We start from the raw sequence: 144,179 nt of genomic DNA on the forward strand, positions 1-144,179 counted from the left end.
TGTGTATGCAGCGTAAACGGTTATGACTACTGAACCCAAAAATTCTAAGAGCAAGGAAAACCCTAAGGAATCTGTCAGGAAGACTGGACTGAACCTCCCCAACTTCCAACCTTGAATAACTCTGACACCTATTCTTTTGTTGAAAACGTGTCACATGCTATATGTTATAGGCCAAGTATTATTCTAAATATTGCCTGAATATTTGTGTGTTTACCTTCAGTCAAACAGGAGTAAGGAACTGTCCAAATCAATACCCTCGGTGTTAAGAGCTGATGCAAATATTACACCTGAAATATAACAGAAATTATAAAATATCTGAGGTGATTATTATCATTATTATTATTTTGGCTTTTTGAAACATGATTTCTTTGTGTAACAGTCCTAGATGTCCTGGAACCAGCTCTTCTTTTTTTTCTATTTTTTTTATTTTGTTTTGTATTGTTTTGTTTTTTTGACACAGGGTTTCTCTGTAGCTTTGAAGCCTGTCCTGGAACTAGCTTTTGTAGCCCAGGCTAGCCTAGAACTCACAGAGATCTGTTTGTCTCAGCACTATTGCCTGGCCATGTCATAACTTCTTAAGCAGATCATTTTTCTTTTGGATGAGCACACGGTTTGTTTTAATTGGACAGTGTCGTTAGCTAGAATTCTATTCCAACCCAGTCCCAAAACCTTGATGTTGTACTTGAAAAGCAATGTCTGGCTAGCATTCACTGTGCTAACAGGCACTCCCGAACTAGCAGCCATTAAAGCTGACCATGTCCACTTAGTTCTAAACCCATTTTTCTGAGCCGCTAGTGCTGGGTGGCGGGTGAGGTCACAGAAATTTATACATGTTTACTCGAGCATCCTGGAGTCAAGCGTGTGCCTCTGTCCCATGCTCCATTCCAAATGATCTTGCACTTCCACACAATCCACCCGTCATCTCCTCCCTAAAACCTAGGAGGAACAGGCAGCATGCTGATACACATTAAAGCTCATTCTGGAAGCATGCCCTAGGAACAAGATTTAACTCCATGCTACCTTTTCACACCCCATCAGTCACCCTCAGGTTCTCCTCATTTGGGCCACACCCATCATTTGTGAGCTAAAACGGACAGCACCTACCTCAGCAAGTGGGCACAAGGGCCAGTGCAGTCAGTCAGGGCAGCAGTGAGTGAACGGCGCTCGAGTGTCCAGCTACTTCTTGCAAGTGAGCGTCTGGACGTCGTGCATGAGGACCCCTGAGAAATGGGGAGCATGCGCGGACCTGCGTGTTGACGCATTGACGTCATCCTTTGCTCCCGTCCTCTCGTTGTTTGGTCGGTAGCCCTGCCGAGATTCTAGACCTCGAGGTCAGTCATTCCTGGGACCCGAGTGCTGTTTGAGGTCCACAGTTGTAGTTATGGCCAAGAAGCTTTATTATGAGCATAAATATTATACTCAGAAAGATTATGAGGAGGAAATAGTTTGTGAGAACGAAGTTGTGGCCTCCACGTCAGCTGCGGCCATGGAGGCAGATGGTGGCCATAGCCACCCGGATTCTTCTTTGGAGCTTGACCTGGAAGAATTGAACACCTCAGAGGCTGGTGTGGCAAGGATTCCTCAGCGGCACCAGGGTCATCAAAACCTCTTCCATTTCACACCGCGTCAGATCAGAAAAATGGAACGCGTCTTTAAAAAATCCCGGGACCCAGATTTGGCTGCCAGGTATGTGGTTTGGACCAAGAGCTCCCCAACCTCCCTGGCCTTTGGCTCATGTTGAGGTGCCTTTGGTTCTTTGAGGCACTGTATTCCTTATCGTCCCTCTCCAAGTCACAGGGGCCTTCTCCTTTGGTGGTGGGCACAGGAGGATGCCCCGTGTGGGGCCCGAGCTCAGTACCAACAGGTAGTGCTGACATGAAGCAAATGTCCATAGTCAACACCTCTCATTCCGAGTCATATTTTAATTTCTGTGAAATATAGAGACCAGAGTTTGTGGACCCAAACAACTTACTAGCATCAAGTTCACGAGTGCTAGGAGTTTACAGTTTGTTGTGTGACCTCCTCATCTTTTCAGGGACTGTGTACCTAGCCATCAACTCCTTTTGGTTTCTCTTTCCCCTCCCCTAGTGCTGTTTTTAATTTAGCATACTTTGCTCAGCATCGACATTGACATTTATTTTTAATTTTCAATAGTTTGTTAAAATTGTTTGTCTCTATCATTTAGAAACTTTTGCAGGAGATGAATTCATTTCAAAAGTGAGACTGCCTCTGAGAATAAATGTTAATGCCAAGTGTGAGGGAGGACGGTGATATTTTAAAAGGCATAGAATTCATGTATGTCATTGTATTGCATGTAAAACCCTGCATGATAAACATCCATGGTTGTCTTTACACAGGAAAGAACTTGCAAGAGCTTTGAAAGTGCCTGAAGCAAAACTGAAGGTCAGTGAATCCAAACAAAGCAATTGGACAGACAATCTATAGCCTTCCTTAGGCATTAGCTAGCCTCGTCCTAGGCACTTTTAAATGAATGGATTCCATTTTATTTTTTTCCCTGTTTGAATGTTGGTTTTTTGGCACAGGGTTTCTCTGTGTAACCCTTGCTGTCCTTGAACTCATGGTTCTTTTGCCTCCACCTCCACCCCCCAAGTGCTGAGTTTACAGCACTTGACAAATTGAACTTTAAATCGATTTTAACCTTAATTGAAACAGCACTACATAAAAGGGACATCATCTCTAGGTGGACAACATTCACAGCACATGGTTTTCATTGTGATGCAATTTTGGACCCCCAGCTGGCCACACACTTAGCCTCCTATGGAAATACTCCTTGCCAATTAACTCTTTAATTGTCCCCGTCTTTCTATTTTGTGTCTTGAATATCATGGTTAAAAGTGCTACACTGCATAAAGAAAAAAATGATCCTAACTTGAGACGATGGTATTAATAGTGACAACCCTTAATGTTAATTTTTCTGGGATTCTGTGTGTGGCTAGCCAAACACATTGCCAAATAGTTATATTAGGGTTGAGAGGAGGCATGGACTGATAGGTATGGAAGAATAACACTTGAAATACAGAGATTAATATTGTGCAGGGCAGGATTCTGGAAATCTCGCTGAAGCAGAGATAGTATTCTTCATCCTGATGCTGGAGAACTTTGTGTAACATGAAAGAATATGCTGCTCAGATTTACCATGGGTGGAAGTCCCCACTGAAGTGTATATACTGCGGGAAAAAGACAAAATCATGGCCCTGTTTGCAGAGGTTGACACACAGCCGGGGCTTGCTTTTGTGAGCTGAGTAGAAAGTTCCATGTTAGATGCCTTAAAGTGACTTCTCTCTCTCGGCTCTGGGGGTGGAAGCCAATGATAAAACAATCTTATCTCCCTCTGATTTTAGGTGTGGTTCGCCAACCGAAGAGCCAAAGAGAGGAGGGAAACACTCCTACTGTTAGGAAACACAACTCCTGTTGAAGACATCATCATACTTAGGGACTTTAAGGAAGATTCTTCCTAGAATGGCATCATCCTTCATTCAGGAGCCAAATGGCTAATTGGTGACCCATGTGCCCATTGCCAAGATTAACTAAAATTGAACACTCATGTTAACAATAAACACATAAGCTCCGCATGCTTTCTGGTATTTTGTAGGATAAGATGTCCACTTTTCAGGAAATTCCATTTAAACAGAATGACAAAGTCTAGTTACATAATTTAGCATTTTAAGTCATGAGTGTTGCATGCATAGATGAATATTCCCAATACATGGTGATTCAGGCTTAGTAGATCCTCTGAGCAAGTGATTCAGAAGTAATCCTGCAAACAAGAAATCTAAGGAGAAGTTGGCACAGACGATATTGATGGTGATGAAAACTTTTATTTGGGGGATTGTACCAATACTTTTTTATTCTTAAAGAAATTAGATTTTTTGTCATACCTCTTTATGGTTTTCCTTCCTCCCAGTTCCTCCCCACTTACCCTCCCATCTGGATACATTCCCCTTTCTGCCCCTCTTTGAAAACAGCTCAGGTGGGTGGAAGCTGCCCATAGGCCTTCCTGGACCTGCTGAAGACATTCATGGGCAGGAGACGGTCACTGTGATGAGCAAATGTGTGGTGGAGAAATTGGAGGGAACATATCAGAATGATTCATGTGCTGTAGAAAGAGGGAGAACAGAAGGAGCGAAGGGGGTGAGGAGCAGGCTGCTGTGGGCGTCCTGCTAACCACCCAGGTTTGAGGTGGTACCCAGACCTTGCCGGGCTGCTACCAAGGTTCTGTGGGTCCATGGTCCTACTGCGGGCAGGGACTGTGTGGACATACATGGGTTGTGCCATCATCAAAGACCACTGGACGCCCTGTGTCTTTGTTTTCACCTGTTGGTGGAACATGCCACTTCACGGGTTGTACTGATCTGAGTGTCCTGCACTGCCACCGGTGCCATTGTGACATCAGGGACTGAGATGCTGCTGAAGGACATGTCTGAGAGAGTGGCCAGGGTCTCTGTGTTGATGTCCATGGCTCCTGCTACCACTGTAGGCTATGCGTATGCCTGGCGTCTGGGCTACCACCTGAGGCCATCTTGGTGTCCTGGGTCATGCTGCTGATGGAACCATGCCAATTTGAATACCTCTGCTTCTACCTAGGGTCTTAGTTGCATCCACTTGTGCCTCCTGCCGAGGACCATTCTGGGTCCATGTCAGAACTGCAGCCAGGGTCTGTGTTGAAGTCCATGTCCTGTGTTGTCACCAAAGGCCACAGGGATGCTCAGGGCCTGGGCTGCAATCTGGGACCTTGCTGGTGTGCAAGCTTCCAGAGCCATGCTGATCTGAGTAATCTGTGCTGCCACCCAGGGCCTTGGTGTCATACAGGTCCAAGTATCTGCTTAGTGCCATGTGTGTGTCTGTGTCCCTATGGCAGGCAGGGTCTGAGTTGATATCCATGGCTCCTGTTACCACCAAGGGCCATGAAGTTGTCTGGGGTCTGGTCTGCCACCTGAGTCCATGATGGTTTCCCAGGGTGAAGTTGCTGCCAGCGACTGATCTGAGTGAACTTTGTCACCACCTGGGGATCTGGTGATGTCAAGGCCTAAGCTGCACCCTTGGGATATCTCTGGGTCCGTAATTCTACAGGAGCCAGGGTCTGAGTCAGTGTTCAAATCTTCTTTTTGTATGTTCATGGGAGTCTGTTGTTATTATGTTGTTTTTCAGATTGTTGGAGTAATTCTTGCATTGACGCCTGCCCATCTCTTCCTTCAAATGCTGTCAGGAGATTCTTGGTGGCTTGGTCCGATCTTTGCTATGGCTGCCTGTGTACTTCGGTGTTTTTCTTGGTCTGCTCTCTCTTAGGTCCCCTCAGTACTGGAGTCTCTCAGATCCACTTCACCCTGTAGTATGCTGTGGTGGTGGATCTAAGGACCCCGTAGATGGAAAGAAGTGCTGGGGGGGCAAGCTGTGATGGGGTGGGTAGAGAAAGGTAGTAGCCAGAGAGTAGCCCTGCTGAATGGTCAGAAAGTTTAGGGGATTGTCGGGACCCTGTGCTCCATTCCCAGGACAACTGATTAGCCAGTCTGTCACTCACTTACCCTCCTGAGAGATGGAACTTCTAGTACAGGATCAGGCCAGGGACCTGGCAGACAAAAGGGCATGCTTGCTGGGTGCAACCTCAGAGGGACAAAGAAACTCCTGCAGTAGTTGTCCTCACCACTTTTTCCCCAGACCCTCAGCCCTGAAGCAGGCTGACTTGGGGGATCCTATGACCCCCCTCAGATGGTAAGGGGTGCTTGGGCGCAAGCTGGGAAGGGATAAGAAGAGAAAGGCAGTAGCCATAGAGAAGCCCTGCTGAATGGTGAGAAAGTTTAGGGGATGGGGGGTGCCTGTGCTCCATTCCCAGGGTGTCGACCTGTCGGTCTGGCACTCCTGATATCTCAGTCTTGTAAATAGACAGGTCATACAGACAAAAACTAAATGTAGAAATGCTGGTGCTAAATGACATCGTGATCCAAATGGACTTAATAGATATTTACAGAATATTTCACCGAAGGAACAAAGGATGTACTTTATTTTGTGAGGATATACCTTCTTTTGGGAGAACCTAGTGGAACTGTCTCCAAAACTAACCACATATTTGTACACAGAGTATCAACAGATGCAAGAAAATTGAAATAACTTCCTGCCTTTTATCTGAATTCCTGGGCTGGTTCAGCATGGCTCTTGGCTTTCATCATGCATGACCTTCTATGATAACATAGACCAAAGACATCATGACAGAGCCCAGATGCAGCAGGACCACGGATCCAGACATGGCCTTCTGCATCATCTCTGGCTCAGATGTCACCATGGCACCTGTGGCAGCTCAGGTCACTCAGATCAGTATGGCGCCAGCATCAGCAGGGCTCTCAGACGCCAACATGGTTTGAGATAGCTAACCAGACCCTAGGCATCAGCACGACCCATGGTGGCAACAGATGCCATGGGCATTGACTCAGACCCTGGCTGCTGTACGACCGCAGACCCAAAGATATCCCTAGGCTGCAGCTTAGGCCTTGACATCACCAGAGCCCCAGGTGGTGACACATGTCACTCAGATCAGTCGCTGGCAGCAACTTCACCCTGGGAAACCAGCATGGCCTCAGGTGGCAGACCAGACCCCAGACAACTTCATGGCCCTTGGTGGTAACAGGAGCCATGGATATCAACTCAGACCCTGCCTGCCATAGGGACACAGACACACACATGGCACTAAGCAGATACTTGGACCTGTATGACTGGATCACATACCTTATGATCTTATTGGGGTACTGGATCCCGTGGCCTTGTGCGCTGGACCTGTGGCACTCTGCCAGCAGCCACGTTCTCCTGCTCCTTCAACTGTGGGTTTCTGTACCCTTGGTGGCTCCCATGGCTCTCATGCCTGATGTCATCACCAACGTAGTTGAAGTTAACAATGTGGGTCACATCATCCTCGTGGTGTGAGATGCCCTGGTTCTTTGGTTTGTCGGAACCTTTTAGAGAACCTTCACCATAGATGACAATTTCTGTTGCTGCAGTGGCCCCGTGTTCAAAATCAAGGCTCCCCTCAATCTCATTTTCATCCAGTTTTTAGAAATTGTGGTCCACATGTTGGGATTGGAAAGCCATGATGAGACCTAAAAGAGAGAAGTGTCATCTCCATAAATGGTTTGTGGATTGAAATGACTTTGCAGCATGTAGGTTTTTAGCAAGTTTCACATCTGTCCTCTTTCCATCACACAACCCCTATAGGAGATACGTGCCCACTGAAGGTGGCTCTAGGGAGCATGTGCAGAATGGATCTAACATGGATCCAACCAAGTACACCAAAGCCTCGAGGAATGGAGTGGAAGAGAAAGAAAGCTGTTGCAGGTGCACAAGTAGGGATGAGGACATGCATTTACACCGAGCACATGGCCTCTGGGTGAATCCCTGGAGAAGTCTAGCTTCTGTATCTCACTGGGTGCACACTGCAAGATCTGGGAATTAAGTGGACATGGTTATGTCAGCTAGTGTTTGTGCCAGTTTCCTTGAGAGGACATTGAAAACACACCAACACTGTCCTCTACCTGAAGGAGTGTCATGCTTGTGAAGTGGAGTTTATGTAGCATTCTGGGGGTACAAGTCGCTGCAAAACATTTCACATCACTATTGAAACAATGAAAATGCTCCAGATGGTTGATTGGGACTCTCCATCACAGTCACTGTACGATGTCCTGCCCAGTACTTCTCATGTCTGACTAGGCTGACACTGTGTGGGTCTCTGTCCTTTTCATAGTGTCAGGAAACTCCTGAAGCTTGAAAGTGCTCTGTAACAGTACTTGAGCTGAGAAAGCACCATATATACAGTAAGTATACAAAAGTGAAATAACCTCGGGCTAGCTTCCATTCAAACAATTAATATTCTCAAAAAAATTTCCTCAGTGTGCTGAGATGTTGGAAAATATCAAGAGGATCTCATCAAGAAAATGTAACCCAGCGACTGATGGAAACAGATTCAGAACTACAAACACTGGTGAACCTCAGAGAATCCTGTGGAAGAGGTGGAGAAAGGATTGTGGGACACAGAGAGGCCAAGGGCACCAAAAGAGAAACCACAGAATTTACTAACCTAGGTCCAGAGAGGATCACAGAGACTCGGCTGCCATCCAGAGAGCTTGCAAGGGACTGACCTAGGCCCTCTACCCATGTTTTACAGTTCTATATGTAATGGTCTTGGTCTTCTGCTGGGGCTCCTAACACTAGGGATGTCTCTGACCCTGTGATCTGCTTTGGGAACCTTATCCTCCTACTGGGTTGTATTATTTAACCTTAATACTAGATGATGTGCCTAGTCTTACTGCATCTTGATATGCCACAGATGGCTGATATACATGGGAGACCCGCTCTTTTATGAAAAGAGAAGAAGTAGATGGGGGGAAGAGGCAGGTTAGTAGAAGGGTCTGGGAAGAGAGAAAAAAGGGAGAGGAAATGTGATTGGGAAAATAATTAATTAATAAAAAGAAAACTAGAGTTTAACATTGCTTTTAAAAATTAATATTAAGGGGATGGCTTAAAGGTTAAAGGCACTGCCTGTTCTTCTAGATGTCCTGAGTTCAATTCCCATGAACCACATGGTGGATCACAACCGTCTATAATGAGATCTGGTGCCTTTTTCTGGCATGAAGGCATGCATGAAGGTAGAACTCTATACACATGAAAAAGAAACCAATCTAAAAATTAATATTAAATTTATTGAAGTTACAGGTTAAGAAATCACAAATTGTGATTTTCAGATATTTAAAAATCTTTTTTAAATAGAAGATCATTACTAGTCGGTGTGCTTGTACTTATGCATGCCTACAGGGAGCACTGGATTTCCTGAAGCTCTACTTAGAGATAGATGGTTACCGAGGTGGATCCTGAGAACTGTACTCTGCTCCTCTGAAAGAACAACAAAATCTGTTAGCCATTTAGTCGTCTGTATACTCTAATCACACAAATGCAAACTTTTTCTTTCTTCCTTTTAATTGTAGAACCCTAGAGCGCTGTGATATCAGGACAGCTAGCAAGATTCCTAAGGAAGTTGTAGTGCAATTATTTTGACTTATAAATGTGAAAATCAACATCTGTAAACACAAAGTCATTGTCAAATACCTGTAGAGTTAGTAGCTAAGTAAATTAGGATTCCTTCTAATTGTTGAATTTATTTGTTATGTGAGTATGGATCTTTACCATTTAGTGCATGTCACAGCACATGTTTGGATGTCAGAAGACAACTTGGGAAAATCAGTTCTCTCTTTCCATCATGCACTTTCCAGAGATCAGGTTCAGGTCATCTGTGGTGCAGGAGATCCTTCTGTTTATGTGCTCCTTTCATATGTAAAGGAATAAAGAAACTCCATTGGCATTTTGATAGGACAGTACTTAGGTAGGCAGGGAAGACAGAACTGAATGCTGGGAGTGAGAAAGCAGAGTGAGAGAAATGCCATGGAACTGCCACCAGAAATAGATGTGCTGTAACTCTGCTGGTAGGCCAATACCTCATGATGATACAAAGATCAATCGAAGTGGGTTAAATTAATATGTAAGAGTTAGCCAATGAGAAGTTAGAGTTAATGTGCCTATCAGTAATTTACTTAATACATTTTCTGTGTGGTTATTTCCGGGCTAAGCAAGCTGGGCAGCCGAGAAGAACAAGCATCCCCCCCTTACAACAATCAGGCTTGCCAGCAAGCATCTTTAATAAGGAATCATTGCAGAAAAACACCTCCATGGCTTCATTTTTATGTATAAGGAGTGAGGGATAGTCATGACCCCATAACAGTATGGTTGATTAAAATCTTCAAACAACATTAAGAATACTTTTACCAGGATCAGGTGGCACACACCTTTAATGCCAGCACTTGGGAGTTAGAGGCAGGTGAACATCTGTGGATTAAAGGCCAGCCTAGTCTGCAAGAGCTAGATCCGTAGCAACCTCCAAAAACTACAGAGAAACGCTGTCTTGAAAAACAAACAAAAAAATCTTTTGAATATTCAGCTTACTGAACATTGAGCCCTACATACACTATAGGGGTTTATAAATCATCACAGTTTCCCCCAAGAATTCATGACCTAAGTATATCCCATCATTTCCCTCCTAAACACCCTATCAGCAGAAAGGGTAGAATAGCCACTAGGAGACAATACTATCCTTCCTGAAGTTGTATTACCCTTTTTAATATACTGTGTGTTTTTATAAAGATGAGTTCTTTTGTAGATTTGAGCCATAAAAATAAAAAAGCAGAGTCCCTGAGTCTGAATCCTGCTAATGGCAGAAGCTGAGGTCTTCAAGTGTGATGCCTCACACAGAAAAGCCCCTGATAAGTGCATCGTGCGAGCATCAGCAGAACAGGACACACTCACCTTCCCTTTCCACTCACTGATTGGAAATCCTTGGATTCTAACCTTTGAGAAGGAAGAGAGGGGGAAAGACAGAAAATTGGGCATAAAAGAGTGGAAAGGGCAGGCTGCTGTGAAACAAGGAGATGCTTGACAGTGGGTGGTGGCACATGGTGGCCAGCTCCAAAGCCTGAGCTTTGTGTCTTAGGACCCTAGACGACTGTCTGATTATCACTTACACTGGCCTCCTGTATTGCTGCTTCACCTACTCTTTTGCCTCTAGCAACATCTTACTCGCACCTCCTATTGCAAAACACACTTTTTGTAAAAAAACAACACACATTTACTTCTGCAGAGAGAAATCCTGCCCCAGCCAGGAGGAACAACAATACCGGAGTCCACCTGGAGAACAAATTGCATTTATAAGACTTTCTTACAGGAATATGGGTGAGGGGTTGCATACAGGAGAGAAATGACTCCAAGTCAGCTTTGTCACCAAAGCCTACCTCGGTAGGACTGATGGCTCTCCAAATATGGAAACCTGAGCCACACAGTGCAGTCCACTGACAGGACAGCAGGCTGCAGTCTTTCCAGACAGATCAGCTCCTCTAAGCCTCTTCCAGGCAGCTCACCTGGTCTCTGCTCCTGCTGAGCTGTTCTACTGGTTTCTTCCAGACTGCTCTACTGGTTTGAGACTGACTCCCAGCAGTCTCTACTATTTATCTACTCTTGGGAGTACGGAGACTACTGGATTCATTCAGTGTGGGGCTCTCCCTGAAGTTACTCACAATGGGTTACTCCTTAAAGAGCTTTTCTGCTGGAGTGAATGCTTTAACCAGAGAGGACACTGCTAAGGAACTGCAAAAACAAGAGACAATGACAGAAATGTGCACTTTAGCCTCTCATGATCCTCATGACACTCTCCCCGTGATGTCACATGATACTTGGAAATCCATAGGCCCTTATACCTTTCACGTACCTGGGGACAGAGCAGAGCAAGCCACAAAGGAACTCCTCTCATCTTTGTTAAACATACATGTTTCTGACACATTTTGGATATAAGAGTGTATGTTGTTGTTCCTGGGCAACTAATCAGGTCATAATTACAGAACAAGACAGTTGGGGAGCAGAAGAAGGCACAGGGGTGGGGATACAATTCCCCGTGTTCACAAAACGATCCCAGGCCACAGAACACCTAAATTTGTGGAGAGGCCGATGTTGGCCAATGATCCAGAATGTCCCAAGGACATCATTTGAGGAATTTGCAGGCAGAGTTGTTGTAGACATTGACTGCAATGGCACTGGGTCCATCTGTCCCGGCACAGAGAGAACAGCTTTCTATATGATTCTAAAGCAGTGGTTCTCAACCTTCCTGATGGTTCAACCCTTTATACAGTTACCCATGTGGTGGTGACCTACAACCATAAAATTGTTTGTTGCTACTTCATGACTATAATTTGTTATTGTGATTAATTATAATGTAAATATCTGACATGCAGGATATCTGAGAAGCAACCCCAAGTGGGTCAAACTTGTTGAGAACCACTATTCGAAGCAAAGGTGACTTTCATCTGAGTTGTATGTACCTGCTTTTCCTCAAGAGAACCTCAGGGAATTTGGGTTCATCTGGCACCTACGACACCACAGTCCACTTCAAAGTTCCACATCCCTAATCAAATACATATTTGATGCTGCCTATTTGTGCTCATGGCAACTTCACAACGAATTTTAGGAGCCAGAAGTACAATTGTTGTTTCAGAAAAAGCCAGTAGTTTTCTGGGTACTGCCAACAGTCTCCAGTTCAAATATTTTCTAATACCCACCTAGTTAGCTACCCTTAAGTTCTCATTGCCAGACACAGTGAAAATGTGTACTTGAGAAAAATATAGTTTGCTTTTCTTGTTTCTGTGAGATGTGTGAATATTTAATTTATGTAAGGGCTTATTTATTTCTAACTCAATGTAAGTGGAAATGCTTTAAGAGAGTTGGCGCACTCAATAAGTACTTGCAGTCACATTTGGGAACTATCTAGTATGTATTATGTATGTGCTACTTAACAAACATATAACTGGAGAGACAGATCGTAAACTTGTCCTTCTAAGTGTTAAATCATATATAAATACATACACAAAAGCCAATGGTACACTAGCTTTCCTTTACACACACACACACACACAAACACACACACACACACAATGAATATCTGTAAAAAAAAAACCTACACAGATTTCCTTGGATGCTGATATGAGATTTTCTGTAATCTGTAGACTATATATTAGGTGAGGGACTAAGGCTGTATTTGAATGTCTTCTAAGCCCATCTGAGTGTATGAAATACTCTGTATTTGGCCAGTGGGATTTCTTCCATTAGTGGTTCATGCTAGTGTTGTAGACAATATGAATCCCTTTAGAAAAAGATGGCCTATGTGGCCAGTGAATGTAGACAGCACAGGATCTGATGTGGTAAGGAAATTGTATAGAAGGGTAGAGCAGATGGAGAAGGGAATGCTTTACAAGGAGCATTGACGGGTTCAAGAACGGAAAAGAAATGGATTGAGGATGACCAGCTGGGGAAAGGGGACAGAAACAGAGAACAGAACCTGGTATATACAATGTGGCGACTTCTGTATCTCAATTTCTGCAATGAATGTTCAAGTTGCCTTCAACAAATCCTGCCAGAAAGTATGTCCGTGTCAGTAGGGGCTCAAGAATAGGGTTCCATTTTGATGAGATCTCTCCTACAATGTCATAGAACAAAAATACCCATTTTTCACCAAAAAGGCTTCCAAGAACATGGAATCTGGTACTGATGCCCACAAAAGGTAAAGCTACAAAAGGAAAAAGTTTGTGCCCAGGAGGAGACTATCAAAAGAAGCTTAGCATTCTAACCCATTCTCGGAGAGCCAGCCTCCCAGGTGTCTTAAGACTCCAGAGTTAAGTCCACCCTGACAAGCTTCACAGAAGCTGCCTGAAGCAAGGTTTCTGGAATATGATTCATGATCGATGTCAAGTGTATAGGTCAGGAGTGAAGGCTCACGTGGAAGTATGAGTACCTGGGGTCCCAGAGGAGAGGCCTAGGACCTCAGGGATGGTGAAGTTCCAACATCACAACTATGAAAGGAAAACTGAATTCTCCAGCGGTAGAAAGAGAGGCTTATCCCAGGCGGGGCAGGGGGAGGGTTATCCAGAGAGAAATAGGAAAAGGATCTGAGATCAGGTTCAGGGTGGGACAAAGTCAACACAGCTTGTAGCGAATTGTCCTCTTTGGCCTAAACACTGAGTGACCAGGGCTCTGACCCCGACTGTGGAAAAGAAACAGAAGTTTAGCTTCTTCTTCTGTTATATCATGCATTTAGGGATATAACTGATGTCACTGTCACTACAATGAAGCCTGGTTGGGACTAGAGAGATGACGCAGTGTTTAAGAGTACTTGGTGCTCTTGCAGAAGACCCAGGTTCAGTTACTGTTACCAACATGGTGGGTCACAGCTGTCTAGAGCCCCATTTCCAGGGTATCCACTAACTTCTTCTGAGCTCCACGGACATTAGAAAGGAACGTAGTACACATACATACAGGCAGCCCAAACAGTCACACACATAAACTAACAGAAATAGATTTAAGAACAATGGCAACCTGGGAATGTGGGAATTCACAGTTTAAGAGAGGGTTGGAGTAGTGTCTGGAAACTCTATTCACAGAAATCCTTTCAATAAGGAAGAATTCGGTTGACTAAAGATAATAAGACTTTGACAAAGTAATGCCAGGCTGTGCAGACTTCTGCTGGGTGTGCACAAGGATGTGGAGGCAGAGCAGACATCGGCAGTGCTAGCCTATGTGGGACGGCTCAACTGACTGAGTGTGAGCTTTGCTAAACCTGCACCAGGCAGACACAAACTCATAAGTTCAGAGTCCAAGCCCAGTCTCAAAGAACTCAGGAGAGTCTGGATGTCAGGCTTCTTTCCTCAATGGCCTCAAGATTGATAGCAGTGATACAAAAGAGCACTGTGTCGTAAAATTGGAGTAACATGCCAGTGAGTCTGAGGTGATAGACATGGCTGCATAGACAGGAATGTGAGGGAGAGCAGGGGGAGCAGGACACATCCTGAGAGAGAGAGAGGAAACTGAGAATGTTCTAGAGTAGGGTGGAGAAAGGGCTGCACCCTCATGGAGTGAAGGGAGGTAAGGAAAGGGGCAGGAGGCAGGGGGAGACAAATATCAAGACTCAGAAGTGTGATGTCAGAAGCATGAAATGAGCCAAGGAGTGGGAAATAAGGTCTGAGCACAGCCCTTGCTCAGGCCATGAGCATGGTGCTTAACACACAAACATAAGGACTAGGAACATTAGGAATATTAGGGAAATATTGTCCCAGCTCTGGAATCACAAGCTGAAAGCATGAAGTCCCAGGGCTTCTAGACTGACCCTTTCTGGATGGAGACCAAGGAACAGTGGTTAGAAGGGAAGGGGGATAGATGGGAGTCAGGGACGGCTAGAGGTTGAGAGGAGAGGAAGGAAAAAAAACCTGTAATCCCTATGTAAAATAAAGGAAAATGTTACTTTAAAAAGTGATTTTAGCCTCTTCCTCTGTATAAAGGACTGCAAGCCGTAATAAAGACATTAATGCTAAAAAAAATAAAGAGAAAGAAAAAAATTTAAATGATTCCCTATTCTATTACTGTAAACAGATTTAGCTATTCATTTTATATCTATATTGTGTATTCAGGGTAAACGGATATGACTACTGATCCCAAAAATTCTAAGAGCAAGGAAAACCCTAAGGAATCTGTCAGGAAGACTGGACTGAACCTCCCCAACTTCCAACCTTGAATAACTCTGACACCTATTCTTTTGTTGAAAACGTGTCACATGCTATATGTTATAGGCCAAGTATTATTCTAAATATTGCCTGAATATTTGTGTGTTTACCTTCAGTCAAACATTAGTAAAGAACTGACCAAATCAATACCCTCGGTGTTAAGAGCTGATGCATATATTACACCTGAAATATAACAGAAATTATGAAATATCTGAGGTGATTATTATCATTATTATTATTTTGGCTTTTTGAAACATGATTTCTTTGTGTAACAGTCCTAGATGTCCTGGAACTAGCTCTTATTTTTTTCTATTTGCTTTTTTTATTTTGTTTTGTATTATTTTGTTTTTTTGACACAGGGTTTCTCTATAGCTTTGAAGCCTGTCCTGGAACTAGATTTTGTAGCTCAGGCTAGCCTAGAACTCACAGAGATCTGTTTGTCTCAGCCACTATTGCCTGGCCATGTAATAAATTCTTAAGCAGACCGCCCTCTTTTGGTGAATGGCATCGCCCAGCCCAGCCTGTCTGGGTGCTGGGTCAGAGTCCTCAGGGCGCCTGGGTGGGCTGCAGTTCCTTTGTTTCTGTGGCCTGCCTGCACCAAGCAGGGTAGGCACTTTGTTTGCGAGCTGCCCAACCAGCATGGAGGCCTGATCTCTTGGCGCCAGGAGACCCAGCCTTGGGGTGAGTTTCTGGCCCGCGGCGCCATCCTGGGATGCGGAGCTCGGGGGTTCCTTGGCCCCCTGTCCCTCTTGGGCTCTCTGCAGGGCCTCTACTCCCTGGGTGCTGCCTCTTTCTTCCTGGCACACCCAGCTTCCGTCCTGAGCCCTCCCCACTTCGGCCCCACTGCCCTCTTTTGGCGCTTGGCATGGCCCAGCCCAGCCTGTCTGGGCACTGGGTCTGAGTCCTCAGGGCACCCGGGCGGGCTGCAGTTCCTTTGTTTCTGTGGCCTGCCTGCACCAAGCGGGGTAGGCGCTTTGCTTGCAAGCTGCCCAACCAGCAAGGAGACCTGATCTCTTGGCGCCAGGAGAGCCAACATTGGGGAGAGCCAGCGTTGGGTAGGCAAGGAGATCTGATCCGGTAAAAGAAGATCCATAGGGAGCATTTGGAAGAAGAGATGGGCAGATGCCAAGGCAAGAATTCGCCCAACAAGCTGAAAATTAACATGAAGCCACCAGAAACCAGCGACCTCACAACGGGTGGACATGAACACCTTAATCAAGAAGAAGGAGAAAAGATTGACTTCATGAAAGTGATTGACACCCTTAAACAGCATGTAAAAAACGCCCTTATAGAAATGGATGAGAAATATAACAGAAAGTTTGAAGAATTGAATAAATCAGTGAATGATACCCTAGAAAACCAAGGAAAAACAATCAAACAGATAATCGAAACAGTTCAAGACCTGAAAACTGAAATGGAGGCAAAGAAGAAAACACAAACAGAGGGCCAGCTGGACATGGAAAATCTAGGTAAACGAATAGAGACTACAAAAACAAGCATAACCAGCAGAATACAAGAGATAGAATAAAGACTCTCGGATTCTGAAGATACCATAGAGAAAATAAACACACTGATCAAAGAAAACAGCAAGTCCAACAAACTCTCATCACAAAACTTTCAGGAAATATGGGACACAATAAAAAGACCAAACCTAAGAGTAATAGGAGTAGAAGAAGGAGAAGAAGTGCAGCTCAATGGTCCAGAAAATATATTTAATAAAATTATAGAAGAAAACTTTCCCAACCTGAAGAAAGATGTACCTATGAAGGTTCAAGAAGCATACAGAACACAGAATAGACTGGATCAAAAAAAAAAATCCCCTCGCCATATAATTATCAAAACACAAAGTATACAGAATAAGGAAAGAATATTAAGAGCTACAAAGGAAAAAGGCCAAATTACTTATAAAGGTAAACCTATCAGACTTACACCTGACTTCTCCATGGAAACCATGAAAGCCAGAAGGTCCTGGATAGATGTACTGCAGAAACTGAGAGACCATGGATGCAAGCCCAGATTACTCTACCCAGCCAAGCTTTCATTCACTATAAATGGAGAAAATAAAATTTTCCAGGATAAAAACAAATTTAAACAATACGCAGCCACAAATCCAGCCTTACAGAAAGTAAATGAAGGAAAATCACTAACCAAGGAGTCCAACAATGACCACAATAACTCAGACATCTAGAGACCCTTCAACAACACAAAACAAAGAAGGGAAACACACAAACTCTATGAATAAAAAAAATGACCGGAGTTAACAACCACTGGTCATTAATATCACTTAATGTCAATGGACTCAACTCACCTATAAAAAGGCACAGGCTAAGAGATTGGATAAGAAAACAGGATCCAACATTCTGCTGTTTACAAGAAACACACCTCAACCTCAAAGACAGGCACCTACTCAGAGTAAAGGGCTGGGAAAAGGCCTATCAAGCAAATGGACCTAAGAAACAAGCAGGTGTGGTTATACTAATTTCTAACAAAGTTGACTTCAAACTTAAATCAATCAGAAGAGATGGAGAGGGGCATTTTATACTCATAACAGGAACAATTCAGCAGGATGAAGTCTCAATCCTGAATATCTATGCCCCTAATATAAAAGCACCCACGTACATAAAAGAAACATTGCTAAGACTCAAGGCAGCCATCAAACCGCACACACTAATATTAGGAGACTTCAACACTCCCCTCTCACCAATGGACAGGTCAATCAGACAGAAACCTAACAGAGAAATAAGAGAATTAAGGGAGGTAATGAAGCAAATGGACTTAACAGACATCTATAGAACATTCCATCCAAATAGGAAAGAATATACCTTCTTCTCTGCAGCTCATGGAACCTTCTCGAAAATCGATCATATAGTCGGTAACAAAGCAAACATCCACATTTACAAAAAAATATTAGTAACCACCTGTGTCTTATCAGATCACCATGGATTAAAGTTAGAATTCAACAATAATGCTACCCCCAGAAAGCCTACAAACTCATGGAAACTGAACAGTCAACTACTGAACCATACCTGGATTAAGGAAGAAATAAAGAAAGAAATTAAAGTCTTCCATGAATTCAATGAAAATAAAAAACAACATTGATGGAGGAAGGTAACATACTCAAACTAATGGGACACTATGAAAGCAGTCTTAAGAGGAAAGTTCATAGCACTAAGTGCCCACTTAAAGAAAACAGAGAAAGCACACATTGAAGACTTAACAGCCCACCTGAAAGCTCTAGAAAAAAAAAGAAGCAGACTCACCTAGGAGGAGTAGAAGACTGTAAATAATCAAACTGAGGGCTGAAATCAAAAAAAAGAGAAACACAGAAAACAATACAAAGAATCAATGAAACAAAAAACTGGTTCCTGGTGAAAATCAACAAGATTGACAAACCCCTATCCAAACTAATCACACGGCAGAGAGAGAATTTGCAAATTAATAAGATCAGAAATGAAAAGGGGGACATAACCACAGACACAGAGGAAATTCAGAGAATCATTAGATCTTAATACAAAAGCCTATATGCCACAAAACTGGAAATTGTAAAGGAAATGGATACTTTTTTAGATAAGAATCATATACTAAAGATAAATCAGGACCTGGTGAACAATCTAAATAGACCTGTTAGTTGCGAAAAACCTCCCTACCAAAAAAAGCCCAGGACCAGATGGTTTCAATGCGGAATTCTACCAGAACTTTCAAGAAGATCTAATACCTATACTCCTTAATGTATTTCACAATATAGAAACAGAAGAGGCACTGCCAAATTCCTTTTATGAAGCTACAGTTACTTTGATACCAAAACCGCACAAAGACCCAACAAAGAAAGAGAATTATAGACAAATCTCACTCATGAACATCGATGCAAAAATCCTCAACAAAATACTGGCAAACCGAATCCAAGAACACATTAGAAAAATTATCCATTATGATCAAGTAGGCTTCATCCCAGGGATGCAGGGCTGGTTCAACATACGAAAATCTATCAATGTAATCCATCATATAAATAAACTGAAAGGAAAAAAATAAGATCATCCCATTAGATGCTGAAAAAGCATTTGACAAAATTCAACATCCCTTTATGATAAAAGCATTGGAGAGATTAGGGATACAAGGGTCATACCTAAATATAATAAAAGCTATATACAGCATGCCAACAGCTAATTTCAAATTAAATGGAGAAAAACTCAAAGCCATCCCATTAAACTCAGGAACACGACAAGGCTGTCCACTCTCGCCATACCTCTTCAATATAGTGCTTGAAGTTCTAGCAATAGCAATAAGACAACATAAGGGGACCAAGGGGATTCGAATTGGAAAGGACGAAGTAAAACTTTTGTTATTAGCAGATGATATGATAGTGAACATGAGCGACCCCCAAAACTCCACCAAAGAACTTTTACAGCTGATAAACAGCTTTAGTAATGTGGCAGGAGACAAGATCAACTCCAAAAAATCAGTCGCCCTCTTATACACAAAGGATATGGAAGCAGAGAGGAAAATCAGAGAAGCTTCACCTTTCACGATAGCCACAAACAGCATAAAATATCTTGGGGTAACTCTAACCAAGGAAGTGAAAGATCTATTTGACAAGAACTTTAAGGCATTGAAGAAAGAAACTGAGGCGTATACCGGAAAATGGAAGGACCTCCCTTGCTCTTGGATTGGGAGGATCAACATAGTAAAAATGGCAATTCTACCAAAGGCAATTTATAGATTCAATGCAATCCCCATCAAGGTCCCATCAAAATTCTTCACAGATCTTGAGAGGACAATAATCAACTTTATATGGAAAAACAAAAAACCAAGGATAGCCAAAACAATCCTTTACAATAAAGTACTGTCTGGAGGCAATACCATCCCTGACTTCAAACTCTATTACAGAGCTACAGTGATGAAAACAGTATGGTACTGGCATAAAAACAGAGAAGTCGACCAATGGAATCGTATAGAAGACCCGAATTTTAACGCACAAACCTATGAACACCTCATTTTTGATAAAGGAGCCAAAAGTATACAATGGAATAAAGACAGCATCTTCAACAAATGGTGCTGGCATAACTGGATGTCAACCTGTAGAAGAATGAAAATAGACCCATATCTATCACCATGCACAAAACTCAAGTCAAAATGGATTAAAGAACTCACTATCAGTCAGAACACATTGAACCTGATAGAAGAGAAAGTGGGAAGTACCCTACATCAGATGGGCACAGGAGATTGCTTCCTATGTGTAACCCCAACAGCACAGATATTAAGGGCAACATTGAATAAATGGGACCTACCAAAACTGAGAAGCTTCTGTAAAGCAAAGGACACTGTCACCAAGACAAAAAGGCAACCTACTGACTGGGAGAAGATCTTCACCAAGCCCACAACAGACAAAGGTCTGATCTCCAAAATACATAGAGAACTCAGGAAACTAGACTTTACAATGCTAATTAACCCAATTAAAAAAATGGGGCACTGAACTGAACAGAGAATTCTCAGCAGAGGAAGTTCAAATGGCCAAAAGACACTTAAGGTCATGCTCAACCTCCTTAGTGATCAGGGAAATGCAAATCAAAACAACTTTGAGATATCATCTTACACCTGTCAGAATGGCTAAAATAAAAAACTCCAATGATAGCCTTTGCTGGAGAGGCTGTGGAGGAAGGGATACCCTTATCCATTGCTTGTGGGAATGCAATCTTGTGCAACCACTTTGGAAATCAGTGTTTCGGTTTCTCAGGAAATTCGGCATCAACCTACCCCTGGACCCAGCAATACCACTCCTGGGAATATACCCAAGAGATGCCCGATCATATGACAAGAGCATTTGTTCAACTATGTTCATAGCAGTATTATTTGTAATAGCCAGAACCTGGAAACAACCTAGATGCCCTTCAATGGAAGAATGGATGAAGAAAGTATGGAATATCTACACATTAGAGTACTATGCTGCGGTAAAAAACAATGACTTCTCAAATTTTGCATGCAAATGGATGGAAATAGAAAAAACTATCCTGAGTGAGGTAACCCAGACCCAAAAAGATGAATACGGGATGTACTCACTCATAATTGGTTTCTAGCCATAAATAAGGGACACGGAGCCTACAATTGGTGATCCTAAAGAAGCTAAGTAAGAAGGTGAACCAAAGGAAAAACATATAGTTATCCTCTTGGCTATGGGAAGTAGACAAAGTTGCTGGGGAGAAAATTGAGAGCTTGGGGGTGGGGTGGGATGGGGGTAAAAGGAGATGGGGAGAGAAAGGGGAGAAGGGGAGGATGGGGGGAACTTGGGGAAAAAGGAGGATTGGGATAAAGGAAGGTTGGATAGGGGAGCACGGAAGCACAATTCTGAGTTAAGGGAGCCACCTTACGGTTGGCAAGAGACTTGAAACTAGAGTGGCTCCCAGGTGCCCAAGCCGAGGTCCCCAGTTAATTCCTTGGGCAGCTGGGGATAGGGAACCTGAAATGACCCTATCCAATAGCAATACTGACGAATATCTTGCATATCATCATAGAACCTTCATCTGGTGATGGACGGAGATAGAGATAGAGACCCACACTGGAGCACTGGACTGTGCTCCCAAGGTCCTAATGAGGAGCAGAAGGAGGGAGAACATGAGCAAAGAAGTAGGGACCACGAGGGGTGCACTCACCCACTGAGACAGTAGAGCTGATCTATTGGGAGCTCACCAAGGCCAGCTGGACTGTGACTGAAAAAGCATGGGATAAAACTGGACTCTCTGAACATGCCGAACAATGAGAGCTGATGAGAAGCCAAGGACAATGACAAGGGGTTTTGATCCTAGGTAATGTGCTGGCTTTGCGGGAGCCTAGCCAGTTTGGATATTCACCTTCCTGGACCTGGATGGAGGGGGGAGGACCTAGTACTTACCACAGGGCAGGGTACCCTGACTGCTCTTTGGACTGGAGAGGGAGAGGGAAAGGAGTGGGGGGAGGGGGAGGGAAATGGGAGGCTGGGAGGAGGTGTAAACTTGTTTTTTTTCTCATTTTCTCAATAAAAAAGATGTAAAAAAATAACTTCTTAAGCAGATCATTTTTCTTTTGGATGAGCACACGGTTTGTTTTAATTGGACAGTGTCGTTAGCTAGAATTCTATTCCAACCCAGTCCCAAAACCTTGATGTTGTACTTGAAAAGCAATGTCTGGCTAGCATTCACTGTGCTAACAGGCACTCCCGAACTAGCAGCCATTAAAGCTGACCATGTCCACTTAGTTCTAAACCCATTTTTCTGAGCCGCTAGTGCTGGGTGGAGGGTGAAGTCACAGAAATTTTTACATGTTTACTCTAGCATCCTGGAGTCAAGCGAGTGCATCTGTCCCATGCTCCATTCCAAATGATCTTGCACTTCCACACAATCCACCCGTCATCTCGTCCCTAAAACCTAGGAGGAACAGGAAGCATGCTGATACACATTAATGCTCATTCTGGAAGCATGCCCTAGGAACAAGATTTAACTCCATGCTACCTTTTCACACCCCATCATTCTCCCTCAGGTTCTCCTCATTTGGGCCACACCCATTATTTGTGAGCTTAAACGGACAGCAGTTACCTCAGCAAGTGGGCACAAGGGCCAGTGCAGTCAGTCAGGGCAGCAGTGAGTGAAGGGCGCTCGAGTGTCCAGCTACTTCTTGCAAGTGAGCGCCTGGACATCGTGCATGAGGACCCCTGAGAACTGGGGAGCATGCACAGACCTGCTTGTTGACGCATTGACGTCATCCTTTGCTCCCGTCCTCTCATTGTTTGGTTGGTAGCCCTGCCGAGATTCTAGACCTCCAAGTCAATCATTCCTGGGACCCGAGTGCTGTTTGAGGTCCACAGTTGTAGTTAGGGCCAAGAAGCTTTATTATGAGCATAAATATTATACTCAGAAAGATTATGAGGAGGAAATAGTTTGTGAGAACGAAGTTGTGGCCTCCACGTCAGCTGCGGCCATGGAGGCAGATGGTGGCCATAGCCACCCGGATTCTTCTTTGGAGCTTGACCTGGAAGAATTGAACACCTCAGAGGCTGGTGTGGCAAGGATTCCTCAGCGGCACCAGGGTCATCAAAACCTCTTCCATTTCACACCGCGTCAGATCAGAAAAATGGAACGCGTCTTTAAAAAATCCCGGGACCCAGATTTGGCTGCCAGGTATGTGGTTTGGACCAAGAGCTCCCCAACCTCCCTGGCCTTTGGCTCATGTTGAGGTGCCTTTGGTTCTTTGAGGCACTGTATTCCTTATCGTCCCTCTCCAAGTCACAGGGGCCTTCTCCTTTGGTGGTGGGCACAGGAGGATGCCCCGTGTGGGGCCCGAGCTCAGTACCAACAGGTAGTGCTGGCGTGAAGCAAATGTCCATAGTCAACACCTCTCATTCCGAGTCATATTTTAATTTCTGTGAAATATAGAGACCAGAGTTTGTGGACCCAAACAACTTACTAGCATCAAGTTCACGAGTGCTAGGAGTTTATAGTTTGTTGTGTGACCTCCTCATCTTTTCAGGGACTGTGTACCTAGCCATCAACTCCTTTTGGTTTCTCTTTCCCCTCCCCTAGTGCTGTTTTTAATTTAGCATACTTTGCTCAGGATCGACTTTGACATTTATTTTTAATTTTCAATAGTTTGTTAAAATTATTTGTCTCTATCATTTAGAAACTTTTGCAGGAGATGAATTCATTTCAAAAGTGAGACTGCCTCTGAGAATAAATGTAAATGCCAAGTGTGAGGGAGGACGGTGATATTTTAAAAGGCAAAGAATTCATGTATGACGTTCTATTGCATGTAAAACCCTGCATGATAAACATCCATGGTTGTCTTTACACAGGAAAGAACTTGCAAGAGCTCTGAAAGTGCCTGAAGCAAAACTGAAGGTCAGTGAATCCAAACAAAGCAATTGGACAGACAATCTATAGCCTTCCTTAGGCATTAGCTAGCCTTGTCCTAGGCACTTTTCAATGATTGGATTCCATTTTATTTTTTTTCCCTGTTTGAATGTTGGTTTTTTTGGCACAGGGTTTCTCTGTGTAACCCTTGCTGTCCTTGAACTCATGGTTCTTTTGCCTCCACCTCCACCCCCCAAGTGCTGAGATTACAGCACTTGACAAACTGAACTTTAAATCGATTTTAACCTTAATTGAAACAGCACTACATAAAAGGGACATCATCTCTAGGTGGACAACATTCACAGCACATGGTTTTCATTGTGATGCAATTTTGGACCCCCAGCCGGCCACACACTTAGCCTCCTATGGAAATACTCCTTGCCCCTTTAACTCTTTAATTGTCCCCGTGTTTCTATTTTGTGTCTTGAATATCATGGTTAAAAGTGCTACACTCTATAAAGAAAAAAATGATCCTAACTTGAGACGATGGTATTAATAGTGACAACACTTAATGCTAATTTTTCTGGGATTCTATGTGTGGCTAGCCAAACACATTGCCAAATAGTTATGTTAGGGTTGAGAGGAGGCATGGACTGATAGGTATGGAAGAATAACACTTGAAATACAGAGATTAATATTGTGCAGGGCAGGATTCTGGAAATCTCGCTGAAGCAGAGATAGTATTCTTCATCCTGATGCTGGAGAACTTTGTGTAACATGAAAGAATATGCTTGTCAGATTTACCATGGGTGGAAGTCCCCACTGAAGTGTATATACTGCGGGAAAAAGACAAAATCATGGCCCTGTTTGCAGAGGTTGACACACAGCCGGGGCTTGCTTTTGTGAGCTGAGTAGGAAGTTCTATGTTAGATGCCTTAAAGTGACTTCTCTCTCTCTGCTCTGGGTGTGGAAGCCAAGCCAATGCTAAAACAATTTTGTCTCCCTCTGATTTAAGGTATGTGACTTGTTTCAGTAGCCGTTCCAGCTCCCATCCATCAGCATCTCATTAGGAGATATGTTCTTCACCTTGTGGGTCCTATCTGCTTTGAGCCCCAAGCATGAGGTCGTTGTTTAGTTGCAGGGTATGGGAAGCATGTTTGAGAGGACAAAGTCAACCTACACTCAAACACACACACACACACACACACACGCACACACACACACACACACACACACACACATGCAGTGTTGATTCTAGAAACTGGTTGGTGCCTCTCAATTTGTTCTTAAATTTTGCTTTTGTTTTTTTTCCTCCTCCGTCTTATACTCTTCTTCTTTTTGGCCCCTGTTTTATAATGGGAATTTAAGTCAAGACCTAGTGGTTTCTAAGCAATCCCTCTACTAATATAGCATATGAGCCTGGTGTTGATTAATGTGGTTATTTTTTTGCAATAAAATGGAGATCAATGAAAAGCCGCTTTCATTCTTTAGAGCTCACCATCTCTACATAGTTTTGTGTTGGGTATGATCCATCTCCAGAAATCTCTTCATCTTGCCAAGCTGAAATCTGTATTTCCCTAACAGCTCCACTTTCCATCTTCTTCTCACAGGAAGGACCTTGCAAAGCGCTTGTTCCTGGGAGAATCCATAGTGCGTGTTAGTATGTCTGAAAAGGCTTTGGGCAGGGCACTCTGCTTCGGGTCATGGTCCATGTTCTTGTACCCATTATGAAAAGCAAGCGTGGGTGAGAGGTGTCCTTGTCTGGGTTATAACAGTAACTGAGCACTGACTCTTGAAGTTTTCCAGAGTTAAAATGGAATGGGCACCCACTAAGTGTCTTTTCCCATTATTGGAAACATCGTAGTCTCTTATTTGAATAAAAGAAACTAAAAAATGCACACAGTTTTTAACATTTATATTTCATTTAATTGTTTTTATTGATCTTTATGTTTTTCTCTGCTCCCCTCCCTTTTTCCCTTCTCCCAGTCAGTGTTTCATAACTTAGCTGTGTTTAATTTGTCCAAGAGTCATGTGGGAAGACACTCACAAGTGCACATGGTTGGCCCTCCACCTTTGTAAGTTTGTGTAAAGCCAATGTAGACAGCAGCAAAGTTGAACCTTCATGTTCCCCGATGCTGTGTTTAGATTATCTAAAAACAATGCCAAAATAGTCATGTCAGTGTTATGACATGTATGTGGCTGACAGCTTTAAAGGATTAATTTTATTACAATTAAACAAAAAAAAATAACATTGAGCTCATTTCAGTTAATCAAATAAAGAGAACGTGATCAGGGGATGTTATTGATAGTCAAAATGCAGGTAGGTACTGAGGAGAGGGCCCGAAGGATAAAGCTCTTGCCACATGAGTCTGAGGATTTGAGTTGGGACCCTCAGCATAAAGTTTAGCAGGTGTCAGCTCACCTGTAGTCAGAATCTCTTATTCAGGAGGCAGAGACTGCGAATCCTTAGGGAGACCTAGATTAGCTCAGTTGCTGAGCTGAGGTTCAGGGACAACCCTGCCAGTGTAAATCATGTGGGGAGCAAGCTAGGAAGATGCTTGACTCTGACCTTGGTCCTCTGCATGCACGAGTGTGCATTTGCACATAGATACACATGTATATCACACACCTTTGCAAGTTTTTATGTGTTTGCAAATACATAAAAAGCAAAGGTGCCAAGCCACAGTCAAGTGTGTCTTCTGTTGACTAACTTGAAAACTGAAAGTGTTCTTTTCCTTTAAAGGAGACTATGTTTAACATGTGGGTTTTTTGGAATGTGGGAAAAGATAGAGCTCACTTGAAGGAAGTGATATAGATATCTTATTTTCAAATGAATTTCTTTCCTTCAGACATTAAAGACTAATGTTTAGATCATGGGATAAAAGCTGAGGCCATGAGCCCAGAGAAACTGACTGCTCCATAGCAAATGAGAAAAGGGAAAGGCATTGCAGAGTGCTATTCATGCTTACTTCCTTCAGCTTGGATCAGGTCAGTCTTGATGTAAGCGAACACCCTACCTGCATTAGAAGCTTGTATAGAATAGCAGTCCTGACTAGCTGTAGATGGAGCAGGGGGCTGTGTTCCTGCTACCCAGTTCCTTGCTGCCTGACTAGCTCATGCCCCGAAATAACAATGTTGGGCACCATTAGTATTGATGTGTGTAGCACCACGAGGTGGTGGCTTACTGGGGAAGATCGAGCATGTCTGACCTGGTGGCTGGATCTTTGACATCTGCCCCAGAGAGATGAGGCATAGTGATTGCCTCACTTTCCTCTTCCTCCCAGCATTCCGTTCTATCTTCCCTGCCTACCTATGTTCTGACCTATCAGGCCAAGCAGTTTTCTTCATTAATTAACCAATGGAAGCAGCAGATAGATAGAAGACCAGCCTACATCACATAGAGTCCCTGATGGCTGGTATCCTATTGATGTGGGAGTTTCATATATAAATCTGTTGCTTTCATTGGTTAAGCAATAAAGAAACTGCTTGGCCCTGATAGGTTAAAACATAGGTGGGAGGAGTAAACAGAACAGAATGCTGGGAGGAAGAGGAAGTGAGCTCACAGAGACGCCATGCTCCCCTCTCCTGGGCAGACACGATTCAGCTCCGACCCTGGATGGACGTACGCTAGAATCTTCCCGGTAAGCACACCTTGGGGTGCTACACACATGATTGGAAATGGGCTAGTGCAGGTGGGAGAGTTAGCCAAGAAGAGGCTAGATATAATGGACCAAGCAGTGTTTAAAAGAATACAGTGTCCGTGTAATTATTTCGGGGTATAAGCTAGCCAGGCAGCCGGGGTGCTGGGGACTCAGCCCCGCCGCTCGTATTACTACAGAGTGGTGCCCAACGTATGGACAACTGAATCCACTGAAAGCCTGAGAAAGCTTGGGAAAAAGTAAAGCATGTTTTCTTGGTAGCAGCGATTTCTCAGGTCTGCTCTGCTTGCTAGAAGCAAGCAAGCACTCTCATCTAAGAGAGGCTTCCTGACTCAGCTTCAGCTGCAAAACCCTGCAGCTCTAAAGAGGTCCTGCCACAAAACATTTAAATGGTGTTGATAAAAGCCGACTGAATGCTTGTTTGTTTTCAGCAGTAGCAGGAAAAAAAACCTGTATTGTTTTAAAATGCCTGCTTTCTGGGCCATCCTGCCAGGGCAAACTCTGACTGTTTGAGGCAGGAGGGCCAGCTACATAGAGAGGACTTGAGTGTTGTCTGTTGCAGCTTGTTTTATGGCAAGGACCTTGAAACACTGTAGACTTGTGGCACTGAATGCAGCTCTGGCTGGTACCTCAGCCACAAGGTTGGAATGGCAGAAAGCTAAGGAATGGGCTACATCTAGCCGGCAAAGCCACAGCTTTATTCCTACTGAGATTGCTTGGTAAATTAAAGACTCATGTGCTCTGAAAAACAGAGAGAGATACAGTAAAGAGAGCGTCAAAGACAAAGAAAAGTTTTAAATGATTTACAGTGTGTTAAAAATATATGCAAGCTAAAAGTTAAAAGTTCTTAAAAGTAAAAAAAAAAGGAAGGAAGAGAGTTGTTGGGTGTGGTAGTACACAACTTAAATCTCAACACTTGGGAGGCAGAGGGAGATTGACCTCTGTGACTTCAAGGTGTGGTAGCACACGCCTTTAATCCCAATGCCTGGGAGGCAGAGACAGGCGGATCTCTGAGAGTTCAAGGACAGCCTGGTCTACAGAGTTACTCCAGGTCAAAAATATACAGAGAACCTATCTCAATAAGCAAAAAATAAAAGTAAAATTAAACGAAATAGAGGTTAAAACAAAGCTGCACAAAGATGGAAAATACACAGAGAATCTTGATACTGTATGCTATTATGCTCTCTTTGAATTGTTTGAATGCTGAGGAAGGAGCAACAGCTGCTAAAAGATATTTGTTTATAAATGCTGCTGAACTAATTCAACATAGATACTTTGAAAATGCCTTGACTTTGAAATTTGGATCTAAGGACATGATGCTTTGGAAAGGAGTTTATTATTTTGTTTTCACAGAGGGTGAGTCTGTGGATTGCTTCCATCCCAATATGGTATGATAGACCACATCCTCCTGAAAGGTTGCTGTGAATGCCTTCAAAAAATTACTTCACTCAATTGACGACTGAGGTGAAACTAGCACACAGGTTATACCCTGAAATACCTAAATAAGAGTGCCCCCATTCAGCAGGAAGCAGATTGGAGAGAAAAAACTGCGCCCATATTCCCAAATATTGTTTATAAATGTTCTTTTACATTTAAAGGGGGATATGATATAGGTATGAATAATTTGCGTTGATATGGATTTTGCTTTAGTGATATAAATTTAAGGTCAATTTTGTTATATGTATATGTATTTCTGCTCTCAATTAAGGTATTGTGATTGTGTAGTTTATGTAAAAATGTAATGTATATAGGTTGTTAATAGTCATAATAGTCAAGTTTGTAGTCATGTTAGTTAAGATTTATTAGATGTACATAGATATATTTTAGATAGGCATTCTTTATATCTTTCAAAAATAATAGAATATGGCATTTTAAATGTTTTAATAACTTAGGTTTTCTCATGACAATGAGACACTCTGCTCCTGGCAGCACCAGTCTACTTCAAGAAGAAGATGAGCATCAAAGAGGGTCCTTATGGAGTTTGATAGCCATTTGGGCAAGAAACTGCTCTTGCCTGGACTATTGCATAAACTGGACACAGAGACCCCACAGAGAGAGGACTACTGAACTTGCCTAAAGGTGAGATGATCTTTCCGGGTTTCTGATTCATGAAAGAGTCTGCAAGACATACTGCAGGACATAACAGATAGTGACTGAAATGACTTTGAAATTTCTGGATTCATGGAAATGTCTGCTGGATACTATGGGCCTGAAGGCTGAAGATTGATGCCCAAATGGTAGAGAGGAACTTTGGGTGACTGTACAGGCAGCGAAATATCTCTGTCATTTCTAGAGTTTTGAAAAGTGTTCACTTTTTGTTTGCTTAGGTAATATTGTATTCTTCTAGAGTCTTTGATGGCGTTGCAGAATAGATAGATAGTTAAAGTTATAGTTTTCCATTGTTATGATAAAAGATAAAGTAGATATAAATATTGTAACTGTAATTCTTGCTTGATAACTGTTTTTTTATATGTAATTTTGCTATGTTAAAGTTAAAGCCTTCCTTATTTTTTGTTTAAAACGAAAAAGGGGAAGTGATGTGGGAGTGTCATATATCAATCTGTTGATTTCATTGGATACGCAATAAAGAAACTGCTTGACCCTGATAGGTTAGAACATAGGTGGGAGGAGTAAACAGAACAGAATGCTGGGAGGAAGAGGAAGTGAGCTCAGAGAGACGCCATGCTCCCCTCTCCTGGGCAGACGTGATTCACCTTCAACCCAGGATGTACATAGGCAAGAATCTTCGCGGTCAGCGCACCATAGGGTGCTACACACATGATTGGAAATGGGCTTGTCCAGGTGCAAGAGTTAGCCAGTAGAGGCTAGATGTAATGGGCCAAGCAGTGTTTAAAAGAATACAGTGTCCATGTAATTATTTCGGGGTATAAGCTAGGCAGGCTGCCGGGGTGCTGGGGACACAGTCCCACCGCTCCTATTACTACATCCAATCACCACGAAGTGTAAACGACAGTAGGACCAGGCTCAGCTTGGAGAAACTGGGAGAGAAGAGGGAGATTCCCCCAGGATGGAGAGGAAGAGCTATTGGAAAACAAAAGCTGAAGGAGTGAGGAATTCTCCCCCTGTCGAGCTGACGGGACCCTGAACTACAGCTCCAGAGAGACAGAGGTGCTGTAGACCCAGAGACTGATGTGAGGCACCTCTAGAGACACAGATGCATTGCAGCTTCATAGAGGCCAATGCACTACAGCTCTAGAGGCTGATGCAATGCAGCTCTAGAGATGCTGATGAATCGCAGCTCCAGTGAGACGGATGATGCACTGCAATTCGAGAAAAGCTGATGGACTATCACTCCAGAGATGATGATGCACTGGAGCTCCAGAGAGGATGATAAACTGCACCTCTAGAGGCCTATGCACTACAGCTCTAGAGTCTAATACACTGCAGTTCCAGAGAAGCTGATGCACTGCAGCTTAGGGATGCTGATGTGGTGCAGCTCTAGAGGCTGATGCACTGCAGCTCCAGAGAAGATGATGCAGTGCAGCTCTAGAGAATGATGAATATCAGCTCTGGAGATACTGATATACTTCATATATTAAGGCTGATGCACTATCACTCTAGTGGCCTATGCACTACAGATCTAGATGCTGATGAACTGCAGCACCAGAGAGAGGCTAATGCATTTCAGCTCCAGAGAGCCTCATTTACTGCAGCTCTAGGGGCTGATGCAGTGCAGCTCTAGAGGCTGATACACTGCAGAACTAGCTTTATTAGCTAGACTAATATGCCAACAGTGACTTAATTAATATAGTTAGTTGCTTTGTGATTATTTCGGGGCTAAGCTAACCGGAGAGTTGAGAACCAACAAGTGGCCTCCTCTCAACATAATGGGGCTTTGATTGAGTTCATGGAGGCATCATGTTGGTTTGTTTGAGTTTCCCTCATGGATTCTGGTCCTTTAGTTGGCCTTTTTTATACTATACATCCACATAATCGAAGGAGCAGGGAGGGAGAGAAATGGCATGGACACAAAGATGTGCAGTTTGAGGACTTCCCAATATAATGGACCCTTATTCCCTAGGAGCCTGAGAGGATGGTGACATCTAACAGGTAACTGTGACTGTATTTCCATAGCTGGCTAAGTATTAAGGAAGAGGCGGTTTTGTTAACTGCTCTCCACATTGTTTAAGATCACATTGCTGTCTGGAGGTTCAGCCTAAAAACGTTGGATCTCCTGGTATAAGAACAGAGACCAGGATGCCCTACATGTTGGGCAGGAAGTAGGGCATCACTATCAAGCTTTAATTCTCATTGAGACCATTGCTTTTGTCCTGAGCCCAGTAAACTTTAGAGGGCATGGAAGAGGGCCAGGGCAAAAGTCCATAGGTGACAGTGACTTACCCTTATTATCTACATGATGGAAGCAGGGAGTCCCAAGATATCTGAATGAATTGTCTGAATTGGCTCATTTTCCTAATCCTATAGATGACAACATCACATCTCTGTGCAGGCCTCCCATGGAGTAGTGTTAGCTCTCCCAAGTCAATTTGGGAAGGATGTTTGTTTGTTTGTTTGTTTGTTTGTTTGTTTGAGCTGGGGATAGTCTGTGACTTTGCACATTCTTTTGGCAAGGTTGATTCCTTGTAATCACCCCACCTGCTTAAGGTGTTGAACCAATAAGAAGCCATCCATCGATAAATGATAAGCTGAAATAATGGGAGTATAGCGGTTGACCGTGGAGAAATTTTGTGTTTTGATAAAGAAAAATATGGTAAAGTAGATCCAGAAACACTGGAACAGAAGGAGAAGAAGCTGGAGGGAGAAAATGGAGAGGGGAATGAAAAGGAGGAGGAGGAGAAGCAGGAGGAGGAGAAGGAGGAGGAGGAGGAGGAGGAGGAGGAGGAGCAGAAGGCTGGGAAAGAAGGAGACTGTTTTCTGACAGTGAGGGGAAGTAGGAAGCAGGTATCCCACTATCCTAAGTGGTGAATCTCACAGCACCCCTTGTCCTTCCTGACATGGGCATCTTGTGTGGAGCCCCACTGGGAGTTAGGATTGAGGTGTCTGTACAAGGCAGTACAATCAAGTGTATTGTTGTGGGGTGTTGTGTTGACTTCATTTTGGTTTTTGACCTTTTGTACAGAAAATAGATTTTTGTTCCTTTAGAGTCATCCAGCACCTTTGTATATTCCAGTTTTTCTGCTTGTTCTTCTGCTTTGATCCCTGAGCCTTGAAGGGAAGAGGTTATGAAGACATTCCAATTAGGATAGAGCACTCCATAGTTGTGAGCAGAGATGACCACTTACACGGTCTATAGCTAATGGAAAGTCTTTATTCCAGCTGACTAGGATGACACCCATGCATCTGGGCACCGAGCCGTGCCTCCAGGTGTCCAGAACACGGGGGTTGTAAGGGCATCTTAAAACTTAGATTTCCTATCATCTAGCTCAGCAGAAGCAGAATCCTGTGCAGAAGTAAGCAGTTTGAATCAAGCTGTTTACTGAAGCTAAGATAGCAGTTAGCTGGAGGATGGGTTCATACAAACAGGAAGTTTAACCACAGCTAAGTTAGCTAGAATATCCCTGATCTTTGGTCCCTAGAATAGACTTAATTAATTTCCCGTGGGATTCTCCATGACAGAGTCAAAGTCTATTTCTACCTGAAATGGCCTCAACAAGAATAGAAGATGGAGGAACCTCTTCACTGGCTTAAACTGTCACATTTCCCAAAATCACAGGGCATGAGTCCAATCATTGACTCGTCCTGATCTATGAGGTCATAGTAGTTTCTAGGGACCAGTAATTTTCTGCTTGAGGCAGTTGGCCATGCAGGTGAAGATGCAGGGTTCCACCGTTAGGCTGAGCAGGACAAGAATCAATGGTCCCGTTAATGCTGACACTAAGCTATAGGGATCCAGCCATCAGAGATTGATAACAGTGTCCTGATCTATATCTTCTTTATTTCCTTCCTTTCAGCTTTTCTCTCTCCTTTCCTTTTCCTCTTCCCCTTCTCTTTTCTTCTGCTTTCTTTCTTCTATCGACTATTCTTGTCCCCTCACTTACCCTTTTCACCTTCCTTCCTCATCATCCCCCAGTCCTTTCTCCTCTACTTATTTAAAAAGCAGTTACTCATGTATGCAATCCAGGGCACGGGCAGCCCATTCCCAACACCTCATCTTCACACTCCTCTCCTCTCTGGGACCAATATGCTGCTGAATTTTCAGGAAGCCTGCTGAAAACCAGACTTGGCCCAGGCATTGGCCCATCACTTCGTGCCAGCTTCCTTTCCTGTGCATAGGAGATTAGAGGCCTCTATGGGAAGACACAGAAATCTCCACAGTCACCCAGCAAGGGCCTTGCATTTTTGTACATCTTTCATGGATAAAACAGTACAGGGTCAAAGTAAAAGAAATTAGTAATATATTCAGGTTTCTGGCTCTTCAATTTAGATCAGAAATCTTGGGATCATCTCAAACAATCAAATTTGAATAATCTATGGCAGTTGTTTCAGCTGTTCCTGCACCTATTTAAACAGAACCAGAATTGGAACGTGTTGTGCCTTTGTTGACATAGATTCAATGCCAAATATGAGCTCTCCCATCTTCTCTATTATAGGCATATATCACGAGGATTACATAGACAAGAATTCATGCAGTAGGGTGTTACTTTCAAGAGAGTCAGGGGAGATATCATTATTCTAAGCAGTAGTTCAAGTAAGTCAGATAATTCAAGGGAATGATGAGGTACCTTTTACTTGACAGAGAGTGTGCAGATTGTAATAAATGAAGACCTTTTGATATCTGGTCTTCTCCATATCCTGATTTACTGATCCTCGTTCTCTTTCTTAGAGCCATATTTCCCTATTCCTTGAAAGAAAATAAGACAGGAAAGATACTAGCTAATGAATTTCCCATTTCAGGTTGTTCTGAATTCCAACTTCCAGGGCTGGGATTGCATAGGATTTTGTGTGTCCTTGGTTAGAAAAGTCTGGTCAATCTAAAGCCTCACTGGCATTTACTGTTACACATAGTTGTGTTTTCCACTTGTGATACTGACTGTTGAATACACTAAAGCCATCTCTTTCACCATGTTATTGCAGAGCTGGTTTAAGAAAAGAAGCGGCCGATACAGGAAACATCAGAAGTCTCAGATTCTCCAGTGTGCATCTTCTGATGGCCAGGACACCTTGCAATAAAGCTTTTGTGGGGGTTCTGAAGCATCATCCTGTCCAGGCCCCAATGAAGACAGGATCTTCAGGTGTCACTGACACCTTCTGATGGCTGTGACACCTTATCCCTTCAGCAATAAAGAGTTGTTTATTCAAAATATTTCATGTCCTTTTTGGGGGTCTCTAAGGTGTGTATGTCCATTATTGAGAAAATATTTAACAGAAGATAAAAGGAAGGGATCAAACCCTGAGTCAACATTACTACTCCACAAGTCACAAAAGTTTCTCAAAACTACGGTAATCCGTCCTCAGACTTATATTCTTCTCTGTTGTCACACAGTACCATCCTCACCTTAACTCGATCCTGTGGGAAAAAGCACATAAATAATAACAGATCAAGTCCCCAGTGAGAACAAGTTCACAACGAATGCTTAGTTTCCCCCAAACCGACAAGTTCACTCTCATACTACAACAAATACAAAAGAATATTTTCTGAGCATTCATCTGAGGGTAGAGTGACCAGTCACCAAGGCTGCTCCCAGGTCTGTTCACTGTCCCTTCTTTCAATGGCACAGTTATGGTACTAGGAGTCCTCCTGACACAGGTCCTACTGTTTAAAAAGAAACACAAGAGCCCATCCCATGCCCAATAGAAAGAGGCTTCCTCTTTGCTCCCATACCTAGCCCGAAATGCACAAGAGGCGTATTGATCGATTCCTCCCTGCTCATGCAGGAGAGGAGAATGATTCTCAGCAGATACACCAGGCCAGGTTAGAGGTAGACATAGGATGCAGACTTCAGAGCATGCAGGGAGCAATGGGCTGTGTTAGCCCAAGGGTGATTGGAGGAGAGGCAGTGTGGAAAGCCTACAGAGATGGTTACGCCTGAGTTCCGGCTAGGAGGACACATCAGGGTGGCATTAACATGGTGTTGTATGTCATGGGGTTAGAACACATGACCTGTGAGAAAGTGGCCAAGGCATGATCTGGTTTTGATGCTGTAATTACTTGTGACATATGGCAGACTCTAGAAATGGGGGTGCAGCAGGATGTGTTAAATCCTATTTGTAAACTGAGTACAGGTAAAGTGGGAATCCGGACTTTGTAATAGAGAAGATGGGTAAACAGGGCTTTGTACTGAGGACGCACATACAGAAGTCTGGTGTGACAGAGGAGGGGCAGATAGACTGGCTATTGTACAGCCTTGTATTAGTAAAGTTTGTGGATTATAGAAGCACTGTGGAGAGATGGAGGACGTGAATCCCCACAGCAAGGGTTTCAAGAGGACATATAAAGTGTGTACTGGGTGGTTTTGTGTGTGTCATGTTGACACAGGCTAGAGTCATCAGAGAGGAAGGAGCCCCAGTTGAGGAAAGGCCTTCATGAGGTCCAACTCTAAGTCACTTTCTTTATTATTGATCAACAGGCTAAGGTGCCATTCCTGGGCTTAGTCTAAGAAAGCAGGCTGAGTAAGCCATGGGAAGCAAGCCAGTAAGCAGCTCTCCTCCATACCCTCCTCATAATATCCTGCTTCTGTGAACCTTCCCTGTTTGTGTTCCTGTTCTGACTTCCTTGAGTGATGAACAGCAATGCTGAAGTGTACATAAAATAAACCCTTCTTCTCCAACTTCCTTTTTTCATGGTGTTTTGTCAAAGTGACAGAAACCTTGAGACAACATCCTTCTACTCAAAGAGGAACTGGGAACTCTGGTGCTGGGATTATAAGCACCAAGGTGGATGCTGTATTGGGGACATATACAGGACTTAGATGGAAGGTAGATTCATTGGGGTGTGTGTGAGGTGGAGCTGGTGAGAAAGACTCCCTGGGGTACTACCACAGATTGCAGTCAGGCTCTTAGTATAGTCCTGAGAAACTGACAGTACCTGGCCACACAAAGTAGGCCTGTGGATCAGAGCCCTACAAATGCAGAGGAAGATTCCTCTGTAGAGACCTAAGAACAGTGAGGGACGGGCCCATTGCTCCTAATTAGGTCCTGGTGTGGGGCCAGAGAGAACACCTGCAGATTCACATTCCAGGAGAGGAGGGCACATATGTATCTAATATACACATGAGGAGATGACCACATTGGGATCTGTGTTCTTATCCCATGACTGTCATTCCCACAACAAAACATTCCAAACCAACACACATCTCTTGGGGCCAAACAAATCCCAGAATAAGGGCATAGAAAGATGGCACAGCAAATATGTGAGTATGTAGGATTCCCCTCTGTATGCTGTGAATATCATTGGTTAATAAAGAAACAGCTTTAGGCCTATAGTAACATATATGGAAACAGAGCTAGGTGGGGAAAACTAAACTGAATGCTGGGAGAAAGAAGAGCAAAACCAGAGAGAAGCTATGTAGCTCCTCCAGAGATTCATTCCAGAAATTTAGCTATTAATTCAAAGCCACGTGGCGATACACAGATTAACAGAGATGGGTTAGATAAGGATATGAGTTAGCCACAAATATGCTCTGGCTATTGGCCAAACGGCATTGCAAATAATATGGTTTCTGTGTGATTATTTCTGGGCTGAGCAGTCAGGAGACACACAAGTGGCCTTGCAACAGCTATAGACCAGTCATGATCTTTCATGGCACATTTTTCAGAACCTACGTTGTCTCGCATCTTCCTGTAACTCCAGCTCCAGGGAAGAGGACACCGTCCTCTGGCCTATACAGGTTGCTGCATGCATACATGTACAGACTCATGCACATTATTAAAAATAACATAAGTTTTCAAAAAGAAGGTCCAGATTGACAGTTCTAGGCAACAGATTTTCATCCATGGGTCTTTGTGTACCAGGATCCCTCCAGCTCCTGCCACCATCAGCAGGTGCCCAATGCACCATGGTTTTGATGTATGTATCTGGACAGGGTCACGGCTTCTGTGGAAGTTCAGAAGGTAATTCAATTCTTTTGTATTATTTCAGCTCAAAATTCCACATCATACACCATTGTTGCAAGGAAATTGGGGCAACAGGATTGTAAAATAGCTGGACACATTACTTTCATATTCAGGTGTGGAGAGAGGGGAGTGCATTCGTGCTTACTACTTGGCTTTGCTGACAGAAATTTATTCAGTTGTATACAGTTCAAGATGCCCTAGCTAGGGAATGGTGTCTCCAAGGTGGGCCAGATCCTCCTATAACAACTAACTCAGACAATTTTCCTGAGATCATCCAGAGTAGATGATCTCTCATTGAGATTCCCTTCCCAGGTAATTTGTCTAAACATGACAATTAAAACAAACTATCCCAGAAGGTCAAGGTGCCTGTCACCAAGACAGCAGACCTTAAATTCATCCCCAGGATTTACACAGTGGAGGAAAATTCAGCCCATGAATACTGTCCTCTTCTCTCCACACTGGGAAGTGGGGTCCCAATAAATGAGCGACAATAATAAAATAGTAATGACTAATAATGCTACTCCACACTACAATTCATGTGCTGCATGACAGAGCTTGCCTCGTTTGCACCAGGTCCTGAGGTCTAGTCCCTCAAGAAAGTTGAAATATTGTCATTGGCAGGCACAGGTTTCAAACATTAAAGAAGGTGTCAAGGAAAAGTATCGATGTTTCTGATGTTCACAGGGGCTGTATCTGCCTCTAGCCCCAAGCTTTGTCAGGACCCACACAGCAGCAAAGCATAGGGCCTGCCTGGATTCTAGAGATTAGAATTCCAGCAGGTTACCTTCCTTCCAATTTGATCTAGGCCAGCTCAAATCCACTTCAGACAGTGCCTCACTATCCTTTTTCCCTAGATGTTGGGCTCAGAGTTTGACTCTCACAGATTTACTGAGATGAAATCTTTCCTCTGTTCTCCCAGCTCGATGTGATCTCCTGAGCACTGAGCACTGCTAACACAGGGGTCCAAGACAGGAGACCGTCCAGTGAGAGTCACAGTGGTTTCAGGGCAATGCGGGCCTGAACCTTCTTTCTGGCCCAACCTAACCTAAATTTGCAGCAGTTACTCCTGAGACTGAAACAGTCCACCATACAGGTTTGGAAGCTCATTAAGCAGGGTGATAACTCAAAATAACTTCAAGAACTTCCCCAAACTGACCAGATTCACTAGCACCATCCCTTCTAGAGCAAATAATGAAAGCAGAAAGCCCTCTCAGAGGATCAAAAGCCCAATTGCTAAGAAGACTCTCAGAGAGCATGGCACGATGGCACATGCCTTTCTTTTATCCCAGTACTCAGCAGGAAGAGGCAGGTGAATCTCTGTGAGTTCGAGACCAGCCTATTTCAAGAGCAAGCTCCAGGACTGGTTTCAAAGATACAGAGTAACCCTATCTTGTAAAACAACAACAACAAAAAACTCTCAGAGAACAAAAGGGACAAACAACACTAAGACCAGACCAAGTGTCTGGAAGAAGCAAAGGCCAGCCTAGCTAACTGGAAGGGGTTTAGACAAACTGATCAACTGAGCCACATGGAGAGGACAGGTCCAACCTGTTGAACTGCCCGTGGGCTGTGCAGATTGCTCCAGGTTTCCAGGATCCTGTGAGCTGTCTGTCACCTGTGCTGGTATGGGCTTTGGTGGTACACTTACTTTTGAGTCATTTCTGCTCCAGTAAGTAACCCCTCTCTCATATCTCTGTACCCCAGTAAAACCCAATGGCCCACCAAGTTGGTCTTCAGTGGCATCTGTACTTTGTTCTATCATGGGCTCTCTATCTGGGATGAGGAGATGAGTGTGTTTCACCGCCCCAGGAAAAGACTTGTTACACAGCACATGCAGGTACCTTGAGGGCACCTCAAGAAAACATCTCCTCAGATAACTGACTGGATGATGTCAGGGCTGCCCAGAGGAGAGATGCTTCCTGTGATTAAGTACTTGTTTGTGCAAATTCTGCACTCCCTCTTTGTTGTAAAGAGGAGCGGTGGGCTGCATACCAGGCACCATGCCGCCAACATGGCTAGCTTTTGTCCCGAAATAATTACACGGAAACTGTATTCTTTTAAACAATGCCTGCCACATTAGTTCCAGCCTCTTTTTGGCTAGGTCTTACATATTGATCTAACCCATTTCTAATAATCTGTGCAGCCCATGAGGTGGCTTACCAGGGAAGATCTTAACCTGCATCTGTCTGGAGTGGGAGAATCATGGTGACGGCCTGACTCAGCTTCTTTCTCCCAGCATTCTGTTCTGTGTAATCTGCCTACCTAATTTTCTGTTCTATCAGGACAAGCAGTTTTCTTTATTAGTTAACCAATGAAAACAACAGATAGAAAGATGACCCTCCTCCATCACCTCTTGTATACCCATTTTTGGATTTTCTTCAGTTAAAATTCAACCTTGAGTTTCAATGACATGGGGCCTTTCTGTATGATTCTGTGCCCTCTCTGTATGCATGTATTCCCCTTTACCTCCAGGCTGCAGAATTCACGAAGAAGATGGTGGTGGGAATGTATATGACTTCTTCCCTGCACATTTCTTCCCAGAATGATGGTGTTGCATTTGTTCTGTCTGCTTTTGATTTTAGTGAACACCTTTATTATTCTTAAACATTGACAGTTGTTACTTTGTGTGCCTACAACTGCAGAGAGATTGAGAAGAATCTAGTTGATAGAAATAATGCATTTTTCTGTTCCTGAAATGTTGAAGTGTGAAAAACAATAAGTCATTGCAAGGACATGCTAGATAGTGAGGCAAATTTTTGCTGCAAAAAGAAATTCTTTTAAATGTTGCTTTCATGTTTATTTTATTTTATGTGAATGAACGCCTTGCATGCGCACATGTATGTATGCCATCTGTGTGTGTAGTACCCATGAAAGTCAGAAGGGGTGGTGTGTCCCTCAGGAAGTGAAGTTACAGATTGATGATAGCCACCATGTGAGTGCTGACCTCAGCTCTTCTTGAAGAACTGCCAATACTCTTTTAAACTAAGTCACCATTCCATTCTCCTACATAATTCTTTTAGCATAAATATGTCTCCAATACTTTATGGAGAATACATATCAGACAGGAACTTGTGTCTACACTGGCAAGTGGCAGCGGCACCACATTGGAGAACCCGAGGCAGTTGGCCTAGAGTACAAGGTCACCCTGGGCTAAATCCCAAGGCTCAGACTCAACACCATGCATTTCGTGTTTACCTCTACTTTACATATACCTTAATAGTTCTCTAGTGGAGCTACAATTGTAAAAATGATGTAATTATTTGATTTACAATGAGCTTAAACAATTGTCCCGCAGATCAGCTATCCTCCATTTCCTCTTCAGAGAAGAGCAGGCCTCTAAGAGGGAAGAGCCAGACAGAATAAAACAAGATATAATAAAACTAGGCAAAAGCCGTCATACAGATGATGGACAAGACAGCCCAACAAAAGGAAAACATTCACAAAAGCAGGTCAAACAGTTTTCCACTCATAAGTGCCCAATCAAGAACAACAAGCTAACAGTCACAATACTCACACAGAGGATCTATTACAGACCCTTGCAGGTCCTATGCTTGCTGTTTTGGTCTCCGTGAGCCCATGTGAGCTATGCTTAGTTGATTCAATGAGCCATGTTCTCCTGGTGTCGGCCATCTTCTCTGAGAGTCCACATTCTTTTCAGACAGGGTTTCTTGCAGGCCTCCTGCTGTGTTTCCTTCTCAGCTTGTTGTGTGATTTTGGAATCGTCACTTGACCTCTCTGCTTTATTCTCCCCATGCACAAGATGAGTGTATGAAGGCATCATTCTCATGCCTGGCTACATGATACTAGTCAGGGCTTCAGTCAAGCTTGCTGCTCCATCCCCTAATATGCCTTGGAACTCTGACAAGGCTGGCCTTTACCTGTTCACTGGATATACCCTTATAGCTCTCAAGCACAGCTACATCTACAGACTAAAGCTAATTTTGAGCTTTCTATGTGTTTCACTTCTGGAAACACCTGATGCAGGTGCAGTAAATAGGTCTACACACATCTGTCCACCGTAACCATGACCCTGCCTCTGTTGAAAACTCACCTGCCTTTGGTGATCAAGTGCTGTCTCTTGGCCCTTGTTACTCTAAAGTCCAAGTAGATTCATTTCCTTTGACTTATTCTCTTGAGACCCCGGACTTCTACTAGGAAGTGTGACATGTGGACAAGAGCCACGTTGGTGCTCTTCAGTCATGGGGATTCACAAGTCTGCTTTCTGCAGTATTCCAGAAGAACAATCCTTTGGGTCATCCCTGCATGCAGACCTCTGTTATAGGACAGACTGATGCCAGCATTCCAATTTCTCTACGCCGTTGATTCCTTTTATCAACATGGAGTAAGCCATGCTCATTCACAGAGGCCATCTCCTTACACTTGTTTCTAAATCAATGAATAAACACCAGCAACTTCTTTTAAGGATTTGTTTCTTTTCCTGTGTCTGAGTGTTTTGTGTGTGTGTGTGTGTGTGCCATGTGTCTGCCTTGTGTCTGTGGAGATCAGAAGAGGGTGTCAAATCCCTTGGGACTGGAGCCTAACTGAAGCCAAAGATCACTGTAAGTAACCATGTGAGTGGTGGGAATGAGCCTGTGTCTACTGCAAAGGCAGACATTAACCACAGAGCCATCTCTCCAGTCCATCATATCATTTACAAAGATGTGTAAACTGCGACATGAAATCCAGGACAATTGTTCAAGGACCATTGATGATTCCTTGACTTTGGTGTAGTTTTCTGTTCCCATCCGAATTATTCCCCCTCCTCAAAGTCCATAGCCTATTATGAGGGCCTGTTCTCTGCTACTATGCATGAGGAAAATTCAGGATTTCTTTACAACTTCACCTGCCTATTATGGAACAATCATTTTCACTGTGGACATATGTCACTCTCACAGGTTTAATAAAAGTCTAATTGACCAATCACTGGGCAGGATTTTCAGGGTAGAGAGAATGCTAGAAGAAGAAGGGCAGAGACATGCAAGTCACCAGTCAGATGCATAGGAGGCATCATGGGCACTACAATGCACAGGCAAGTGAGCCACATCAAAAAGGAAGATTAAAAGGAGTGGGTTAATTTAAGATGTAAGCACTAGTTAGAAACAAGCCTAAGCTATTGGCTGGGGTTTCATAATTAATAATAATTCTCAGAGTTGTGATTCAGGAGCTAGTAGCAGAGACAGAAAAATCTTCCTACACCTACCTGCCTTTTCTGTTTCTTCTCAGTACTGTCATACTGGACCAGAGCAGTGTGGATGAGGATGCTTATATTAGAGAGGCCTACAGCTGCTGTTCTCAAACTGTGGGCTACGACTCCTTCGGGGACCAAAAGCCTTTTCACAGAGGTTGACTGTGGAAGACCATTGAAAAATACAGATATTGGCATAACGATTCATAATAGTATAAAATGACAGTTATAAAGAAGAAATGGAGTAATTTTATGGTTGGGGGTCACAACATGAGGAACTATATTATAAAGGGTCACAGTCTTAAGAAGGTTGAGAAGCCATGGCCAAACACACATATAGTCAATTCCCTTCCTGTTTCTCAACTCCAGTTCCTTTTAGAACCGTACTTACTTTAACTATGTGTGTGAGCATGACACACCTGAACATGTGGATGAAGGGGGAAATCTGGGAGTCTGTTATCTCCTTCCCTCATGTGAGGACCAGAGTTTGGGATCTCATCTTCAGGAGTGCCATCAGGTCCTTCTAAGCACTAAGTGATCTCCCCAGGCTGCACTAGGGGTTCTTTTTCTGATAACAATTAATTATTATTTTTTTCACAGCCTGACCACATTTTCCTCTCTTCCCTCTTCTCCTCCCAGTGCCTCACTTCAACCCTCGCCCCTTCCCCTGTCCTTTCCCTTCAGGAATGTGCAGGCCTCCCATGTATATCGCCAGCAATGGCATAACAACACTAGAGGGTCCTTAAAAACAACCTTTGTTGTTTTCACAAGATGAGGTCAGTTCTAAACAGTTCTCTCTGAAAAATTACAAAATTAGAATATGCTGGAAGATGGTCAGAATAACAATTAAAAATGAGAGAGATTATACTGTGTAGTTTCCTTACCTGCCTGCCCCACGGTGGTGGGCAAAGGTAGTAACTACCTACCAGCCCTTCCCTTCCTCCGAGTTTCTGGTTCCTTATTTTTCCTGGACATATCTGTTTTGTCAGGTATGTTAGCTCCTTAGGCACACACAGCTGCAGCTGCCAGTGCCTAGTACTTATGTCCATGGTCTCCTGATGCTGCTCACACCCTCTTCCCCCAAGACCCTCTCCACAGACACCATACCAGAATTGGTAGGCTAGTTGTCTTATCATACAAGTCTCAGGAGAGTTCGTACAGGCACCTCGGAGGGTGCAGCAGAACCTGAAGCTAGAGAAGTACTGCCCACGAATGCTGCTGATGCAGAGCCTTCCCTTGAAGTGGGAGTGTCATATATCAATCTGTTGATTTCATTGGTTAAGCAATAAAGAAACTGCTTGGCCCTGATGGGTTAAAACATAGGTGGGAGGAGTAAACAGAACAAAACGCTGCAAGGAAGAGGAAGTGATCTCAGAGGCCATGCTCCCCTCTCCCAGGCAGATGTAATGAAGCAAGCCGCCAGGTCAGACATGCTGAATTTTTCCCGGTAAGACTGATGCTACATAGATTATTAGACATGGGTTGATCGGGATATGAGAATTAGCCTGTAAGGGCTAGAGTTAATGGGCCAAGCAGTGTTTAAAAGAATACAGTTTGTTTGTTGTTATTTCGGGTAAAGCTAGCCTATGGCTGGAGCTGGGTGGCAGAATGCAACCCGCAGCTCCTACTACAGAATGGTGCCAAACGTGGGGATAACTGAATCCACAGAAAGCGTGAGAAAGCTTGGGAAAGAATGGAGTGAAGCATGTTTTCTTAGTAGCAGCAATATCTCGGGTCTGCTCTGCTTGCTAGAATCAAGCAAGCGCTCTCATCTAAGGGAGGCTTCCTGACTCAACTTTAGCTGCAAAGCTTGCAGCTCTTTTAAGAGGTCCTGCCATGAAACACTTAAATGGTGTTGATAAAAGCCGACTGAATGCCTGTTTGTTTTCAACAGTAGCAGGAAAAAACCTGTGTTGTTTTAAAATGCCGGCTTTCTGGGCCGTACTGCCAGGGCAAACTCTGACTGTTTGAGGCAGGAGGGCCGACTACAGAGAGAGGACTTGTGTGTTGTCTGTGGACATAATGCTGCAGCTTACTTACTGGCAGGGACCTTGAAACGCCATAGACTTGTGGCAATAAACATGGCTACAGAGGTACCTCCACCATGAGGCTGGAAAGCTAAAGAATGGGCTGGATCCAGCCATCAAAGCCACAGCTTTAGTCCTACCAATATTGCTTGGTAAATTAATGACTCATGTGGTCAAAAAAGAGACGTGTACAGTAAAAGAAAGATTCAAAGTCAAAGAAAATGTTTAAATGATTTACAGTGTGTTAAAAATATATGCAGGCTAAAAGTTAAAGTTCTTAAAGTTAAAAAACAAAAAAAGGAAGAAAGAGAGTAGTTGGGTGTGGTAGTACACACCTTTAATCCCACCACTTGGGAGGCAAAGGGAGATTGACCTCTGTGACTTCAAGGTGTGGTAGCACACGCCTTTAATCCCAGTGCCTAGAAGGCAGATACAAACAGATCTCTGTGAGTTCAAGGTGTAGTAGCATACAACTATAATCCCAATGCCTTGGAGTCAGAGACAGGTGGATCTCTGTGAGTTCGAGGTCAGCCTGGTCTACAGAGTTATTCCAGGACAAAGATATACAGAGAATATAAAATAAAAGTAAAAATAAACAAAATAGAGTTAAAATAAAGCCGTACTAAGATGGAAAATAAAGAGAATTTTGATACTCTATGCTATTAGGTTATCTTTGAATTGTTTGAATGCTGAGGAAGGAGCAATAGCTGCTTAAAGATATATGTTTATAAATGCTGCTGAACTAATCCAACATAGATATTTTGAAAATGACTTGACTTTGAAATTTGGATCTAAGGACATGATGCTTTGGAAAGGAGTTTCTTATTTTGTTTTCATAGAGGGTGAGAGTCTGAGGATTGCCTCTATCCCAATATAGTATGATGGACCATGCCCTCCTGAAGGGTTGCTGTGATCACCTTCAGAAAATTGCTTCGCTCAACTGCCAACTGAGATGAAACTAGCACACAGGTTATACCATGAAAGACCTAATTAACGACACCCCCATTCAGCAGGAAGCAGTTTGGAGAGAAAAAACTACACCCATGTTCCCAAATATGGTTTTTAAACGTTCTTTTACATTTAAAGGGGGATATGATATAGATATGAATAATTTGCATTAGTATAGATTTTGCTTTATTGATAGAGATTTAAGGTCAATTTTGTTATATGTATATGTATTTCTGATCTTTATTAAGGTATTGTGATTGTGTCGTTCACTTAAAATGTAATGTTTATAGGTTGTTAATGGATAATCAATAATAGTCAAGCTTGTAGTCATGTTAGTTAAGATTTTCTAGATGTACATAGATATATTTTAGATAGGCATTCTTCATATTTTTCAAAGATTATAGAATATGGCATTTTAAATATTTTAATAACTTAGGGTATTTCATGACAATGAGACACTGTGCTCCTGGCAGCACCAATCTACTTCAAGAAGAAGATGGGCATCGAAGAGGCACCTTATGGAGTTTGATAGTCATTTGTGCAAGAAACTGCTCTTACCTGGACTGTTGCCTCGACTACTGAACTTGCCTAAAGGTGAGATGGTCTTTCAGGGTTCCTGATTCATGAAGGAGTCTGCAAGACATTCTGCAGGACACAACAGATAGTGACTGAACTGACTTTGAATTTCTTGCTTCATGGAAATATCTGCTGGATACTATGGGCCTGTAGGCCGAAGATGGATGCCCCAACGGCACAGAGAAACTTTGGGTGACTGTCCAGGCAGCGAGATGTCTCTGTCATTTCTAGAGTTTGAAAGTTGCTTATTTCTTGTTTGCTTAGGTAATATTGTATCTTTCTGGAGTCTTTGATGGAGGTAAAAATAGTTATAGTTATAGTTTTCCTTAGTTATGGTAACGATAAAATAGATGGAAATATTGTAATTTTTACTTGATAACTGTTTTGTTATATGTAATTTTGCTATGTTAAAGTTAAAGCCTTCTTTTTTTGTTTAAACAGAAAAAGCAGAAATTATGTGGGAGTGTCATATATCAATCTGTTTATTTGATTGGTTAAGTAATGAAGAAACTGCTTGGCCCTGATAGGTTAAAACATAGGTGGGAGGAGTAAACAGAACAGAATGCTGGGAGGAAAAGGAAGTGAGCTCACAGGCCATGCTCTCCTCTCCCAGTAAGTTGCAATGAAGGAAGCCACCAGGTAAGACATGCTGAATCTTTCCCGGTAAGACTGATGCTACACAGATTATTAGACATGGGTTGATCGGGAGATGAGAATTAGCCTGTAAGGACTAGAGTTAATGGGTCAAGCAGTGTTTAAAAGAATACAGCTTGTGTGTTTTTATTTCGGGTAAAGCTATGTGTTCCAGTGACCGCTGTGTGTTCCAGTGACTACTGTGTTTTCCAGTGACTGCTATGTGTTCCAGTGACCGCTGTGTGTTCAAGTGACCTCTATGTGTTCCAGTGGCTGCTGTATATTCCAGTGAGCGCTATGTGTTCCAGTGACCTCTGTGTGTTCCAGTGACCACCGAGTGTTCCAGTGACCACTATGTGTTCCAGTGACCACTATGTGTTCCAGTGACCACCTTGTGTTCTAGTAGTCACTATGTGTTCCAGTGACTACCACGTGTTTTTCTGGCTGCTATATGTTCCAATAACCACTAAGTGTTCCAGTGACCACCGAGTGTTCCAGGTACCGTTATGTGTTCCAGTGGCTGCTATATATTCCAGTGACCACCATGTGTTTCACTGACTGTTGTGTGTTCCAGTGAACTCTATGTGTTCCAGTGACCGCTGTGTGTTCCAGTGAACGCTATGTGTTCCAGTGACTGCAATGTGTTCCAGTGGCTGCTATGCATTCCAATGGCTGGTATGTGTTTCTGCCCCTCACCTGCTCTGAGCTGACTTCTGTACAAATTGTAATAAAACACATCCTTTTCTGTGGAGGGCACACACAAGTTGTAAATGGATAAACTGTGCTTTATTGCTAATATAAGGAGAGAAAGATAGGAATGTCCTGGCCAGTATGGGCAACAAACAAGGGAAGGCTCTGCCTCAGCAACATTCATGGGCAGTACTTCTCTAGATTCACGTTCTGCTGCAGCCTCCTAGGTGCCTGTACAGAACTCTACTGAGACTTGCATGATAAGACAACTAGCCTACCAATTCTGGTATGGTGTCTGTGGAGAGGGTCTTGGGGGAAGGGGGTGTGAGCAGCATCAGGAGACCATGGACATGAGCACTGGGCAGTGGCAGCAGCAGCTGTGTGTGCATAAGGAGCTAACCTTCCACATAAAACAGACCAATCCAGGACCAAATAAGGAACTGGAAACCATGAGGAAGGGAAGGGCTGGTTGGTGGTTACTACATTTGCCCACCTCCGTGGGGGAGGCAGGTAGGAAAGTACACAGTATAATCTCTTCCATTTTTAATTGCTATACTTACCCTCTTCCAGCAAATTATCATTTTGCCATTTTCTGAGAGAACTGTTTAGAAGTGACCTCATCTTGTCATAACATTAAAGGTTGTTTTAAGGACCCACTAGTGTTGTTCTGCCATGGCTGGTGATATACATGGGATGCCTGCCCTTTTCTGAAGAGAAAGTAGGGGAGAGGTTGAGGGCAGGGACTCAGAGGAGTCAGGGGTCTCAAGAGAATAAGTCAAAGGCAATGATTCTACTTGGACTTTAGAGTAACAAGGGCCAAGAGACAGCACTTGATCACCAAAGGCAGGTGAGTTTTCAACAGAGGCAGGGTCATGATTACGGTGGATAGATGTGTGCAGACCTATTTGCTGCACTTGCATCCAGTGGTTCCAGAAGTGAAACACATAGAAAGCTCAAAATTAGCCTCAGTCTGTACAGGTAGCTATGCTTGAGAGCTATAAGTGTATATCCAGTGATCAGGTAAAGGCCAGCCTTGTCAGATTGCCAAGACTTATTAGGGGATGGAGCAGCAAGTCTGGCTGAAGCCCTGACTAGTATCATGTAGCCAGGCATGAGAATGATGACTTCATACACTCATCTTATGCATGGGGAGAATAAAACAGAGAGGTCAAGTGACGTTTCCAAAATCACACAGCAAGCTGAGAAGGAAACACAGCAGGAGGCCTGTAAGAAACCCTGTCTGAAAAGAATGTGGACTCTCAGAGAAGATGGCCGACACCAGGAGAACATGGCTCATTGAATCAACTAAGCATAGCTCACATGGGCTCACGGAGACCAAAACAGCAAGCATAGGACCTGCAAGGGTCTGTACTAGGTCCTCTGTGTGAATGTTGTGGCTGTTAGGTTGGTGTTCTTGATGGGGCTCTTATGAGTGGAAAACTGTTTGACCTGCTTTTGTGAATGTTTTCCTTTTGTTGGGCTGTCTTGTCCATCACCTGTATGACGGCTTTTGCCTAGTTTTACTATATCTTGTTTTATTCTGTCTGGCTCTTCCCTCTTAGAGGCCTGCTCTTCTCTGAAGAGGAAATGGAGGATATCTGGTCTGGGGGACACGGGACGTCAACGATTTAGGGAGTGGAGGAAGGAGAATCTGTGGTCAGGATGTAGTGTATGAGAGAAGAATCTATTTTCAATAAAACATTTTCAATGTGGACTGCACCTGAAGCATGATACTGAAAGCTGCCCTTCCTCTCCACATCCATGAAGCATACATATACATGAACTCACACCAACAATTTGTATCCGTGCACACGACCATGTGACTACACATAAAAATGATGTCTCACATCCAATAATGTATTCAGTTTTCAAGTTGAGTTTTCTTTCAGGTGCCTTCCAGCTTTCCACTATTTATAGTGGTGTCTGCTACTCTAATATACCCCCTGCCTGAATGATCTTCTGGCTTCTTTGGCATGACTAAAATTTCATGGAGTTCAGAGATTAAACAGCAGAGACTTGCTCCTCGGAAAAGGCCTCTGAGGAATTTTCTTTGTATCCTCTCTTCTGCACTTGCCCAATCTCCGTGGTGGACACTGTCCTGGAACCTTTTTTTTCTGTTCAGGCCCTGTTCTTGCCCTGGGGCTTAAATGGAGATTTAGAAGATTTATTTCTGTGAATCAAGAGAAAAAAGCAGGGACAGGCAGGCGACAAGGAAACTATGGGAACAACAGGATGCAGGAGGAAAAGAGAACAAGATTCCTAAAATCATGTCCCAGGCCACCTTCAGACCTGCAAAATCACAATGAGGGACAGAGAACACTGGCAATCCAGGGAAACTCGGGCAGGGTGATCTGTTGCCCAGGAATACCATGCCACAAGGCAGTAGGAAATTTGGCAGATGACAGTGACCAATAACTGAAGCTGTCGGGACAAGGACCTGTATATCAGTATTGGCAGTCCCCCTACCATCTCCAAGCTGTTCTCCTTATAAAACAGGGTTCACTGCACTGGGGTACACCACTAGTGCACAGGATATTCATGGGAATGTATGGGGCACATCCTCCCAAGATCACACCCCTGAACTGCAGCAGGACAAAGACAGGAAAACTAGGCTTTGGAGTTCAGCAACACTGGCAGCTTCTCTTCCTGTTCAGGCTTCCCATCCATGGAGTCAGAGGGGACGCCAAGGGCTCAGAGTCACTAGAAGTGGGAAAAGGCGCTGGACATTCAGAATCCGGCCCAGCCCAGGTACAGGATCTCCATTTAGTTCCACTCACCTGTAAGTACAGTCTCAGGCTGGCAGGCTCTAATGGGGGCTGCAGAAGGAATACTGCAGAGAGGCATCTGTTCTCTGATGCTGTACCTGAGGACGTCACTGTTTGCTGTGTGGCTCAGGTAATGTGCCACATGACTGGGGAGGAAGGGCATGACTAAAACAGGAAACCTCCTGAGGCTGTCTGGGCTCCAAGCAGGAGATTTGTCTTTGCTCCTTTGGCCTTGTTGTAGTACATCTGGTCCTCCCGGGGGAGACAAATGCCTCTGCCTTCAGCTCTTAGGCCTGTTTCTTTTTGTGCCATGCAGTCAGATGTCCTGTTCCTGGCCTCCTGCAGATTTCCTCCAGGCTCAGCCACTTCATGGGGCCGGCTCCTCTTGGAACTTCCGTATAGATGCAGCAGGATGTATTGGCCTGAAAACAGCCATCGGCGGAAATCAGGTTGTAGTTTAGCTTTTCTTTGATTCAGGGCCCATACTTGGGGACAACTGCTGTAGGAGATGTTTGGGGTGACCTTAAGGTGGGGAAGTCAAACGAACATGCATGTTGGGTCTTGGAGTTGGCCAGAGGGTGTTGGAGAAACTTCCACAGATGGGAGAGCAGCTGCTGGTACTTGAAACCACCAACAAGGGTCCCTGGAGGCCAGTTTTGCTCCAAGGCTGGTGGTACCTCAACCCTGTGCTTCTAGACGTTCCATTTATTTTTGCAAAAGCACATTTCATGGGCTCATATACATGCATGTCGGAGAGTGAATTTCCAATTTGTTTGAGTTGCATGCTGCCTTGAGAGGCCGTTTCTAGTCTGGGTTAGGATGTGATTTTGAACTTCCTGAAAACTTTAGTACTCCACCCCTCTCATAGTAGCTGTGAGAGGGGGAACACCAAGGTCTCCTTCCTGAACCAGAACTGTCTGTTCTATTATTGGACATGATTGCCACTGCCTCCTGCACAAACTAATCTCATCACAGCCTCCATCACACATTGACTTGTACACCGTGAACGTTAGATAAAGGAGTCAGTTCAGAGATGATAGTGGGATGGACTCAACTAACTCCAAACTACACACAATGCTTGTAAAAGTGGACAGAGTGAAAAGCACTCAGCAGGAAAATTAATTCTTATATTACTCACTCCAGGCCCTTTCTTAAGCTGATGGCTGCTTCGGGGTCCGTTTTATACTCCTGCAGTCCATGTCCTAAATAACCATGCAATGGACAGGTAGAGACTTACATCATCCAGGACCCAGAGGGAACAAAATACCTCCCTAGTAATAACTGGGCAACGGTGTGCAATATCGAGTTGCTATACAGGTGACTATTTCACGCAGGCTTCTAGATTTCCAAGATCAAACCATTTATGTGTTTCTATATATTAGGGGGTCACTGTCTGAAGTGGCTTTGAGCTGGCAAAGATCAAATGGGAAAGAAGGTAACTTGCTGGAATTCTGATCTCTAGAATCCAGGCAGGCCCTATGCTTTGCTGCTGTGTGGGACCTGACAAAGCTTGAGGCTAAGGGCAGATACAGCCCCTGTGGACATCAGAAACATCGATACTTTTCCTTGATACCTTCTTTTACGTTTGAAACCTGTTCCTGCCAATGGCAATATTTCAACTTTCTTGAGGGACTAGACATTAAATCAGGACCTGGTGCAAACGAGGCAAGCTCTGTCATGCAGCACATGAATTGTAGTGTGGAGTAGCATTATTAGTCATTACTATTTTATTATTGTTGCTGGTTATTGGGATGAAGCTTCACAGTGTGGAGAGAAGAGGATAGTATTCATGGGCTGATTTTTCCTCCACGGTGTAAATCCTGGGGATGAATTTCAATTCTGCTCTCTAGGTGACAGGCACCTTGACCTTCTGGGATAATTTGTTTTAATTGTCGTCTTAAGATAAAGTACAAAAACCTGGGAAGGGAGTCTCAATGAGAGATTATCTACACTGGATGATCTGAGGAAGATTGTCTGAGTTAGTTGTTAAAGGAGTATCTGGCCCAGCTTGGAGACACCATTCCCTAGCTAGGGCATCTTGAACTGTATACAACTGAATAAATTTCCGTCAGCAAAGCCAAGTAGTAAGCACGAATGAACTCCCCTCTCTCCACACCTGAATATGAAAGTAATGTGTCCAGCTATTTTACAATCCTGTTGCCCCAATTTCCTTGCTAGAATGGTGTATGATGTGGTATTTTGAGCTGAAATAATACAAAAGAATTGAATTACCTTCTGAACTTCCACAGCAGCCGTGACCCTGTCCAGATACATACATCAAAACCATGGTGCATTGGGCACCTGCTGATGGTGGCAGGAGCTGGAAGGATCCTGGTACACAAAGACCCATGGATGAAAATCTGTTGCCTAGAATTGTCAATCTGGGCCTTCTTTTTGAAATCTTATGTTATTTTTCATAATGTGTATGAGTCTGTACATGTATGCATGCAGGGGCCTGTATAGGCCAGAGGAGAGTGTCCTCTTCCCTGGAGCTGGAGTTACAGGAAGATGCAATGTAGGGTTAAGCCAGCCCCTTAGGTGGCGGGCTTGCCTTGGGCGAAAGTTTACTTATAAATCAGACCCGTGGGAGCCCGCACACACCTTCTGCTTCCTGTACACTGCGGGAACCTTGGTCCTGTAAGTCTATTTCTTCATTAAAGCAGTATATATTCTTTAAAATCTGTCTGCATACGTTTATGCCGCTACAATGCAAGACACCATAGGTTCTGAAAAATGTACCATGAAAGAGCATGACTGGTCCATAGGTGTTGAAAGAAGGCCACCTGTGTGTCTCCTGACTGCTCAGCCCAGAAGTAATCATACAGAAACCATATTATTTGCAATGCCGTGTGACCAATAGCCTAAGCGTATTTGTGGCTAACTCATATCCTTATCTAAATCATCTCTATTAATCTGTGTATGGCCACGTGGCTTTGGATTAACAGCTAAAGTTCTGGAATCGCTCTCTGGAGGAGCTACAAAGCTTCTCTCTGGCTTTGCTCTTCTTTCTCCCAGCATTCAGTTTAGTTTTCCCCACCTAGCTCTGTTCCCAATAACTTGCTATAGGCCCATACAGTTCCTTTTTAACGACATAGAGAGCAGATTCCCACATCATCACATATTTACTGTGCCATCTTTCTATGCCCTTTTTCTGGGATTTGTTTGGCCCCAAGAGATGTGTGTTGGTTTGGAATGTTTTGTTGTGGGAATGACAGTCGTGGGATAAGAAAATAGATCCCAATGGGGTCATCTCCTTATGTGTATATTAGACACATATGTGCCCTCCTCTCCTGGAATGTGAAGCTGCAGGTGCTTTCTCTGGCAACACACCAGGACCTAATTAGGAGTAATGGGCCCATCCCTCACTGTTCTTAGGTCTCTACAGAGGAATCTTCCTCTGCATTTGTAGGGCTCTGATCCACAGGCCTACTTTGTGTAGCCAGGCCCTGTCAGTTTCTCAGGACTATACTAAGAGCCTGACTGCAATCTGTGGTAGTATCCCAGGTAGTCTTTCTCACCAGCTCCACCTCACACACACCCCAATGAATCTACCTTCCTTCTAGGTCCTATATATGTCCCTAATACAGCATCTACCTTGGTGCTTATAATCCCAGCACCAGAGTTCCCAGTTCTTCTTTGAGTAGAAGGATGTTGTCTCAAGGTTTCTGTCACTTTGACAAAACAATATGAAAAATAAAGTTGGGGTAGAAGAGTTTTATTTTATGTACACTTCAGCATTGCTGTTCATCACTCAGGGAAGTCAGAACAGGAACACAAACAGGGAAGGTGCACAGAAGCAGGATCTTATGAGGAGTCTATGGAGGAGAGCTGCTTACTGGCTTGCTTCCCATGGCTTACTCAGTCTGCTTTCTTATAGAACCCGGGACCACCAGCCCAGGAAGGTCAACTTATACTGTAAGCTGGGCTCTTGACTGTTGATGAATAATGGAGAAAATGACTTTGAGTTGGACCTCATGAAGGCATTTCCTCAACTGGTGCTTCTTCCTCTCTGATGACTCTAGCCTGTGTCAAGATGACACACAAAACCACCCTGTGCACATGTTATCTGTCCTCTGGACACTCTTGCTATGGGAATTCAGATACTCCATCTCTCTGAAGTGCCTCTACAATCCACAAACTATCCTAATACAAGTCTGTACTACAACCAGTCTACCTGTGCCTCCTCAGTAACACCAAACTTCTGTATGTGTTTCCTCGCTACACAGCCCTGTTTGCCCATCTTCTCCATTACAAAGTCCAGATTCCCCCCTTAATGGTACTCAGTTTAGAAAGAGGCTTTCTCACATCCTGCTGCACCCCCTTTTCTAGAGTCTCCCATATCTACAAGCAGTCACAGCATCAAAAGCAGCTCACGCCTTGGCCACTTTCTTACAGGTCATGTACTCTACCCCACGACATACACCACCATGCTAATGCCACCCTGATGTGTCCTCCCTGCCGGAACTCAGGCATAACCCTCTCTATAGGCTTTCCACACTGCCTCTCCTCCAATCACCCTTGGGCTAACACAGCCCATTGCTCCCTGCATGCTCTGAAGCCTGCATCCTATGTCTTCCACTAACCTGGCCTGTTGCATCTACTGAGAATCCTTCTCCTCTCCTGCTTGAACTGGGAGGATCGATCAATATGCCTCTTGTGCATCTCGGGCTAGGTGTGGGAGCAAAGAGGAAGCCTCTTTCTAATGGGCATAAAAAGGCCTCTTGTGTTTCCTTTGAAACACTACGACCTGTGTCAGGAGGACTCCTAGTAGCATGACTGTGCCATTGAAAGGAGTGATAGTGAACAGACCTGGGGGTAGCCTAGGTCACTGGTCACACTCCCCACTGATGAATGCTCAGAAAGTAGTCTTTTTGTATTTGTTGCAATACAAGAGTAAACGCGTAGATTTGGGGGAAAATCTGTTTTTGTCGTGAACAGTCTTCTCACTGGGGACTTGTCCTGTTCCTGTTCTTAGGTGTTTGTTCCCACAGGGTCAAGTTAAGGTGAAGATGGTACAATGTGACAAGAGAGAAGAATATATGTCTGAGCACGGATTGCCGTTGGTTTGAGAAACTTTTGTGACTTGTGGAGTAGTAAAGATGACTCAGGGTTTGATCCCTTCCTTTTATCTTCTGTTAAATATTTTCTCAATAATGGACATACACACCTTACTGACCCCCAAAACGGACATGAAATATTTTGAATACACAACTCTTTATTGCTGAAGGGATAAGGTGTCACAGCCATCAGAAGGTGTCAGTGACACCTGAAGATCCTGTCTTCATCTGAGGCCTGGACAGGATGATGCTTCAGGACTCCTACAAAAGCTTTACTGCAAGGTGTCCTGGCCATCAGAAGATGCACACTGGAGAATCTGAGACTGCTGATGTTTCCTGTATTGGCCTCTTCTTTTCTTAAACCAGCTCTGCAATAACATGGTGAAAGAGATGGCTTTAGTGTATTCAACAGTCAGTATCACAAGTGGAAAACACAACTATGTGTAACAGTAAATGCCAGTGAGGCTTTAGATTGACCAGACTTTTCTAACCAAGGACACACAAAATCCTATGCAACCCCAGCCCTGGAAGTCGGAATTCAGAACAACAGGAAATGGGAAATTCATTAGCTAGTACCTTTCCTGTCTTATGCCCTTTCAAGGAAATGTGAAATATGGCTCTAAGAAAGAGAACGGGCATCAGTAAATCAGGATATGGAGAGGACCAGATATCAAAAGGTCTTCATTTATTACAATCTGCACACTCTCTGCCAAGTAAATGGCACCTCACCATTCCCTTGAATTATCTGACTTACTTGAACTACTGCTTAGAATAATGATATCTCCCCTGACTCTCTCGAAAGTCACAACCCACTGCATGAATTCTTGTCTATGTAATCCTCATGATATATGTATATAATAGAGAAGATGGGAGAGCTCATATTTGGCCTTGAATCTATGTTAAAAAGGCACAACACATCCCAATTCTGGTTCCGTTTGAATAGATGCAGGAACAGCTGAAACAACTGCCATAGATTATTCAAATTTGATTATTTGAGATTATCCAAAGATTTCTGATCTAAGTTGAAGAGCCAGAAACCTGAATATATTACTAATTTCTTTTACTGTGACCCTGTACTGTTTCATCCATGAAAGATCTACAAAAATGCAAGGCCCTTGCTGGGTGACTGTGGAGGTTTCTGTGTCTTCCCATAGAGGCCTCTTATCTCCTATGCACAGGAAAGGAAGCTGCTGTGAAGTGATGGGCCAATGCCTGGGCCAAGTCTAGTTTTCATCAGGCTTCCTGAAAATTCAGCAGCCTATTGGTCTAAGACAGGAGAGGATAGTGAAGATGAGGTGTTGGGAATGGGCTGCCAGTGCCCTGGAGTGCATACATGAGTTACTGCTTTTTAAATAAGTAGAGGAGAAAGGACTGTGGGATGATGAGGAAGGAAGGTGGAAAGGGAAAGTGAGGGGACAAAAATAGTCGATAGAAGAATGAAAGCAGAAGATAAGAGAAGGGGAAGAGGAAAAGGAAAGGAAAGAGAAAAGCTCAAAGGAAGGAAATAAAGAAGACATAGATCAGGACACTGTTATCAATCTCTGGTGGCTGGATCCCTATAGCTTAGTGTCAGCATGAACTAGACCATTGATTCTTGTCCTGCTCAGACAGACGGTGGAACCCTGCATCTTCACCTGCATGGCCAACTGCCTCAAACAGAAAATTACTGGTCCCTAGAAACAACTATGACCTCATAGAACAGGACGAGTCAATGATTGGACTCATGCCCTGTGATCTAATGGGAAATGTGACAGTTTATGCCAGTGAAGAGGTTCCTCCATCTTCTATTCTTGTTGAGGCCATTTCAGGTAGAAATAGACTTTGATCTCTGTCATGGAGAATCCCACGGGAAATTAATTAAGTCTATTCTAGGGACCAAAGATCAGGGATATTCTAGCTAACTTAGCTGTGGTTAAACTTCCTGTTTGTATGAACCCATCCTCCAACTAACTGCTATCTTAGCTTCAGTAAACAGCTTGATTCAAACTGCTTACTTCTGCACAGGATTCTGCTTCTGCTGAGCTAGATGATAGGAAATCTAAGTTTTAAGATGCCCTTACAACCCCCGTGTTCTGGACACCTGGAGGCACGGCTCGGTGCCCAGATGCATGGGTGTCATCCTAGTCAGCTGGAATAAAGACTTTCCATTAGCTATAGACCGTGTAAGTGGTCATCTCTGCTCACAACTATGGAGTGCTCTATCCTAATTGGAATGTCTTCATAACCTCTTCCCTTCAAGGCTCAGGGATCAAAGCAGAAGAACAAGCAGAAAAACTGGAATATACAAAGGTGCTGGATGACTCTAAAGGAACAAAAATCTATTTTCTGTACAAAAGGTCAAAAACCAAAATGAAGTCAACACAACACACTTCAACAATTCACTTGATTGTACTGCCTTGTACAGACACCTCAATCCTAACTCCCAGTGGGGCTCCACACAAGACGCCCATGTCAGGAAGGACAAGGGGTGCTGTGAGATTCACCACTTAGGATAGTGGGATACCTGCTTCCTACTTCCCCTCACTGTCAGAAAACAGTCTCCTTCTTTCCCAGGCCCCTCCTCCTCCTCCTCCTTCTCATTCCCCTCTCCATTTTCTCCCTCCAGCTTCTTCTCCTTCTGTTCCAGTGTTTCTGGATCTACTTTGGCATATTTTTCTTTATCAAAACACAAAATTTCTCTGCGGTCAACCGCTATACTCCCATGATTTCAGCTTATCATTTATCGATGGATGGCTTCTTATTGCTTCAGCACCTTAAGCAGGTGGGGTGATTCCAAGGAATCAACCTTGCCAAAAGAATGTGCAAAGTCACAGACTATCCCCAGCTCAAACAAACAAACAAACAAAGAAACAAACAAATATCCTTCCCAAATTGACTTGGGAGAGCTAACACTACTCCAAGCGAGGCTGGCACAAAGATGTGATGTTGTCATCTATAGGATTAGGGAAATGAGCCAATTCAGACAATTCATTCAGATATCTTGGGACTCCCTGCTTCCATCATGTAGGTAATAAGGGTAGGTCACTGTCACCTATGGACTTTTGCCCTGGCCCTCTTCCATGCCCTCTAAAGTTTACTGGGCTCAGGACAAAAGCAATGGTCTCAATGAGAATTAAAGCTTGATAGTGATGCCCTACTTCCTGCCCAACATGTAGGGCATCCTGGGCTCTGTTCTTATACCAGGAGATCCAACGTTTTTAGGCTGAACCTCCAGACAGCAATGTGATCTTAAACAATGTGGAGAGCAGTTAACAAAACCGCCTCTTCCTTAATACATAGCCAGCTATGGAAATACAGTCACAGTTGCCTGTTGGATGTCACCATCCTCTCAGGCTCCTAGGGAATAAGGGTCCATTATATTGGGAAGTCCTCAAACTGCACATCTTTGTGTCCATGCCATTTCTCTCCCTCCCTGCTCCTTCGATTATGTGGATGTATAGTATAAAAAAGGCCAACTAAAGGACCAGAATCCATGAGGGAAACTCAAACAAACCAACATGATGCCTCCATGAACTCAATCAAAGCCCCATTATGTTGAGAGGAGGCCACTTGTTGGTTCTCAACTCTCCGGTTAGCTTAGCCCCGAAATAATCACAAAGCAACTAACTATATTAATTAAGTCACTGTTGGCATATTAGTCTAGCTAATAAAGCTAGTTCTGCAGTGTATCAGCCTCTAGAGCTGCACTGCTTCAGCCCCTAGAGCTGCAGTAAATGAGGCTCTCTGGAGCTGAAATGCATTAGCCTCTCTCTGGTGCTGCAGTTCATCAGCATCTAGAGCTGTAGTGCATAGGCCACTAGAGTGATAGTGCATCAGCCTTTATATATGAAGTATATCAGTATCTCCAGAGCTGATATTCATCATCCTCTAGAGCTGCACTGCATCATCTTCTCTGGAGCTGCAGTGCATCAGCCTCTAGAGCTGCACCACATCAGCATCCCTAAGCTGCAGTGCATCAGCTTCTCTGGAACTGCAGTGTATTAGACTCTAGAGCTGTAGTGCATAGGCCTCTAGAGGTGCAGTTTATCATCCTCTCTGGAGCTCCAGTGCATCATCATCTCTGGAGTGATAGTCCATCAGTCTCTCTAGAGATGCAGTTCATCATCAGTCTCTCTAGAGCTGCAGTACAAATGGCTCTGGAGTGATAGTCCATCAGCTTTTCTCGAATTGCAGTGCATCATCCGTCTCACTGGAGCTGTGATTCATCAGCATCTCTAGAGCTGCATTGCATCAGCCTCTAGAGCTGTAGTGCATTGGCCTCTATGAAACTGCAGTGCATCTGTGTCTCTAGAGCTGCCTCTCATCAGTCTCTGGGTCTACAGCACCTCTGTCTCTCTGGAGCTGTAGTTCAGGGTCCCGTCAGCTCGACAGGGGGAGAATTCCTCACTCCTTCAGCTTTTGTTTTCCAATAGCTCTTCCTCTCCATCCTGGGGGAATCTCCCTCTTCTCTCCCAGTTTCTCCAAGCTGAGCCTGGTCCTACTGTCGTTTACACTTCGTGGTGATTGGATGTAGTAATAGGAGCGGTGGGACTGTGTCCCCAGCACCCCGGCCGCCTGCCTAGCTTATACCCCGAAATAATTACATGGACACTGTATTCTTTTAAACACTGCTTGGCCCATTATAACTAGCCTCTTCTTGGCTAACTCTTGCACCTGGACAAGCCCATTTCCAGTCATGTGTGTAGCACCCTATGGTGCGCTGACCGCGAAGATTCTTGCCTACGTACATCCTGGGTTGAAGGTTAATCACGTCTGCCCGGGAGAGGGGAGCATGGCGTCTCTCTGAGCTCACTTCCTCTTCCTCCCAGCATTCTGTTCTGTTTACTCCTCCCACCTATGTTCTAACCTATCAGGGTCAAGCAGTTTCTTTATTGCGTATCCAATGAAATCAACAGATTGATATATGACACTCCCACATCACTTCCCCTTTTTCGTTTTAAACAAAAAATAAGGAAGGCTTTAACTTTAACATAGCAAAATTACATATAACAAAACAGTTATCAAGCAAGAATTACAGTTACAATATTTATATCTACTTTATCTTTTATCATAACAATGGAAAACTATAACTTTAACTATCTATCTATTCTGCAACGCCATCAAAGACTCCAGAAGAATACAATATTACCTAAGCAAACAAAAAGTGAACACTTTTCAAAACTCTAGAAATGACAGAGATATCTCGCTGCCTGTACAGTCACCCAAAGTTCCTCTGTACCATTTGGGCATCAATCTTCAGCCTTCAGGCCCATAGTATCCAGCAGACATTTCCATGAATCCAGAAATTTCAAAGTCATTTCAGTCACTATCTGTTATGTCCTGCAGTATGTCTTGCAGACTCTTTCATGAATCAGAAACCCGGAAAGATCATCTCACCTTTAGGCAAGTTCAGTAGTCCTCTCTCTGTGGGGTCTCTGTGTCCAGTTTATGCAATAGTCCAGGCAAGAGCAGTTTCTTGCCCAAATGGCTATCAAACTCCATAAGGACCCTCTTTGATGCTCATCTTCTTCTTGAAGTAGACTGGTGCTGCCAGGAGCAGAGTGTCTCATTGTCATGAGAAAACCTAAGTTATTAAAACATTTAAAATGCCATATTCTATTATTTTTGAAAGATATAAAGAATGCCTATCTAAAATATATCTATGTACATCTAATAAATCTTAACTAACATGACTACAAACTTGACTATTATGACTATTAACAACCTATATACATTACATTTTTACATAAACTACACAATCACAATACCTTAATTGAGAGCAGAAATACATATACATATAACAAAATTGACCTTAAATTTATACCACTAAAGCAAAATCCATATCAACGCAAATTATTCATACCTATATCATATCCCCCTTTAAATGTAAAAGAACATTTATAAACAATATTTGGGAATATGGGCGCAGTTTTTTCTCTCCAATCTGCTTCCTGCTGAATGGGGGCACTCTTATTTAGGTATTTCAGGGTATAACCTGTGTGTTGGTTCACCTCAGTCGTCAATTGAGTGAAGTAATTTTTTGAAGGCATTCACAGCAACCTTTCAGGAGGATGTGGTCTATCATACCATATTGGGATGGAAGCAATCCACAGACTCACCCTCTGTGAAAACAAAATAATAAACTCCTTTCCAAAGCATCATGTCCTTAGATCCAAATTTCAAAGTCAAGGCATTTTCAAAGTATCTATGTGGAATTAGTTCAGCAGCATTTATAAACAAATATCTTTTAGCAGCTGTTGCTCCTTCCTCAGCATTCAAACAATTCAAAGAGAGCATAATAGCATACAGTATCAAGATTCTCTGTGTATTTTCCATCTTTGTGCAGCTTTGTTTTAACCTCTATTTCGTTTAATTTTACTTTTATTTTTTGCTTATTGAGATAGGTTCTCTGTATATTTTTGACCTGGAGTAACTCTGTAGACCAGGCTGTCCTTGAACTCTCAGAGATCCGCCTGTATCTGCCTCCCAGGCATTGGGATTAAAGGCGTGTGCTACCACACCTTGAAGTCACAGAGGTCAATCTCCCTCTGCCTCCCAAGTGTTGAGATTTAAGTTGTGTACTACCACACCCAACAACTCTCTTCCTTCCTTTTTTTTTACTTTTAAGAACTTTTAACTTTTAGCTTGCATATATTTTTAACACACTGTAAATCATTTAAAAATTTTCTTTGTCTTTGACGCTCTCTTTACTGTATCTCTCTCTGTTTTTCTGAGCACATGAGTCTTTAATTTACCAAGCAATCTCAGTAGGAATAAAGCTGTGGCTTTGCCAGCTAGATGTCGCCCATTCCTTAGCTTTCTGCCATTCCAACCTTGTGGCTGAGGTACCAGCCAGAGCCGCATTCAGTGCCACAAGTCTACAGTGTTTCAAGGTCCTTGCCATAAAACAAGCTGCAACAGACAACACTCAAGTCCTCTCTATGTAGCTGGCCCTCCTGCCTCAAACAGTCAGAGTTTGCCCTGGCAGGATGGCCCAGAAAGCAGGCATTTTAAAACAATACAGGTTTTTTTCCTGCTACTGCTGAAAACAAACAAGCATTCAGTCGGCTTTTATCAACACCATTTAAATGTTTTGTGGCAGGACCTCTTTAGAGCTGCAGGGTTTTGCAGCTGAAGCTGAGTCAGGAAGCCTCTCTTAGATGAGAGTGCTTGCTTGCTTCTAGCAAGCAGAGCAGACCTGAGAAATCGCTGCTACCAAGAAAACATGCTTTACTTTTTCCCAAGCTTTCTCAGGCTTTCAGTGGATTCAGTTGTCCATACGTTGGGCACCACTCTGTAGTAATACGAGCGGCGGGGCTGAGTCCCCAGCACCCCGGCTGCCTGGCTAGCTTATACCCCGAAATAATTACACGGACACTGTATTCTTTTAAACACTGCTTGGTCCATTATATCTAGCCTCTTCTTGGCTAACTCTCCCACCTGCACTAGCCCATTTCCAATCATGTGTGTAGCACCCCAAGGTGTGCTTACCGGGAAGATTCTAGCGTACGTCCATCCAGGGTCGGAGCTGAATCGTGTCTGCCCAGGAGAGGGGAGCATGGCGTCTCTGTGAGCTCACTTCCTCTTCCTCCCAGCATTCTGTTCTGTTTACTCCTCCCACCTATGTTTTAACCTATCAGGGCCAAGCAGTTTCTTTATTGCTTAACCAATGAAAGCAACAGATTTATATATGAAACTCCCACATCAATAGGATACCAGCCATCAGGGACTCTATGTGATGTAGGCTGGTCTTCTATCTATCTGCTGCTTCCATTGGTTAATTAATGAAGAAAACTGCTTGGCCTGATAGGTCAGAACATAGGTAGGCAGGGAAGATAGAACGGAATGCTGGGAGGAAGAGGAAAGTGAGGCAATCACTATGCCTCATCTCTCTGGGGCAGATGTCAAAGATCCAGCCACCAGGTCAGACATGCTCGATCTTCCCCAGTAAGCCACCACCTCGTGGTGCTACACACATCAATACTAATGGTGCCCAACATTGTTATTTCGGGGCATGAGCTAGTCAGGCAGCAAGGAACTGGGTAGCAGGAACACAGCCCCCTGCTCCATCTACAGCTAGTCAGGACTGCTATTCTATACAAGCTTCTAATGCAGGTAGGGTGTTCGCTTACATCAAGACTGACCTGATCCAAGCTGAAGGAAGTAAGCATGAATAGCACTCTGCAATGCCTTTCCCTTTTCTCATTTGCTATGGAGCAGTCAGTTTCTCTGGGCTCATGGCCTCAGCTTTTATCCCATGATCTAAACATTAGTCTTTAATGTCTGAAGGAAAGAAATTCATTTGAAAATAAGATATGTATATCACTTCCTTCAAGTGAGCTCTATCTTTTCCCACATTCCAAAAAACCCACATGTTAAACATAGTCTCCTTTAAAGGAAAAGAACACTTTCAGTTTTCAAGTTAGTCAACAGAAGACACACTTGACTGTGGCTTGGCACCTTTGCTTTTTATGTATTTGCAAACACATAAAAACTTGCAAAGGTGTGTGATATACATGTGTATCTATGTGCAAATGCACACTCGTGCATGCAGAGGACCAAGGTCAGAGTCAAGCATCTTCCTAGCTTGCTCCCCACATGATTTACACTGGCAGGGTTGTCCCTGAACCTCAGCTCAGCAACTGAGCTAATCTAGGTCTCCCTAAGGATTCGCAGTCTCTGCCTCCTGAATAAGAGATTCTGACTACAGGTGAGCTGACACCTGCTAAACTTTATGCTGAGGGTCCCAACTCAGATCCTCAGACTCATGTGGCAAGAGCTTTATCCTTCGGGCCCTCTCCTCAGTACCTACCTGCATTTTGACTATCAATAACATCCCCTGATCACGTTCTCTTTATTTGATTAACTGAAATGAGCTCAATGTTATTTTTTTTGTTTAATTGTAACAAAATTAATCCTTTAAAGCTGTCAGCCACATACATGTCATAACACTGACATGACTATTTTGGCATTGTGTTTAGATAATCTAAACACAGCATCGGGGAACATGAAGGTTCAACTTTGCTGCTGTCTACATTGGCTTTACACAAACTTACAAAGGTGGAGGGCCAACCATGTGCACTTGTGAGTGTCTTCCCACATGACTCTTGGACAAATTAAACACAGCTAAGTTATGAAACACTGACTGGGAGAAGGGAAAAAGGGAGGGGAGCAGAGAAAAATATAAAGCTCAATAAAGACAATTAAATGAAATAAAAATGCTAAAAATAAGAGACTACGATGTCTCCAATAACGGGAAAAGACACTTAGTGGGTGCCCATTCCATTTTAACTCTGGAAAACTTCAAGAGTCAGTGCTTAGTTACTGTTATAACCCAGACAAGGACACCTCTCACCCACGCTTGCTTTTCATAATGGGTACAAGAACATGGACCATGACCCGAAGCAGAGTGCCCTGCCCAAAGCCTTTTCAGACATACTAACACACACTCTGGATTCTCCCAGGAACAAGCGCTTTGCAAGGTCCTTCCTGTGAGAAGAAGATGGAAAGTGGAGCTGTTGGGGAAATACAGCATTTCAGCTTGGCAAGATGAAGAGATTTCTGGAGATGGATCACATGCATCACAAAACTATGTAGAGATGGTGAGCTCTAAATTATGAAAGCGGCTTTTATTGATCTCCATTTTATTGCAAAAAAATAGCCACATTTATCAACACCAGGCTCATATGCTGTATTAGTAGAGGGATTGCTTAGAAACCACTAGGTCTTGACTTAAATTCCCATTATAAAACGGGAGCCATGAAGAAGAAGAGGATAAGAAGGAGGAGGAAAAAAAAAACAAAAAGAAAACATAAAGACCAAATTGTGAGGCACCAACCAATTTCTAGAATCAACACTACGTGTGTGTGTCTGAGTGTGTGTGTGTGTGTGTGAGTGAGTGTAGGTTGACTTTGACCTCTCAAACATCCTTCCCATACCCAGCAACTAAACAAAGACCTTATGCTTGGGGCTCAAAGCAGATAGGACCCACAATGTGAAGAACATATCTCCTAATGAGATGCTGATGGATGGGAGCTGGAACGGCTACTGAAACAAGTCACACACCTTATGATCTTATTGGGGTACTTAGTTTTTTCAAAAACATTTTCCAACTCATTCAGCTGCCTGGGTGTGAGAGTGTGAGACCAAACTGGATCCCGTGGCCTTGTGCGCTGGACCTGTGGCACTCTGCCAGCAGCCACGTTCTCCTGCTCCTTCAACTGTGGGTTTCTGTACCCTTGGTGGCTCCCATGGCTCTCATGCCTGATGTCATCACCAACGTAGTTGAAGTTAACAACGTAGGTCACATCATCCTCGTGGTGTGAGATGCCCTGGTTCTTTGGTTTGTCGGAACCTTTTAGAGAACCTTCACCATAGATGACAATTTCTGTTGGTGCAGTGGCCTCATGTTCAAAATCAAGGCTCCCCTCAATCTCATTTTCATCCAGTTTGTAGAAACTGTGGTCCAAAAGTTGGGATTGGAAAGCCATGATGAGACATAAAAGAGAGAATTGTCATCTCCTTAAATGGTTTGTGGATTGAAATGACTTTGCAGCATGTAGGTTTTTAGCAAGTTTCACATCTGTTCTCTTTCCATCACACAACCCCTATAGGAGATACGTGCCCACTGAAGGTGGCTCTAGGGAGCATGTGCAGAATGGATCTAACATGGATCCAACCAAGTACACCAAAGCCTCGAGGAATGGAGTGGAAGAGAAAGAAAGCTGTTGCAGGTGCACAAGTAGGGATGAGGACATGCATTTACACCGAGCACATGGCCTCTGGGTGAACCCCTGGAGAACTCTAGCTTCTGTATCTCACTGGGTGCACACTGCAAGATCTGGGAATTAAGTGGACATGGTTATGTCAGCTAGTGTTTGTGCCAGTTTCCTTGAGAGGACATTGAAAACACACCAACACTGTCCTCTACCTGTAGGAGTGTCATGCTTGTGAAGTGGAGTTTCTGTAGCATTCTGGGGGGACAAGTAGCTGCAAAACACTTGACGTCACCATTGAAACAATGAAAATGCTCCAGATGGTTGATTGGGACTCTCCATCACAGTCACTGTACGATGTCCTGCCCAGTACTTCTCATGTCTGACTAGGCTGACACTGGGTGGGTGTTTGCCCTTTTCATAGTGCCAGCAAACTCCTGAAGCTTGAAAGTCCTCTCAACAGTACTTGAGCTGAGAAAGCACCATATATACCTTAAGAAAACAAAAGTGAAATAACCTCAGGCTAGCTTCAATTCAAACAATTAATATTCTCAAAAAAATTTCCTCAGTGTGCTGAGATGTTGGAAAATATCAAGAGGATTTCATTAAGAAATTGTAACCCAGCGAATGATGGAAACAGATTCAGAACTACAAACACTGGTGAACCTCAGAGAATCCTGTGGAAGAGGTGGAGAAAGGATTGTGGGACACAGAGAGGCCAAGGGCACCAAAAGAGAAACCACAGAATTTACTAACCTAGGTCCAGAGAGGATCACAGAGACTCGGCTGCCATCCAGAGAGCTTGCAAGGGACTGACCTAGGCCCTCTAACCATGTTTTACAGTTGTGTAAATTACGGTCTTGGTCTTCTGATGGGGCTCCTAACAGTAGGGATGTCTCTGACCCTGTGATCTGCTTTGGGAACCTTATCCTCCTACTGGGTTGTATTATTCAACCTTAATACTAGATGACGTGCCTAGTCTTACTGCTTCTTGATATGCCACAGATGGCTGATATACATGGGAGACCCGCTCTTTTCTGAAAAGAGAAGAAGTAGATGGGGGGAAGAGGCAGGTTAGTAGAAGGGTCTGGGAAGAGAGAAAGAAGGGAGAGGAAATGTGATTGGGAAAATAATTAATTAATAAATAGAAAACAAGAGTTTAACATTGCTTTTAAAATTAATATTAAGGGGATGGCTTAAAGGTTAAGGGCACTGCCTGTTCTTCTAGATGTCCTGAGTTCAATTCCCATGAACCACATGGTGGATCACAACCGTCTATAATGAGATCTGTTGCCTTCTTCTGGCGTGAAGGCATGCATGCAGGTAGAACTCTGTACACATGAAAAATAAACCAATCTAAAAATTAATATTAAATTTATTGACGTTACAGGTTAAGAAATCACAAATTGTGATTTTCAGATTTTTAAAAATATTTTTTTAAATAGAAGATCATTATTAGTTGGTGTGCTTGTACTTATGCATGCCTACAGGGAGCACTGGATCTCCTGAAGCTCTACTTAGAGATAGATGGTTACCGAGGTGGATCCTGAGAACTGTACTCTGGTCCTCTAAAAGAACAACAAAATCTCTTAGCCATTTAGTCGTCTGTGCACTCTAATCACACAAATGCAAACTTTTTCTTTCTTCCTTTTAATTGTAGAACCCTAGAGCGCTGTGATATCAGGACAGCCAGCACGATTCCTAAGCAAGTTGTAGTGCAATTATTTTGACTTATAAATGTGAAAATCAACATCTGTAAACACAAAATCATTGTCAAATACCTGTAAAGTTAGTAGCTAAGTAAATTAGGATTCCTTCTAATTGTTGAATTTATTTGTTATGTGAGTATGGATCTTTACCATTTAGTGCATGTCACAGCACATGTTTGGATGTCAGAAGACAACTTGGGAAAATCAGTTCTCTCTTTCAATCATGCACTTTCCAGAGATCAGGTTCAGGTCATCTGTGGTGCAGGAGATCCTTCTGTTTATGTGCTCCTTTCATACATAAAGGAATAAAGAAACTCCCTTGGCATTTTGATAGGACAGTACTTAGGTAGGCAGGGAAGACAGAACTGAATGCTGGGAGGGAGAAAGCAGAGTGGGAGAAACGCCATGGAACTGCCACCAGAAATAGATGTGCTGTAACTCTGCTGGTAGGCCAATACCACATGGTGATACACAGATCAATCGAAGTGGGTTAAATTAATATAAGAGTGGAAAGGGCAGGCTTCTGTGAAGCAAGGAGATGGTTGACAGTGGGAGGTGGCACATGGTGGCCAGCTCCAAAGCCTGAGCTTTGTGTCTTAGGACCCTAGACGATTGTCTGGTTATCAGTTACACTGGCCTCCTGTATTGCTGCTTCACCTACTCCTTTTGCCTCTAGCAACATCTTACTCTCACCTCCTATAGCAAAACACACTTTTTCTAAGAAAACAACACACATTTACTACTGCAGAAAGAAATCCTGCCCCAGACAGGAGGAACAGCAATACTGGAGTTTACCTGGAGAACAAATTGCATTTATCCGACTTCCTTACAGGAATATGGGTGAGGGGTTGCATACAGGAGAGAAATGACCCCAAGTCAGCTTTGTCACCAAAGCCTACCATGGTAGGACTGATGGCTCTCCAAATCTGGAAACCTGAGCCACACAGTGTAGTCCACAGACAGGACAGCAGGCTGCAGTCTTTCCAGACAGATCAGCTCCTATAAGCCTCTTCCAGGCAGCTCACCTGGTCTCTGCTCCTGCTGAGCTGTTCTACTGGTTTCTTCCAGACTGCTCTACTGGTTTGAGACTGACTCCAGCAGTCTCTACTATTTATCTACTCTTGGGAGTACGGAGACTACTGGATCCATTCAGTGTGGGGCTCTCCCTGAAGTTACTCACAATGGGTTACTCCTTAAAGAGCTATTCTGCTGGAGTGAATGCTTTAGCGCTAGAGGACACTGCTAAGGAACTGCAAAAACAAGAGACAATGACAGAAATGTGCACTTTAGCCTCTCATGATCCTCATGACACTCTCCCCGTGATGTCACATGATACTTGGAAATCCATAGGCCCTTATACCTTTAACGTACCTGGGGACAGAGCAGAGCAAGCCACAAAGGAACTCCTCTCATCTTTGTTAAACTTACATGTTTCTGACCCATTTTGGATATAAGAGAGTATGTTGTTGTTCCTGGGCAACTAATCAGGTCATATTTACAGAACAAGACATTTGGGGAGCAGAAGAAGGCACAGGGGTAGGGATACAATTCCCGTGTTCACAAAACGATCCAAGGCCACAGAACACCTAAATTTGTGGAGAGGCCAATGTTGGCCAATGATCCAGAATGTCCCAAGGACTCCATTTGAGGAATTTGCAGGCAGAATTGTTGTAGACATTGACTGCAATGGCACTGGGTCCATCTGACCCAGCACAGAGAGAACAGCTTTCTATATGATTCTAAAGCCGTGGTTCTCAACCTTCCTGATGGATCAACCCTTTATACAGATACCCATGTGGTGGTGACCTACAACCATAAAATTGTTTGTTGCTACTTCATGACTATAATTTGTTATTGTGATTAATTATAATGTAAATATCTGACATGCAGGATATCTGAGAAGCAACCCCAAGTGGGTCAAACTTGTTGAGAACCACTATTCTAAGCAAAGGTGACTTTCATCTGAGTTGTATGTACCTGTTTTTCCTCAAGAGAATCTCAGAGAATATGGGTTCATCTGGCACCTACGACACCACAGTCCACTTCAAAGTTCCACATCCCTAATCAAATACAAATTTGATGCTGCCTATTTGTGCTCATGGCAACTTCACAACAAATTTTAGGAGCCAGAAGTACAATTGTTGTTTCAGAAAAAGCCAACAGTTTTCTGGGTACTGCCAACAGTCTCCAGTTCAAATATTTTCTAATACCCACCTAGTTAGCTACCCCTAAGTTCTCATTGCAAGACACAGTGAAAATGTGTACTTGAGAAAATTATAGTTTGCTTTCCTTGTTTCTGTGAGATGTGTGAATATTTAATATATGTAAGGGCTCATTTATTTCTAACCCAATGTAAGTGGAAATGATGTAAGAGAGTTGTCGCACTCAATAAGTACTTGCAGTCACATTTAGGAACTTTCTAGTATGTATTATGTATGTGCTACTAAACAAACATATAACTGGAGAGACAGATCGTAAACTTGTCCTTCTAAGTGTTAAATCATATATAAATACATACACAAAAGCCAATGGTACACTAGCATTCCATTACACACACATACACACACACACATACACAAACACACACACACACACACACACACACACACACAATGAATATCTGTAAAAAAAACCTACACAGATTTCCTTGGTTGCTGATATGAGATTTTCTGTAATCTGTAGACTATATATTAGGTGAGGGACTAAGGCTTTATTTGAATGTCTTCTAAGCCCATCTGAGGGTATGAAATACTCTGTATTTGGCCAGTGGGATTTCTTCCATTAGTGGTTCATGCTAGTGCTGTAGACAATATGAATCCCTTTAGGAAAAGTTGGCCTATGTGGCCAGTGAATGTAGACAGCACAGGATCTGATGTGGTAAGGAAATAGTATGGAAGGGTAGAGCAGATGGAGAAGGGAAGGCTTTACAAGGAGCATTGACGGGTTCAAGAACGGAAAAGAAATGGATTGAGGATGACCAGCTGGGGAAAGGGGACAGAAACAGAGAACAGAACCTGGTATATACAATGTGGTGATTTCTGTATCTCAATTTCAGCAATGAATGTTCAAGTTGCCTTCAACAAATCCTGGCAGAAAGTATGTCCGTGTCAGTAGGGGCTCAAGAATAGGGTTCCATTTAGATGAGATCTCTCCTACAATGTCATAGAACAAAAATACCCCCTTTTCACCAAAAAGGCTTCCAAGAACAAGGAATCTGGTACTGGTGCCCACACAAGGTAAAGCTATAAGAGGAAAAAGTTTGTGCCCAGGAGGAGTCTATCAAAAGAAACTAAGTATTCTAACCCATCCTTGGAGAGCCAGCCTCCCAGGTGTCTTAAGACTCCAGAGTTAAGTCCACCCTGACCAGCTTCACAGAAGCTGCCTGAAGCAAGGTTTCTGGAATATGATTCATGATCGATGTCAAGTATATAGGTCAGGAGTGAAGGCTCACGTGCTCTTGCAGAAGACCCAGGTTCAGTTACTGTTACCAACATGGTGGGTCACAGCTGTCTAGAGCCCCATTTCTAGGGTATCCACTAACTTCTTCTGAGCTCCACGGACATTAGAAAGGAACGTAGTACACATACATACAGGCAGCCCAATCAGTCACACACATAAACTAACAGAAATAGATCTAAGAACAATGGCAACCTGGGAATGTGGGAATTCACAGTTTAAGAGAAGGTTAGAGTAGTCTCTGGAAACTCTCTTCACAGAAATCCTTTCAATAAGGAAGAATTCGGTTGACTAAAGATAATAAGACTTTGACAAAGTAAGGCCAGGCTGTGCAGACTTCTGCTGGGTGTGCACAAGGATGTGGATGCAGAGCAGACATCGGCAGTGCTAGCCTATGTGGGACGGCTCAACTGACTGAGTGTGAGCTTTGCTAAACCTGCACCAGGCAGACACAAACTCATAAGTTCAGAGTCCAAGCCCAGTCTTAAAGAACTCAGGAGAGTCTGGATGTCAGGCTTCTTTCCTCAATGGCCTCAAGATTGATAGCAGTGAGACAAAAGAGCACTGTGTCGTAAAATTGGAGGAACATGCCAGTGAGTCTGAGGTGATAGACATGGCTGCATAGACAGGACTGTGAGGGAGATCAGGGGGAGGAGGACACACCCTGAGAGAGAGAGAGGAAGCTGAGAATGTTCAGGAGTAGGGTGGAGAAAGGGCTGCACCCTCATGGAGTGAAGGGAGGTAAGGAAAGGGGCAGGAGGCAGGGGAGACAAATATCAAGATTCAGAAGTGTGATGTCAGAAGCATGAAATGAGCCAAGGAGTGGGAAATAAGGTCTGAGCACAGCCCTTGCTCAGGCCATGAGCATGGTGCTTAACACACAAACATAAGGACTAGGAACATTAGGGATATTAGGGAAATATTCTCCCAGCTCTTGAATCACAAGCTGAAAGCATTAAGTCCCAGGGCTTCTAGACTTACCCCAGGTTACCTGTGCTTCTGGCCACTTCCTCTTTCCATTATCTTCCACTGCTATAGCTACTATGGCAGGGCTCTCTGTTCCTGAGAGGGTTTACACTCATGGTCTCTCCGGTCATCCACGAACAGTTCACCATACAGAAAATGAACACATTGCCGGGCAGTGGTGGCACATGCATTTAATCCCAGCACTCAGGAGGCAGATGCAGGTTGATCTCTGTGAGTTCAAGGCCAGTCTGTTCTACAAGACCTAGTTCCATTACAGGTACCAAAAGCTACATAAAAAGCCTGATTCAAAAATACATAAAAAAGAAAAAGGAAAAGAAGAGAAAATGAACACAACACACACACACACACACACACACACACACACACACTCACACTCACACACACACACACTGGCTGTGGGAGGTATTAGAGCCCTGGGTGCCAGAGTGGGTGATGGGAAACCAAAAGTTGTAGATTTAGAACAGGAGAAGAACACTGAGCTATCCCCAGAGATATGTAATATCTGGGAGTTAATTGGGACACCAGCCATCATCCTGGCTCTGACCACAAAGCAACTCCATGTCCTCTTTCATGCTCAGATGGACATCCATGCGTCAGCTCTCACTTAACTGTGCAGACTCCATGGCCTGAATGTGGTGAACAAAGCATTTGCCTCCGCAAAGCATGTCCTTTGGTCCTCTGCCATTGTCATGTGGGTCGAGGGGTTTTGTCCTTAGTAGGATCTGCCCCTCTTGACATGCCTGTTTCTGGTGTCAGCATTTCTGCTACAGGTTCCAAATATATTTGCTATCACTAGATGAAGGGACTGCCTTTCTGTGACGAGGAACTGATGCTTCCATGGGCGAGAAGAAAGCCTTTGTGAACTAACAATGCCGTTCATGAAGACGGATGGGGGATCTGGTCTCTGGTCATTCCAACTGTTATCAGAAATTTAATTGTAATTCTAATTTTCATATATAAACTCAAGTCTAATATTTTATACTTCTATAAGAAACAGTCAACAATGTTGTGCATGGTATCACATACCTATAATCCCAGCATTAAGAAAGCAAATGCAACAATACCACCACATATTTGAGGCTCTGCTGGTCGATGTAGGAAATTCCAGGTCAGAAAGCAATCCATAATGAGATCTATTCTCAAACAAACAAACAGAACTTAAAAATCCTTGTGTAATATAAACGGATACAATACAGATAAACTACAGTCTTGACTGTCGTGCGGCTAGTTTTATGTCAGCTTGACACAAGCTAGAGTCATTTTGGAAAAGGAAACTTGAACTGAGAGAGTACCCTCCCCAGATTGGCCTATAGTACATTATCTTTCCTTTTTAATGAAATAAAATAAAATATGCTAAAAAGTTTTATCACATCGAAGTTGGACAAGGCAAACTAACAGAAGGAAAAGAGCCCAGGAGTCAGATACCATTTGTTCTCACACTCAGGAGTCCCATAAAACACTAAACTGAAAGCTATTGTTTATATGTAGAGGACTAGCAGAGACACTGTAGGCCATGAGCTTGCTGTCGCAGTCTCTGAGAGTTCCTATAAGCTGTGCTCAGTCCACTTAGAGGGACTTGTTATCCTGGTGTCTTCCATCCCCTCTGGCTCTCACACCCCTCCTACCTCCTCTTCCATGGGGTTCCCTGAGCTATGAAGGGAGGGATTTGTTGGAGACATCCCATTAGTGCTGAGTATGAGGGACAATGAGTTGGTAAAGTCACTTTCATTGGGCTATTTACAGTACTACAGAAGTCAGCAGCTTCCATGCTGACGAGAGCTCTGAAAGTATTATCCTAGTGCTGATACTGTCATTCAGGTAAGGTACTCTGATTGGGAGCGATGTCTGCCACTCTGCAGTGCACGTGTGGACCTCAGCATGGTGCTTCATGCATCCACCAATACCCACACTGCATGAGCTCTGTGTCCCACAGCATATGACCTGATCTGTGTTCCATTAGGGCACTTCCCGTTGCAGGCTGACTCCCAAAGCTTGGGTGTTACCTGAGCAGGGCTCCTGCAACAGAACTGGCTGACTTTCAACTCTTCCTCTGCCTTGTCCTTCTATCTAGCTGCTCTAGGTGTGTGCACTGCCAGTAACTCTGCCAGGAATTCATCTCTTTGACACACTTGGTACAGTTGCTTTTGTGGCCTACTAAATGTTTTATTATATCCATGAAAATGATGAGGCCGAACTCCGTTGCACATATTAAGTGCCTCTCCTGATCACAAGCCAAAGAGAAACATCATAAGGTGTAATAAGATGCAGCAACAGGGCTGAATCCATAGGCCCATCCTCCACCACTGTTGAATGGAAGGAGGTGCAAGGAAGAAAAGGTCCAAGCCAGAAAACGGAAGCTAATATAAAATCTATCTAGGTGGCGAGTTACTAGGCTTTGGGGAAGACATACTAGGCTTTGAGGATGTGCTTCCCAGGGGAAGAAAACTGTAGTTGCTGGTACACTGGTTTGTGAAGCTGAAGTAAAAGGATGCCAAAATTCTGCAAGTAATTCATGAACCCGGACGGTATCCCGGTCCTGTGCCATTGATGTTATCCCCATTCATGGTTTTGGAAGCTGTGAATGAAGCATTTCATTCAGGGTCCCAAGATATGTAGAGCTCAGGCTTTGGGATTTAGCTTCCTATTAGACAAAGCTGGCACTGCCCATCCCATTTTCTTTTTCTTATGCTGCTTCTTTCTTTGCCATCTACTCTCTTCTTCCTCTGAAGTTATAATCCAGAGGTCTCCTAGAAAGTGCTTGGTAGTCAGTGAGAGGGGGAAACTGTTCTGAGGCCCAAGTATAAATGTCAAGTATCATCCCATGTTTCCATGTCATCAGAAAGACCCCAGCTTCCTGCACTGGCATACTGCAGACTCAGGGTCCCTGTCTCTTCATCTACTCTGCCAAATCCACAGTCAAGTAATCAACTTGTATAAACACACAAAATAAGGCATGTGACACCTTTCCGGGAAAATAAACGGTGCCTGAGCTAACCACGGGAGGAAATGGGGAAGGGTCACGACTCCTCTTCCTAACAGATTCCCTAGGGTTTTCCCAGTTCTTGGAAAATTGAGCTCATTTTTAGATATATTTTAGGTTTTATTTATGTGTATGTGTGTGTGTGTTCATGTGTAAGTATTTGTACATGTGGGTGGGTGTCACCAGTGTCCAGATAAGGACACTGGATACCCTGGAGCTAGAATAATAGGTGGTTGTCAGTTTTCTTATGTGGGCTCTGGGAGCCGAACTCGGGTCCTCTATTAGAGCAGCAAGGGCTCTTGATCACTGAACCATCTATCTATCCAGTCCCCCATTGTGCGTTTTTAGCAAAACTTTGGTGTAATTGATATAAAGACTTCCATCTTTGCACTTACTCAAAAGAAACCTCTTTCAAAAATCTAATGATTCACAGAGATTCCCAAGAGAAAAAAACATGAAATGATTCAAAGACATCTGCAACCAGGCACTCTGCTGAGCTCTAGGAGTTCCCCTGAGGAAGGGAGAAGGGATTGTATGAGCCAGGGGGTTCAAGGTCATGATGGAAAAACCAAAGGCACAGCTGATCTAAGCTCGTTGGACCACATGGGCTCTGGACCCACAGTTAGGGAGCTTGCATGGACCCGACCTAGGCCCTCTGCATGTGTGGGACAATTGTGTAGCTTGCTCTGTTTGTAAGGTTCCTAGCTATGAGATCAGGACCTGTCCCTGGTGCTTAGCTTACTTTCTGGAACCTATTCCCCATGCTGGATTACCTTACCCAGCCTTTATACAGGGGGAAGAGCTTAGTCCTCCCTCAACTGGATGTGCCCTGCTATGTGCAAGTCCACAGGAGGCCCGCCCCTTTCTGGATGGAGACCAAGGAACAGTGGGTAGAAGGGAAGGGGGATAGATGGGAGTCAGGGAGGGCGAGAGGTTGAGAGGAGAGGAAGGAAAAAAAACTGTGATCCCTATGTAAAATAAAGGGAAATGATAATTTAAAAAGTGATTTTAGCCTCTTCCCCTGTATAAAGGACTGCAAGCCGTAATAAAGACATTAATGCTAAAAAAAAATAAAGAGAGAAAAAAATTTAAATGATTCCCTATTCTATAACTGTAAACAGATTTAGCTTTCAATTTATATCTATATTGTGTATGCAGCGTAAACGGTTATGACTACTGAACCCAAAAATTCTAAGAGCAAGGAAAACCCTAAGGAATCTGTCAGGAAGACTGGACTGAACCTCCCCAACTTCCAACCTTGAATAACTCTGACACCTATTCTTTTGTTGAAAACGTGTCACATGCTATATGTTATAGGCCAAGTATTATTCTAAATATTGCCTGAATATTTGTGTGTTTACCTTCAGTCAAACAGGAGTAAGGAACTGTCCAAATCAATACCCTCAGTGTTAAGAGCTGATGCAAATATTACACCTGAAATATAACAGAAATTATAAAATATCTGAGGTGATTATTATCATTATTATTATTTTGGCTTTTTGAAACATGATTTCTTTGTGTAACAGTCCTAGATGTCCTGGAACCAGCTCTTCCTTTTTTCTATTTGTTTTTTTTTTATTTTGTTTTGTATTGTTTTTTTTTTTTTTGACACAGGGTTTCTCTGCAGCTTTGAAGCCTGTCCTGGAACTAGCTTTTGTAGCCCAGGCTAGCCTAGAACTCACAGAGATCTGTTTGTCTCAGCCACTATTGCCTGGCCATGTCATAACTTCTTAAGCAGATCATTTTTCTTTTGGATGAGCACACGGTTTGTTTTAATTGGACAGTGTCGTTAGCTAGAATTCTATTCCAACACAGTCCCAAAACCTTGATGTTGTACTTGAAAAGCAATGTCTGGCTAGCATTCACTGTGCTAACAGGCACTCCTGAACTAGCAGCCACTAAAGCTGACCATGTCCACTTAGTTCTAAACCCATTTTTCTGAGCCGCTAGTGCTGGGTGGCGGGTGAGGTCACAGAAATTTATACATGTTTACTCGAGCATCCTGGAGTCAAGCGTGTGCCTCTGTCCCATGCTCCATTCCAAATGATCTTGCACTTCCACACAATCCACCCGTCATCTCCTCCCTAAAACCTAGGAGGAACAGGCAGCATGCTGATACACATTAAAGCTCATTCTGGAAGCATGCCCTAGGAACAAGATTTAACTCCATGCTACCTTTTCACACCCCATCAGTCACCCTCAGGTTCTCCTCATTTGGGCCACACCCATCATTTGTGAGCTAAAACGGACAGCACCTACCTCAGCAAGTGGGCACAAGGGCCAGTGCAGTCAGTCAGGGCAGCAGTGAGTGAAGGGCGCTCGAGTGTCCAGCTACTTCTTGCAATTGAGCGCCTGGACGTCGTGCATGAGGACCCCTGAGAACTGGGGAGCATGCGCGGACCTGCGTGTTGACGCATTGACGTCATCCTTTGCTCCCGTCCTCTCCTTGTTTGGTCGGTAGCCCTGCCGAGATTCTAGACCTCGAGGTCAGTCATTCCTGGGACCCGAGGGCTGTTTGAGGTCCACAGTTGTAGTTATGGCCAAGAAGCTTTATTATGAGCATAAATATTATACTCAGAAAGATTATGAGGAGGAAATAGTTTGTGAGAACGAAGTTGTGGCCTCCACGTCAGCTGCGGCCATGGAGGCAGATGGTGGCCATAGCCACACGGATTCTTCTTTGGAGCTTGTCCTGGAAGAATTGAACACCTCAGAGGCTGGTGTGGCAAGGATTCCTCAGCGGCACCAGGGTCATCAAAACCTCTTCCATTTCACACCGCGTCAGATCAGAAAAATGGAACGCATCTTTAAAAAATCCCGGGACCCAGATTTGGCTGCCAGGTATGTGGTTTGGACCAAGAGCTCCCCAACCTCCCTGGCCTTTGGCTCATGTTGAGGTGCCTTTGGTTCTTTGAGGCACTGTATTCCTTATCGTCCCTCTCCAAGTCACAGGGGCCTTCTCCTTTGGTGGTGGGCACAGGAGGATGCCCCGTGTGGGGCCCGAGCTCAGTACCAACAGGTAGTGCTGGCGTGAAGCAAATGTCCATAGTCAACACCTCTCATTCCGAGTCATATTTTAATTTCTGTGAAATATAGAGACCAGAGTTTGTGGACCCAAACAACTTACTAGCATCAATTTCATGAGTGCTAGGAGTTTATAGTTTGTTGTGTGACCTCCTCATCTTTTCAGGGACTGTGTACCTAGCCATCAACTCCTTTTGGTTTCTCTTTCCCCTCCCCTAGTGCTGTTTTCAAATTAGCATTCTTTGCTCAGCAGAGACTTTGATATTTATTTTAATTTTTGATACTTTGTTAAAATTATTTGTCTCTATCATTTAGAAACTTTTGCAGGACATGAATTCATTTCAAAAGTAATACTGCCTCTGAGAATGAATGTTAATTCCAAGTGTGAGAAAGGACAGTGATATTTTAAAAGGCAAAGAATTCATGTATGACGTTCTATTGCATGTAAAACACTGCATGATAAACATCCATGGTTTTCATTACACAGGAAAGAACTTGCAAGAGCTCTGAAAGTGCCTGAAGCAAAACTGAAGGTCAGTGAATCCAAACAAAGCAATTGGACAGACAATCTATAGCCTTCCTTAGGTATTAGCTAGCCTTGTCCTAGGCACTTTTCAATGAATCGATTTCATTTCCTTTTTTCCCTGTTTGAATGTTGGTTTTTTTGGCACAGGGTTTCTCTGTGTAACCCTTGCTGTCCTTGAACTCATGGTTCTTTTGCCTCCACCTCCACCCCCCAAGTGCTGAGATTACAGCACTTGACAAACTGAACTTTAAATCGATTTTAACCTTAATTGAAACAGCACTACATAAAAGGGACATCATCTCTAGGTGGACAACATTCACAGCACATGGTTTTCATTGTGATGCAATTTTGGACCCCCAGCTGGCCACACACTTAGCCTCCTATGGAAATACTCCTTGCCCCTTTAACTCTTTAATTGTCCCCGTCTTTCTATTTTGTGTCTTGAATATCATGGTTAAAAGTGCTACACTGCATAAAGAAAAAAATGATCCTAACTTGAGACGATGGTATTAATAGTGACAACCCTTAATGTTAATTTTTCTGGGATTCTGTGTGTGGCTAGCCAAACACAATGCCAAATAGTTATATTAGGGTTGAGAGGAGGCATGGACTGATAGGTATGGAAGAATAACACATAAAATACAGAGATTAATATTGTGCAGGGCAGGATTCTGGAAATCTCGCTGAAGCAGAGATAGTATTCTCCATCCTGATGCTGGAGAATTTTGTGTAACATGAAAGAATATGCTGGTCAGATTTACCATGGGTGGAAGTCCCCACTGAAGTGTATATACTGCGGGAAAAAGACAAAATCATGGCCCTGTTTGCAGAGGTTGACACACAGCCGGGGCTTGCTTTTGTGAGCTGAGTAGAAAGTTCCATGTTAGATGCCTTAAAGTGATGTCTCTTCCTCGGCTCTGGGGGTGGAAGCCAATGCTAAAACAATCTTGTCTCCCTCTGATTTTAGGTGTGGTTCGCCAACCGAAGAGCCAAAGAGAGGAGGGAAACACTCCTACTGTTAGGAAACACAACTCCTGTTGAAGACATCATCATACTTAGGGACTTTAAGGAAGATTCTTCCTAGAATGGCATCATCCTTCATTCAGGAGCCAAAAGGCTAATTGGTGACCCATGTGCCCATTGCCAAGATTAACTAAAATTGAACACTCATGTTAACAATAAACACATAAGCTCCGCATGCTTTCTGGTATTTTGTAGGATAAGATGTCCACTTTTCAGGAAATTCCATTTAAACAGAATGACAAAGTCTAGTTACATAATTTAGCATTTTAAGTCATGAGTGTTGCATGCATAGATGAATATTCCCAATACATGGTGATTCAGGCTTAGTAGATCCTCTGAGCAAGTGATTCAGAAGTAATCCTGCAAACAAGAAATCTAAGGAGAAGTTGGCACAGACGATATTGATGGTGATGAAAACTTTTATTTGGGGGATTGTACCAATACTTTTTTATTCTTAAAGAAATTAGATTTTTTGTCATACCTGTTTATGGTTTTCCTTCCTCCCAGTTCCTCCCCACTTACCCTCCCATCTGGATACATTCCCCTTTCTGCCCCTCTTTGAAAACAGCTCAGGTGGGTGGAAGCTGCCCATAGGCCTTCCTGGACCTGCTGAAGACATTCATGGGCAGGAGACGGTCACTGTGATGAGCAAATGTGTGGTGGAGAAATTGGAGGGAACATATCAGAATGATTCATGTGCTGTAGAAAGAGGGAGAACAGAAGGAGCGAAGGGGGTGAGGAGCAGGCTGCTGTGGGCGTCCTGCTAACCACCCAGGTTTGAGGTGGTACCCAGACCTTGCCGGGCTGCTACCAAGGTTCTGTGGGTCCATGGTCCTACTGCGGGCAGGGACTGTGTGGACATACATGGGTTGTGCCATCATCAAAGACCACTGGACGCCCTGTGTCTTTGTTTTCACCTGTTGGTGGAACATGCCACTTCACGGGTTGTACTGATCTGAGTGTCCTGCACTGCCACCGGTGCCATTGTGACATCAGGGACTGAGATGCTGCTGAAGGACATGTCTGAGAGAGTGGCGAGGGTCTCTGTGTTGATGTCCATGGCTCCTGCTACCACTGTAGGCTATGCGTATGCCTGGCGTCTGGGCTACCACCTGAGGCCATCTTGGTGTCCTGGGTCATGCTGCTGATGGAACCATGCCAATTTGAATACCTCTGCTTCTACCTAGGGTCTTAGTGGCATCCACCTGTGCCTCCTGCCGAGGACCATTCTGGGTCCATGTCAGAACTGCACCCAGGGTCTGTGTTGAAGTCCATGTCCTGTGTTGTCACCAAAGTCCACAGGGATGCTCAGGGCCTGGGCTGCAATCTGGGACCTTGTTGGTGTGCAAGCTTCCAGAGCCATGCTGATCTGAGTAATCTGTGCTGCCACCCAGGGCCTTGGTGTCATACAGGTCCAAGTATCTGCTTAGTGCCATGTGTGTGTCTGTGTCCCTATGGCAGGCAGGGTCTGAGTTGATATCCATGGCTCCTGTTACCACCAAGGGCCATGAAGTTGTCTGGGTTCTGGTCTGCCACCTGGGGCCATGATGGTTTCCCAGGGTGAAGTTGCTGCCAGCGACGGATCTGTGTGAACTTTGTCACCACCTGGGGATCTGGTGATGTCAAGGCCTAAGCTGTACCCTAGGGATATCTCTGGGTCCGTAATTCTACAGGAGCCAAAGGCACCTCAACATGAGCCAAAGGCCAGGGAGGTTGGGGAGCTCTTGGTCCAAACCACATACCTGGCAGCCAAATCTGGGTCCCGGGATTTTTTAAAGATGCGTTCCATTTTTCTGATCTGACGCGGTGTGAAATGGAAGAGGTTTTGATGACCCTGGTGCCTCTGAGGAATCCTTGCCACACCAGCCTCTGAGGTGTTCAATTCTTCCAGGTCAAGCTCCAAAGAAGAATCCGTGTGGCTATGGCCACCATCTGCCTCCATGGCCGCAGCTGACGTGGAGGCCACAACTTCGTTCTCACAAACTATTTCCTCCTCATAATCATTCTGAGTATAATATTTATGCTCATAATAAAGCTTCTTGGCCATAACTACAACTGTGGACCTCAAACAGCACTCAGGTCCCGGGAATGACTGACCTCGAGGTCTAGAATCTCAGCAGGGCTACCGACCAAACAAGGAGAGGACGGGAGCAAAGGATGACGTCAATGCGTCAACACGCAGGTCCGCGCATGCTCCCCAGTTCTCAGGGGTCCTCATGCACGACGTCCAGGCGCTCACTTGCAAGAAGTAACTGGACACTCGAGCGCCCTTCACTCACTGCTGCCCTGACTGACTGCACTGGCCCTTGTGCCCACTTGCTGAGGTAGGTGCTGTCCGTTTTAGCTCAAAAATGATGGGTGTGGCCCAAATGAGGAGAACCTGAGGGTGACTGATGGGGTGTGAAAAGGTAGCATGGAGTTAAATCTTGTTCCTAGGGCATGCTTCCAGAATGAGCTTTAATGTGTATCAGCATGCTGCCTGTTCCTCCTAGGTTTTAGGGATGAGATGACGGGTGGATTGTGTGGAAGTGCAAGATCATTTGGAATGGAGCAAGGGACAGGGGCACACGCTTGACTCCAGGATGCTCGAGTAAACATGTAAAAATTTCTGTGACCCTCACCTGCCACCCAGCACTAGCGGCTCAGAGAATGGGTTTAGAACTAAGTGGACATGGTCAGCTTTAGTGGCTGCTAGTTCAGGAGTGCCTGTTTGCACAGTGAATGCTAGCCAGACATTGCTTTTCAAGTACAACATCAAGGTTTTGGGACTGGGTTGGAATAGAATTCTAGCTAACGACACTGTCCAATTAAAACAAACCGTGTGCTCATCCAAAAGAAAAATGATCTGCTTAAGAAGTTATGACATGGCCAGGCAATAGTGGCTGAGACAAACAGATCTCTGTGAGTTCTAGGCTAGCCTGGGCTACAAAAGCTAGTTCCAGGACAGGCTTCAAAGCTACAGAGAAACCCTGTGTCAAAAAAACAAAACAATACAAAACAAAATAAAAAAAAAACAAATAGAAAAAAGGAAGAGCTGGTTCCAGGACTTCTACGACTGTTACACAAAGAAATCATGTTTCAAAAAGCCAAAATAATAATAATGATAATAATCACCTCAGATATTTTATAATTTCTGTTATATTTCAGGTGTAATATTTGCATCAGCTCTTAACACCGAGGGTATTGATTTGGACAGTTCCTTACTCCTGTTTGACTGAAGGTAAACACACAAATATTCAGGCAATATTTAGAATAATACTTGGCCTATAACATATAGCATGTGACACGTTTTCAACAAAAGAATAGGTGTCAGAGTTATTCAAGGTTGGAAGTTGGGGAGGTTCAGTCCAGTCTTCCTGACAGATTCCTTAGGGTTTTCCTTGCTCTTAGAATTTTTGGGTTCAGTAGTCATAACCGTTTACGCTGCATACACAATATAGATATAAATTGAAAGCTAAATCTGTTTACAGTTATAGAATAGGGAATCATTTAAATTTTTTTCTCTCTTTATTTTTTTTTAGCATTAATGTCTTTATTACGGCTTGCAGTCCTTTATACAGGGGAAGAGGCTAAAATCACTTTTTAAATTATCATTTCCCTTTATTTTACATAGGGATCACAGTTTTTTTTTCCTTCCTCTCCTCTCAACCTCTCGCCCTCCCTGACTCCCATCTATCCCCCTTCCCTTCTACCCACTGTTCCTTGGTCTCCATCCAGAAAGGGGCGGGCCTCCTGTGGACTTGCACATAGCAGGGCACATCAAGTTGAGGGAGGACTAAGCTCTTCCCCCTGTATAAAGGCTGGGTAAGGTAATCCAGCATGGGGAATAGGTTCCAGAAAGTAAGCTAAGCACCAGGGACAGGTCCTGATCTCATAGCTAGGAACCTTACAAACAGAGCAAGCTACACAATTGTCCCACACATGCAGAGGGCCTAGGTCGGGTCCATGCAAGCTCCCTAACTGTGGGTCCAGAGCCCATGTGGTCCAACGAGCTTAGATCAGCTGTGCCTTTGGTTCCTCCATCATGACCTTGAACCCCCTGGCTCATACAATCCCTTCTCCCTTCCTCAGGGGAACTCCTAGAGCTCAGCCGAGTGCCTGGTTGCAGATGTCTTTGAATCATTTCATGTTTTTTTTTCTCTTGGGAATCTCTGTGAATCATTAGATTTTTGAAAGAGGTTTCTTTTGAGTAAGTGCAAAGATGGAAGTCTTTATATCAATTACACCAAAGTTTTGCTAAAAACGCACAATGGGGGACTGGATAGATAGATGGTTCAGTGATCAAGAGCCCTTGCTGCTCTAATAGAGGACCCGAGTTCGGCTCCCAGAGCCCACATAAGAAAACTGACAACCACCTATTATTCTAGCTCCAGGGTATCCAGTGTCCTTATCTGGACACTGGTGACACCCACCCACATGTACAAATACTTACACATGAACACACACACACATACACATAAATAAAACCTAAAATATATCTAAAAATGAGCTCAATCTTCCAAGAACTGGGAAAACCCTAGGGAATCTGTTAGGAAGAGGAGTCGTGACCCTTCCCCATTTCCTCCCGTGGTTAGCTCAGGCACCGTTTATTTTCCCGGAAAGGTGTCACATGCCTTATTTTGTGTGTTTATACAAGTTGATTACTTGACTGTGGATTTGGCAGAGTAGATGAAGAGACAGGGACCCTGAGTCTGCAGTATGCCAGTGCAGGAAGCTGGGGTCTTTCTGATGACATGGAAACATGGGATGATACTTGACATTTATACTTGGGCCTCAGAACAGTTTCCCCCTCTCACTGACTACCAAGCACTTTCTAGGAGACCTCTGGATTATAACTTCAGAGGAAGAAGAGAGTAGATGGCAAAGAAAGAAGCAGCATAAGAAAAAGAAAATGGGATGGGCAGTGCCAGCTTTGTCTAATAGGAAGCTAAATCCCAAAGCCTGAGCTCTACATATCTTGGGACCCTGAATGAAATGCTTCATTCACAGCTTCCAAAACCATGAATGGGGATAACATCAATGGCACAGGACCGGGATACCGTCCGGGTTCATGAATTACTTGCAGAATTTTGGCATCCTTTTACTTCAGCTTCACAAACCAGTGTACCAGCAACTACAGTTTTCTTCCCCTGGGAAGCACATCCTCAAAGCCTAGTATGTCTTCCCCAAAGCCTAGTAACTCGCCACCTAGATAGATTTTATATTAGCTTCCGTTTTCTGGCTTGGACCTTTTCTTCCTTGCACCTCCTTCCATTCAACAGTGGTGGAGGATGGGCCTATGGATTCAGCCCTGTTGCTGCATCTTATTACACCTTATGATGTTTCTCTTTGGCTTGTGATCAGGAGAGGCACTTAATATGTGCAACGGAGTTCGGCCTCATCATTTTCATGGATATAATAAAACATTTAGTAGGCCACAAAAGCAACTGTACCAAGTGTGTCAAAGAGATGAATTCCTGGCAGAGTTACTGGCAGTGCACACACCTAGAGCAGCTAGATAGAAGGACAAGGCAGAGGAAGAGTTGAAAGTCAGCCAGTTCTGTTGCAGGAGCCCTGCTCAGGTAACACCCAAGCTTTGGGAGTCAGCCTGCAACGGGAAGTGCCCTAATGGAACACAGATCAGGTCATATGCTGTGGGACACAGAGCTCATGCAGTGTGGGTATTGGTGGATGCATGAAGCACCATGCTGAGGTCCACACGTGCACTGCAGAGTGGCAGACATCGCTCCCAATCAGAGTACCTTACCTGAATGACAGTATCAGCACTAGGATAATACTTTCAGAGCTCTCGTCAGCATGGAAGCTGCTGACTTCTGTAGTACTGTAAATAGCCCAATGAAAGTGACTTTACCAACTCATTGTCCCTCATACTCAGCACTAATGGGATGTCTCCAACAAATCCCTCCCTTCATAGCTCAGGGAACCCCATGGAAGAGGAGGTAGGAGGGGTGTGAGAGCCAGAGGGGATGGAAGACACCAGGATAACAAGTCCCTCTAAGTGGACTGAGCACAGCTTATAGGAACTCTCAGAGACTGCGACAGCAAGCTCATGGCCTACAGTGTCTCTGCTAGTCCTCTACATATAAACAATAGCTTTCAGTTTAGTGTTTTATGGGACTCCTGAGTGTGAGAACAAATGGTATCTGACTCCTGGGCTCTTTTCCTTCTGTTAGTTTGCCTTGTCCAACTTCGATGTGATAAAACTTTTTAGCATATTTTATTTTATTTCATTAAAAAGGAAAGATAATGTACTATAGGCCAATCTGGGGAGGGTACTCTCTCAGTTCAAGTTTCCTTTTCCAAAATGACTCTAGCTTGTGTCAAGCTGACATAAAACTAGCCGCACGACAGTCAAGACTGTAGTTTATCTGTATTGTATCCGTTTATATTACACAAGGATTTTTAAGTTCTGTTTGTTTGTTTGAGAATAGATCTCATTATGGATTGCTTTCTGACCTGGAATTTCCTACATCGACCAGCAGAGCCTCAAATATGTGGTGGTATTGTTGCATTTGCTTTCTTAATGCTGGGATTATAGGTATGTGATACCATGCACAACATTGTTGACTGTTTCTTATAGAAGTATAAAATATTAGACTTGAGTTTATATATGAAAATTAGAATTACAATTAAATTTCTGATAACAGTTGGAATGACCAGAGACCAGATCCCCCATCCGTCTTCATGAACGGCATTGTTAGTTCACAAAGGCTTTCTTCTCGCCCATGGAAGCATCAGTTCCTCGTCACAGAAAGGCAGTCCCTTCATCTAGTGATAGCAAATATATTTGGAACCTGTAGCAGAAATGCTGACACCAGAAACAGGCATGTCAAGAGGGGCAGATCCTACTAAGGACAAAACCCCTCGACCCACATGACAATGGCAGAGGACCAAAGGACATGCTTTGCGGAGGCAAATGCTTTGTTCACCACATTCAGGCCATGGAGTCTGCACAGTTAAGTGAGAGCTGACGCATGGATGTCCATCTGAGCATGAAAGAGGACATGGAGTTGCTTTGTGGTCAGAGCCAGGATGATGGCTGGTGTCCCAATTAACTCCCAGATATTACATATCTCTGGGGATAGCTCAGTGTTCTTCTCCTGTTCTAAATCTACAACTTTTGGTTTCCCATCACCCACTCTGGCACCCAGGGCTCTAATACCTCCCACAGCCAGTGTGTGTGTGTGTGAGTGTGAGTGTGTGTGTGTGTGTGTGTGTGTGTGTGTGTGTGTGTGTGTGTGTGTTCATTTTCTCTTCTTTTCCTTTTTCTTTTTTATGTATTTTTGAATCAGGCTTTTTATGTAGCTTTTGGTACCTGTAATGGAACTAGGTCTTGTAGAACAGACTGGCCTTGAACTCACAGAGATCAACCTGCATCTGCCTCCTGAGTGCTGGGATTAAATGCATGTGCCACCACTGCCCGGCAATGTGTTCATTTTCTGTATGGTGAACTGTTCGTGGATGACCGGAGAGACCATGAGTGTAAACCCTCTCAGGAACAGAGAGCCCTGCCATAGTAGCTATAGCAGTGGAAGATAATGGAAAGAGGAAGTGGCCAGAAGCACAGGTAACCTGGGGTAAGTCTAGAAGCCCTGGGACTTAATGCTTTCAGCTTGTGATTCAAGAGCTGGGAGAATATTTCCCTAATATCCCTAATGTTCCTAGTCCTTATGTTTGTGTGTTAAGCACCATGCTCATGGCCTGAGCAAGGGCTGTGCTCAGACCTTATTTCCCACTCCTTGGCTCATTTCATGCTTCTGACATCACACTTCTGAATCTTGATATTTGTCTCCCCTGCCTCCTGCCCCTTTCCTTACCTCCCTTCACTCCATGAGGGTGCAGCCCTTTCTCCACCCTACTCCTGAACATTCTCAGCTTCCTCTCTCTCTCTCAGGGTGTGTCCTCCTCCCCCTGATCTCCCTCACAGTCCTGTCTATGCAGCCATGTCTATCACCTCAGACTCACTGGCATGTTCCTCCAATTTTACGACACAGTGCTCTTTTGTCTCACTGCTATCAATCTTGAGGCCATTGAGGAAAGAAGCCTGACATCCAGACTCTCCTGAGTTCTTTAAGACTGGGCTTGGACTCTGAACTTATGAGTTTGTGTCTGCCTGGTGCAGGTTTAGCAAAGCTCACACTCAGTCAGTTGAGCCGTCCCACATAGGCTAGCACTGCCGATGTCTGCTCTGCATCCACATCCTTGTGCACACCCAGCAGAAGTCTGCACAGCCTGGCCTTACTTTGTCAAAGTCTTATTATCTTTAGTCAACCGAATTCTTCCTTATTGAAAGGATTTCTGTGAAGAGAGTTTCCAGAGACTACTCTAACCTTCTCTTAAACTGTGAATTCCCACATTCCCAGGTTGCCATTGTTCTTAGATCTATTTCTGTTAGTTTATGTGTGTGACTGATTGGGCTGCCTGTATGTATGTGTACTACGTTCCTTTCTAATGTCCGTGGAGCTCAGAAGAAGTTAGTGGATACCCTAGAAATGGGGCTCTAGACAGCTGTGACCCACCATGTTGGTAACAGTAACTGAACCTGGGTCTTCTGCAAGAGCACGTGAGCCTTCACTCCTGACCTATATACTTGACATCGATCATGAATCATATTCCAGAAACCTTGCTTCAGGCAGCTTCTGTGAAGCTGGTCAGGGTGGACTTAACTCTGGAGTCTTAAGACACCTGGGAGGCTGGCTCTCCAAGGATGGGTTAGAATACTTAGTTTCTTTTGATAGACTCCTCCTGGGCACAAACTTTTTCCTCTTATAGCTTTACCTTGTGTGGGCACCAGTACCAGATTCCTTGTTCTTGGAAGCCTTTTTGGTGAAAAGGGGGTATTTTTGTTCTATGACATTGTAGGAGAGATCTCATCTAAATGGAACCCTATTCTTGAGCCCCTACTGACACGGACATACTTTCTGCCAGGATTTGTTGAAGGCAACTTGAACATTCATTGCTGAAATTGAGATACAGAAATCACCACATTGTATATACCAGGTTCTGTTCTCTGTTTCTGTCCCCTTTCCCCAGCTGGTCATCCTCAATCCATTTCTTTTCCGTTCTTGAACCCGTCAATGCTCCTTGTAAAGCCTTCCCTTCTCCATCTGCTCTACCCTTCCATACTATTTCCTTACCACATCAGATCCTGTGCTGTCTACATTCACTGGCCACATAGGCCAACTTTTCCTAAAGGGATTCATATTGTCTACAGCACTAGCATGAACCACTAATGGAAGAAATCCCACTGGCCAAATACAGAGTATTTCATACCCTCAGATGGGCTTAGAAGACATTCAAATAAAGCCTTAGTCCCTCACCTAATATATAGTCTACAGATTACAGAAAATCTCATATCAGCAACCAAGGAAATCTGTGTAGGTTTTTTTTTACAGATATTCATTGTGTGTGTGTGTGTGTGTGTGTGTGTGTTTGTGTATGTGTGTGTGTGTATGTGTGTGTAATGGAATGCTAGTGTACCATTGGCTTTTGTGTATGTATTTATATATGATTTAACACTTAGAAGGACAAGTTTACGATCTGTCTCTCCAGTTATATGTTTGTTTAGTAGCACATACATAATACATACTAGAAAGTTCCTAAATGTGACTGCAAGTACTTATTGAGTGCGACAACTCTCTTACATCATTTCCACTTACATTGGGTTAGAAATAAATGAGCCCTTACATATATTAAATATTCACACATCTCACAGAAACAAGGAAAGCAAACTATAATTTTCTCAAGTACACATTTTCACTGTGTCTTGCAATGAGAACTTAGGGGTAGCTAACTAGGTGGGTATTAGAAAATATTTGAACTGGAGACTGTTGGCAGTACCCAGAAAACTGTTGGCTTTTTCTGAAACAACAATTGTACTTCTGGCTCCTAAAATTTGTTGTGAAGTTGCCATGAGCACAAATAGGCAGCATCAAATTTGTATTTGATTAGGGATGTGGAACTTTGAAGTGGACTGTGGTGTCGTAGGTGCCAGATGAACCCATATTCTCTGAGATTCTCTTGAGGAAAAACAGGTACATACAACTCAGATGAAAGTCACCTTTGCTTAGAATAGTGGTTCTCAACAAGTTTGACCCACTTGGGGTTGCTTCTCAGATATCCTGCATGTCAGATATTTACATTATAATTAATCACAATAACAAATTATAGTCATGAAGTAGCAACAAACAATTTTATGGTTGTAGGTCACCACCACATGGGTATCTGTATAAAGGGTTGATCCATCAGGAAGGTTGAGAACCACGGCTTTAGAATCATATAGAAAGCTGTTCTCTCTGTGCTGGGTCAGATGGACCCAGTGCCATTGCAGTCAATGTCTACAACAATTCTGCCTGCAAATTCCTCAAATGGAGTCCTTGGGACATTCTGGATCATTGGCCAACATTGGCCTCTCCACAAATTTAGGTGTTCTGTGGCCTTGGATCGTTTTGTGAACACGGGAATTGTATCCCTACCCCTGTGCCTTCTTCTGCTCCCCAAATGTCTTGTTCTGTAAATATGACCTGATTAGTTGCCCAGGAACAACAACATACTCTCTTATATCCAAAATGGGTCAGAAACATGTAAGTTTAACAAAGATGAGAGGAGTTCCTTTGTGGCTTGCTCTGCTCTGTCCCCAGGTACGTTAAAGGTATAAGGGCCTATGGATTTCCAAGTATCATGTGACATCACGGGGAGAGTGTCATGAGGATCATGAGAGGCTAAAGTGCACATTTCTGTCATTGTCTCTTGTTTTTGCAGTTCCTTAGCAGTGTCCTCTAGCGCTAAAGCATTCACTCCAGCAGAATAGCTCTTTAAGGAGTAACCCATTGTGAGTAACTTCAGGGAGAGCCCCACACTGAATGGATCCAGTAGTCTCCGTACTCCCAAGAGTAGATAAATAGTAGAGACTGCTGGAGTCAGTCTCAAACCAGTAGAGCAGTCTGGAAGAAACCAGTAGAACAGCTCAGCAGGAGCAGAGACCAGGTGAGCTGCCTGGAAGAGGCTTATAGGAGCTGATCTGTCTGGAAAGACTGCAGCCTGCTGTCCTGTCTGTGGACTACACTGTGTGGCTCAGGTTTCCAGATTTGGAGAGCCATCAGTCCTACCATGGTAGGCTTTGGTGACAAAGCTGACTTGGGGTCATTTCTCTCCTGTATGCAACCCCTCACCCATATTCCTGTAAGGAAGTCGGATAAATGCAATTTGTTCTCCAGGTAAACTCCAGTATTGCTGTTCCTCCTGTCTGGGGCAGGATTTCTTTCTGCAGTAGTAAATGTGTGTTGTTTTCTTAGAAAAAGTGTGTTTTGCTATAGGAGGTGAGAGTAAGATGTTGCTAGAGGCAAAAGGAGTAGGTGAAGCAGCAATACAGGAGGCCAGTGTAACTGATAACCAGACAATCGTCTAGGGTCCTAAGACACAAAGCTCAGGCTTTGGAGCTGGCCACCATGTGCCACCTCCCACTGTCAACCATCTCCTTGCTTCACAGAAGCCTGCCCTTTCCACTCTTATATTAATTTAACCCACTTCGATTGATCTGTGTATCACCATGTGGTATTGGCCTACCAGCAGAGTTACAGCACATCTATTTCTGGTGGCAGTTCCATGGCGTTTCTCCCACTCTGCTTTCTCCCTCCCAGCATTCAGTTCTGTCTTCCCTGCCTACCTAAGTACTGTCCTATCAAAATGCCAAGGGAGTTTCTTTATTCCTTTACGTATGAAAGGAGCACATAAACAGAAGGATCTCCTGCACCACAGATGACCTGAACCTGATCTCTGGAAAGTGCATGATTGAAAGAGAGAACTGATTTTCCCAAGTTGTCTTCTGACATCCAAACATGTGCTGTGACATGCACTAAATGGTAAAGATCCATACTCACATAACAAATAAATTCAACAATTAGAAGGAATCCTAATTGACTTAGCTACTAACTTTACAGGTATTTGACAATGATTTTGTGTTTACAGATGTTGATTTTCACATTTATAAGTCAAAATAATTGCACTACAACTTGCTTAGGAATCGTGCTGGCTGTCCTGATATCACAGCGCTCTAGGGTTCTACAATTAAAAGGAAGAAAGAAAAAGTTTGCATTTGTGTGATTAGAGTGCACAGACGACTAAATGGCTAAGAGATTTTGTTGTTCTTTTAGAGGACCAGAGTACAGTTCTCAGGATCCACCTCGGTAACCATCTATCTCTAAGTAGAGCTTCAGGAGATCCAGTGCTCCCTGTAGGCATGCATAAGTACAAGCACACCAACTAATAATGATCTTCTATTTAAAAAAATATTTTTAAAAATCTGAAAATCACAATTTGTGATTTCTTAACCTGTAACGTCAATAAATTTAATATTAATTTTTAGATTGGTTTATTTTTCATGTGTACAGAGTTCTACCTGCATGCATGCCTTCACGCCAGAAGAAGGCAACAGATCTCATTATAGACGGTTGTGATCCACCATGTGGTTCATGGGAATTGAACTCAGGACATCTAGAAGAACAGGCAGTGCCCTTAACCTTTAAGCCATCCCCTTAATATTAATTTTAAAAGCAATGTTAAACTCTTGTTTTCTATTTATTAATTAATTATTTTCCCAATCACATTTCCTCTCCCTTCTTTCTCTCTTCCCAGACCCTTCTACTAACCTGCCTCTTCCCCCAATCTACTTCTTCTCTTTTCAGAAAAGAGCGGGTCTCCCATGTATATCAGCCATCTGTGGCATATCAAGAAGCAGTAAGACTAGGCACGTCATCTAGTATTAAGGTTGAATAATACAACCCAGTAGGAGGATAAGGTTCCCAAAGCAGATCACAGGGTCAGAGACATCCCTACTGTTAGGAGCCCCATCAGAAGACCAAGACCGTAATTTACACAACTGTAAAACATGGTTAGAGGGCCTAGGTCAGTCCCTTGCAAGCTCTCTGGATGGCAGCCGAGTCTCTGTGATCCTCTCTGGACCTAGGTTAGTAAATTCTGTGGTTTCTCTTTTGGTGCCCTTGGCCTCTCTGTGTCCCACAATCCTTTCTCCACCTCTTCCACAGGATTCTCTGAGGTTCACCAGTGTTTGTAGTTCTGAATCTGTTTCCATCATTCGCTGGGTTACAATTTCTTAATGAAATCCTCTTGATATTTTCCAACATCTCAGCACACTGAGGAAATTTTTTTGAGAATATTAATTGTTTGAATTGAAGCTAGCCTGAGGTTATTTCACTTTTGTTTTCTTAAGGTATATATGGTGCTTTCTCAGCTCAAGTACTGTTGAGAGGACTTTCAAGCTTCAGGAGTTTGCTGGCACTATGAAAAGGGCAAACACCCACCCAGTGTCAGCCTAGTCAGACATGAGAAGTACTGGGCAGGACATCGTACAGTGACTGTGATGGAGAGTCCCAATCAACCATCTGGAGCATTTTCATTGTTTCAATGGTGACGTCAAGTGTTTTGCAGCTACTTGTCCCCCCAGAATGCTACAGAAACTCCACTTCACAAGCATGACACTCCTACAGGTAGAGGACAGTGTTGGTGTGTTTTCAATGTCCTCTCAAGGAAACTGGCACAAACACTAGCTGACATAACCATGTCCACTTAATTCCCAGATCTTGCAGTGTGCACCCAGTGAGATACAGAAGCTAGAGTTCTCCAGGGGTTCACCCAGAGGCCATGTGCTCGGTGTAAATGCATGTCCTCATCCCTACTTGTGCACCTGCAACAGCTTTCTTTCTCTTCCACTCCATTCCTCGAGGCTTTGGTGTACTTGGTTGGATCCATGTTAGATCCATTCTGCACATGCTCCCTAGAGCCACCTTCAGTGGGCACGTATCTCCTATAGGGGTTGTGTGATGGAAAGAGAACAGATGTGAAACTTGCTAAAAACCTACATGCTGCAAAGTCATTTCAATCCACAAACCATTTAAGGAGATGACAATTCTCTCTTTTATGTCTCATCATGGCTTTCCAATCCCAACTTTTGGACCACAGTTTCTACAAACTGGATGAAAATGAGATTGAGGGGAGCCTTGATTTTGAACATGAGGCCACTGCACCAACAGAAATTGTCATCTATGGTGAAGGTTCTCTAAAAGGTTCCGACAAACCAAAGAACCAGGGCATCTCACACCACGAGGATGATGTGACCTACGTTGTTAACTTCAACTACGTTGGTGATGACATCAGGCATGAGAGCCATGGGAGCCACCAAGGGTACAGAAACCCACAGTTGAAGGAGCAGGAGAACGTGGCTGCTGGCAGAGTGCCACAGGTCCAGCGCACAAGGCCACGGGATCCAGTTTGGTCTCACACTCTCACACCCAGGCAGCTGAATGAGTTGGAAAATGTTTTTGAAAAAACTAAGTACCCCAATAAGATCATAAGGTGTGTGACTTGTTTCAGTAGCCGTTCCAGCTCCCATCCATCAGCATCTCATTAGGAGATATGTTCTTCACATTGTGGGTCCTATCTGCTTTGAGCCCCAAGCATAAGGTCTTTGTTTAGTTGCTGGGTATGGGAAGGATGTTTGAGAGGTCAAAGTCAACCTACACTCACTCACACACACACACACACACACTCAGACACACACACGTAGTGTTGATTCTAGAAATTGGTTGGTGCCTCACAATTTGGTCTTTATGTTTTCTTTTTGTTTTTTTTTCCTCCTCCTTCTTATCCTCTTCTTCTTCATGGCTCCCGTTTTATAATGGGAATTTAAGTCAAGACCTAGTGGTTTCTAAGCAATCCCTCTACTAATACAGCATATGAGCCTGGTGTTGATAAATGTGGCTATTTTTTTGCAATAAAATGGAGATCAATAAAAGCCGCTTTCATAATTTAGAGCTCACCATCTCTACATAGTTTTGTGATGCATGTGATCCATCTCCAGAAATCTCTTCATCTTGCCAAGCTGAAATGCTGTATTTCCCCAACAGCTCCACTTTCCATCTTCTTCTCACAGGAAGGACCTTGCAAAGCGCTTGTTCCTGGGAGAATCCAGAGTGTGTGTTAGTATGTCTGAAAAGGCTTTGGGCAGGGCACTCTGCTTCGGGTCATGGTCCATGTTCTTGTACCCATTATGAAAAGCAAGCGTGGGTGAGAGGTGTCCTTGTCTGGGTTATAACAGTAACTAAGCACTGACTCTTGAAGTTTTCCAGAGTTAAAATGGAATGGGCACCCACTAAGTGTCTTTTCCCGTTATTGGAGACATCGTAGTCTCTTATTTTTAGCATTTTTATTTCATTTAATTGTCTTTATTGAGCTTTATATTTTTCTCTGCTCCCCTCCCTTTTTCCCTTCTCCCAGTCAGTGTTTCATAACTTAGCTGTGTTTAATTTGTCCAAGAGTCATGTGGGAAGACACTCACAAGTGCACATGGTTGGCCCTCCACCTTTGTAAGTTTGTGTAAAGCCAATGTAGACAGCAGCAAAGTTGAACCTTCATGTTCCCCGATGCTGTGTTTAGATTATCTAAACACAATGCCAAAATAGTCATGTCAGTGTTATGACATGTATGTGGCTGACAGCTTTAAAGGATTAATTTTGTTACAATTAAACAAAAAAAATAACATTGAGCTCATTTCAGTTAATCAAATAAAGAGAACGTGATCAGGGGATGTTATTGATAGTCAAAATGCAGGTAGGTACTGAGGAGAGGGCCCGAAGGATAAAGCTCTTGCCACATGAGTCTGAGGATCTGAGTTGGGACCCTCAGCATAAAGTTTAGCAGGTGTCAGCTCACCTGTAGTCAGAATCTCTTATTCAGGAGGCAGAGACTGCGAATCCTTAGGGAGACCTAGATTAGCTCAGTTGCTGAGCTGAGGTTCAGGGACAACCCTGCCAGTGTAAATCATGTGGGGAGCAAGCTAGGAAGATGCTTGACTCTGACCTTGGTCCTCTGCATGCACGAGTGTGCATTTGCACATAGATACACATGTATATCACACACCTTTGCAAGTTTTTATGTGTTTGCAAATACATAAAAAGCAAAGGTGCCAAGCCACAGTCAAGTGTGTCTTCTGTTGACTAACTTGAAAACTGAAAGTGTTCTTTTCCTTTAAAGGAGACTATGTTTAACATGTGGGTTTTTTGGAATGTGGGAAAAGATAGAGCTCACTTGAAGGAAGTGATATACATATCTTATTTTCAAATGAATTTCTTTCCTTCAGACATTAAAGACTAATGTTTAGATCATGGGATAAAAGCTGAGGCCATGAGCCCAGAGAAACTGACTGCTCCATAGCAAATGAGAAAAGGGAAAGGCATTGCAGAGTGCTATTCATGCTTACTTCCTTCAGCTTGGATCAGGTCAGTCTTGATGTAAGCGAACACCCTACCTGCATTAGAAGCTTGTATAGAATAGCAGTCCTGACTAGCTGTAGATGGAGCAGGGGGCTGTGTTCCTGCTACCCAGTTCCTTGCTGCCTGACTAGCTCATGCCCCGAAATAACAATGTTGGGCACCATTAGTATTGATGTGTGTAGCACCACGAGGTGGTGGCTTACTGGGGAAGATCGAGCATGTCTGACCTGGTGGCTGGATCTTTGACATCTGCCCCAGAGAGATGAGGCATAGTGATTGCCTCACTTTCCTCTTCCTCCCAGCATTCCGTTCTATCTTCCCTGCCTACCTATGTTCTGACCTATCAGGCCAAGCAGTTTTCTTCATTAATTAACCAATGGAAGCAGCAGATAGATAGAAGACCAGCCTACATCACATAGAGTCCCTGATGGCTGGTATCCTATTGATGTGGGAGTTTCATATATAAATCTGTTGCTTTCATTGGTTAAGCAATAAAGAAACTGCTTGGCCCTGATAGGTTAAAACATAGGTGGGAGGAGTAAACAGAACAGAATGCTGGGAGGAAGAGGAAGTGAGCTCACAGAGACGCCATGCTCCCCTCTCCTGGGCAGACACGATTCAGCTCCGACCCTGGATGGACGTACGCTAGAATCTTCCCGGTAAGCACACCTTGGGGTGCTACACACATGATTGGAAATGGGCTAGTGCAGGTGGGAGAGTTAGCCAAGAAGAGGCTAGATATAATGGACCAAGCAGTGTTTAAAAGAATACAGTGTCCGTGTAATTATTTCGGGGTATAAGCTAGCCAGGCAGCCGGGGTGCTGGGGACTCAGCCCCGCCGCTCGTATTACTACAGAGTGGTGCCCAACGTATGGACAACTGAATCCACTGAAAGCCTGAGAAAGCTTGGGAAAAAGTAAAGCATGTTTTCTTGGTAGCAGCGATTTCTCAGGTCTGCTCTGCTTGCTAGAAGCAAGCAAGCACTCTCATCTAAGAGAGGCTTCCTGACTCAGCTTCAGCTGCAAAACCCTGCAGCTCTAAAGAGGTCCTGCCACAAAACATTTAAATGGTGTTGATAAAAGCCGACTGAATGCTTGTTTGTTTTCAGCAGTAGCAGGAAAAAAACCTGTATTGTTTTAAAATGCCTGCTTTCTGGGCCATCCTGCCAGGGCAAACTCTGACTGTTTGAGGCAGGAGGGCCAGCTACATAGAGAGGACTTGAGTGTTGTCTGTTGCAGCTTGTTTTATGGCAAGGACCTTGAAACACTGTAGACTTGTGGCACTGAATGCGGCTCTGGCTGGTACCTCAGCCACAAGGTTGGAATGGCAGAAAGCTAAGGGATGGGCGACATCTAGCTGGCAAAGCCACAGCTTTATTCCTACTGAGATTGCTTGGTAAATTAAAGACTCATGTGCTCAGAAAAACAGAGAGAGATACAGTAAAGAGAGCGTCAAAGACAAAGAAAATTTTTAAATGATTTACAGTGTGTTAAAAATATATGCAAGCTAAAAGTTAAAAGTTCTTAAAAGTAAAAAAAAAGGAAGGAAGAGAGTTGTTGGGTGTGGTAGTACACAACTTAAATCTCAACACTTGGGAGGCAGAGGGAGATTGACCTCTGTGACTTCAAGGTGTGGTAGCACACGCCTTTAATCCCAATGCCTGGGAGGCAGATACAGGCGGATCTCTGAGAGTTCAAGGACAGCCTGGTCTACAGAGTTACTCCAGGTCAAAAATATACAGAGAACCTATCTCAATAAGCAAAAAATAAAAGTAAAATTAAACGAAATGGAGGTTAAAACAAAGCTGCACAAAGATGGAAAATACACAGAGAATCTTGATACTGTATGCTATTATGCTCTCTTTGAATTGTTTGAATGCTGAGGAAGGAGCAACAGCTGCTAAAAGATATTTGTTTATAAATGCTGCTGAACTAATTCCACATAGATACTTTGAAAATGCCTTGACTTTGAAATTTGGATCTAAGGACATGATGCTTTGGAAAGGAGTTTATTATTTTGTTTTCACAGAGGGTGAGTCTGTGGATTGCTTCCATCCCAATATGGTATGATAGACCACATCCTCCTGAAAGGTTGCTGTGAATGCCTTCAAAAAATTACTTCACTCAATTGACGACTGAGGTGAACCAACACACAGGTTATACCCTGAAATACCTAAATAAGAGTGCCCCCATTCAGCAGGAAGCAGATTGGAGAGAAAAAACTGCGCCCATATTCCCAAATATTGTTTATAAATGTTCTTTTACATTTAAAGGGGGATATGATATAGGTATGAATAATTTGCGTTGATATGGATTTTGCTTTAGTGATATAAATTTAAGGTCAATTTTGTTATATGTATATGTATTTCTGCTCTCAATTAAGGTATTGTGATTGTGTAGTTTATGTAAAAATGTAATGTATATAGGTTGTTAATAGTCATAATAGTCAAGTTTGTAGTCATGTTAGTTAAGATTTATTAGATGTACATAGATATATTTTAGATAGGCATTCTTTATATCTTTCAAAAATAATAGAATATGGCATTTTAAATGTTTTAATAACTTAGGTTTTCTCATGACAATGAGACACTCTGCTCCTGGCAGCACCAGTCTACTTCAAGAAGAAGATGAGCATCAAAGAGGGTCCTTATGGAGTTTGATAGCCATTTGGGCAAGAAACTGCTCTTGCCTGGACTATTGCATAAACTGGACACAGAGAACCCACAGAGAGAGGACTACTGAACTTGCCTAAAGGTGAGATGATCTTTCCGGGTTTCTGATTCATGAAAGAGTCTGCAAGACATACTGCAGGACATAACAGATAGTGACTGAAATGACTTTGAAATTTCTGGATTCATGGAAATGTCTGCTGGATACTATGGGCCTGAAGGCTGAAGATTGATGCCCAAATGGTACAGAGGAACTTTGGGTGACTGTACAGGCAGCGAGATATCTCTGTCATTTCTAGAGTTTTGAAAAGTGTTCACTTTTTGTTTGCTTAGGTAATATTGTATTCTTCTGGAGTCTTTGATGGCGTTGCAGAATAGATAGATAGTTAAAGTTATAGTTTTCCATTGTTATGATAAAAGATAAAGTAGATATAAATATTGTAACTGTAATTCTTGCTTGATAACTGTTTTGTTATATGTAATTTTGCTATGTTAAAGTTAAAGCCTTCCTTATTTTTTGTTTAAAACGAAAAAGGGGAAGTGATGTGGGAGTGTCATATATCAATCTGTTGATTTCATTGGATACGCAATAAAGAAACTGCTTGACCCTGATAGGTTAGAACATAGGTGGGAGGAGTAAACAGAACAGAATGCTGGGAGGAAGAGGAAGTGAGCTCAGAGAGACGCCATGCTCCCCTCTCCCGGGCAGACGTGATTAACCTTCAACCCAGGATGTACGTAGGCAAGAATCTTCGCGGTCAGCGCACCATAGGGTGCTACACACATGACTGGAAATGGGCTTGTCCAGGTGCAAGAGTTAGCCAAGAAGAGGCTAGTTATAATGGGCCAAGCAGTGTTTAAAAGAATACAGTGTCCATGTAATTATTTCGGGGTATAAGCTAGGCAGGCGGCCGGGGTGCTGGGGACACAGTCCCACCGCTCCTATTACTACATCCAATCACCACGAAGTGTAAACGACAGTAGGACCAGGCTCAGCTTGGAGAAACTGGGAGAGAAGAGGGAGATTCCCCCAGGATGGAGAGGAAGAGCTATTGGAAAACAAAAGCTGAAGGAGTGAGGAATTCTCCCCCTGTCGAGCTGACGGGACCCTGAACTACAGCTCCAGAGAGACAGAGGTGCTGTAGACCCAGAGACTGATGAGAGGCAGCTCTAGAGACACAGATGCACTGCAGTTTCATAGAGGCCAATGCACTACAGCTCTAGAGGCTGATGCAATGCAGCTCTAGAGATGCTGATGAATCACAGCTCCAGTGAGACGGATGATGCACTGCAATTCGAGAAAAGCTGATGGACTATCACTCCAGAGCCATTTGTACTGCAGCTCTAGAGAGACTGATGATGAACTGCATCTCTAGAGAGACTGATGGACTATCACTCCAGAGATGATGATGCACTGGAGCTCCAGAGAGGATGATAAACTGCACCTCTAGAGGCCTATGCACTACAGCTCTAGAGTCTAATACACTGCAGTTCCAGAGAAGCTGATGCACTGCAGCTTAGGGATGCTGATGTGGTGCAGCTCTAGAGGCTGATGCACTGCAGCTCCAGAGAAGATGATGCAGTGCAGCTCTAGAGGATGATGAATATCAGCTCTGGAGATACTGATATACTTCATATATAAAGGCTGATGCACTATCACTCTAGTGGCCTATGCACTACAGCTCTAGATGCTGATGAACTGCAGCACCAGAGAGAGGCTAATGCATTTCAGCTCCAGAGAGCCTCATTTACTGCAGCTCTAGGGGCTGAAGCAGTGCAGCTCTAGAGGCTGATACACTGCAGAACTAGCTTTATTAGCTAGACTAATATGCCAACAGTGACTTAATTAATATAGTTAGTTGCTTTGTGATTATTTCGGGGCTAAGCTAACCGGAGAGTTGAGAACCAACAAGTGGCCTCCTCTCAACATAATGGGGCTTTGATTGAGTTCATGGAGGCATCATGTTGGTTTGTTTGAGTTTCCCTCATGGATTCTGGTCCTTTAGTTGGCCTTTTTTATACTATACATCCACATAATCGAAGGAGCAGGGAGGGAGAGAAATGGCATGGACACAAAGATGTGCAGTTTGAGGACTTCCCAATATAATGGACCCTTATTCCCTAGGAGCCTGAGAGGATGGTGACATCCAACAGGCAACTGTGACTGTATTTCCATAGCTGGCTATGTATTAAGGAAGAGGCGGTTTTGTTAACTGCTCTCCACATTGTTTAAGATCACATTGCTGTCTGGAGGTTCAGCCTAAAAACGTTGGATCTCCTGGTATAAGAACAGAGCCCAGGATGCCCTACATGTTGGGCAGGAAGTAGGGCATCACTATCAAGCTTTAATTCTCATTGAGACCATTGCTTTTGTCCTGAGCCCAGTAAACTTTAGAGGGCATGGAAGAGGGCCAGGGCAAAAGTCCATAGGTGACAGTGACCTACCCTTATTACCTACATGATGGAAGCAGGGAGTCCCAAGATATCTGAATGAATTGTCTGAATTGGCTCATTTCCCTAATCCTATAGATGACAACATCACATCTTTGTGCCAGCCTCGCTTGGAGTAGTGTTAGCTCTCCCAAGTCAATTTGGGAAGGATATTTGTTTGTTTCTTTGTTTGTTTGTTTGTTTGAGCTGGGGATAGTCTGTGACTTTGCACATTCTTTTGGCAAGGTTGATTCCTTGGAATCACCCCACCTGCTTAAGGTGCTGAAGCAATAAGAAGCCATCCATCGATAAATGATAAGCTGAAATCATGGGAGTATAGCGGTTGACCGCAGAGAAATTTTGTGTTTTGATAAAGAAAAATATGCCAAAGTAGATCCAGAAACACTGGAACAGAAGGAGAAGAAGCTGGAGGGAGAAAATGGAGAGGGGAATGAGAAGGAGGAGGAGGAGGAGGGGCCTGGGAAAGAAGGAGACTGTTTTCTGACAGTGAGGGGAAGTAGGAAGCAGGTATCCCACTATCCTAAGTGGTGAATCTCACAGCACCCCTTGTCCTTCCTGACATGGGCGTCTTGTGTGGAGCCCCACTGGGAGTTAGGATTGAGGTGTCTGTACAAGGCAGTACAATCAAGTGAATTGTTGAAGTGTGTTGTGTTGACTTCATTTTGGTTTTTGACCTTTTGTACAGAAAATAGATTTTTGTTCCTTTAGAGTCATCCAGCACCTTTGTATATTCCAGTTTTTCTGCTTGTTCTTCTGCTTTGATCCCTGAGCCTTGAAGGGAGGAGGTTATGAAGACATTCCAATTAGGATAGAGCACTCCATAGTTGTGAGCAGAGATGACCACTTACACGGTCTATAGCTAATGGAAAGTCTTTATTCCAGCTGACTAGGATGACACCCATGCATCTGGGCACCGAGCCGTGCCTCCAGGTGTCCAGAACACGGGGGTTGTAAGGGCATCTTAAAACTTAGATTTCCTATCATCTAGCTCAGCAGAAGCAGAATCCTGTGCAGAAGTAAGCAGTTTGAATCAAGCTGTTTACTGAAGCTAAGATAGCAGTTAGTTGGAGGATGGGTTCATACAAACAGGAAGTTTAACCACAGCTAAGTTAGCTAGAATATCCCTGATCTTTGGTCCCTAGAATAGACTTAATTAATTTCCCGTGGGATTCTCCATGACAGAGATCAAAGTCTATTTCTACCTGAAATGGCCTCAACAAGAATAGAAGATGGAGGAACCTCTTCACTGGCATAAACTGTCACATTTCCCATTAGATCACAGGGCATGAGTCCAATCATTGACTCGTCCTGTTCTATGAGGTCATAGTTGTTTCTAGGGACCAGTAATTTTCTGTTTGAGGCAGTTGGCCATGCAGGTGAAGATGCAGGGTTCCACCGTCTGTCTGAGCAGGACAAGAATCAATGGTCTAGTTCATGCTGACACTAAGCTATAGGGATCCAGCCACCAGAGATTGATAACAGTGTCCTGATCTATGTCTTCTTTATTTCCTTCCTTTGAGCTTTTCTCTTTCCTTTCCTTTTCCTCTTCCCCTTCTCTTATCTTCTGCTTTCATTCTTCTATCGACTATTTTTGTCCCCTCACTTTCCCTTTCCACCTTCCTTCCTCATCATCCCACAGTCCTTTCTCCTCTACTTATTTAAAAAGCAGTAACTCATGTATGCACTCCAGGGCACTGGCAGCCCATTCCCAACACCTCATCTTCACTATCCTCTCCTGTCTTAGACCAATAGGCTGCTGAATTTTCAGGAAGCCTGATGAAAACTAGACTTGGCCCAGGCATTGGCCCATCACTTCACAGCAGCTTCCTTTCCTGTGCATAGGAGATAAGAGGCCTCTATGGGAAGACACAGAAACCTCCACAGTCACCCAGCAAGGGCCTTGCATTTTTGTAGATCTTTCATGGATGAAACAGTACAGGGTCACAGTAAAAGAAATTAGTAATATATTCAGGTTTCTGGCTCTTCAACTTAGATCAGAAATCTTTGGATAATCTCAAATAATCAAATTTGAATAATCTATGGCAGTTGTTTCAGCTGTTCCTGCATCTATTCAAACGGAACCAGAATTGGGATGTGTTGTGCCTTTTTAACATAGATTCAAGGCCAAATATGAGCTCTCCCATCTTCTCTATTATATACATATATCATGAGGATTACATAGACAAGAATTCATGCAGTGGGTTGTGACTTTCGAGAGAGTCAGGGGAGATATCATTATTCTAAGCAGTAGTTCAAGTAAGTCAGATAATTCAAGGGAATGGTGAGGTGCCATTTACTTGGCAGAGAGTGTGCAGATTGTAATAAATGAAGACCTTTTGATATCTGGTCCTCTCCATATCCTGATTTACTGATGCCCGTTCTCTTTCTTAGAGCCATATTTCACATTTCCTTGAAAGGGCATAAGACAGGAAAGGTACTAGCTAATGAATTTCCCATTTCCTGTTGTTCTGAATTCCGACTTCCAGGGCTGGGGTTGCATAGGATTTTGTGTGTCCTTGGTTAGAAAAGTCTGGTCAATCTAAAGCCTCACTGGCATTTACTGTTACACATAGTTGTGTTTTCCACTTGTGATACTGACTGTTGAATACACTAAAGCCATCTCTTTCACCATGTTATTGCAGAGCTGGTTTAAGAAAAGAAGAGGCCAATACAGGAAACATCAGCAGTCTCAGATTCTCCAGTGTGCATCTTCTGATGGCCAGGACACCTTGCAGTAAAGCTTTTGTAGGAGTCCTGAAGCATCATCCTGTCCAGGCCTCAGATGAAGACAGGATCTTCAGGTGTCACTGACACCTTCTGATGGCTGTGACACCTTATCCCTTCAGCAATAAAGAGTTGTGTATTCAAAATATTTCATGTCCGTTTTGGGGGTCAGTAAGGTGTGTATGTCCATTATTGAGAAAATATTTAACAGAAGATAAAAGGAAGGGATCAAACCCTGAGTCATCTTTACTACTCCACAAGTCACAAAAGTTTCTCAAACCAACGGCAATCCGTGCTCAGACATATATTCTTCTCTCTTGTCACATTGTACCATCTTCACCTTAACTTGACCCTGTGGGAACAAACACCTAAGAACAGGAACAGGACAAGTCCCCAGTGAGAAGACTGTTCACGACAAAAACAGATTTTCCCCCAAATCTACGCGTTTACTCTTGTATTGCAACAAATACAAAAAGACTACTTTCTGAGCATTCATCAGTGGGGAGTGTGACCAGTGACCTAGGCTACCCCCAGGTCTGTTCACTATCACTCCTTTCAATGGCACAGTCATGCTACTAGGAGTCCTCCTGACACAGGTCGTAGTGTTTCAAAGGAAACACAAGAGGCCTTTTTATGCCCATTAGAAAGAGGCTTCCTCTTTGCTCCCACACCTAGCCCGAGATGCACAAGAGGCATATTGATCGATCCTCCCAGTTCAAGCAGGAGAGGAGAAGGATTCTCAGTAGATGCAACAGGCCAGGTTAGTGGAAGACATAGGATGCAGGCTTCAGAGCATGCAGGGAGCAATGGGCTGTGTTAGCCCAAGGGTGATTGGAGGAGAGGCAGTGTGGAAAGCCTATAGAGAGGGTTATGCCTGAGTTCCGGCAGGGAGGACACATCAGGGTGGCATTAGCATGGTGGTGTATGTCGTGGGGTAGAGTACATGACCTGTAAGAAAGTGGCCAAGGCGTGAGCTGCTTTTGATGCTGTGACTGCTTGTAGATATGGGAGACTCTAGAAAAGGGGGTGCAGCAGGATGTGAGAAAGCCTCTTTCTAAACTGAGTACCATTAAGGGGGGAATCTGGACTTTGTAATGGAGAAGATGGGCAAACAGGGCTGTGTAGCGAGGAAACACATACAGAAGTTTGGTGTTACTGAGGAGGCACAGGTAGACTGGTTGTAGTACAGACTTGTATTAGGATAGTTTGTGGATTGTAGAGGCACTTCAGAGAGATGGAGTATCTGAATTCCCATAGCAAGAGTGTCCAGAGGACAGATAACATGTGCACAGGGTGGTTTTGTGTGTCATCTTGACACAGGCTAGAGTCATCAGAGAGGAAGAAGCACCAGTTGAGGAAATGCCTTCATGAGGTCCAACTCAAAGTCATTTTCTCCATTATTCATCAACAGTCAAGAGCCCAGCTTACAGTATAAGTTGACCTTCCTGGGCTGGTGGTCCCGGGTTCTATAAGAAAGCAGACTGAGTAAGCCATGGGAAGCAAGCCAGTAAGCAGCTCTCCTCCATAGACTCCTCATAAGATCCTGCTTCTGTGCACCTTCCCTGTTTGTGTTCCTGTTCTGACTTCCTTGAGTGATGAACAGCAATGCTGAAGTGTACATAAAATAAAACTCTTCTACCCCAACTTTATTTTTCATATTGTTTTGTCAAAGTGACAGAAACCTTGAGACAACATCCTTCTACTCAAAGAAGAACTGGGAACTCTGGTGCTGGGATTATAAGCACCAAGGTAGATGCTGTATTAGGGACATATATAGGACCTAGAAGGAAGGTAGATTCATTGGGGTGTGTGTGAGGTGGAGCTGGTGAGAAAGACTACCTGGGATAATACCACAGATTGCAGTCAGGCTCTTAGTATAGTCCTGAGAAACTGACAGGGCCTGGCTACACAAAGTAGGCCTGTGGATCAGAGCCCTACAAATGCAGAGGAAGATTCCTCTGTAGAGACCTAAGAACAGTGAGGGATGGGCCCATTACTCCTAATTAGGTCCTGGTGTGTTGCCAGAGAAAGCACCTGCAGCTTCACATTCCAGGAGAGGAGGGCACATATGTGTCTAATATACACATAAGGAGATGACCCCATTGGGATCTATTTTCTTATCCCACGACTGTCATTCCCACAACAAAACATTCCAAACCAACACACATCTCTTGGGGCCAAACAAATCCCAGAAAAAGGGCATAGAAAGATGGCACAGTAAATATGTGATGATGTGGGAATCTGCTCTCTATGTCGTTAAAAAGGAACTGTATGGGCCTATAGCAAGTTATTGGGAACAGAGCTAGGTGGGGAAAACTAAACTGAATGCTGGGAGAAAGAAGAGCAAAGCCAGAGAGAAGCTTTGTAGCTCCTCCAGAGAGCGATTCCAGAACTTTAGCTGTTAATCCAAAGCCACGTGGCCATACACAGATTAATAGAGATGATTTAGATAAGGATATGAGTTAGCCACAAATACGCTTAGGCTATTGGTCACACGGCATTGCAAATAATATGGTTTCTGTATGATTACTTCTGGGCTGAGCAGTCAGGAGACACACAGGTGGCCTTCTTTCAACACCTATGGACCAGTCATGCTCTTTCATGGTACATTTTTCAGAACCTATGGTGTCTTGCATTGTAGCGGCATAAATGTATGCAGACAGATTTTAAAGAATATATACTGCTTTAATGAAGAAATAGACTTACAGGACCAAGGTTCCCGCAGTGTACAGGAAGCAGAAGGTGTGTGCGGGCTCCCACGGGTCTGATTTATAAGTAAACTTTCGCCCAAGGCAAGCCCGCCACCTAAGGGGCTGGCTTAACCCTACATTGCATCTTCCTGTAACTCCAGCTCCAGGGAAGAGGACACTCTCCTCTGGCCTATACAGGCCCCTGCATGCATACATGTACAGACTCATACACATTATGAAAAATAACATAAGATTTCAAAAAGAAGGCCCAGATTGACAATTCTAGGCAACAGATTTTCATCCATGGGTCTTTGTGTACCAGGATCCTTCCAGCTCCTGCCACCATCAGCAGGTGCCCAATGCACCATGGTTTTGATGTATGTATCTGGACAGGGTCACGGCTGCTGTGGAAGTTCAGAAGGTAATTCAATTCTTTTGTATTATTTCAGCTCAAAATACCACATCATACACCATTCTAGCAAGGAAATTGGGGCAACAGGATTGTAAAATAGCTGGACACATTACTTTCATATTCAGGTGTGGAGAGAGGGGAGTTCATTCGTGCTTACTACTTGGCTTTGCTGACGGAAATTTATTCAGTTGTATACAGTTCAAGATGCCCTAGCTAGGGAATGGTGTCTCCAAGCTGGGCCAGATACTCCTTTAACAACTAACTCAGACAATCTTCCTCAGATCATCCAGTGTAGATAATCTCTCATTGAGACTCCCTTCCCAGGTTTTTGTACTTTATCTTAAGACGACAATTAAAACAAATTATCCCAGAAGGTCAAGGTGCCTGTCACCTAGAGAGCAGAATTGAAATTCATCCCCAGGATTTACACCGTGGAGGAAAAATCAGCCCATGAATACTATCCTCTTCTCTCCACACTGTGAAGCTTCATCCCAATAACCAGCAACAATAATAAAATAGTAATGACTAATAATGCTACTCCACACTACAATTCATGTGCTGCATGACAGAGCTTGCCTCGTTTGCACCAGGTCCTGATTTAATGTCTAGTCCCTCAAGAAAGTTGAAATATTGCCATTGGCAGGAACAGGTTTCAAACGTTAAAGAAGGTATCAAGGAAAAGTATCGATGTTTCTGATGTCCACAGGGGCTGTATCTGCCCTTAGCCTCAAGCTTTGTCAGGTCCCACACAGCAGCAAAGCATAGGGCCTGCCTGGATTCTAGAGATCAGAATTCCAGCAAGTTACCTTCTTTCCCATTTGATCTTTGCCAGCTCAAAGCCACTTCAGACAGTGACCCCCTAATATATAGAAACACATAAATGGTTTGATCTTGGAAATCTAGAAGCCTGCGTGAAATAGTCACCTGTATAGCAACTCGATATTGCACACCGTTGCCCAGTTATTACTAGGGAGGTATTTTGTTCCCTCTGGGTCCTGGATGATGTAAGTCTCTACCTGTCCATTGCATGGTTATTTAGGACATGGACTGCAGGAGTATAAAACGGACCCCGAAGCAGCCATCAGCTTAAGAAAGGGCCTGGAGTGAGTAATATAAGAATTAATTTTCCTGCTGAGTGCTTTTCACTCTGTCCACTTTTACAAGCATTGTGTGTAGTTTGGAGTTAGTTGAGTCCATCCCACTATCATCTCTGAACTGACTCCTTTATCTAACGTTCACGGTGTACAAGTCAATGTGTGATGGAGGCTGTGATGAGATTAGTTTGTGCAGGAGGCAGTGGCAATCATGTCCAATAATAGAACAGACAGTTCTGGTTCAGGAAGGAGACCTTGGTGTTCCCCCTCTCACAGCTACTATGAGAGGGGTGGAGTACTAAAGTTTTCAGGAAGTTCAAAATCACATCCTAACCCAGACTAGAAACGGCCTCTCAAGGCAGCATGCAACTCAAACAAATTGGAAATTCAATCTCCGACATGCATGTATATGAGCCCATGAAATGTGCTTTTGCAAAAATAAATGGAACGTCTAGAAGCACAGGGTTGAGGTACCACCAGCCTTGGAGCAAAACTGGCCTCCAGGGACCCTTGTTGGTGGTTTCAAGTACCAGCAGCTGCTCTCCCATCTGTGGAAGTTTCTCCAACACCCTCTGGCCAACTCCAAGACCCAACATGCATGTTCGTTTGACTTCCCCACCTTAAGGTCACCCCAAACATCTCCTACAGCAGTTGTCCCCAAGTATGGGCCCTGAATCAAAGAAAAGCTAAACTACAACCTGATTTCCGCCGATGGCTGTTTTCAGGCCAATACATCCTGCTGCATCTATACGGAAGTTCCAAGAGGAGCCGGCCCCATGAAGTGGCTGAGCCTGGAGGAAATCTGCAGGAGGCCAGGAACAGGACATCTGACTGCATGGCACAAAAAGAAACAGGCCTAAGAGCTGAAGGCAGAGGCATTTGTCTCCCCCGGGAGGACCAGATGTACTACAACAAGGCCAAAGGAGCAAAGACAAATCTCCTGCTTGGAGCCCAGACAGCCTCAGGAGGTTTCCTGTTTTAGTCATGCCCTTCCTCCCCAGTCATGTGGCACATTACCTGAGCCACACAGCAAACAGTGACGTCCTCAGGTACAGCATCAGAGAACAGATGCCTCTCTGCAGTATTCCTTCTGCAGCCCCCATTAGAGCCTGCCAGCCTGAGACTGTACTTACAGGTGAGTGGAACTAAATGGAGATCCTGTACCTGGGCTGGGCCGGATTCTGAATGTCCAGCGCCTTTTCCCACTTCTAGTGACTCTGAGCCCTTGGCGTCCCCTCTGACTCCATGGATGGGAAGCCTGAACAGGAAGAGAAGCTGCCAGTGTTGCTGAACTCCAAAGCCTAGTTTTCCTGTCTTTGTCCTGCTGCAGTTCAGGGGTGTGATCTTGGGAGGATGTGCCCCATACATTCCCATGAATATCCTGTGCACTAGTGGTGTACCCCAGTGCAGTGAACCCTGTTTTATAAGGAGAACAGCTTGGAGATGGTAGGGGGACTGCCAATACTGATATACAGGTCCTTGTCCCGACAGCTTCAGTTATTGGTCACTGTCATCTGCCAAATTTCCTACTGCCTTGTGGCATGGTATTCCTGGGCAACAGATCACCCTGCCCGAGTTTCCCTGGATTGCCAGTGTTCTCTGTCCCTCATTGTGATTTTGCAGGTCTGAAGGTGGCCTGGGACATGATTTTAGGAATCTTGTTCTCTTTTCCTCCTGCATCCTGTTGTTCCCATAGTTTCCTTGTCGCCTGCCTGTCCCTGCTTTTTTCTCTTGATTCACAGAAATAAATCTTCTAAATCTCCATTTAAGCCCCAGGGCAAGAACAGGGCCTGAACAGAAAAAAAAGGTTCCAGGACAGTGTCCACCACGGAGATTGGGCAAGTGCAGAAGAGAGGATACAAAGAAAATTCCTCAGAGGCCTTTTCCGAGGAGCAAGTCTCTGCTGTTTAATCTCTGAACTCCATGAAATTTTAGTCATGCCAAAGAAGCCAGAAGATCATTCAGGCAGGGGGTATATTAGAGTAGCAGACACCACTATAAATAGTGGAAAGCTGGAAGGCACCTGAAAGAAAACTCAACTTGAAAACTGAATACATTATTGGATGTGAGACATCATTTTTATGTGTAGTCACATGGTCGTGTGCACGGATACAAATTGTTGGTGTGAGTTCATGTATATGTATGCTTCATGGATGTGGAGAGGAAGGGCAGCTTTCAGTATCATGCTTCAGGTGCAGTCCACATTGAAAATGTTTTATTGAAAATAGATTCTTCTCTCATACACTACATCCTGACCACAGATTCTCCTTCCTCCACTCCCTAAATCTTTGACGTCCCGTGTCCCCCAGACCAGATATCCTCCATTTCCTCTTCAGAGAAGAGCAGGCCTCTAAGAGGGAAGAGCCAGACAGAATAAAACAAGATATAGTAAAACTAGGCAAAAGCCGTCATACAGGTGATGGACAAGACAGCCCAACAAAAGGAAAACATTCACAAAAGCAGGTCAAACAGTTTTCCACTCATAAGAGCCCCATCAAGAACACCAACCTAACAGCCACAACATTCACACAGAGGACCTAGTACAGACCCTTGCAGGTCCTATGCTTGCTGTTTTGGTCTCCGTGAGCCCATGTGAGCTATGCTTAGTTGATTCAATGAGCCATGTTCTCCTGGTGTCGGCCATCTTCTCTGAGAGTCCACATTCTTTTCAGACAGGGTTTCTTACAGGCCTCCTGCTGTGTTTCCTTCTCAGCTTGCTGTGTGATTTTGGAAACGTCACTTGACCTCTCTGTTTTATTCTCCCCATGCATAAGATGAGTGTATGAAGGCATCATTCTCATGCCTGGCTACATGATACTAGTCAGGGCTTCAGCCAGACTTGCTGCTCCATCCCCTAATAAGTCTTGGCAATCTGACAAGGCTGGCCTTTACCTGATCACTGGATATACACTTATAGCTCTCAAGCATAGCTACCTGTACAGACTGAGGCTAATTTTGAGCTTTCTATGTGTTTCACTTCTGGAACCACTGGATGCAAGTGCAGCAAATAGGTCTGCACACATCTATCCACCGTAATCATGACCCTGCCTCTGTTGAAAACTCACCTGCCTTTGGTGATCAAGTGCTGTCTCTTGGCCCTTGTTACTCTAAAGTCCAAGTAGAATCATTGCCTTTGACTTATTCTCTTGAGACCCCTGACTCCTCTGAGTCCCTGCCCTCAACCTCTCCCCTACTTTCTCTTCAGAAAAGGGCAGGCATCCCATGTATATCACCAGCCATGGCAGAACAACACTAGTGGGTCCTTAAAACAACCTTTAATGTTATGACAAGATGAGGTCACTTCTAAACAGTTCTCTCAGAAAATGACAAAATGATAATTTGCTGGAAGAGGGTAAGTATAGCAATTAAAAATGGAAGAGATTATACTGTGTACTTTCCTACCTGCCTCCCCCACGGAGGTGGGCAAATGTAGTAACCACCAACCAGCCCTTCCCTTCCTCATGGTTTCCAGTTCCTTATTTGGTCCTGGATTGGTCTGTTTTATGTGGAAGGTTAGCTCCTTATGCACACACAGCTGCTGCTGCCACTGCCCAGTGCTCATGTCCATGGTCTCCTGATGCTGCTCACACCCCCTTCCCCCAAGACCCTCTCCACAGACACCATACCAGAATTGGTAGGCTAGTTGTCTTATCATGCAAGTCTCAGTAGAGTTCTGTACAGGCACCTAGGAGGCTGCAGCAGAACGTGAATCTAGAGAAGTACTGCCCATGAATGTTGCTGAGGCAGAGCCTTCCCTTGTTTGTTGCCCATACTGGCCAGGACATTCCTATCTTTCTCTCCTTATATTAGCAATAAAGCACAGTTTATCCATTTACAACTTGTGTGTGCCCTCCACAGAAAAGGATGTGTTTTATTACAATTTGTACAGAAGTCAGCTCAGAGCAGGTGAGGGGCAGAAACACATACCAGCCATTGGAATGCATAGCAGCCACTGGAACACATTGCAGTCACTGGAACACATAGCGTTCACTGGAACACACAGCGGTCACTGGAACACATAGAGTTCACTGGAACACACAACAGTCAGTGAAACACATGGTGGTCACTGGAATATATAGCAGCCACTGGAACACATAACGGTACCTGGAACACTCGGTGGTCACTGGAACACTTAGTGGTTATTGGAACATATAGCAGCCAGAAAAACACGTGGTAGTCACTGGAACACATAGTGACTACTAGAACACAAGGTGGTCACTGGAACACATAGTGGTCACTGGAACACATAGTGGTCACTGGAACACTCGGTGGTCACTGGAACACACAGAGGTCACTGGAACACATAGCGCTCACTGGAATATACAGCAGCCACTGGAACACATAGAGGTCACTTGAACACACAGCGGTCACTGGAACACATAGCAGTCACTGGAAAACACAGTAGTCACTGGAACACACAGCGGTCACTGGAACACATAGCTTTACCCGAAATAAAAACACACAAGCTGTATTCTTTTAAACACTTCTTGACCCATTAACTCTAGTCCTTACAGGCTAATTCTCATCTCCCGATCAACCCATGTCTAATAATCTGTGTAGCATCAGTCTTACCGGGAAAGATTCAGCATGTCTTACCTGGTGGCTTCCTTCATTGCAACTTACTGGGAGAGGAGAGCATGGCCTGTGAGCTCACTTCCTTTTCCTCCCAGCATTCTGTTCTGTTTACTCCTCCCACCTATGTTTTAACCTATCAGGGCCAAGCAGTTTCTTCATTACTTAACCAATGAAATAAACAGATTGATATATGACACTCCCACATAATTTCTGCTTTTTCTGTTTAAACAAAAAAAGAAGGCTTTAACTTTAACATAGCAAAATTACATATAACAAAACAGTTATCAAGTAAAAATTACAATATTTCCATCTATTTTATCATTACCATAACTAAGGAAAACTATAACTATAACTATTTTTACCTCCATCAAAGACTCCAGAAAGATACAATATTACCTAAGCAAACAAGAAATAAGCAACTTTCAAACTCTAGAAATGACAGAGACATCTCGCTGCCTGGACAGTCACCCAAAGTTTCTCTGTGCCGTTGGGGCATCCATCTTCGGCCTACAGGCCCATAGTATCCAGCAGATATTTCCATGAAGCAAGAAATTCAAAGTCAGTTCAGTCACTATCTGTTGTGTCCTGCAGAATGTCTTGCAGACTCCTTCATGAATCAGGAACCCTGAAAGACCATCTCACCTTTAGGCAAGTTCAGTAGTCGAGGCAACAGTCCAGGTAAGAGCAGTTTCTTGCACAAATGACTATCAAACTCCATAAGGTGCCTCTTCGATGCCCATCTTCTTCTTGAAGTAGATTGGTGCTGCCAGGAGCACAGTGTCTCATTGTCATGAAATACCCTAAGTTATTAAAATATTTAAAATGCCATATTCTATAATCTTTGAAAAATATGAAGAATGCCTATCTAAAATATATCTATGTACATCTAGAAAATCTTAACTAACATGACTACAAGCTTGACTATTATTGATTATCCATTAACAACCTATAAACATTACATTTTAAGTGAACGACACAATCACAATACCTTAATAAAGATCAGAAATACATATACATATAACAAAATTGACCTTAAATCTCTATCAATAAAGCAAAATCTATACTAATGCAAATTATTCATATCTATATCATATCCCCCTTTAAATGTAAAAGAACGTTTAAAAACCATATTTGGGAACATGGGTGTAGTTTTTTCTCTCCAAACTGCTTCCTGCTGAATGGGGGTGTCGTTAATTAGGTCTTTCATGGTATAACCTGTGTGCTAGTTTCATCTCAGTTGGCAGTTGAGCGAAGCAATTTTCTGAAGGTGATCACAGCAACCCTTCAGGAGGGCATGGTCCATCATACTATATTGGGATAGAGGCAATCCTCAGACTCTCACCCTCTATGAAAACAAAATAAGAAACTCCTTTCCAAAGCATCATGTCCTTAGATCCAAATTTCAAAGTCAAGTCATTTTCAAAATATCTATGTTGGATTAGTTCAGCAGCATTTATAAACATATATCTTTAAGCAGCTATTGCTCCTTCCTCAGCATTCAAACAACTCAATGATAACCTAATAGCATAGAGTATCAAAATTCTCTTTATTTTCCATCTTAGTACGGCTTTATTTTAACTCTATTTTGTTTATTTTTACTTTTATTTTATATTCTCTGTATATCTTTGTCCTGGAATAACTCTGTAGACCAGGCTGACCTCGAACTCACAGAGATCCACCTGTCTCTGACTCCAAGGCATTGGGATTAAAGTTGTATGCTACTACACCTTGAACTCACAGAGATCTGTTTGTATCTGCCTTCTAGGCACTGGGATTAAAGGCGTGTGCTACCACACCTTGAAGTCACAGAGGTCAATCTCCCTTTGCCTCCCAAGTGGTGGGATTAAAGGTGTGTACTACCACACCCAACTACTCTCTTTCTTCCTTTTTTTGTTTTTTAACTTTAAGAACTTTAACTTTTAGCCTGCATATATTTTTAACACACTGTAAATCATTTAAACATTTTCTTTGACTTTGAATCTTTCTTTTACTGTACACGTCTCTTTTTTGACCACATGAGTCATTAATTTACCAAGCAATATTGGTAGGACTAAAGCTGTGGCTTTGATGGCTGGATCCAGCCCATTCTTTAGCTTTCCAGCCTCAAGGTGGAGGTACCTCTGTAGCCACGTTTATTGCCACAAGTCTATGGCGTTTCAAGGTCCCTGCCAGTAAGTAAGCTGCAGCATTATGTCCACAGACAACACACAAGTCCTCTCTCTGTAGTCGGCCCTCCTGCCTCAAACAGTCAGAGTTTGCCCTGGCAGTACGGCCCAGAAAGCCGGCATTTTAAAACAACACAGGTTTTTTCCTGCTACTGCTGAAAACAAACAGGCATTCAGTCGGCTTTTATCAACACCATTTAAGTGTTTCATGGCAGGACCTCTTAAAAGAGCTGCAAGCTTTGCAGCTAAAGTTGAGTCAGGAAGCCTCCCTTAGATGAGAGCGCTTGCTTGATTCTAGCAAGCAGAGCAGACCCGAGATATTGCTGCTACTAAGAAAACATGCTTCACTCCATTCTTTCCCAAGCTTTCTCACGCTTTCTGTGGATTCAGTTATCCCCACGTTGGGCACCATTCTGTAGTAGGAGCTGCGGGTTGCATTCTGCCACCCAGCTCCAGCCATAGGCTAGCTTTACCCGAAATAACAACAAACAAACTGTATTCTTTTAAACACTGCTTGGCCCATTAACTCTAGCCCTTACAGGCTAATTCTCATATCCCGATCAACCCATGTCTAATAATCTATGTAGCATCAGTCTTACCGGGAAAAATTCAGCATGTCTGACCTGGCGGCTTGCTTCATTACATCTGCCTGGGAGAGGGGAGCATGGCCTCTGAGATCACTTCCTCTTCCTTGCAGCGTTTTGTTCTGTTTACTCCTCCCACCTATGTTTTAACCCATCAGGGCCAAGCAGTTTCTTTATTGCTTAACCAATGAAATCAACAGATTGATATATGACACTCCCACTTCAAGGGAAGGCTCTGCATCAGCAGCATTCGTGGGCAGTACTTCTCTAGCTTCAGGTTCTGCTGCACCCTCCGAGGTGCCTGTACGAACTCTCCTGAGACTTGTATGATAAGACAACTAGCCTACCAATTCTGGTATGGTGTCTGTGGAGAGGGTCTTGGGGGAAGAGGGTGTGAGCAGCATCAGGAGACCATGGACATAAGTACTAGGCACTGGCAGCTGCAGCTGTGTGTGCCTAAGGAGCTAACATACCTGACAAAACAGATATGTCCAGGAAAAATAAGGAACCAGAAACTCGGAGGAAGGGAAGGGCTGGTAGGTAGTTACTACCTTTGCCCACCACCGTGGGGCAGGCAGGTAAGGAAACTACACAGTATAATCTCTCTCATTTTTAATTGTTATTCTGACCATCTTCCAGCATATTCTAATTTTGTAATTTTTCAGAGAGAACTGTTTAGAACTGACCTCATCTTGTGAAAACAACAAAGGTTGTTTTTAAGGACCCTCTAGTGTTGTTATGCCATTGCTGGCGATATACATGGGAGGCCTGCACATTCCTGAAGGGAAAGGACAGGGGAAGGGGCGAGGGTTGAAGTGAGGCACTGGGAGGAGAAGAGGGAAGAGAGGAAAATGTGGTCAGGCTGTGAAAAAAATAATAATTAATTGTTATCAGAAAAAGAACCCCTAGTGCAGCCTGGGGAGATCACTTAGTGCTTAGAAGGACCTGATGGCACTCCTGAAGATGAGATCCCAAACTCTGGTCCTCACATGAGGGAAGGAGATAACAGACTCCCAGATTTCCCCCTTCATCCACATGTTCAGGTGTGTCATGCTCACACACATAGTTAAAGTAAGTACGGTTCTAAAAGGAACTGGAGTTGAGAAACAGGAAGGGAATTGACTATATGTGTGTTTGGCCATGGCTTCTCAACCTTCCTAAGACTGTGACCCTTTATAATATAGTTCCTCATGTTGTGACCCCCAACCATAAAATTACTCCATTTCTTCTTTATAACTGTCATTTTATACTATTATGAATCGTTATGCCAATATCTGTATTTTTCAATGGTCTTCCACAGTCAACCTCTGTGAAAAGGCTTTTGGTCCCCGAAGGAGTCGTAGCCCACAGTTTGAGAACAGCAGCTGTAGGCCTCTCTAATATAAGCATCCTCATCCACACTGCTCTGGTCCAGTATGACAGTACTGAGAAGAAACAGAAAAGGCAAGTAGGTGTAGGAAGATTTTTCTGTCTCTGCTACTAGCTCCTGAATCACAACTCTGAGAATTATTATTAATTATGAAACCCCAGCCAATAGCTTAGGCTTGTTTCTAACTAGTGCTTACATCTTAAATTAACCCACTCCTTTTAATCTTCCTTTTTGATGTGGCTCACTTGCCTGTGCATTGTAGTGCCCATGATGCCTCCTATGCATCTGACTGGTGACTTGCATGTCTCTGCCCTTCTTCTTCTAGCATTCTCTCTACCCTGAAAATCCTGCCCAGTGATTGGTCAATTAGACTTTTATTAAACCTGTGAGAGTGACATATGTCCACAGTGAAAATGATTGTTCCATAATAGGCAGGTGAAGTTGTAAAGAAATCCTGAATTTTCCTCATGCATAGTAGCAGAGAACAGGCCCTCATAATAGGCTATGGACTTTGAGGAGGGGGAATAATTCGGATGGGAACAGAAAACTACACCAAAGTCAAGGAATCATCAATGGTCCTTGAACAATTGTCCTGGATTTCATGTCGCAGTTTACACATCTTTGTAAATGATATGATGGACTGGAGAGATGGCTCTGTGGTTAATGTCTGCCTTTGCAGTAGACACAGGCTCATTCCCACCACTCACATGGTTACTTACAGTGATCTTTGGCTTCAGTTAGGCTCCAGTCCCAAGGGATTTGACACCCTCTTCTGATCTCCACAGACACAAGGCAGACACATGGCACACACACACACACACACAAAACACTCAGACACAGGAAAAGAAACAAATCCTTAAAAGAAGTTGCTGGTGTTTATTCATTGATTTAGAAACAAGTGTAAGGAGATGGCCTCTGTGAATGAGCATGGCTTACTCCATGTTGATAAAAGGAATCAACGGCGTAGAGAAATTGGAATGCTGGCATCAGTCTGTCCTATAACAGAGGTCTGCATGCAGGGATGACCCAAAGGATTGTTCTTCTGGAATACTGCAGAAAGCAGACTTGTGAATCCCCATGACTGAAGAGCACCAACGTGGCTCTTGTCCACATGTCACACTTCCTAGTAGAAGTCCGGGGTCTCAAGAGAATAAGTCAAAGGAAATGAATCTACTTGGACTTTAGAGTAACAAGGGCCAAGAGACAGCACTTGATCACCAAAGGCAGGTGAGTTTTCAACAGAGGCAGGGTCATGGTTACGGTGGACAGATGTGTGTAGACCTATTTACTGCACCTGCATCAGGTGTTTCCAGAAGTGAAACACATAGAAAGCTCAAAATTAGCTTTAGTCTGTAGATGTAGCTGTGCTTGAGAGCTATAAGGGTATATCCAGTGAACAGGTAAAGGCCAGCCTTGTCAGAGTTCCAAGGCATATTAGGGGATGGAGCAGCAAGCTTGACTGAAGCCCTGACTAGTATCATGTAGCCAGGCATGAGAATGATGCCTTCATACACTCATCTTGTGCATGGGGAGAATAAAGCAGAGAGGTCAAGTGACGATTCCAAAATCACACAACAAGCTGAGAAGGAAACACAGCAGGAGGCCTGCAAGAAACCCTGTCTGAAAAGAATGTGGACTCTCAGAGAAGATGGCCGACACCAGGAGAACATGGCTCATTGAATCAACTAAGCATAGCTCACATGGGCTCACGGAGACCAAAACAGCAAGCATAGGACCTGCAAGGGTCTGTAATAGATCCTCTGTGTGAGTATTGTGACTGTTAGCTTGTTGTTCTTGATTGGGCACTTATGAGTGGAAAACTGTTTGACCTGCTTTTGTGAATGTTTTCCTTTTGTTGGGCTGTCTTGTCCATCATCTGTATGACGGCTTTTGCCTAGTTTTATTATATCTTGTTTTATTCTGTCTGGCTCTTCCCTCTTAGAGGCCTGCTCTTCTCTGAAGAGGAAATGGAGGATAGCTGATCTGCGGGACAATTGTTTAAGCTCATTGTAAATCAAATAATTACATCATTTTTACAATTGTAGCTCCACTAGAGAACTATTAAGGTATATGTAAAGTAGAGGTAAACACGAAATGCATGGTGTTGAGTCTGAGCCTTGGGATTTAGCCCAGGGTGACCTTGTACTCTAGGCCAACTGCCTCGGGTTCTCCAATGTGGTGCCGCTGCCACTTGCCAGTGTAGACACAAGTTCCTGTCTGATATGTATTCTCCATAAAGTATTGGAGACATATTTATGCTAAAAGAATTATGTAGGAGAATGGAATGGTGACTTAGTTTAAAAGAGTATTGGCAGTTCTTCAAGAAGAGCTGAGGTCAGCACTCACATGGTGGCTATCATCAATCTGTAACTTCACTTCCTGAGGGACACACCACCCCTTCTGACTTTCATGGGTACTACACACACAGATGGCATACATACATGTGCGCATGCAAGGCGTTCATTCACATAAAATAAAATAAACATGAAAGCAACATTTAAAAGAATTTCTTTTTGCAGCAAAAATTTGCCTCACTATCTAGCATGTCCTTGCAATGACTTATTGTTTTTCACACTTCAACATTTCAGGAACAGAAAAATGCATTATTTCTATCAACTAGATTCTTCTCAATCTCTCTGCAGTTGTAGGCACACAAAGTAACAACTGTCAATGTTTAAGAATAATAAAGGTGTTCACTAAAATCAAAAGCAGACAGAACAAATGCAACACCATCATTCTGGGAAGAAATGTGCAGGGAAGAAGTCATATACATTCCCACCACCATCTTCTTCGTGAATTCTGCAGCCTGGAGGTAAAGGGGAATACATGCATACAGAGAGGGCACAGAATCATACAGAAAGGCCCCATGTCATTGAAACTCAAGGTTGAATTTTAACTGAAGAAAATCCAAAAATGGGTATACAAGAGGTGATGGAGGAGGGTCATCTTTCTATCTGTTGTTTTCATTGGTTAACTAATAAAGAAAACTGCTTGTCCTGATAGAACAGAAAATTAGGTAGGCAGATTACACAGAACAGAATGCTGGGAGAAAGAAGCTGAGTCAGGCCGTCACCATGATTCTCCCACTCCAGACAGATGCAGGTTAAGATCTTCCCTGGTAAGCCACCTCATGGGCTGCACAGATTATTAGAAATGGGTTAGATCAATATGTAAGACCTAGCCAAAAAGAGGCTGGAACTAATGTGGCAGGCATTGTTTAAAAGAATACAGTTTCCGTGTAATTATTTCGGGACAAAAGCTAGCCATGTTGGCGGCATGGTGCCTGGTATGCAGCCCACCGCTCCTCTTTACAACAAAGAGGGAGTGCAGAATTTGCACAAACAAGTACTTAATCACAGGAAGCATCTCTCCTCTGGGCAGCCCTGACATCATCCAGTCAGTTATCTGAGGAGATGTTTTCTTGAGGTGCCCTCAAGGTACCTGCATGTGCTGTGTAACAAGTCTTTTCCTGGGGCGGTGAAACACACTCATTTCCTCATCCCAGATAGAGAGCCCATGATAGAACAAAGTACAGATGCCACTGAAGACCAACTTGGTGGGCCATTGGGTTTTACTGGGGTACAGAGATATGAGAGAGGGGTTACTTACTGGAGCAGAAATGACTCAAAAGTAAGTGTACCACCAAAGCCCATACCAGCACAGGTGACAGACAGCTCACAGGATCCTGGAAACCTGGAGCAATCTGCACAGCCCACGGGCAGTTCAACAGGTTGGACCTGTCCTCTCCATGTGGCTCAGTTGATCAGTTTGTCTAAACCCCTTCCAGTTAGCTAGGCTGGCCTTTGCTTCTTCCAGACACTTGGTCTGGTCTTAGTGTTGTTTGTCCCTTTTGTTCTCTGAGAGTTTTTTGTTGTTGTTGTTTTACAAGATAGGGTTACTCTGTATCTTTGAAACCAGTCCTGGAGCTTGCTCTTGAAATAGGCTGGTCTCGAACTCACAGAGATTCACCTGCCTCTTCCTGCTGAGTACTGGGATAAAAGAAAGGCATGTGCCATCGTGCCATGCTCTCTGAGAGTCTTCTTAGCAATTGGGCTTTTGATCCTCTGAGAGGGCTTTCTGCTTTCATTATTTGCTCTAGAAGGGATGGTGCTAGTGAATCTGGTCAGTTTGGGGAAGTTCTTGAAGTTATTTTGAGTTATCACCCTGCTTAATGAGCTTCCAAACCTGTATGGTGGACTGTTTCAGTCTCAGGAGTAACTGCTGCAAATTTAGGTTAGGTTGGGCCAGAAAGAAGGTTCAGGCCCGCATTGCCCTGAAACCACTGTGACTCTCACTGGACGGTCTCCTGTCTTGCACCCCTGTGTTAGCAGTGCTCAGTGCTCAGGAGATCACATCGAGCTGGGAGAACAGAGGAAAGATTTCATCTCAGTAAATCTGTGAGAGTCAAACTCTGAGCCCAACATCTAGGGAAAAAGGATAGTGAGGCACTGTCTGAAGTGGATTTGAGCTGGCCTAGATCAAATTGGAAGGAAGGTAACCTGCTGGAATTCTAATCTCTAGAATCCAGGCAGGCCCTATGCTTTGCTGCTGTGTGGGTCCTGACAAAGCTTGGGGCTAGAGGCAGATACAGCCCCTGTGAACATCAGAAACATCGATACTTTTCCTTGACACCTTCTTTAATGTTTGAAACCTGTGCCTGCCAATGACAATATTTCAACTTTCTTGAGGGACTAGACCTCAGGACCTGGTGCAAACGAGGCAAGCTCTGTCATGCAGCACATGAATTGTAGTGTGGAGTAGCATTATTAGTCATTACTATTTTATTATTGTCGCTCATTTATTGGGACCCCACTTCCCAGTGTGGAGAGAAGAGGACAGTATTCATGGGCTGAATTTTCCTCCACTGTGAAAATCCTGGGGATGAATTTAAGGTCTGCTGTCTTGGTGACAGGCACCTTGACCTTCTGGGATAGTTTGTTTTAATTGTCATGTTTAGACAAATTACCTGGGAAGGGAATCTCAATGAGAGATCATCTACTCTGGATGATCTCAGGAAAATTGTCTGAGTTAGTTGTTATAGGAGGATCTGGCCCACCTTGGAGACACCATTCCCTAGCTAGGGCATCTTGAACTGTATACAACTGAATAAATTTCTGTCAGCAAAGCCAAGTAGTAAGCACGAATGCACTCCCCTCTCTCCACACCTGAATATGAAAGTAATGTGTCCAGCTATTTTACAATCCTGTTGCCCCAATTTCCTTGCAACAATGGTGTATGATGTGGAATTTTGAGCTGAAATAATACAAAAGAATTGAATTACCTTCTGAACTTCCACAGAAGCCGTGACCCTGTCCAGATACATACATCAAAACCATGGTGCATTGGGCACCTGCTGATGGTGGCAGGAGCTGGAGGGATCCTGGTACACAAAGACCCATGGATGAAAATCTGTTGCCTAGAACTGTCAATCTGGACCTTCTTTTTGAAAACTTATGTTATTTTTAATAATGTGCATGAGTCTGTACATGTATGCATGCAGCAACCTGTATAGGCCAGAGGACGGTGTCCTCTTCCCTGGAGCTGGAGTTACAGGAAGATGCGAGACAACGTAGGTTCTGAAAAATGTGCCATGAAAGATCATGACTGGTCTATAGCTGTTGCAAGGCCACTTGTGTGTCTCCTGACTGCTCAGCCCAGAAATAATCACACAGAAACCATATTATTTGCAATGCCGTTTGGCCAATAGCCAGAGCATATTTGTGGCTAACTCATATCCTTATCTAACCCATCTCTGTTAATCTGTGTATCGCCACGTGGCTTTGAATTAATAGCTAAATTTCTGGAATGAATCTCTGGAGGAGCTACATAGCTTCTCTCTGGTTTTGCTCTTCTTTCTCCCAGCATTCAGTTTAGTTTTCCCCACCTAGCTCTGTTTCCATATATGTTACTATAGGCCTAAAGCTGTTTCTTTATTAACCAATGATATTCACAGCATACAGAGGGGAATCCTACATACTCACATATTTGCTGTGCCATCTTTCTATGCCCTTATTCTGGGATTTGTTTGGCCCGAAGAGATGTGTGTTCATTTGGAATGTTTTGTTGTGGGAATGACAGTCATGGGATAAGAACACAGATCCCAATGTGGTCATCTCCTCATGTGTATATTAGATACATATGTGCCCTCCTCTCCTGGAATGTGAATCTGCAGGTGTTCTCTCTGGCCCCACACCAGGACCTAATTAGGAGCAATGGGCCCGTCCCTCACTGTTCTTAGGTCTCTACAGAGGAATCTTCCTCTGCATTTGTAGGGCTCTGATCCACAGGCCTACTTTGTGTGGCCAGGTACTGTCAGTTTCTCAGGACTATACTAAGAGCCTGACTGCAATCTGTGGTAGTACCCCAGGGAGTCTTTCTCACCAGCTCCACCTCACACACACCCCAATGAATCTACCTTCCATCTAAGTCCTGTATATGTCCCTAATACAGCATCCACCTTGGTGCTTATAATCCCAGCACCAGAGTTCCCAGTTCCTCTTTGAGTAGAAGGAAGTTGTCTCAAGGTTTCTGTCACTTTGACAAAACACCATGAAAAAAGGAAGTTGGAGAAGAAGGGTTTATTTTATGTACACTTCAGCATTGCTGTTCATCACTCAAGGAAGTCAGAACAGGAACACAAACAGGGAAGGTTCACAGAAGCAGGATATTATGAGGAGGGTATGGAGGAGAGCTGCTTACTGGCTTGCTTCCCATGGCTTACTCAGCCTGCTTTCTTAGACTAAGCCCAGGAATGGCACCTTAGCCTGTTGATCAATAATAAAGAAAGTGACTTAGAGTTGGACCTCATGAAGGCCTTTCCTCAACTGGGGCTCCTTCCTCTCTGATGACTCTAGCCTGTGTCAACATGACACACACAAAACCACCCAGTACACACTTTATATGTCCTCTTGAAACCCTTGCTGTGGGGATTCACGTCCTCCATCTCTCCACAGTGCTTCTATAATCCACAAACTTTACTAATACAAGGCTGTACAATAGCCAGTCTATCTGCCCCTCCTCTGTCACACCAGACTTCTGTATGTGCGTCCTCAGTACAAAGCCCTGTTTACCCATCTTCTCTATTACAAAGTCCGGATTCCCACTTTACCTGTACTCAGTTTACAAATAGGATTTAACACATCCTGCTGCACCCCCATTTCTAGAGTCTGCCATATGTCACAAGTAATTACAGCATCAAAACCAGATCATGCCTTGGCCACTTTCTCACAGGTCATGTGTTCTAACCCCATGACATACAACACCATGTTAATGCCACCCTGATGTGTCCTCCTAGCCGGAACTCAGGCATAACCATCTCTGTAGGCTTTCCACACTGCCTCTCCTCCAATCACCCTTGGGCTAACACAGCCCATTGCTCCCTGCATGCTCTGAAGTCTGCATCCTATGTCTACCTCTAACCTGGCCTGGTGTATCTGCTGAGAATCATTCTCCTCTCCTGCATGAGCAGGGAGGAATCGATCAATACGCCTCTTGTGCATTTCGGGCTAGGTACGGGAGCAAAGAGGAAGCCTCTTTCTATTGGGCATGGGATGGGCTCTTGTGTTTCTTTTTAAACAGTAGGACCTGTGTCAGGAGGACTCCTAGTACCATAACTGTGCCATTGAAAGGAGGGACAGTGAACAGACCTGGGAGCAGCCTTGGTGACTGGTCACTCTACCCTCAGATGAATGCTCAGAAAATATTCTTTTGTATTTGTTGTAGTATGAGAGTGAACTTGTCGGTTTGGGGGAAACTAAGCATTCGTTGTGAACTTGTTCTCACTGGGGACTTGATCTGTTATTATTTATGTGCTTTTTCCCACAGGATCGAGTTAAGGTGAGGATGGTACTGTGTGACAACAGAGAAGAATATAAGTCTGAGGACGGATTACCGTAGTTTTGAGAAACTTTTGTGACTTGTGGAGTAGTAATGTTGACTCAGGGTTTGATCCCTTCCTTTTATCTTCTGTTAAATATTTTCTCAATAATGGACATACACACCTTAGAGACCCCCAAAAAGGACATGAAATATTTTGAATAAACAACTCTTTATTGCTGAAGGGATAAGGTGTCACAGCCATCAGAAGGTGTCAGTGACACCTGAAGATCCTGTCTTCATTGGGGCCTGGACAGGATGATGCTTCAGAACCCCTACAAAAGCTTTATTGCAAGGTGTCCTGGCCATCAGAAGATGCACACTGGAGAATCTGAGACTTCTGATGTTTCCTGTATCGGCCGCTTCTTTTCTTAAACCAGCTCTGCAATAACATGGTGAAAGAGATGGCTTTAGTGTATTCAACAGTCAGTATCACAAGTGGAAAACACAACTATGTGTAACAGTAAATGCCAGTGAGGCTTTAGATTGACCAGACTTTTCTAACCAAGGACACACAAAATCCTATGCAATCCCAGCCCTGGAAGTTGGAATTCAGAACAACCTGAAATGGGAAATTCATTAGCTAGTATCTTTCCTGTCTTATTTTCTTTCAAGGAATAGGGAAATATGGCTCTAAGAAAGAGAACGAGGATCAGTAAATCAGGATATGGAGAAGACCAGATATCAAAAGGTCTTCATTTATTACAATCTGCACACTCTCTGTCAAGTAAAAGGTACCTCATCATTCCCTTGAATTATCTGACTTACTTGAACTACTGCTTAGAATAATGATATCTCCCCTGACTCTCTTGAAAGTAACACCCTACTGCATGAATTCTTGTCTATGTAATCCTCATGATATATGCCTATAATAGAGAAGATGGGAGAGCTCATATTTGGCATTGAATCTATGTCAACAAAGGCACAACACGTTCCAATTCTGGTTCTGTTTAAATAGGTGCAGGAACAGCTGAAACAACTGCCATAGATTATTCAAATTTGATTGTTTGAGATGATCCCAAGATTTCTGATCTAAATTGAAGAGCCAGAAACCTGAATATATTACTAATTTCTTTTACTTTGACCCTGTACTGTTTTATCCATGAAAGATGTACAAAAATGCAAGGCCCTTGCTGGGTGACTGTGGAGATTTCTGTGTCTTCCCATAGAGGCCTCTAATCTCCTATGCACAGGAAAGGAAGCTGGCACGAAGTGATGGGCCAATGCCTGGGCCAAGTCTGGTTTTCAGCAGGCTTCCTGAAAATTCAGCAGCATATTGGTCCCAGAGAGGAGAGGAGTGTGAAGATGAGGTGTTGGGAATGGGCTGCCCGTGCCCTGGATTGCATACATGAGTAACTGCTTTTTAAATAAGTAGAGGAGAAAGGACTGGGGGATGATGAGGAAGGAAGGTGAAAAGGGTAAGTGAGGGGACAAGAATAGTCGATAGAAGAAAGAAAGCAGAAGAAAAGAGAAGGGGAAGAGGAAAAGGAAAGGAGAGAGAAAAGCTGAAAGGAAGGAAATAAAGAAGATATAGATCAGGACACTGTTATCAATCTCTGATGGCTGGATCCCTATAGCTTAGTGTCAGCATTAACTAGACCATTGATTCTTGTCCTGCTCAGCCTAACGGTGGAACCCTGCATCTTCACCTGCATGGCCAACTGCCTCAAGCAGAAAATTACTGGTCCCTAGAAACTACTATGACCTCATAGATCAGGACGAGTCAATGATTGGACTCATGCCCTGTGATCTTGGGAAATGTGACAGTTTAAGCCAGTGAAGAGGTTCCTCCATCTTCTATTCTTGTTGAGGCCATTTCAGGTAGACATAGACTTTGACTCTGTCATGGAGAATCCCACGGGAAATTAATTAAGTCTATTCTAGGGACCAAAGATCAGGGATATTCTAGCTAACTTAGCTGTGGTTAAACTTCCTGTTTGTATGAACGCATCCTCCAGCTAACTGCTGTCTTAGCTTCAGTAAACAGCTTGATTCAAACTGCTTACTTCTGCACAGGATTCTGCTTCTGCTGAGCTAGATGATAGGAAATCTAAGTTTTAAGATGCCCTTACAACCCCCGTGTTCTGGACACCTGGAGGCACGGCTCGGTGCCCAGATGCATGGGTGTCATCCTAGTCAGCTGGAATAAAGACTTTCCATTAGCTATAGACCGTGTAAGTGGTCATCTCTGCTCACAACTATGGAGTGCTCTATCCTAATTGGAATGTCTTCATAACCTCTTCCCTTCAAGGCTCAGGGATCAAAGCAGAAGAACAAGCAGAAAAACTGGAATATACAAAGGTGCTGGATGACTCTAAAGGAACAAAAATCTATTTTCTGTACAAAAGGTCAAAAACCAAAATGAAGTCAACACAACACCCCACAACAATACACTTGATTGTACTGCCTTGTACAGACACCTCAATCCTAACTCCCAGTGGGGCTCCACACAAGATGCCCATGTCAGGAAGGACAAGGGGTGCTGTGAGATTCACCACTTAGGATAGTGGGATACCTGCTTCCTACTTCCCCTCACTGTCAGAAAACAGTCTCCTTCTTTCCCAGCCTTCTGCTCCTCCTCCTCCTCCTCCTCCTCCTCCTCCTCCTCCTCCTTCTCCTCCTCCTGCTTCTCCTCCTCCTCCTTTTCATTCCCCTCTCCATTTTCTCCCTCCAGCTTCTTCTCCTTCTGTTCCAGTGTTTCTGGATCTACTTTACCATATTTTTCTTTATCAAAACACAAAATTTCTCCACGGTCAACCGCTATACTCCCATTATTTCAGCTTATCATTTATCGATGGATGGCTTCTTATTGGTTCAACACCTTAAGCAGGTGGGGTGATTACAAGGAATCAACCTTGCCAAAAGAATGTGCAAAGTCACAGACTATCCCCAGCTCAAACAAACAAACAAACAAACAAACAAACATCCTTCCCAAATTGACTTGGGAGAGCTAACACTACTCCATGGGAGGCCTGCACAGAGATGTGATGTTGTCATCTATAGGATTAGGAAAATGAGCCAATTCAGACAATTCATTCAGATATCTTGGGACTCCCTGCTTCCATCATGTAGATAATAAGGGTAAGTCACTGTCACCTATGGACTTTTGCCCTGGCCCTCTTCCATGCCCTCTAAAGTTTACTGGGCTCAGGACAAAAGCAATGGTCTCAATGAGAATTAAAGCTTGATAGTGATGCCCTACTTCCTGCCCAACATGTAGGGCATCCTGGGCTCTGTTCTTATACCAGGAGATCCAACGTTTTTAGGCTGAACCTCCAGACAGCAATGTGATCTTTAACAATGTAGAGAACAGTTAACAAAACCGCCTCTTCCTTAATAATTAGCCAGCTATGGAAATACAGTCACAGTTACCTGTTAGATGTCACCATCCTCTCAGGCTCCTAGGGAATAAGGGTCCATTATATTGGGAAGTCCTCAAACTGCACATCTTTGTGTCCATGCCATTTCTCTCCCTCCCTGCTCCTTCGATTATGTGGATGTATAGTATAAAAAAGGCCAACTAAAGGACCAGAATCCATGAGGGAAACTCAAACAAACCAACATGATGCCTCCATGAACTCAATCAAAGCCCCATTATGTTGAGAGGAGGCCACTTGTTGGTTCTCAACTCTCCGGTTAGCTTAGCCCCGAAATAATCACAAAGCAACTAACTATATTAATTAAGTGACTGTTGGCATATTAGTCTAGCTAATAAAGCTAGTTCTGCAGTGTATCAGCCTCTAGAGCTGCACTGCATCAGCCCCTAGAGCTGCAGTAAATGAGGCTCTCTGGAGCTGAAATGCATTAGCCTCTCTCTGGTGCTGCAGTTCATCAGCATCTAGAGCTGTAGTGCATAGGCCACTAGAGTGATAGTGCATCAGCCTTAATATATGAAGTATATCAGTATCTCCAGAGCTGATATTCATCATTCTCTAGAGCTGCACTGCATCATCTTCTCTGGAGCTGCAGTGCATCAGCCTCTAGAGCTGCACCACATCAGCATCCCTAAGCTGCAGTGCATCAGCTTCTCTGGAACTGCAGTGTATTAGACTCTAGAGCTGTAGTGCATAGGCCTCTAGAGGTGCAGTTTATCATCCTCTCTGGAGCTCCAGTGCATCATCATCTCTGGAGTGATAGTCCATCAGTCTCTCTAGAGATGCAGTTCATCATCAGTCTCTCTAGAGCTGCAATACAAATGGCTCTGGAGTGATAGTCCATCAGCTTTTCTCGAATTGCAGTGCATCATCCGTCTCACTGGAGCTGCGATTCATCAGCATCTCTAGAGCTGCATTGCATCAGCCTCTAGAGCTGTAGTGCATTGGCCTCTATGAAGCTGCAATGCATCTGTGTCTCTAGAGGTGCCTCACATCAGTCTCTGGGTCTACAGCACCTCTGTCTCTCTGGAGCTGTAGTTCAGGGTCCCGTCAGCTCGACAGGGGGAGAATTCCTCACTCCTTCAGCTTTTGTTTTCCAATAGCTCTTCCTCTCCATCCTGGGGGAATCTCCCTCTTCTCTCCCAGTTTCTCCAAGCTGAGCCTGGTCCTACTGTCGTTTACACTTCGTGGTGATTGGATGTAGTAATAGGAGCGGCGGGACTGTGTCCCCAGCACCCCGGCCGCCTGCCTAGCTTATACCCCGAAATAATTACATGGACACTGTATTCTTTTAAACACTGCTTGGCCCATTACATCTAGCCTCTACTGGCTAACTCTTGCACCTGGACAAGCCTATTTCCAATCATGTGTGTAGCACCCTATGGTGCGCTGACCGCGAAGATTCTTGCCTATGTATATCCTGGGTTGAAGGTGAATCACGTCTGCCCGGGAGAGGGGAGCATGGCGTCTCTCTGAGCTCACTTCCTCTTCCTCCCAGCATTCTGTTCTGTTTACTCCTCCCACCTATGTTCTAACCTATCAGGGTCAAGCAGTTTCTTTATTGCGTATCCAATGAAATCAACAGATTGATATATGACACTCCCACATCACTTCCCCTTTTTCGTTTTAAACAAAAAATAAGGAAGGCTTTAACTTTAACATAGCAAAATTACATATAAAAAACAGTTATCAAGCAAGAATTACAGTTACAATATTTATATCTACTTTATCTTTTATCATAACAATGGAAAACTATAACTTTAACTATCTATCTATTCTGCAACGCCATCAAAGACTCTAGAAGAATACAATATTACCTAAGCAAACAAAAAGTGAACACTTTTCAAAACTCTAGAAATGACAGAGATATTTCGCTGCCTGTACAGTCACCCAAAGTTCCTCTCTACCATTTGGGCATCAATCTTCAGCCTTCAGGCCCATAGTATCCAGCAGACATTTCCATGAATCCAGAAATTTCAAAGTCATTTCAGTCACTATCTGTTATGTCCTGCAGTATGTCTTGCAGACTCTTTCATGAATCAGAAACCCAGAAAGATCATCTCACCTTTAGGCAAGTTCAGTAGTCCTCTCTCTGTGGGTTCTCTGTGTCCAGTTTATGCAATAGTCCAGGCAAGAGCAGTTTCTTGCCCAAATGGCTATCAAACTCCATAAGGACCCTCTTTGATGCTCATCTTCTTCTTGAAGTAGACTGGTGCTGCCAGGAGCAGAGTGTCTCATTGTCATGAGAAAACCTAAGTTATTAAAACATTTAAAATGCCATATTCTATTATTTTTGAAAGATATAAAGAATGCCTATCTAAAATATATCTATGTACATCTAATAAATCTTAACTAACATGACTACAAACTTGACTATTATGACTATTAACAACCTATATACATTACATTTTTACATAAACTACACAATCACAATACCTTAATTGAGAGCAGAAATACATATACATATAACAAAATTGACCTTAAATTTATATCACTAAAGCAAAATCCATATCAACGCAAATTATTCATACCTATATCATATCCCCCTTTAAATGTAAAAGAACATTTATAAACAATATTTGGGAATATGGGCGCAGTTTTTTCTCTCCAATCTGCTTCCTGCTGAATGGGGGCACTCTTATTTAGGTATTTCAGGGTATAACCTGTGTGTTGGTTCACCTCAGTCGTCAATTGAGTGAAGTAATTTTTTGAAGGCATTCACAGCAACCTTTCAGGAGGATGTGGTCTATCATACCATATTGGGATGGAAGCAATCCACAGACTCACCCTCTGTGAAAACAAAATAATAAACTCCTTTCCAAAGCATCATGTCCTTAGATCCAAATTTCAAAGTCAAGGCATTTTCAAAGTATCTATGTGGAATTAGTTCAGCAGCATTTATAAACAAATATCTTTTAGCAGCTGTTGCTCCTTCCTCAGCATTCAAACAATTCAAAGAGAGCATAATAGCATACAGTATCAAGATTCTCTGTGTATTTTCCATCTTTGTGCAGCTTTGTTTTAACCTCCATTTCGTTTAATTTTACTTTTATTTTTTGCTTATTGAGATAGGTTCTCTGTATATTTTTGACCTGGAGTAACTCTGTAGACCAGGCTGTCCTTGAACTCTCAGAGATCCGCCTGTATCTGCCTCCCAGGCATTGGGATTAAAGGCGTGTGCTACCACACCTTGAAGTCACAGAGGTCAATCTCCCTCTGCCTCCCAAGTGTTGAGATTTAAGTTGTGTACTACCACACCCAACAACTCTCTTCCTTCCTTTTTTTTTACTTTTAAGAACTTTTAACTTTTAGCTTGCATATATTTTTAACACACTGTAAATCATTTAAAAATTTTCTTTGTCTTTGACGCTCTCTTTACTGTATCTCTCTCTGTTTTTCTGAGCACATGAGTCTTTAATTTACCAAGCAATCTCAGTAGGAATAAAGCTGTGGCTTTGCCGGCTAGATGTAGCCCATTCCTTAGCTTTCTGCCATTCCAACCTTGTGGCTGAGGTACCAGCCAGAGCTGCATTCAGTGCCACAAGTCTACAGTGTTTCAAGGTCCTTGCCATAAAACAAGCTGCAACAGACAACACTCAAGTCCTCTCTATGTAGCTGGCCCTCCAGCCTCAAACAGTCAGAGTTTGCCCTGGCAGGATGGCCCAGAAAGCAGGCATTTTAAAACAATACAGGTTTTTTTTCCTGCTACTGCTGAAAACAAACAAGCATTCAGTCGGCTTTTATCAACACCATTTAAATGTTTTGTGGCAGGACCTCTTTAGAGCTGCAGGGTTTTGCAGCTGAAGCTGAGTCAGGAAGCCTCTCTTAGATGAGTGTGCTTGCTTGCTTCTAGCAAGCAGAGCAGACCTGAGAAATCGCTGCTACCAAGAAAACATGCTTTACTTTTTCCCAAGCTTTCTCAGGCTTTCAGTGGATTCAGTTGTCCATACGTTGGGCACCACTCTGTAGTAATACGAGCGGCGGGGCTGAGTCCCCAGCACCCCGGCTGCCTGGCTAGCTTATACCCCGAAATAATTACACGGACACTGTATTCTTTTAAACACTGCTTGGTCCATTATATCTAGCCTCTTCTTGGCTAACTCTCCCACCTGCACTAGCCCATTTCCAATCATGTGTGTAGCACCCCAAGGTGTGCTTACCGGGAAGATTCTAGCGTACGTCCATCCAGGGTCGGAGCTGAATCGTGTCTGCCCGGGAGAGGGGAGCATGGCGTCTCTCTGAGCTCACTTCCTCTTCCTCCCAGCATTCTGTTCTGTTTACTCCTCCCACCTATGTTTTAACCTATCAGGGCCAAGCAGTTTCTTTATTGCTTAACCAATGAAAGCAACAGATTTATATATGAAACTCCCACATCAATAGGATACCAGCCATCAGGGACTCTATGTGATGTAGGCTGGTCTTCTATCTATCTGCTGCTTCCATTGGTTAATTAATGAAGAAAACTGCTTGGCCTGATAGGTCAGAACATAGGTAGGCAGGGAAGATAGAACGGAATGCTGGGAGGAAGAGGAAAGTGAGGCAATCACTATGCCTCATCTCTCTGGGGCAGATGTCAAAGATCCAGCCACCAGGTCAGACATGCTCGATCTTCCCCAGTAAGCCACCACCTCGTGGTGCTACACACATCAATACTAATGGTGCCCAACATTGTTATTTCGGGGCATGAGCTAGTCAGGCAGCAAGGAACTGGGTAGCAGGAACACAGCCCCCTGCTCCATCTACAGCTAGTCAGGACTGCTATTCTATACAAGCTTCTAATGCAGGTAGGGTGTTCGCTTACATCAAGACTGACCTGATCCAAGCTGAAGGAAGTAAGCATGAATAGCACTCTGCAATGCCTTTCCCTTTTCTCATTTGCTATGGAGCAGTCAGTTTCTCTGGGCTCATGGCCTCAGCTTTTATCCCATGATCTAAACATTAGTCTTTAATGTCTGAAGGAAAGAAATTCATTTGAAAATAAGATATGTATATCACTTCCTTCAAGTGAGCTCTATCTTTTCCCACATTCCAAAAAACCCACATGTTAAACATAGTCTCCTTTAAAGGAAAAGAACACTTTCAGTTTTCAAGTTAGTCAACAGAAGACACACTTGACTGTGGCTTGGCACCTTTGCTTTTTATGTATTTGCAAACACATAAAAACTTGCAAAGGTGTGTGATATACATGTGTATCTATGTGCAAATGCACACTCGTGCATGCAGAGGACCAAGGTCAGAGTCAAGCATCTTCCTAGCTTGCTCCCCACATGATTTACACTGGCAGGGTTGTCCCTGAACCTCAGCTCAGCAACTGAGCTAATCTAGGTCTCCCTAAGGATTCGCAGTCTCTGCCTCCTGAATAAGAGATTCTGACTACAGGTGAGCTGACACCTGCTAAACTTTATGCTGAGGGTCCCAACTCAAATCCTCAGACTCATGTGGAAAGAGCTTTATCCTTCGGGCCCTCTCCTCAGTACCTACCTGCATTTTGACTATCAATAACATCCCCTGATCACGTTCTCTTTATTTGATTAACTGAAATGAGCTCAAAGTTATTTTCTTTTGTTTAATTGTAATAAAATTAATCCTTTAAAGCTGTCAGCCACATACATGTCATAACACTGACATGACTATTTTGGCATTGTTTTTAGATAATCTAAACACAGCATCGGGGAACATGAAGGTTCAACTTTGCTGCTGTCTACATTGGCTTTACACAAACTTACAAAGGTGGAGGGCCAACCATGTGCACTTGTGAGTGTCTTCCCACATGACTCTTGGACAAATTAAACACAGCTAAGTTATGAAACACTGACTGGGAGAAGGGAAAAAGGGAGGGGAGCAGAGAAAAATATAAAGATCAATAAAGACAATTAAATGAAATATAAATGTTAAAAACTGTGTGCATTTTTTAGTTTCTTTTATTCAAATAAGAGACTACGATGTTTCCAATAATGGGAAAAGACACTTAGTGGGTGCCTGTTCCATTTTAACTCTGGAAAACTACAAGAGTCAGTGCTCAGTTACTGTTATAACCCAGACAAGGACACCTCTCACCCACGCTTAATTTTCATAATGGGAACAAGAACATGGACCATGACCTGAAGCAGAGTGCCCTGCCCAAAGCCTTTTCAGACATACTAACACGCACTATGGATTCTCCCAGGAACAAGCGCTTTGCAAGGTCCTTCCTGTGAGAAGAAGATGGAAAGTGGAGCTGTTAGGGAAATACAGATTTCAGCTTGGCAAGATGAAGAGATTTCTGGAGATGGATCATACCCAACACAAAACTATGTAGAGATGGTGAGCTCTAAAGAATGAAAGCGGCTTTTCATTGATCTCCATTTTATTGCAAAAAAATAACCACATTAATCAACACCAGGCTCATATGCTATATTAGTAGAGGGATTGCTTAGAAACCACTAGGTCTTGACTTAAATTCCCATTATAAAACAGGGGCCATAAAGAAGAAGAGTATAAGACGGAGGAGGAAAAAAAAACAAAAGCAAAATTTAAGAACAAATTGAGGGGCACCAACCAGTTTCTAGAATCAACACTGCATGTGTGTGTGTGTGTGTGTGTGTGTGCGTGCGTGTGTGTGTGTGTGTGTGTGTGTGTTTGAGTGTAGGTTGACTTTGTCCTCTCAAACATCCTTCCCATACCCTGCAACTAAACAACGACCTCATGCTTGGGGCTCAAAGCAGATAGGACCCACAGTGTGAAGAACATATCTCCTAATGAGATGCTGATGGATGGGAGCTGGAACGGCTACTGAAACAAGTCACATACCTTAAATCAGAGGGAGACAAAATTGTTTTAGCATTGGCTTGGCTTCCACACCCAGAGCAGAGAGAGAGAAGTCACTTTAAGGCATCTAACATAGAACTTCCTACTCAGCTCACAAAAGCAAGCCCCGGCTGTGTGTCAACCTCTGCAAACAGGGCCATGATTTTGTCTTTTTCCCGCAGTATATACACTTCAGTGGGGACTTCCACCCATGGTAAATCTGACAAGCATATTCTTTCATGTTACACAAAGTTCTCCAGCATCAGGATGAAGAATACTATCTCTGCTTCAGCGAGATTTCCAGAATCCTGCCCTGCACAATATTAATCTCTGTATTTCAAGTGTTATTCTTCCATACCTATCAGTCCATGCCTCCTCTCAACCCTAACATAACTATTTGGCAATGTGTTTGGCTAGCCACACATAGAATCCCAGAAAAATTAGCATTAAGTGTTGTCACTATTAATACCATCGTCTCAAGTTAGGATCATTTTTTTCTTTATAGAGTGTAGCACTTTTAACCATGATATTCAAGACACAAAATAGAAAGATGGGGACAATTAAAGAGTTAAAGGGGCAAGGAGTATTTCCATAGGAGGCTAAGTGTGTGGCCGGCTGGGGGTCCAAAATTGCATCACAATGAAAACCATGTGCTGTGAATGTTGTCCACCTAGAGATGATGTCCCTTTTATGTAGTGCTGTTTCAATTAAGGTTAAAATCGATTTAAAGTTCAGTTTGTCAAGTGCTGTAATCTCAGCACTTGGGGGGTGGAGGTGGAGGCAAAAGAACCATGAGTTCAAGGACAGCAAGGGTTACACAGAGAAACCCTGTGCCAAAAAAACCAACATTCAAACAGGGAAAAAAGGTAATGGAATCCATTCATTGAAAAGTGCCTAGGACGAGGCTAGCTAAGGCCTAAGGAAGGCTATAGATTGTCTGTCCAATTGCTTTGTTTGGATTCACTGACCTTCAGTTTTGCTTCAGGCACTTTCAAAGCTCTTGCAAGTTCTTTCCTGTGTAAAGACAACCATGGATGTTTATCATGCAGGGTTTTACATGCAATAGAACGTCATACATGAATTCTATGCCTTTTACAATATCACTGTCCTTGCTCACACTTGGCATTAACATTCATTCTCAGAGGCAGTCTTACTTTTGAAATGAATTCATCTCCTGCAAAAGTTTCTAAATGATAGAGACAAATAATTTTAACAAAGTATCAAAAATTAAAATAAATATCAAAGTCTCTGCTGAGCAAAGTATGCTAATTTGAAAACAGTACTAGGGGCCAGGTGGTGGTGGTACATGCCTTCAATCCCAGCACTTGGGATGCAAAGGCAGTGAGTTTGAGACCAGACTGGTCTACAGAACGTAGTTCCAAGATAGGCTCCAAAATCTACAGAAAAAACATGTCTCAAAGACCCCCCCCAACCAAAAAAGACAAAGAAAACTAAACAAAAGAAAAAACAGAACAAAAAGACAGCACTAGGCTGGGGGAAAGAGAAACCAAAAGGAGTTAATGGCTAGGTACACAGTCCCTGAAAAGATGAGCAGACTACTGGTGAGGAGGTCACCCAACAAACTAGAAACCCCTAGTACTCTTGAACTTGATGCTAGTAAGTTGTTTGGGCCCACAAATATCTATATTTCACAGAAATTAAAATATGACTCTGAATGAGACGTGTTGACTATGGACATTTGTTTCATGTCAGCACTACATGTTGGTATTGAGCTCGGGCCCCACACGGGGCATCCTCCTGTGCCCACCACCAAAGGAGAAGGCCCCTGTGACTTGGAGATGAGCAACAGGGAATACAGGGCCTCAAAGAACCAAAGGCACCTCAACATGAGCCAGAGGCCAGGGATGTTGGGGAGCTCTTGGTCCAAACCACATACCTGGCAGCCAAATTTGGGTACTGGGATATTTTAAAGAAGCTTTCCATTTCCCTGATCTGGAGCGGTGTGAAATGGAAGTGGTTTGGATGACCCCTGTGCCTCCGACGAATCCTTGCCACACCAGCCTCTGAGGTGTTCAGTTCTTTCGTGTCTAGCTCCAAAGAAGAATCCGGGTGGCTACTGTTTTCTCTCACTTTGGCATCACTTTCCTTACGGTCCCTCTCGCTATCCTGGCCCTGGTTACTCTCATTGATTCTGAAATATAGGTGGCCGATGTGGCCTCCACTATGGCCACCATCTGCCTCCGTGGCCGCAACTGACGTGGAGGCCACAACTTCGTTCTCACAAACTATTTCGTCCTCATAATCTTTCCGAGTATAATATTTATGCTCATAATAAAACTTCTTGGCCATAACTACAACTGTGGACCTAAAACAGCACTCGGGTCCCGGGAATGACTGACCTCGAGGTCTAGAATCTCGGCAGGGGTACCGACCAAACAAAGAGAGGACGGGAGCAGAGGGTGACGTCAATGCATCAATGCGCAGGTCTGCGCATGCTCCCCAGTTCTCCGGGGTCCTCTCGCATGACGTCCAGTCGCTCGCTTGCAAGAAGTAGCTGGACACTCGCGAGCCCTTCACTCACTGCTGTCCTGACTGACTGCACTGGCCCTTCTGCCCACTTGCTGAGGTAAGTGCTGTCCGTTTTAGCTCACAAATGATGGTTGTGGCCCAAATGAGGAGGACTTGAGGGTGAATGATGGGGTTGTGAAAAGGTAGCATGGAGTTAAATCTTGTTCCTAGGGCATGCTTCCAGAATGAGCTTTAATGTGTATCAGCATGCTGCCTGTTTCTCCTAGGTTTTAGGGAGGAGATGACGGGTGGATTGTGTGGAAGAGCAAGATCATTTGGAATGGAGCATGGGACAGAGGCACACGCTTGACTCCAGGATGCTCGAGTGAACATGTGAAAATTTCTGTGACCTCACCCGCCACCCAGCACTAGCGGCTCAGAAAAATGGGTTTAGAACTAAGTGGACATGGTCAGCTTTAGTGGCTGCTAGTTCAGGAGTGCCTGTTAGCACACTGAATGCTAGCCAGACATTGCTTTTCAAGTACAACATCAAAGTTTTGGGACTGGGTTGGAATAGAATTCTAGCTAATGACACTGTCCAATTAAAACAAACGATGTGCTCATCCAAAAGAAAAATGATCTGCTTAAGAAGTTATTACATGGCTGGGTAATAGTGGCTGAGACAAACATCTCTGAGTTCTAGGCTAGCCTAGGCTACAAGAGCTAGTTCCGGGACAGGCTTCAAAGCTATGGAGAAACCCTGTCTCAAAAAACAAACAAACAAAAAAAAAAAACAAAAAAAAGGAAAAAAAAGAGCTAGTTCCAGGACCTCTAGGACTGTTACACAAAGAAATCATGTCCCAAAAAGCCAAAATAATAATAATGATAATAATTACCTCAGATATTTTTTAATTTCTGTTAAATTTCAGGTGTAATATTTGCATTAGCTCTTAACACCGAGGGTATTGATTTGGTCAGTTCCTTTCTCCTGTTTGACTGAAGGTAAATACACAAATATGTAGGCAACATTTATTATAATAATAATAATAATAATACAGCATGTGACACATTTTCAACAAAAGAATAGGTGTCAGAGTTATTCAAGGTTGGAAGTTGGGGAGGTTCAGTCCAGTCTTCCTGACAGATTCCTTAGGGTTTTCCTTGCTCTTAGAATTTTTGAGATCAGTAGTCATATAGGTTTGCACTGTATACACAATATAGATGTAAAATGAATGGCTAAATCTGTTTACAGTTATAAAATAAGGAATCATTTGATATTTTCTTTCTCTTTTTTTTAACCATTGGTGTCTTTATTACGGCATAATGCAGTACTTTATAAAGGGAAGAAGCTAAAATCTCTTTTTAAATTAACATTTCCCTTTATTTTACATAGGGATCACAGTTTTTTTCCTTCCTCTCCTCTCAACCTCTCCACCTCCCTGACTCCCATCTATCCGTCTTTCCTTCTACCCACTGTTCCTTGGTCTCCATCCAGAAAGGTGCGGGCCTCCCATGGACTTGAACATAGCAGGGCACATCAAGTTGAGGGAGGACCAAGCTCTTCCCCCTGTATAAAGGCTGGGTAAGGTAATCCAGCATGGGGAATAGGTTCCCAAAAGTCAGCTAATCATCAGGGACAGGTCCTGATCTCATAGCTAGGAACCTTACAAACAGAGCAAGCTACACAATTTTCCCACACCTGCAGAGGGCCTAGGTCGGGTCCATGCAAGCTCCCTAACTGTGGGTCCAGAGCCCATGTGGACCCACGAGCTTAGATCAGCTGTGCCTTTGGATCCTCCGTTATTACCTTGACTCCCTGGCTCATAAAATCCCTTCTCCCTTCCTCAGGGGGACTCCCAGAGCTCAGCCCAGTGCTTGGCTGCAAATGTCTTTGAATCATTTGATTTTTTTCTCTAGTGAATCTCTGTAAATCATTAGATTTTTGAGAGAGGTTTCTTTTGAGTAAGTGCAACGATGGTAGTCTTTAAATTGACTACACCAAAATTTTGCTAAAAACACACAATGAAGGGCTGGATAGAGAGATGGTTCAGTGATCAAGGTCCCTTGCTGCTCTAGTAGAGGACCAGAGTTGGGCTACCAGAGCCCACATAAGAAAGCTCACAACCACCTATAACTCTCGCTCCAGGACATCCAGGGAATCTCTCAGGAAGAAGGGTAGTGACACTTCCCTATTTCCTATGGTGGTTAACTCAGGCACCGATTATTTTCCCGGAAAGGTGTCACATGCCTTATTCTGTGTGTTTATACAAGTTGATTACTTGACTGTGGATTTGGCAGAGTAGATGAAGAGACAGGGACCCTGAGTCTGCAGTATGCCAGTGAGGAAGCTGGGGTCTTTCTGATGACATGGAAACATGGGATGATACTTGACATTTATACTTGGGCCTCAGAACAGTTTCCCCCTCTCACTGACTACCAAGCCCTTTCTAGGAGACCTCTGGATTGTAACTTCAGAGGAAGAAGAGAGTAGACGACAAAGAAAGAAGCAGCATAAGAAAAAGAAAATGGGATGCGCAGTGCCAGCTTTGTCTAATAGGAAGCTAAATCCCAAAGCCTGAGCTCTACATATCTTGGGACCCTGAATGAAATGCTTCATTCACAGCTTCCAAAACCATGAATGGGGATAACATCAATGGCACAGGACTGTGATACCGTCCGGGTTCATGAATTACTTGCAGAATTTTGGCATCCTTTTACTTCAGCTTCACAAACCAGTGTACCAGCAACTACAGTTTCCTTCCCCTGGGAAGCACATCCTCAAAGCTCTTGATGTCTTCCCCAAAGCCTAGTAACTCGCCACCTAGTTAGATTTTATATTAGCTTCCGTTTTCTGGCTTGGACCTTTTCTTCCTTGCACCTCCTTCCATTCAACAGTGGTGGAGGATGGGCCTATGGATTCAGCCCTGTTGCTGCACCTTATTACACCTTATGATGTTTCTCTTTGGCTTGTGATCAGGAGAGGCACTTAATATGTGCAACGGAGTTCAGCCTCATCACTTTCATGGATATAATAAAACGTGTAGTAGGCCACAATAGCAACTGTACCAAGTGTGTCAAAGAGATGACTTCCTGGCAGAGTTACTGGCGGTGCACACACCTAGAGCAGCTAGATAGAAGGACAAGGCAGAGGAAGCATTGAAAGTCAGACAGTTCCATTGCAGGAGCCCTGCTCAGGTAACACCCAAGCTTTGGGATTCAGCCTGCAACGGGAAGTGCCCTAATGGAACACAGATCAAGTCATATGCTGTGGGACACAGAGCTCATGCAGTGTGGGTATTGGTGAATGCATCAAGCACCGTGGTGGCATCCACACGTGCACTGCAGAGTGGCAGACATCGCTCCCAATCAGAGTACCTTACCTGAATGACAGTATCAGCACTAGGATAATACTTTCAGAGCTCTCGTCAGCATGGAAGCTGCTGACTTCTGTAGTACTGTAAATAGCCCATTGAAAGTGATTTACCAATTCATTGTCCCTCATACTCAGCACTAATGGGATGTCTCCACCAAATCCCTCCCATCAGAGCTCAGGGAACCCCATGGAAGACGAGGTAGGAGGGGTGCGAGAGCTAGAGGGGATGGAAGACACCAGGATAACAAGTCCCTCTAAGTGGACTGAGCACAGCTCATAGGAACTCTCATGAGACTGCGACAGCAAGTTCATGGCCTACAGTGTCTCTGCTAGTCCTCTACATATAAACTATAGCTTTCAGTTTAGTGTTTTTATGGGACTCCTGAGTGTGAGAACAAATGGTATCTGACTCCTGGGCTCTTTTCCTTCTGTTAGTTTGCCTTGTCCAACTTCGATGTGATAAACCTTTTTAGCATATTTTATTTTATTTCATTAAAAAGGAAAGATAATGTACTATAGGCCAATCTGGTGAGGGTACTCTCTCAGTTCAAGTTTCCTTTTCCAAAATGACTCTAGCTTGTGTCAAGCTGACATAAAACTAGCCAGCACAGCAGTGAAGACTGTTGTTTATCTGTATTGCATTCATTTATATTACACAAGGATTTTTAAATTCTGTTTGTTTGTGTGAGAAAAGATCTCATTATGGATTGCTTTCTGACCTGGAATTTCCTACATCTACCAGGAGATCCTCAAATATGTAGTGGTATTGTTGCGATCGCTTTCTTAATGCTGGGATTATAGGTATGTGATACCATGCCCAACAATGTTGACTATTTCTTATAGAAGTATAAAATATTAGACTTGAGTTTATATATGAAAATTAGAATTACAATTAAATTCCCGATATAGTTGGAATGACCAGAGTCATTATTGAGTGCACCAACTCTCTTAAAGGATTTCCCCTTGCATTGGGTAGGAAATAAATAATACCTTACATAAATTAAATATCCACACATCTCACAGAAAGAAGGAAAGCAAACTATATTTTCTCAAGTACACATTTTTACTGTGTTTTGCAATGAGAACTGATGAGTAGTTAACTAGGTGTGAATTAGAAAACATTTGAACTGGAGATTGTCGGTAGTACCCAGAAAACTAGTGGCTTCTTCTGAAACAACAACAGTACTTGTGGCTCCTAATCTTGTTTTGAATGTGCCATGAGCACAAATAGGCAGCATCAAATATGTATTTGATTAGGGACGTGGAACTTTGAAGTGGACTGTGTTGTTGTAGGGTCCAGATGCACCCAAATTCCCTGAGGTTAGCTTGAGGAAACCAGGTACATACAACTCATATAAAATCTACCTTTGCTTAGAATAGTGGTTCTCAACAAGTTGTGACCCACTTCGGGTTGCTTCTCAGATATCCTGCATGTCAGATATTTACATTATAATTCATAACAATAACAAATTACAGTCATGAAGTAGCAAGAAAAAATTTTATGTTTGTAGGTCAACCACCACATGGGGAACTGTATAAATGGTTGAATCTTTAGGAAGGTTGAGAGCCACTGCTTTAGAATCATATAGAAAGCTGTTCTCTCTGTGCCAGGTCAGATGGACTTAGTGGCATTGCAATCAACGTCTACAACAATTCTGCCTGCAAATTCCTCAAATGAAGTCCTTGGGACATTGTGGGTCATTGGCCAACATTGGCCTCTCCACATGTTTAGGTGTTCTGTGGCCTGGGATCGTTTTGTGAACACGGGGAAGTGTATTCCTACCCCTGTGCGTTCTTCTGCTCCCCAACTGTCTTGTTCTGTAAATATGACGTGATTAGTTGCCCGGGAACAACAACAAACTCTCTTATATCCAAAATGTGTCAGAAACATGTATGTTTAACAAAGATGACAGGAGTTCCTTTGTGGCTTGCTCTGCTCTGTCCCCAGGTACGTGAAAGGTATAAGGGCCTATGGATTTCCAAGCATCATGTGACGTCACGGGGAGAGTGTCATGAGGATCATGAGAGGCTAAAGTGCACATTTCTGTCATTGTCTCTCGTTTTTGCAGTTCCTTAGCAGTGTCCTCTCTGGTTAAAGCATTCACTCCAGCAGAAAAGCTCTTTAAGGAGTAACCTATTGTGAGTAACTTCAGGGAGAGCCCCACACTGAATGGATCCAGTAGTCTCCGTACTCCCAAGAGTAGATAAATAGTAGAGACTGCTGGGAGTCAGTCTCAGACCAGCAGAGCAGTCTGGAAGAAACCAGTAGAACAGCTCAGCAGGAGCAGAGACCAGGTGAGCTGCCTGGAAGAGGCTTAGAGGAGCTGATCTGTCTGGAAAGACTGCAGCCTGCTGTCCTGTCTGTGGACTGCACAGTGTGGCTCAGGTTTCCAGATTTGGAGAGCCATCAGTCCTACCGTGGTAGGCTTTGGTGACAAAGCTGACTTGGAGTCATTTCTCTCCTGTAAGCAACCCCTCACCCATATTCCTGTAAGGAAGTCTGATAAATGGAATTTGTTCTCCAGGTGGACTCTGGTATTGTTGTTCCTTCTGTCTGGGGCAGAATTTCTTTCTGCAGTAGTAAATGTGTGTTGTTTCCTTAGAAAAAGTGTGTTTTGCAATAGGAGATGAGATTAAGATGTTGCTAGAGGCAAAAGGAGTAGGTGAAGCAGCAATACAGGAGGCCAGTCTAACTGATAATCAGACAGTCGTCTAGGGTCCTAAGACACAATGCTCAGGCTTTGGAGCTGGGCACCATGTGCCACCTCCCACTGTCAAGCATCTCCTTGCTTCACAGCAGCCTGCCCTTTCCACTCCTTTTATGCCCATTCTTCTGTCTTTCCCCCTCTCTTCCCTCTCAAAGGTTAGAATCCAAGGATTTCCTAGCAGTGAGTGAAAAGGGAAGGTGAGTGTGTCCTGTTCTGCTGATGCTCACACGATGCACATATCAGGGGCTTTTCTGTGTGAGGCATCACCCTTGAAGACCTCAGCTTCTGACATTAGCAGGATTCAGACTCAGAGACTCTGCTTTTTATTTTTATGGTTCAAATCTACAAAAGAACTCATCTGTATAAAAACACACAGTATATTAAAAAGGGTGTAATACAACTTCAGGAAGGATAGTATTGTCTTCAGAGTGGATATTCTACCCTTTCTCTTGATAGGGTGTTTAGGATGGATTTGATGGGATATACTCAGGTCACGAATTCTTGGGGGAAATTGTTATGATTTATGAACCCCTATAGTGTATGTAGGGCTCAATGTTCAGTAAATTGAATATTCTAAAGATTTTTTTTTGAGACATGGTTTATCTGTAGTTTTTGGAGCTTGCTCTGGATCTTGCTCTTGCAG

Source organism: Microtus oregoni, unplaced genomic scaffold (genome assembly GCF_018167655.1).
Source record: "Microtus oregoni isolate MIOR12 unplaced genomic scaffold, Mior012 000061F_ref0000440, whole genome shotgun sequence".
In the NCBI taxonomy this organism is placed as follows: domain Eukaryota; kingdom Metazoa; phylum Chordata; class Mammalia; order Rodentia; family Cricetidae; genus Microtus; species Microtus oregoni.